The sequence below is a fragment of the Magnolia sinica genome, chromosome 17, assembly GCF_029962835.1.
Source record: "Magnolia sinica isolate HGM2019 chromosome 17, MsV1, whole genome shotgun sequence".
NCBI classification, from domain to species: Eukaryota; Viridiplantae; Streptophyta; class Magnoliopsida; order Magnoliales; family Magnoliaceae; genus Magnolia; species Magnolia sinica.
The window spans coordinates 62,759,024-62,872,243 of record NC_080589.1 but is presented as its reverse complement, the minus strand read 5'-3'; the positions used below and the strand labels follow the sequence as shown (position 1 = coordinate 62,872,243).

At 42.5% G+C, this 113,220-nt stretch overlaps 3 protein-coding genes across 4 annotated transcripts; 2 read left to right on the top strand and 1 right to left on the bottom strand.

The window, feature by feature from the left end:
• Positions 1–32,426: 32,426 nt before the first annotated feature.
• Positions 32,427–71,748, top strand: LOC131231674 (1-aminocyclopropane-1-carboxylate oxidase homolog 1-like). The gene is made up of 3 exons (XM_058227958.1): positions 32,427–33,040; positions 57,508–57,829; positions 71,383–71,748. The coding sequence occupies exons 1-3, from the start codon at positions 32,502–32,504 to the stop codon at positions 71,647–71,649; spliced, it is 1,128 nt and encodes a 375-aa protein (XP_058083941.1). The 5' UTR covers positions 32,427–32,501; the 3' UTR covers positions 71,650–71,748.
• Positions 71,749–77,106: 5,358 nt separating this feature from the next.
• LOC131231676 (1-aminocyclopropane-1-carboxylate oxidase homolog 1-like) lies at positions 77,107–92,596 on the bottom strand. 2 transcript variants are annotated; one of them, XM_058227962.1, is made up of 3 exons: positions 91,939–92,596; positions 91,335–91,655; positions 77,107–77,787 (listed from the first exon to the last, which is right to left on the bottom strand). In XM_058227962.1, exons 1-3 carry the CDS (start codon positions 92,472–92,474, stop codon positions 77,535–77,537), a joined length of 1,110 nt encoding a protein of 369 aa, XP_058083945.1. In that variant the 5' UTR covers positions 92,475–92,596; the 3' UTR covers positions 77,107–77,534. The 2 variants fall into 2 exon arrangements, with proteins under 2 accessions (XP_058083945.1, XP_058083944.1); XM_058227961.1 differs by lacking the exon at positions 77,107–77,787 and adding an exon at positions 78,861–78,908 and having other exon boundaries at positions 91,334–91,655; positions 91,939–92,593.
• An 8,115-nt stretch (positions 92,597–100,711) lies between these two features.
• LOC131231601 (1-aminocyclopropane-1-carboxylate oxidase homolog 1-like) lies at positions 100,712–110,384 on the top strand. Its single transcript, XM_058227854.1, has 3 exons — positions 100,712–101,282; positions 105,340–105,661; positions 110,121–110,384. Exons 1-3 carry the CDS (start codon positions 100,747–100,749, stop codon positions 110,373–110,375), a joined length of 1,113 nt encoding a protein of 370 aa, XP_058083837.1. The 5' UTR covers positions 100,712–100,746; the 3' UTR covers positions 110,376–110,384.
• The last annotated feature ends 2,836 nt before the right edge of the window (positions 110,385–113,220 follow it).

Here is a 113,220-nt window from a genome sequence, read left to right as displayed (position 1 = left end):
GCAGATCCTCAGGACCAAGGTCATTCCCTTAGTGAAAGTGCAATGAGGTCATCATTCGGAGGATGAGGCGACTTGGGAACGCGAGGCGGAGATTAGAGAGCATTATCCCCATTTGTTCGATGATTGATTGCTTGTATTGCCTTCTCTTGTGATTGATGATTGATATATATATATATATATGATGATGTTATGTATTTTGTTGTTCTGGTTTTGTCAATTTTGAGGATGAAATTTTTTGTTGGTGGGGAGGATTGTGAGACCCGGCCCAAGTTCGCATGTATGCATGTGTGGGTGAGAGTATGCATCTCGTTCATCTTGGTCCCGCGGTCCTACCGGTCGAATTCCGGCGCCCCGTGACCCTTTGATGCCATTTGTGGTCGTCTGTAAGTCCAGTCATGAAGACCCAATTCGGATCGAGTTGAAACCTATGCCATTGCGACCGCATCATCGCCACGGTTCCAACGTCGTGACTTGTGCATACATCCGACATGCGCATCTCATGCTATTGCCTCAGCAATTATCGGCCATTCATCATTGCGTGGGACCCATGTGCATGGGGCCCACACGTTTTCCCATGGTAGGCCCCACCTAGGCTCTCATTCCTAGAAACCTACACCCTAGCCTAACCTACACCCTACACCTTTTTATTGCTAGTATGACGGATTTTCCTAACCTAGGCAATGATTACTCTCTCTTTCTTAGAAAACCATGATGCATTCCTCTATCCTAAGCCCCTCTTTTCTAGTAAAATTCAAATTTTTCCCTTCTCTCTCTCTCTCTCTCTCTCTCTCTTCTCTTCTTTTGTAGTAACTTTCCTCCATTTTTCCAGCACACTTTCACTCATATATTCCCCCCATCTAACCCTTGAAGAAAGATCTCAACCCTAGATCCATGTACCTTGGAGTTTGAAGACCATCTTGGAGGTGTTTGCTTGAAGACTTGTAAGTGGGTGTGCATGTACTTAGAATCTTAGGATTTATATTCATTCTTCTTATTTCTCTTCTTTACCTCATGTTTGAAGCATGTGGGGCCCACCAAATGATGGTAGAGGCCCCATGTCTTCTTGGATGTGGCCATTGGCCCATCCTTTTGTGCATGTATAACTCATGGGTAGGGCTATTCTCCATGGACCCCACCATGGTTTCTTTTCTTACTTAGAAGGATTTTTGGGTCATCTAAACCCTTGATTTTTGGTGTAGATGGCATCTCTATCATTGAATTTTGATTTGAAGATGCATGCATGGGTAGATCTTGTAATACCATCAATGTAGTGAGATGTATGATTGTGATGAAAGGAAGGGTCTCAATGAGGCGGAATCCCCTTCCCTTGTAGCCGATTTTCCCTCTTCTCTTAATAATCTCTTATTTTTCTAAGATGTGTGGCCCACCATTTGGCTTGGAAATATCCAGACCATCCAAGGAGAGTGGACGCCCATGGCAGTCCACTCTATAGATGGTGATGACTTGTTGCCCCTTTTAGGTGCATATATAATGAATTTTTATGAGAGGAATAGGTTTGGATGTTTTTAAGGCCCACTGAAGTGGACCACAACTCAGGTCTCATGGGGTGTTTTCCCCTTAATTTGAATTATATACTCAGTTTATTTCATAAGCATGTTGCTGTCCCGAAAATTTCTGAACAGTTTCCGGTGGGTTTTGGGTCAGACTTTTGGACTGATTAAGGGATTGTTTCTACCTGTTTTATATACTTTTCTTGAAGGTGTGGACCCCACCTTGAGGTGTGGTGGGTCATACCTCAGATGGCCCATGAAATGGTACCCAAAAAGGAGGCCCATATGGTTGGGCGGTCCACCTTGTTGGGCTGTCCAGCCCACATGTATGAAGGGAAAACATACACTTTAGCTTGGTTTCTCTAAGGGATGGGCCAATTTTGTGGACCCCACCTTAGTGTATTGTATGAAGAAAATACTAAACCTCCATTTTCACCCTCCTGGATGAAGTTTGGGCCCACCTTTTTGGGTAAACAATGCATGGACAGCAACATCTCTTCCTGGACAGATTGAAATTCCTATTTTAATTAAAATATTTATGAGAATCCAAAAATCATAAAATTTTTCAGAGAGGTGGTCCACTCATGGTAGGACCCACCTACTAAACTTTGGGGCCAATGGACACCTGTACCTACCATGGTGGTGGCTGGACCGGCCCATTACAATATGGGGTCCAGATCAGTCACATTTTCATGACAGATTGATTTCTTTAAATAAAATAAAATATTTATAGATATCTAAAAATTCTAAAATTTTTTTGAAGGTGTGGTCCACCCATGTTATGACCCACTAACCAAATTTCAAGTCCAATAGACCCCTGTACAGACCGTGGCAAGGGCCGAACTAGCCCACCACGTTGGGACGTCCAGGTCAGTCCGATTTTCTGGACAGTCTGTTTCATTTAAATAAATTAAAATAGTTTTAAGTGTCCAAAAATTCTAAATTTTTTTAAGAGTTTGGAACACCTATGTAAATATCCCCCTGCAAAATTTCAGGCCCAACGGACATTTGAACTAGCCGTAGTATGACTGGAAGTGACCTACTAGGCAGGGACACCCGGGCTGGGACGTCCAGCCAGCTTCGTGGGCCCACCTTGATGTGTTGTATATCCCACCACTCATCCATGTGGGGTCCTTAGGGGATTAATCATCCTATCTTTTTTATTCAATTGGGGCCCATTGGGTGAATTTTTGTGCCAGACACCCCGGGCCCAAAGGGCTACCTACATATGGGACATCCCTACCTTAGGCTACTGCTGGGCCTGCATTCCAATGGCCTGACCCATTTGATATATGTGTTGCATATCCTCTCTCATCTGGTGGGGCACATAATGATGTGTGTGGGCCATCGGGAATTAATTATACTAAGAAATACTTCTATTGTTGGACTCCAACCTACCCAGAAATTTGGGTGGGCTGTAATTTGGCATTGAGCCCAATAATTGTTGCCTATAAGTGTTCTTTTGGGGAAATATGGTCCACTAGATTTGAGAAGGTTTTAAGTCAGTATCTTATCATCTTAATTTTATATTTCTTTGGGCTTAATTAGTGCATGATTAAAGGCCCATCCCAAATGGGATTCTTCTTGGGCTAGTCTCTTAGTTAAGTATGGGCCTTATAGCCATGGTTGGGCTGGAACTTTTGATAGGCCCATTAAACCCTTGGATCCTATATTTACCATGTCATTGTAATGGGACTTATGGGCCAAATACTCAAGTAGTTGGGCCCTTGTTTGCCCACTATAATAAATCCATACTTGGGCCGAGATGTGAGGCCCAACTTACCTGTGTTAAAAATATAAGGATTTTCTATATGTTGGGATAATGGGCTGCCCATTAGGCCCACCACAATGAGTGAACCCGTGACCCTTGTGGTTGGGCCCTAACCTTGCTTAAGGGCCCACCAGGTTGCCTTTGTTTTGTGCTTGGTGTATGGCCCACTAGGCCATGGATTGATTGTGCTTTGGACCTTTCTTTGCATACGTAGCAGACTACCTTTTGGGATCCAGTTGAGGTTAGATGTCCTCCTTGGTGGCCCTAAGGTAGGCCCATAAAGGCCCTTATAGGTGGTTGAAGGCCATCCTTAGGCCTGGCTAGGACCGTTCCTCCTTAGGATTTTGACTCTCTTAGTTTGTGGGCCATCCCAAAGTACTGGGCTCCCACTAGAGGACTTCTCTTCTTCTTAGAATACCTGTCTATGTGCCTAGACCTTAACTCTCCTTGGGACAGAGGATTCCATATTCCACAAGTAGCATACTTACATTTTTATGACCCATATGCATCATCTGTATGAATTGATTGCATTGTGTGGTGGTCATTGAGGGATGGAGTTTCTCCCCTTATACACATTATGTGCTTGCAGCTAGTGCATGATCTGTGTGTGTGACTCATGCATTGGCATAGCATTTCATGATGATACCGCCCTTGCTTCATCAGGGCCTCGCTTCCACAGGGATATTTGTGGATGGCCGTATGAGTGAACACCGAAAATATTACTTGAGCATACCGGGTGCGTAGGATGCCCATACGTGAAATTCACAAAACTTCCATGATACCAAGGATCTGCTCTAACGCCGTGACCGAGTGAAAACTATGCGCTCATAAGGGCCTTATACCGTTTGGCCACGACTCCCACTGTCGTGTAGTCGGTTGGATAGGGGTGTGGCCTTACTTGCTTGGTGTGAGGAGGCATTGCTAGGCTGAATCTGACCATCTCGTAAATGGTCCACTACCTTCAGGCCTTGTTGGTGATTAGTTATCCACGGGCGGGTAGTGAAGTCTCTTACACTCGTTTGACTGTGAGGGGTCTGTAGAGCGGCAGTCATGAGCAGTTTAATGGACCCCGGTGATTTTCTTATAACTGAAAATGTACTTCACATATGGTTTGGATATGAGCATTGACATTATTTGCATCACATTAGCATTAGCTATGTAAACCCCTTCATGCATTGCTTTGGTATGACGTCTAGTACTTATTGCATCGTATTCATGATAAGCCATGGTAAGGCTGGTGATATTCTCATTAAGCATGTTTTTTCCTTGTACCTCCTACTATTCTTCTGTGCTCTATTGACACATAATTTCACCACCCTCTGAGCTTTTATAAGCTTATGCATGATTGATGCGTGTAGGAGACTCTAGGCAAGCGTCGTAGCAACAGAGCGTGGAGTAGAGTTAAGCAGTGAGGACTCCAGTATTGCTAATTTCTCTCTCTTTCCTTATTACCTTATGTATATTCTTTTGAACCTGATGAAAACATGTAAAAGTTCAAATTCTTAGTGGATTTTGTGAGGTGTGCCCTTTATTATTCTCAGACGTACTTGTTGTGATCTTGGGTATGCTTATATTGGAAAATGATTATACTATTATGGAAATCCTCCTTTCAGGATCCCAGGATTGAAACCTGCCTTAGGAGCCGAGAATGGGGTACTAAGGAGGTTGTTGTGGCCCGAACCGGCCATCGGGTTCCTGTGAGTCCGGTTACCGAGTTTGGGGCGTGACACGAGTTGGTATCAGAGCATAGCAAGTAATTCTGAAATGACTCAGGAGAACACCGCATGTCTGTCAAGAACATGGTACAAGTAGTGCCCCGAGATCCTTCCTTTCGCTCCGTATTGAGCCTATAATTATCCTGATTCCTTGCGTCGTCATTATTTTGTAAACGATGCCGCGTGGACATGGCGCCCGTGGTCATGGCACCTGTGGTCATGGTGCTGGTGGTCGTGGTCCACGTGGATGAGGTGCTCGAGGTACCCATCCTAAGCACATCTTACTCCCATTGTTGAGGTTCCGATTCCTGAGGTCTCGATCTGGCCTACTCCCCCAGTTGAGCCTGTAGCTCTCGTACCTTTAATTGCTCCAGTTCCCCCACCTATCCCCACTCCTCAGCCTGCTGTTTTGGTTTCGGAGGCTCCTGCTCCGCCGACCGCACTCGTGCCTCTGCCCGAGGTGAGTGTCGCCCCTACCTTTCCAATAGTACCTATAGGAGCTGAGCATTTTCATCAGTTGATGCAGCTTGTTGCCACCGCATTACAGACCTGTCAGCCTGCTACCGCTGAGGTTTCTGGGCAGTCTGACTTACCGTATGCTAGTGCGATAGCCCGAGAGTTCCGGCAACATGATCCTCCAAGGTTTAGTGGTGACCCTGACCCTTCTGCCGCTGAGGCTTAGTGCATTGAGGTTGCGAGGATTTTTGACACTATACAGTGTCCTGCGGGTCAGAGAGTATCCCTTGCGACCTATCTTCTTCAGGATGAGGCCCGTCATTGGTGGTCATCTATATCTAGGATGGTCGGACCTCAGTTTGTTTAGACATGGGAGGAGTTCATGGTTCATTTTGACCAGAAGTTCTTCCCTGAGCACGTGCAAATCCAGCGGACGATTGAGTTTGAGACCTTAATGTAGGGTGATATGATTGTATCTCAGTATGAGGCCTGTTTCTTGGCTCTGTAAAGATTTGCTCCTCATCTCACCAGCGATGAGAAGATGAGGGCCCGTCGTTTTGTGACTGGTTTGCGTCCTACCCTTCGTAGTCGTGTGGTAGGACATATTTTGGAGACATTCGACTAGGTCGTTCATCAAGCATTGGTTTATGAGGAGGACTGGGCTTTGACCCAGAGGTTGAGAGAGAGAGTTCTGGTGGAGATCGGAAGAGGAAAGCACCAGCCGACAGTTCCAGATAGCTCCATCAGCAGAGACGGACGGGCAGATTAGGATTTCAGCAGCCTGCGGTTCAGTCAGTAACTTCTTCATCATCATCAGCACCGCTAGCTTCTTCATATTCTGGCTCCTTTTTCGACGTTTGCTTTAATTGTGGACAGGCCGGGCATCGGAGGCATGAGTGCCCTCTCCCCATTTAGTAGCAAAGGCCACCGCAATTGCCCCCTCCTTGTCCTCCTCAGCAGCAATAGAGAGCACAGCTTCCACCCGCCGCTCCTAAGGCTCCTCCTCAGCAGCAGATGCAGCCAGGCGGACCTCCTCAGTAGAGATAGTAGCAGCAGAGATAGCAGCAGTCGCAGCACTAGTAGAGGGGATATCTGTATGTCCGGTCCTTCGGTCCAGTATGTATAGCAGCCCAGCAGGCTCATACTCAAGACTCTCAGTTTTTCGATTTTCTTTCCCTACCAGCTTAGGGTCGTTTTTATTCTGCCCGGCAGGCGCCAGGCCAGGACCCACAGTCATCGACCGGTGGAGTCGTTGAGGGTATTCTTCTTGTTTCTGCTTATGTTGCTCATGTTTTATTTAATTCTGGCGCTTCCCATTCTTTTGTAGCCGAGCAGTTTTGTCGATCGACCGGTATTCCGTCGGAGTCCGTGTCTGAGGCCTTGACCATTTCGACTCTCATAGGGAAGTCTATTGTGCTGACTCGTTGCTGTCCTTCATGCCCAATATTAGTGGGCGAGATGTTCCTCCCTGCCGATCTGTTCGTGATGACGATGGTAGGATTTGATGTGATTCTGGGTATGGACTGGCCTGTGGAGTATCGTGCTGTCTTAGACTGTGCCGCGAGGACAGTTACATTTCACATTCCAGACTTGCCAGCATTCCAGTTCATCGCCGAGCCCAGAGGAGAGCCATTATCTAGTTTATTGGCTTTAATTGTTAAGGATTCTGTGGCAGAGAGTATTGAGCAGCTGCCAGTCGTTTGTGAGTACCCGGATGTATTTTAAGAGATTTCGAGTTTACCGCCGCATCGGTAGGTAGAGTTCCAGATTGATTTGGTGCCCGGTACTGCGCCTATCTCAAAGGCCCCCTACCGGATGGCACCGATGGAGTTGAGAGAACTGCAAGAGAAGTTGGATGAGCTCCGGGAGTTAGGTTTCATTCGTCCCAGTAGTTTGGCTTGAGGAGCCCCGGTATTATTTGTGAAGAAGAAGGATGGTTCATTGTAACTGTGTAGATTATCATGAGCTCAACAAAGTCACCATTAAGAACAGATACCCGCTTCCCCGTATTGATGACTTGTTCGATAGTTGCAGGGTGCACAGTATTTTTCAAGATAGACTTACGCTCTGATTACCATCAGATTCGAGTCCGAGAGGAGGACATTTCGAAGACGGCCTTCCGGACGTGCTATGGTCACTTCGAATTCCTGGTCATGTCATTCGGACTGACTAATGCATCCGTCGTATTCATGTAGCTGAAGAACGAGGTTTTTCGGCTGTTCCTCGATCAGTTCATGGTGGTATTCATTGATGATGTTCTTGTATATTTGAGGATCGGAGAGGACCATGTTGAGCACTTGTGGATTGTGCTTGAGACCCACTGTGCCCACGGCCTGTATGAGAATCTGGAGAAGTGTGAATTTTGGCAGGAGGAGATGAAGTTCCTTGTTCACGTGGTGACGAGAGAGGGTGTCGCTATGGACCCCTCAAAGGTTGATGCAGTGCGTCAGTGGGGCCAGCCCATGAACGTGTCTGAGATTCACAACTTCCTTGGTCTAGCGAAACATTATCGATGATTTATTGAGGGTTTCTCTCATATTGCAGCACCACTGACCCAGTTGACGTGGAAGGGCGTTGAGTTCATCTGGAGTGACGCTTGCGAGAAGACATTTACGGAATTGAAGGACCACCTCACATCCGCTCCTATTCTCACTCTTCCTGATGGGAGTGGGGGTTTTGTTGTCTTCACTAATACCTCTAGAGTTGGCTTAGGTGATGTACTGATGCAGCATGGGAAGCCAGTGGTGTATGCCTCGCGCCAACTCAAGGTCTAAGAGCTGAACTACCCCACTCATGATTTGGAGCTTGCAGCAGTTGTCTTCGCACAGAAGGTGTGGAGGCATTACCTATATGGGGTCAGGTTCGTGCTCTTTTCGGATCATAAGAGCTTGAAGTATTTATTTTCTCAGTCCGAGTTGAACTTGCGGCAGAGGCAATGGATGGAGTTGTTGAAAGACTATGATTTTGATCTTCAGTACCACCCGGGCAAGGCGAACGTGGTGGTGGACGCGCTCAGCCATCTGCCACATGGCCTGGTGGCACAGATGATGGTGTGAGAGTGGCAGATGCTCGAGGATGTTTCAAAGTATGACTTTGAGTTCGGCCTGTAGTCTTCCATTGTTCAGCTTTTGAGCTTGCCGATTCAACCCTCTCTGGTGGCTAGGGTGATCGAGGCTCAGCAGACGGACTAGTCTCTTCAGGAGTACCGAGCAGAAGTCGCATCCGTGGAGCAATCAGACTGGCAGATCGGTTCCGATGGTGGATTACGCTTCAGAGGCCGGTTGTGTGTCCTTGATGTGCCAGAGTTGCATCGTGATCTGATGACTGAAGCACACTGATCGGGACTTACTATCCACCTGGGCTCCACAAAGATGTATCGTGATATGAAAAGGCAGTACTTCTGATAGCGGATGAAGCGCCAGATTGTGAGTTTTGTGGTCGAGTGTGACACATGCCAGCGTGTCAAGGCCGATCATCAGAGACCCCTTGGTCCCTTGTAGCCATTGAGTGTTCTAGAGTGGAAGTGGGAGCACGTATCAATGGACTTCATCGTAGGTTTGCCGAGGACTCAGCGCGGTCATAATACCATGTGGGTTATCGTCGATCGTCTGACGAAGTCATCTCATTTCATTCCAGTGCGTGCTTCCTGGTCTATAGACCGATTAGCGAGGATATTCATTGAGGAGATAGAGAGACTACACGGCGTCCCAGTTTCGATTGTTTCAGACCGAGATTCCAGATTTATGTCTCAGCTTTGGTGGAGTTTCCAGCAGGCGCTAGGGGTCACTTTGCGTCTCAGTACCGCTTATCATCCGCAGACGGATGGGCAGACCGAAAGGTCAACCAGATCCTTGAGGATAAGCTTAGGGCTTGTGTGATCGACTTTGCAGGGAGTTGGGATAAGCATATGCGCCTCACCGAGTTCACGTACAACAACAACTATAAGGCGACTATCGGCATAGCTCCTTTTGAGGCACTTTATGGCAAACCGCGCAGATCTCTTAGTTGTTGGACCGAGGTTAGTGAGCGTCGTCTCTTAGGTCTCGAGCTTGTGCAGTAGACATCAGAGGTTATTAATGTTATCTGGCAGAGGATATGCACAGCTCAGAGCTGGTAGAAGAGTTTTGTTGATCGTCATCGTCGACCCCTTGAGTTCGCAGTCGGGGACATGGTGTATCTCAAGGTCTCGCCTATGAAAGGCGTGGTTCGGTTTGGTGTAAAGGGTAAGCTCGCCCCAAGATTCATTGGACCTTTTAAGATTACCGAGCGTGTAGGCATTGTAGCCTATAGGCTTGCCTTACCTCCTGGGTTGTCCGCGATCCACGATGTATTCTATGTGTTTATGTTGCAAAAATGTGGGTCGGACATTATTCCCGTGATTGATTAGCAGTCGCTTGAGGTCCGTGAGGATGCTTCCTACATTGAGCAGCCGATTCATATTCTTGATCGGAAGGAGCATGTCCTCAGAACCAATGTCATTCCCTTGGTGAAAGTGCAATGGGGTCATCATTCGGAGGCCGAGGCATCTTGGGAACGTGAGACTGAGATTAGAGAGCGTTATCCCCATTTGTTCGATAATTGATTGCTTGTATTATCTTCTCTTGTGATTGATGATTGATATATATATGATGATGTTATGCATTTTGTTGTTCCGGTTTTGTCAATTTCGAGAACGAAATATTTTTTTTGGTGGGGAGGATTGTGAGACCCGGCCCGAGTTCGCATGTATGCATGTGTGTGTGAGAGTATGCATCTCGTTCATCTTGGTCTCACGGTCCTACTGGTCGAATCCTGGCAACCCGTGACCCTTGGATGGCATTTGTGGTCGTCTGTAAGTCCAATCATGAAGACCCGACTCAGATTGAGTTGAAACCTATGTCATTGCGACCGCATCATCGTCACGGTTCCAACGTCGCGTTTTATGCGTACATCCGACATGTGCATCTCATGTTATTGCCCCGGCAATTATCGGCCATTCATCATTGCATGGGACCCATGTGCATGGGGCCCACACGTTTTCCCATGGTAGGCCCCACCTAAGCTCTCATTCCTAGAAACCAACACCCTACACCTTTTTGTAGCTAGTATGATGGATTTGCCTAACCAGGCAATGATTACTCTCTCTTTCTTAGAAAACCATGATGCATTCCTCTATCCTAAACCCCTCTTTTCTAGCAAAATTTAGATTTTTCACCTCTCTAGGAGAAACTCATCATTGCCTACCTTAAAAATATTTTCTCTCTCTCTCTCTCTCTCTCTCTCTCTCTCTCTCTCTCTCTCCCCCTCTCTCTTCTCTTCTTCTCCAGCAACTTTCCTCCATTTTTCCAGCTCACTTTCACTCATATATTCCCCCCATCTAACCCTTGAAGAAAGATCTCAACCCTAGATCCATGTACCTTGGAGTTTGAAGACCATCTTAGAGGTGTTCACTTGAAGACCTTGTAGGTGGGTGTGCATGTACTTAGAATCTTAGAATTTATATTCCTTCTTCTTATTTCTCTTCTTCACCTCATGTTTGAAGCATGTGGGGCCCACCAAATGATGGTGGAGGCCCCATGCCTTCTTGGATGTGGCCATTGGCCCATCCTTTTGTGCATGCATAACTCATGGGTGGGGCTATTCTCCATGGACCCCACCATGGTTTCTTTTATTAGTTAGAAGGATTTTTGGGTCAACTAGACCCTTGATTTTTGGTGGAGATGGCATCTCCACCATTGGATTTTAATTTGAAGATGCATGTATGGGTAGATCTTGTAATACCATCAATGTAATGAGATGTATGGTTATGATGAAGGGAAGGGCCTCAATGAGGCGGAGCTCGCTTCCCTTGTAGCCAATTTTCTCTCTTCTCTTAATAATCTCTTATTTTTCTAAGATGTATGGCCCACCATTTGGCTTGGAAATATCCAGACCGTCCAAGGGGAGTGGACGCCCACGGTAGTCCACTCTATGGATGGTGATGACTTGTTGCCCCTTTTAGGTGCATAAGCAATGAGTTTTTATGAGAGGAATAGGTCTGGATATTTTTGGGGCCCACTGAGGTGGACTACAACTCAGGTCTCATGGGGTGTTTTCCCCTTAATTTGAATTATATACTCAGTTTATTTCATAAGCATGTTGCTGTCCAGAAAATTTCTGGACAGTTTCTGGTGGGTTTGGGGTCAGACTTTTGGACTGATTAAGGGATTGTTTTTACCCGTTTGATATACTTTTCTTGAAGGTATGGATCCTACCTTGAGGTGTGGTGGGTCATACCTCATATGGCCCATGAAATGGTACCCAAAAAGGAGGCCCATAGGGGTGGGCGGTCCACCTTGTTGGGCTGTCCATCCCACATGTCTGGCGGGAAAGCATACACATCAGCTTGGTTTCTCTGAGGGATGAGCCAATTTTGTGGACCCCACCTTAGTGTATTGTATGAAGAAAATACTAAACCTCCATTTTCCCTCTCCTGGATGAAGTTTGGGCCCACCTTATTGGGTAAACAATGCATGGACAGCAACATCTCTTCCTGAACAGATTGAAATTCCTAATTTAATTAAAATATTTATGAGTATCTAAAATTCATAAAAATTTTCAGAGAGGTGGTCCACTTATGGTAGGACCCGCCTACAAAATTGTGGGGCCAATGGACACCTGTACACACTATGGTGGTGGCTGGATCGGCCCATTACAATATGGTGTCCAGATCAGTCCGATTTTCAGGACAGATTGATTTCTTTAAATAAATTAAAATATTTCTAGATGTCCAAAAATTATGAAATTTTGTGGAGGTATATTCCACCAATGTTATGACCCACTTTTCAAATTTTAGGTCTAATGGATCCCTGTACACACTGTGGCAAGGGCCGGACTGGCCTACCACGTTTGGACATCCAGGTCAGTCCGATTTTCTGAACAGTCTGTTTCATTTAAATAAATTAAAATATTTCTAAGTGTCCAAAAATCTTGAAATTTTGTGAGGATGGGGACCACCTATGGAAGTATCACCTTGAAAAAGTTTAGATCCAACGGACATTTAAGCTGGCCGTGGTATGGCTAGAAGTGGCCTGCTAGGCAGGGACGCCCAGGCTGTGGCGTCCAGCCAGCTTCGTGGGCCCACCTTGATGTGTTGTATATCCCACCACCCATCCAAGTGGGGTCCTTAGGAGATTAATCATCCTCCATTTTTTATTCAACTGGGGCCTATTGGATGAATTTTTGGGCCAGACACCCCGGGCCCCTAGGGGTGCCTGCACATGTTACATCCCTGCCTTAGGCTATTGCAGGGCCTGCATTCCAATGGCCTGGCCCATTTGATATATGTGTTGCAAATCCTCTCTCATCTGGTGGGGTCCATAGTAATGTGTATGGGCCGTCAGGAATTAATTATACCTAGAAATACTTCTATTGTTAGACTCCAACCAACCCAGAAATTTGGGTGGGCTATAATTTGGCATTGAGCATAATAATTATTGCCTATAAGTGTTCTTTTGGGGCAATATGGCCCACTAGATTTGAGGAGGTTTTAAGTCAGTATCTTAACATCTTAATTTTATATTTCTTTGGGCTTAATTAGTGCATGATTAATGGCCCATCCCAAATGGGATTCTTCTTGGGCTAGTCTCTTAGTTAAGTATGGGCCTTATAGCTTTGGTTGGGCTGGAACTTTTGATAGGCCCATTGAACCCTTGAGTCCTATATTTACCATGTCATTGTGATGGGTCTTATGGGCCAAATACTCAAATAGTTGGGCCCTTGTTTGCCCACTATAATAAATTCATACTTGGGCCGAGATGTGAGGCCCAACTTGTGTTAAAAATATTCCATATGTTAGGATAATGGGCTGCCCATTAGGCCCACCACAATGCGTGAACCCATTACCCTTATAGTTGGGCCCTAACCTTGCTTAAGGGCCCACCAGGTTGCCTTTGTTTTGGGCTTGGTGTATGGCCCACTAGGCCATGGATTGATTGTGCCTTGGACCTTTCTTTGCATACGTAGCAGGCTACCTTTTGGGACCCAGTTGAGGTTGGATGTCCTCCTTGGTGGCCTTAAGGTAGGCATATAGAGGCCCTTATAGGTGGTTGAAGGCCCACCTTGGGCCTGGCTAGGACCGTTCCTCCTTAAGATTTTGACTCTCTTAGTTTGTGGGCCATCCCAAAGTACCAGGCTCCCACTAGAGGACTTCTCTTCTTCTTAGAATACCTGTCTATGTGCTTAGACCTTAACACTCCTTGGGACGAAGGATTCCATATTCCACAAGTAGCACACTTACATTTTTATGACCTATATGCATTATCTATATGAATTGATTGTATTGTGTAGTGGTCATTGAGAGATGGAGTTTCTCCCCTTATGTACATTGTGTGCCTACAGCTACTGCATGATCTGTTTGTGTGACTCATGTATTGGCATAACATTTCATGATGATACCGCCCTTGCTTCATCAGGGCCTCACCTCCACAGGGATATTCGTGGATGGCCATATGAGTGGACACTGGAAATATTACTTGAGCATATTGGGTGCATAGGATGCCCATGGGTGAAATTTTCAAAACTTCTATGGTACTAAGGATCTGCTCCAACGTCGTGACCGAGTGGAAACTATGAGCGCATGAGGGCCTTTTACCGTTAGGCCGTGACTCTCACTATCGTGTAGTCGATTGGATAGGGGTGTGGCCTTACCTGCCTAGTGTGAGGAGGCTTTGCTAGGTTGAGTCTAACCAGCTCGTAAATGGGTCCACTACCTTCAGGCCTTATTGGTGATTAGTTGTCTAAAGGCGGGTAGTGAGGTCTCTTACGCTCGTTTGACTATGCGGGGTCCATAGAGCGACAGTCATTCAGTAGTGTAATGGACCCAGTGATTTCCTTATGATTGGAAATGTACTTGACGTATAGTTTGGATATGAGCACTGACATTACTTGCATCACATTAGCATTAGCTATGTAAGCCCCTTCATGCATTGCCTTGGTATGGCATCCAGTACTCATTGCATTGTATTCATGATAAGCCTTGGTAAGGCTGGTGATATTCTCATTAAGCATGTTTATTTTCTTGTACCTCCTACTATTCTTCTGTGCACCATTGACGCATATTTTCACCACCCTCTAAGCTTTTATAAGCTTATACACGATTGATGCGTGCAGAAGACTCTAGGTAGGCGTCGTAGCAGCAGAGTATGGAGTAGAGTTGAGCAGTGAGGACTCCAGTGTTGCCGATTTCTCTCTCTTTCCTCATTACCTTATGTATATTCTTTTGAACCTGATGTAAACTTGTAAAAGTTCAAATTCTTAGTGGATTTTGTGAGGTGTGCCCTTTGTTATTCTCAGATGTACTTGTTGTGATCTTGGGTATGCTTATATTAGAAAATGATTATACTATTATGAAAATCCTCCTTTTAGGATCCCAGGATTAGAACTTACCTCAGGAGCCGAGAATGGGGTACTACGGAGGCTATTGCGGCCAGAACCGGCCACCGGGTTCCTTGTGAGTCTGGTTATCGAGTCTAGGGCGTGACAAGACCATTCGCCCAATATTTTTCGAATGTCAACTGCGAGGAATCAAATCCTCGCCTATAGGGAGCAAACCTATGGTGAAGACCATTCGCCCAGCCATTTCAATTCTTCTTTATAATCATGATGGACAAATTCCCTAGGGTGGTTCCTTCTATGTCTAGTGACCACCAGGTTAACAATTGAATATCGAACTGAAGCCTTAATGTGTAAGCTAGGTGTCACATGTGAAATCATGACTCAATCAATGTTTAAAACTTCTAATCATGGGTTAACAATTCGAACTTAACTGTGAAATCTAACAGGTAACTGAATCTAAGAGACGTAAATCCCCAACATTCCGCATCTTATCATTTTAAATCAATGATGGCCATCAAAGTCATTTCGAATTTATAAGAATTTTCAGAAATTGTTTTAAAATTTTTTACAATTTTTGCTCAAGACCAAGAAAACATTGATTAAGTAACCTAATCTCCCACCCCAACCTAAAATCTACATTGTCGTCAATGTAAAAGATACAGGCATGCAATGCATATGAGGTAATGAAAGTAAATGAGAAGTGTAAGCCCTGTATCATAGACCGTACCATTCCATAGACTTCCGCGGTCTTCCCGATCGAATTTTGGCAACCTTCGACCCTTAGCCGATATTTGCGCTGACCCTGATTTACATGCCATCAACCTGAGTCGACTCAACCCGAGACTTGTACCCTAGCGACCGCACCGTCGCCGCGGTTCCGATGCCGCGTCTCGAGCGCTGATCCGATACTCCGACCAAGAGATGTGGGCCAGTGTTTGGTGGAGAAAAACGCCGCGCGTGCGAATCCTGAGAGAATTTCTACGAGATGTCACCTCAATCAATCCCATCATGTCAAGTACATGTCAAGTACACATCACTTCTCACCCTTCCCCAAGCAACCCCCAAAGTCAAAAAGGTTCTTGCATACGCATACTTCTCTTACACCATTTACTACAAAAGTCAAAAAGTCTCTTACACATCCATCACTACCACATCCATCACCCATCACTCCTCTCTCTTTACAACCCTCTCTCTTCTTCATTTTCAAATCTCATTCCACACAAACCCAAAAAAAAAACCACCATACGGTCCAAGCCTCTCCCCATCTCTTCCAAGCTGCAAGTGTGGCCCACCTTTTTTACCCTTTCATCTCCCATCTCAACCATCCAAACCTCATCTCCTCCGTTGGAATTGAAGTTAAGGAGCAAAGGAAGCCAAGAGAGCAAGAAGAAAGTGGTGGGTGATTTTAGATTTTTTGTTTTTCACTCTTTGTTTGATTTAAGGGTCCATATCTATTGGGACCCATCTTGATGTAGGCTTTGTATTAAAGAGGGGCCCATAGTGGCGGGGCCCCTCCATCTCTGCCGGTGTCTTTCTCTTCCTCTCTCTTTCTATGATCTTGGCCACCTATGATGTGTGTATTTTATCCATGCCATCTACCGGTGGACCCCATCTATGTGGCACACACCATGATGTTTTTATGCCATCCCAACCGTCCATAGGGGGGCCCACCTTGATGTGGCTAGGAGGGGCTGTGGCTGCCAGTGAAGTGTGATCCGACGTAGGCCCACCCAGCTCCATAGCTCAGGTGGCAAACCGAGTGAAGATGCCTCGTTTCAAGACAGGGGGTCTTGGTATTGATCCTGTGGAGGTGGCTAACATGGAGTGTGTGCTGACATGAGTGTGTATTGACATGGGAGTGGACTGACGGTGGGGTCCATGGGACCCACCCACGTCATCCATCCATTTTGGTGGGCCACATCATGATGTATGTGTTTTATCCAAACCGTCCACCGCCTTGGATGGTGGGGCCACATCCTTGTGGGGCCCGTCTTCCACGCCCAGATCCATAGCTCAATAGGCAAATTGAGTGGAGATACCCTATTCCAACGTGGGCCCAGGCCCTAGCTCAATTGGCAGGCTGAGTGAAAGATACCTTGCTGCAACGCTGAGGTCTTGACACGATCCCCTAGTGAGGGTGGCCTGCACATGGGACCCACCTAAGGTGCCTGCACGTGTGCAGTGCACTGGACGTGGGGCCCTCTACTGTATGTTTTGCACCACGCCGTCCATCCTTTCATCTGACGGGCTCGTGTCCATCCACACCGTTCATTCATTTGGAGTGGGCCACACCACCATGCACGTGTGGTGTCCACCATCTTTGGACTATGGGACCCACCCCCACATGTGGGGCCCTCCCTGGTTTACGTGACTATCCAGGCCCTTGACGGCCTGGACGTCATGCATATAATATATATGTATTATATTATATATATTATATATTCTATTATATAATATATATATTATATCTAATATTTATAACTACTATGGTGAGCCTTACGTGAGACCCACCTCTGTTCTGTCTCTGACTATAGAAAGGAAAAGAAAAAGTAAAAAAAAAAAAAAGGGCAGCTATGCTGCTCATTTCAGCAGCCACGTGCTGCTCTCTATCTCTCTCTCTATCTCTCTCTATCTCACTCTCTTAACGTCCAGAGCCCCATGTGTCCCACCATGACGTACGTGTGATCTGACGGTGGGACCCACACTAGATGTATGTGTTTCATCCCCCTGACATGGGCCCCAATGATGTATGTGCTCTATCGACACCGTCCACTATTTGAACGGCGGGGCCCACCATGATGCATGTGTTGTATCCATGCCGTCCAACCATTTGTGAGATCATTTTACAGCATGAAAAATAGTGGTGAGCCAGATCTAAAGTTCAAGTGGACCCCACCATTTAAGTAGTGTACCATGTCATCCACCGTTCAAACCCTTAAGGGCCATGGTAATTTCCAATTATTTTCATTTCATCTATCTCTATGATAACTTATGGATATGTTGAATCTCAAACACATAAGGGTGGGCCCGATTTGATATACATTTGGCTCATTTGACTCGATCATTTAAATCGGCCCATTTAACTAGGCCCGATCAATGTACTTGGGGCCCAGTTGGTTAGGCAGATATGATATGCGAGGTCGTTGTTGAGGCCCACCTTGATATGTATGAGGCCCATATGATTAGGCCCATCTTGATGTAGTTATGGCCCATCCATTGAGGCCCACCTGATATACATGCAACCCATGTGATGCGGCCTACTTAACATATGAGGCCCAGGTGCGAGGCCCTTTATGATATATTTGAGGCCCAAGTGCGAGGCCCACCTGTTGTGTATTCGAGGCCCGATGAGATGTATGTCGGCCCATATGATGAGGCCTATGTGACGTAAATGAGGCCCATCGTGATTGTACGTAAGGCTAAGGGCCACTATTCGTATGGCTCTATGTGGGCCACTCCTTGGGAGCAATGTTGGTTAGATGTCCACATTGATGAGCAATGATGGTTGGATGTCCACATTATGGCATTCCCTTAGACTTTGTTAGGCCCATTCTCATCATTCTCTTAGTGGGTTAACCTTAATCAGTGGGCCCCATTCACCATAGACAGATGACTCCGTGCTATCAGATTTGATATAACCACGGTTGAGTATCGATCTTTATACTATGGTTGATCGGCTGATCATTTATGGACCCCGCTTTATTTATCTACTGATTACCGGTGCCAGTTATCGAGGCCGATGCCGATTATCGATCCTGATTATCGGTGTCGATTATCGATGCTGATTACCGATTTTGATTGTCGTGACCGATTTGCCGATTTCGATTGACGTGACCGATTTGCCGATTCCAATTTTGACCGATTCCGATTGTCCTGACCGATTTTCGATTAGCGATCGAGGTCGATTATCTTGACCGATTGCCGATTAGCGATCGAGGCTGTTTATCATGACCGATTGACGTGACCGATTTGTCGATTCTGATTGACTTGACCAATTACCGATTAGCGATCGAGGCCGTTTATCATGACCGATTGCTGATTCCAATTGACGTGATCGATTGCCGATTTCCAATTGACGTGACCGATTTGCCTATTCTGATTATCTGTCGTTCCGATTGTCGTGACCGATTTGCCGACTCTGATTATCGATCGATTTGACTCTCATGACCGATTTGTCGATTCTGATTGTCGATTGATCCGATTCTCGAGACCAATTTACCGATTCTGATTGTCGATTGATCTGATTGACGTGACCGATTTGCCGACTCTGTTTATCGATCGATCTGATTCTCGTGACCGATTTGCCGATTCTGATTATCGATCGATCCGATTGTCATGACCGATTTGTCGACTCTGAGTATCAATCGATCCGATTCTTGTGATCGATTTGCCGACTCTGATTATCGATCGATCTGATTCTCGTGGGTGATTGTCGATTCTGATTGACATGACCGATTTACCGACTCTGATTATCGATCGATCCCGATTGTCGTGGCCAATTGCCGATTCTGATTGACGTTACCGATTTGCCAACTCTGATTATTGATCGATCCGATTCTCATGACCGATTTGCCGATTCTGATTGTCGATCAATTCTGATTGTTATGGCCAATTGCCGATTCCGATCATCGAGGCTGATTATTGATCAATTCTAATTGTTATGGCCGATTATCGAGGTCAATCACCGAGGCTAATTCCGATCGCCGATTCCCATTCTGATGAGCATTCGGCCTCGGCCTGATGCATTTGAGGCCTATGTAATGTATGTGAAGCCCATGTGAAAGGCCCATTATGATATATTAAGCTCTTGAGTGAGGCATATGATGTTGTATACTAGGCCCTTGTGTGAGGCCATGGGTCCACTATATGGTAGGCTCTATGCGGGCCATTCCTTGGGGGCAATGTTGGTTAAATGTCCACATGGTCAAGGCCAATTGTTGATACCAATTATGAGTATGTGACAGCATAGCATCACAATATATGCCCATACGCATCATCTGCATGTTTGTTATGAGATGTGGTTAACCATTGCATATGTCATTGGGCATGTTGTTATGAGACTCCCTGATAGGCGGAGATTGTCTCACATGAGTAAACGGTATGCGTAGGATTGATGCATGACTGGATTGTATGACTCATGCATCTTGCATTGTGTGTTGTGATTACTGTACGCCCTAGCGACATCAGGGTCGTAGCCTCCACAGGTACTTCGTGGATGGCCAGATGGGACACCGAAAATCTGTTCTACATGGGGTGCTATAAATATCCCTAGGTGAAAGTCCCTAAACCCTCTTAGTTCGAGAGGTTGCTCCAACGTCTAAACCGAGTGGATGCATGAGCGCATGAGGGCCACATACCATTAGGCCGCGTCTCCCACTGTGTCGTGGTCGGTTGGAAAGGAGTACGGCTTTACCTGCCTGAGAGGAGGGGGCAATGTTAGGTTAAGTCTGACCAGCTCAAGGAATGGGTCCACTATCGACGAGCTGGGCCTAATATTGGCAAGTGGATAGTGAGGTCTCTTCCACTCACCTTGTTGTGCGCGATGGGGCGGCAATCTGGTTTGGAGTGTAATAGACCCCGGTGATTTTCCAGAGAGTAACTGTACTAATATGTGGACTTATTGAGCAGGAATTGCATATTCATTCATTCATTCCTTCACTATCCACTCGGGCTAGTGGTGCGTAACTATTTGTTATGTGTACCTTCACATGGCCAGGATTTCGGTTGGGTGCTCAACTAACTTGATATTAGGAGTTTATCACATTGAGTCTGACTATCCAAATTTAGGTATGGGACTGGTTTGGATAGAAGTCCCTTGTGGTGGACCCCGTAGTCTGCGATATTACATACTATCATCTCGACTTCACACTCCAGCATGGTTATTTCATTCGCACCGCATATCGCATTATATTCGCAATATATGGTATTTGGGATTACTATGTTTATGCATTTATATGGCCTAAATACGACTGGCAGTATTCATGGACTCATCAGGATTTATATATTGCATTTGCATCATCGGCATCTGATATTTGGCTTGCTGTCTCCGCATTATATAGCTGATCTGCATTGCTTCATCAATATATGATATTATTTTTATTATCTTTCTGCATCGTATAGTCTGGATAAGGCTGATGGTATTTATGACCCTATCAGTAGGTTTTTGGTTGTTTGTGGGTTATGCCTTTGGTTATGCTTTTACGAATCAAACTGATGTTGAAAAATCCTCCTCGTAGCATCCCAGGATCGGAACTTGGCGCCGGATTTGGAGATCAGGAATTTTGTGAGCCCGGTTTTCAAGTTTGGGTCGTGACAAGAAGTAATGAGAAGATAGTACCTGAACGAAGGAATCAAAAAGCGTTTTTGCAGCGTAAGAGCGGCTTGGCACGAGAGTTAACCCAACAAAACAAATTATCTTAAAACAACTAGGAAGCAAACTAACCTAATGGCATAAAGCCGACTATCCTAGAACGACATAAAGCAAACTACCCTAGTCCTATGAAAACATGGGAAAAGCTACTCAGTCATACCATAAAGTTCCTCTTCCGGCCAATATCCTGATAAATTTCTCAGTAGGTTTCTCAATAGAATCATCCAAAAGCCCTTTTTACAATAGGCTTGGATGCCCTGGAGCATGACTTTCCAGAGAAACTTATGTACCTCATAAAAAAATTGTCGTTGATTCGCCTGCAATATCCAAAGCATATTTGAATTACCTGTGACAGAAAAAGTTTCAAAGTTAGTATCCCATGGTGAATCGAAGATTACAAGTAAATAAGATTTAAAAGAATTCTCAGCAAATGATGTAGTCTCAACACATTCTGAAGTTTTAGACTCCGGTTTAATTTTCAGCTCCTCTTCTCTTAATGGTAAACGATCAGGATCTATGGAGGAAGGGGCTGCAAAGTAAGGGTTCTCTCGGTCCGTGACATCTATTGAGGTACTGTCTTGCGAGGCATCCACTATTGCTTTAATCATACGATCGTTTGAATCTGGAAAATGTGTCAAGCAATCATCCAAAGAATTGAGAAATTCAGCTGAGCATGACTTATTTTCTACATTGGAGCTCATGATGATCTGCTTAAGGAATCCATTGTCCTTGAAAGTGGATGGAGGTACGCTCTCTTTCTCCAGTCCTACACAGATAGATTGAAGATCAATAGGGGAAGCATCAATGTGATCACTCTGTTCATTGAAACTACTCAATCAAGGCGTTGAATTGTCAAACATGTACAGCTCAGATGGTGACCTTAACTGAGTGGTTTCAAATTCTAGAGTCGTAGCGAGCAACTCGTCCTTCTCCTGAATCACATCATCATTCGATTTAGAGGAGTGGTCCAAACATGTTTCACGAAAGTTAGAAGGGTTGGTTATAAGGGGCTCATCCTCCACTTTTAAATCAGACATGTCAGGTGAGAGGAGTAGCTCATTATAACCGACCATTTCGTGTACGTCTTGATCATTGACCTGGACCAAACTTGAGATTGATTCTAGGAGAATTTGGGCTGCACGTTCATAATAGTCATCCCAATACGCATCATCGTCTAATTCCGTGCAGTAGTGCACACTTAGGATGAGATCGCTTTCCTCACATTTCATTCCTGAATTGGGTTGAGGTTCGAATAAACTAACCTTTACCTCATCATTGAAATCATGTGTGTCATGTGAGGGAGGTGTGTCATCATCACTGTATTTGAAAGATACCCACGTTTCTTGACCATTCCTTTGGATCGTCATCGAGATCGACTCATTGGGAATTTGAACCATATGATCATTAATGGACTCCAACTCTTCATTCGTAATTTGAGTTTCTTCCACAAGCGAGTTAGGATCACTTTCCTCGCATTGTGTTTTTAGATTGAGTTGTAAGTGGGACGAACGAGCCTCCAATGTCTGATCAATGCGCAATGTGAGTGCTTTTACTATTTTTCTAAGGCCCGAAAAATCATATATGTCACCCTGAAGTGTCTCATCTTGGATCGTTTCTGATTGAGTTTCAAAGGTAGAAGACCCAAGAAAATGTTCACTAGGGTATATTGCTGGTTCATCTTCCCAACATTGATGTTTCCACTGATTATAGTCATACGGATCATAGCTGGGAGAATCTGATGGTTGATAATACATATTATTACCCATAATATAATCACGCATTATTTTCTTCTTATCTGATAGGTGATAATAGTCTCCACTCCCATAATTATGATAACTCCAATACTCACATACTATTTTGTTAATCTGTGGGTGTAATTGTTCTCCTGCATATGATCATGTAATGACTTCTTAACTGAGAGCACTATATTTCGATCGGTTTTCAATGATGGTTTCAGAAAAGTTTCGAGACATAGGTTAATTTCTATCATAATCATCATCCCAATATATATTATTCTTCTCAGTATACTGACGTTCCCACTCTTGCATATACATGATGAAACCCTAACTCTGAATATAATCCTAAAGGAAAAAAATCTTACAGCAATGTAGAAAGTACGTAAAGGAGAAGTTAGAAAGAAGTTACCAGATTGGAGTTCCTACGTTAAAATCCTGCAAAAGGGAATAAAAGAAATTAGTTTCTACAAATAGAAAACCTAAAATTAGAAAGTATGTTAGTTTCTAAAAACAGAAGAAATCCTAGAATTACAAAGTTACTAAAAATAGAAAAATTAAAATTAATCCAAAAAATAGAAAAATAGAGAATTGGAAAGAGATTACCAATTTGGAAAGTCTATCTCAGAGTCCTACAAAATTACAAAAGTTAGGTTAGTTAAAAGTTAAAATAGAAAAACCTAATCCTAAGTTAGAAAATTCTTAATCTTAAACTAATCCTAAAACTAGTTAATCTCAGATAATGTAACTATCAGTCCCTGGCAACGGCACCAAAAACTTGTTCACACCTCAAGTATAGGGTTGTGATGTAGTAATAATCTCGGTAAGACCGAGGTCGAATCCACAGGGACTGAACCTTATATGTATTCTGAAAGTAACTAGAACTAGAACTAGAAAAAGATGAAATCTAAATCTGGAATAATTGAGGAAATAATTGTGATTAAAGTGAGTAAAACTAATGTAATTAAAGGTGGGAAACTAGGGTGCCAAGGATCCACTTGTAGAGATCAGGGAGATATATGCTTGATTCATGAACACAACTGGACTCCAAGTCTCATCTTCATCTAGTTGGAAGATACATTACTAAAGCTCAATCTGAACTTCATTTGATCTAGTTTTCAAAGAGATGAAAGATATTTAAATTAGATATGATTTCATCATAAAATCATGCCCATGAGACAAAGCAAACAACAAAATTTTAACGAATCCACATCCAATCTAAGAAGTTTATGAACATTAGGAAGGGTTCCATCATCCAACCATGCCCAGGAGACGATGGTGAACAATAGGGTTCCCAAATTCACAAACCCTATAATGCTAAGAACATGCTCAAAGCTATTGCAAATCTATTGTAATTTCAGTCACAACAAACCATTAAAAACTGAAAGCATTCCTAATAATCAAACTAAAATCAACATAAATTCAGTCTAATATGAATCAAAACCGTAGAATCATTCCCATCATGCCACAAGCTTCACCTCTTAGCCCTAGCTAAGAGGTTTAGCCTGACATGATTAGGCTAGTCTCTAAATATTCATAAGAAAAAGAATAAAATAAATAAATAAAATAAAAAACTCTCTCTCTCTCTCTCTCTCTCTCTCTCTCTCTTCTTAGATGTCTCTCCGTTTAAGCAGCACTCGATATCTCCTCTCTCTCTCTCTCACGTCTTTCTTTTATAAGACCACTAAGGTCGGTCGGCTGGAAGCGTGGAGAGGTGAAGTCGGTGAAGGAATTACGTGCGTAAAAGACAGCCAGCTGCACTCCTTTCGCAGCAAATAGCTTGTGCCCCCTGTTTTACGCAACAAAGAATGGGAAGATCTTCTCCACTTTCCTTCCTTTCTTTCCAAAGAAATAACATCCCCTAGGACGTTTCGGGGTGGCCTACATGATGGATGGTCTAGATCGGCCATATGATCAATGCCATGATCGTACAATGGCAAAAAAGAAATGCCCAGCGTCCGGTGCGAAAATAGGGATTGTGCACTGATCGCGCTGCAACGTTGGTGGGGCCCATGATTGATGTCATCAGTGAGATCCAACCCGTCTATTGAATTCCTCTCGGAATTTCAATCGGGAAGGTGTATTTTTGGCTTCTGTTGATGAGGCCCACAGGATCTTTTGCTTTGTCGTTCATCTTACGTTGGGACGGTTGAGATCAGTTATTTGCTATCTTTCGAAATACCGCCACCTAGGCCTGAGTGAGAGGGGCCATGTGAGTCTTATGGACAGTCCGGTCGGACCGTTGATGCACGATGGTGGCCCACAAGACCCAACAGATGGCTCTGTTCAACAACAGGGAATGGCAATTGCCATTTCTTGAATTTGAGTCGGTTAAGAGAGTTAGACTCTTATTGACGATACAGTGAGAGATCTGATCCGTCCATCCTTTTTATCATCTTATTTAAACTGTCGAGAGCAATTTTGAAGTACATCCAAATAGCAGGTGGGCCCAAAATCAATGATTTATGGGCAAATCTACCTGTTGGGCCACTTCCACATGGATCCAACGGCTGAAGTTCGACTTGTACAGTTCATTTATGGTCCTCAGGCCAGATATAAAGTTTTGAGCCGAACGGATAGTAGGAACCCTGTGATCTTGCATTCTAGATGATTTTCGGGCCCGTTTAACATGAGTGGTCTGATTTTCTCGGATCTCTGGCATGTAAAGACTTATGCCCGAGCTGTCGGCCTACGCTGGTGATGAGCCCCCATAATGACCTTGAGCTTATTTAAATTGGTTGATTATCACTAGACTAATAATGGTTTGGCTAATCATGTATATATGGTACAGACCAGCATCTAACGTTAACGTACGTGAAGTACGATAGGCAGTCGTTATGTGGCCAGCCTCTGTCCGACTGGATGTTTTTCCTAGGTTGATGATTGCATGGGTGACAAGCCCAAATTCCACATGGATGAGCATCCCCGGGGCATTGATTGCATTCATGCATCCATGCATCTAATAAGACCTGCATCATGTATTATTTTGTATGCTTTGATTTTATACTATTCCTTACCTAATGTGGCGGTGTGTAATCTTGAGGGGAATTCACACTGAGTTGGCCCATCATTCATCAAATATATAACCGTACAGGTAGGACAGGTGGCCCAGGTGACATTCATGTTTATATTGATGAGGAACATGCTATAATTGACAAGGATGCATGATTGTATTTGCTAAGAGTTGCTACAAGATTTCACTACCCAAGATTGTTGTAATTTACTTTATTTCACATGTAATATTATTTCATTTTGTAATTGTAAAAATGGGGACATTGGTTTGTATAAGTCATTATGGGCAGCTTCTTGTATATTTAAATGATAATGCAACTTTCCTTTACATTTGATTTGTTCATACTATGTTAACCTCTAACTTTGAATGAATAAGCTATGAAGAAAAAAATATATATGTGGACTTTGGCTCTTTATAGGTTAACACTCGGGTTTTTGGGAAACGGGTCATATACTCGGGTCCTAAAAAGTTGGGGCATTACAGTTGGTATCAAAGCATAGTTTGGACAAACCGAGCCTTGGGAAATGAACTTATACAAACCTTAAATGTATCAAGTTAGGATGTTTGAAATTAGAATTTTGAACTTAGGTGAATTTTCCCTTAGGCTTAAAAGAATAATTGTGAATGCAGAAACCCGAACTTAGGTTCCCTTAGAAGTGACTTGGATGGCAATCCAAACTTATATAAAATTCCATCTGAGCGAAGGACAATTTGAGAATGTAGAAATTCGAAACCTAGGTCCCCTTAGAAATTATTAAAATAACCATTTGTACTTACAAGAATTTCCCTCGTAGCTAGGAGAAATAGAGTATGGGGACTCAGGATTTTAAGCCCCTAGAAATTTGTTTGGATGGCGGAAGAACTTGGAAATGATCTTAAGATCTTTTGAAAAGATAAATACTCAATATTTTAGGTCCCTTAGAGAGTTGTTTGGATGATCTTAGAAAGTACGAACTGAACTTAAGTCCCTTGAAAATTTTAGGTTTAGTCATTCGAACTTAGAAATGAAAACTTTGGTTTCCATGTAAAATACAAAAACTACTGTTTGAACTTAGAAATAAAACTTAGGAACTGTGAGAGTGCAAGTGCCCGCTATGGTTAAACAAGAATAATCAGAACATTCCTTGAACTTGACCCTTAGTAAACAAGTTTTATAAACCTAGGAATTTGAAATTCTTTAAAAATATTTTCTAGTTAGAAATATTAATGTTGTTACACACTCAACAAATGAAGAAACCTTGGGTACCGTAGGAAAATCCTTACCATTTTATACATTAAGTCAAACATAAGCGTTCCCTAGACTTCAACACTACAAGAAAAACCATTTTTACCGATGAAAATTTTCATCGCAAAAAGCCTTTTTTTTCGTAGGAAAAATGTTTTACCAACGAAAATTTTCGTCGGTAAAAGACCGATGGGAAAAACTTTTACTAACAAAAAACAATTTTCGTTGGCAAAGGTAATACTTTTGCTGACGAATTTTTTCGTCGGTAAAAACTTTTACCAATGCTTTTTTCTGTAGGTAAAAATATTGACAAAACATTTTACCTACGAATATTTTTGTAGGTAAAAATATTTACAAAACTTATACCTACGAATATTTTTATAGCTAAAAATATTTACAAAACTTTTAGCTACGAATTTTTTTGTAGGTAAACATTATTACAAAACTTTTACCTACGAATATTTTCATAGGTAAAAAGTATTACAAAACTTTTACATGCGAACATTTTCGTAGCTAAAAATACTTATAAAACTTTTACCTACGAATATTTTCGTATTAAAAAATATTTTCAAAACTTTTACCTACGAATATTTTCGTAGCAAAAAATATTTTCAAAACTTTTACCTACGAGTTGTTTCGTAGGTAAAAATATTTACAAAACATATACCTATGAATATTTTCGTAGCTAACAATATTTAGAAAACTTTTACCTACAAATTTTTTTGTATGTAAAAATATTTACAAAACTTTTACCTACGAATATTGTCGTAGGTAAAAATATTTACAAAACTTATACCTACGAATATTTTCGCAGCTAATAATATGTACAAAACTTTTACTTACGAATATTTTCGTAGGTAAAAACGTAGATAAGACTTTTACCTAGGAAAATTTCGTAGGTAAAAAACGTGGTTGAGACTTTTACCTATGAAAATTTTCATAGGTAAAAGTGTCTTTTTTTTTTTTTTTCAATATTCCAACGTAAAATTCCTGATATACACCTATTACAATATATTTCATCATATTCTTCCTGATATACACCTGTTATGTAATATATTTCATCATATTCACATTCACATCCATTTAAACCCAAAGTACGTAAATCCATCCTAACATAAACTACATCCATCCACATAACATTCATTCACGCATAAATACATATAAGTTTAACATCATAAATAAAATACAAAAAATCACAAAGATGAAGGCGAAGGTGGTGGGGCATCGGTGGGTAAGCGTGCAGCGAGAGCCTGAAACATCTTCGTCATCCGTCGCTCATGCTCCACCTGCATCTCCTTCATTCTCCTCTCCTACTCCTCCCTCTACCTCGCCTGCTCCTCCATCCTCCTCCTCTCCTGCTCTTCCCTCTACCTCGCTAGCTCCTCCATCCTCCATTCTTGCTCCTCCATCTGCATCTCCAGCTGCTCACTCTTCCTCTCCAGCTGCTCTTTAATGTCATGGACGACAACCCGTAGCTACTGAACTTCTCTTTCTGCGATATCAGCTCGGCGGGTGGTGCTCTCGCCAATGACGATGGATCGGGTGGAGGCAGTTCTAGCAGGTGCTATGAGCTTGGCACCATGGCCAAGCCCACGCACATATCTAGAATGGGTGCTAAGCACCTCACTCAGGATCTCTGACTCACTTCGCTGAGTACTATCGGGAGTGGGCTGACTGCGTAAGGTGTCCATCGCGACCTGTAATGAAAACATATGAATTTTCTCTAAAAAATGACATTACTATAATTTAATGCAATTAAATTTTACAACGTAAGGATTTTTACCCAAATCTCCTGGCTCTAGGATGTACCCAAGTTCCCGTCACTTGCTGATAGTGAGTCTCTCTGTAGAGATCTAATGGTCCGGGCTCCTGGCCAGTGATGGAATCTCACTGCGCAATCGAAAGGACAATAAAGTTAATATAAATGCATGAAAAGAATATATCAATTTAATAATTACCAGTAATTTCTTACCATGTCATGACGAATTTCTACAAATGACTTTGAACCAGATACGTGGCTCACTTCTAACTTTCCCCTATTGTTAGAATTTATTTTGCTCTCCTTCTGAACACATTATTCATAATACATTGTTATTAATTGCGAATTTAATTGTTACCTTAAAATATCATAAATATGTAAATATTACCTGAAAAGAATCAGACGAAAATCTATCGCAGAGTATCCGCCAGTCGTCATGGGTCACGTGCGGCGGTGCGGACAGTGCGCCCTCCTCATGGCTCATGCACCGCTTGTGTAACAAGGAGCGATACTCCTTGAACCACTTCTTGATATGTCGTCGACGACATAGGAAATGTGCAGAACACTCAAATTCAAGTCAAATTTATCCTGCAGTTTCGTAAATAATAGATTAAGACAATAAATTTATTAAGAAAATAACTTAACCGTAAACGAACTTTTATAAAATAAATTTTAATTAACTAAAATTTACTTGAAGGCACTGACGGAGGAGCTGCTGCACATCATCTGTCATGTCTACCCAACGGGGGGTGGTGGGGGATCAGAGATCGGCATAAGATACCGACCTCCAACGTAAACAGTCTGGTATTGTTCCCAACAGGTCTAATGTAGTCCTGTGGGAACTCTACCGTCACCCTACCCTTATGCGTAAGTCGCTCTAAAAGAAACCCACACGTGGGTCCACGTCCTTGTCGGCTGGTCGACAATGCTATTGCAAAAGAAATATGTAAGTCTAAACACAAACAGAAGCCATTAAAAGAAATATGTTTAGACTTACATGCAGTGCCCGGTGTATGTGCGATTGAGGGATCAGACGCCTGCGATGTAACATATGACGGCGATGTTGGCTCCGTCGCATCACTGGTATAAGGGTAGATTTAGTGCGCGAATGACGTGCTCTCCCACCTGGTGCCATCACTGAATATGTGCGAGCTACGAACTTATAAATTTAAACAATGTTAATACAAGTGGAATATACTAAAATATTATACAAATAGTATTGATGGTACAATACATTTGTGCTTATGCTTAGAGAGATGATTAAAATATGATTGACCATTACACTATAATTCAAGCAGAATATAATAAAACTATAAACTTTAATCTATAACCCTTGGAAATTTCATTACACATTGTCATTTTATATTAAATACACATATTTCATTGTAATACGAAACAACTTTGAGGTAAACTATCCGAAGTACTCCCTACGTAAGTTATCGTATGCTTCAGAAGCATATGTCACGTTGTGTGAAGCATTCGACATTTTTCAATCAACGTGACAGTCACAATAGGAAAAATCTGGTCTCTCGAGACTCCATTCAGATGTGCAAGTGACAAAGTCGCATATTCCATATCAAGTTTCCCGTGGTTATACATCTCCATCAGCACCAAAATTTCTTTAAGATGGTATAATCTTTCATCTGAGTCGTCATCGATATAATCCGTCATACACTCATCGACCAGACCAGGTATCTCTTTAGCACTACCAGAAGAAGATAGGATCGAAACGTCCATCTGTAACAACTGATGAAGTATGTTGCGTGCTTCTGCTACGCTCCGGTTTAAGGAGGACATGATCAGAAATTAACTCAACTGCAAATGTGGATTATAAACAAGTCAATTTTTGGAATAAATCATGACTTTTAATTTTTAAGTATACATGAAATACATAAATTATTCGAATTGAAAAATGACATGTAAATCATGTGTACATTTAATAATCGTTGTCTGTATCATTATTGCTTAGGACTATTTCTTTTTCACCATCACTATCACTGATCAGTATTTCCTCTTTATCGTCTACAACGTCGTCATCAATGAAACCGCTATCATCTCTAACAATATCATGTATTATTGAGGCATCAACATGATCAGGTGGCACATCATCTCTGTCCAATTGCACCACATAAATATCAACACTTGAATCAGTCTCTGTATCCTCAGATGACATGTCTTTTTGATATGCTTGTTCAACCCTAGACTACGGGAGAAGTATTTACAATTACATCATCTCTGTCCAATTTCACCATATAAATATCAACACTTGAATCAGTCTCTGTATCCTCAGATGGCATGTCTTCTTGATATACTTGTTCAACTCTAGACTATGGGAGAGGTATTTGCAACAAATTCGAAAATGCTGAGGAAGGTATTTGAAATAACCCAGACTACAGGAGAGGTATTTACAATTATACATATTTCCTACGTGGCGTTTCATGCTTTTCTAATACTCTTCATTTGTTTAGCGCATGCGATCGGATGCAAGTGGTCTTTGAATTGAAAATGGGTATCTGATTTTAATTAAGGGCCCGTGGATAGCATCTGGTTTCCGATACCTGTTTAATGGTTGGACCTTTGATCTGATCAAACCAGACAGCAACGATCGCCTTACAAATCCTTGACTTTCAATCAAATGGCCCACAAATCAACAGTCATGGAGCCCATGTAGTAAAATTCACATTGTGGTCAATCATACGAATGGTTTGGATCATTAGAAAATGTTATCATATCTTAACTGAGTTGTGATAATAGTGGGCCATTCCATTAAGACCACACCACAGGAAAACGGTAGTGATTGGATGTCCACCCTTGAAATCCTCCAAAGGCCCACTGTACTGTTTATTTGACATCCAATCTGGTGATTAGGTCATACAGACCTATATGAAGGGAAAAAACAAAGATCAGATTAATCCAAAAATTTTATATACCCCAGGAAGTTTTTAATGGTGGAAGTTTAATTAACACTGTTTCCTGTAATGTGGTACACTTGAGATTGGGATATATCTTATTTTTTGGTCTCAGACGTAAAATGATCTAAAAAAATAGATGGACGGCATGGATGAAACACATACATCATCATAGTGGGTCCCACAGATCACCGACCAGTAGCCATTGGCTAGTCGGAAGGTCACTAGCCAATCCGCTATCGGGAACAGTGGGGATGAGGATGCCAACCGTTGAAGACTCCATGGGGCCGCCCATCCTGATGTTTATATTCCATCCAAACCGTTCATAAGGTGGGTCCCACCAGGATGAAAGGTAAAACCAATATCAGCCTAATCCAAACCTTCGGTGGCCCCAAGATGGCCTCGATGGTGGGCGTCTACATCGGCACCTCTCCCCGTGGTGTGGTCCATTTGATTTTTGGATCGGCCTTACTTTTGGGCTCGCGTCCTAACATGAACTGGCCCAGCAAACCAACGGTATATATCATACCTTGATGTAGCCGCCCCCATCCAGATGGGCCAAACCATGGGCTTCGAGTACGACGAACGAGAGTAGGATAAATGTCGTTGTACTTATAAATGTTGTAGGAAAATACAAGATATAGAAATCCAACCCCTTCCATCGGTCCTCTCCACCTCCGTTCAGATGGCCATCACCGGATCCCCAGAATCCACCGCTGAAATCAGATCAATTTACGACCGTTCAAAAGAAGTCAAGGAGTTCGATGACACGAAAGCCGGAGTCAAAGGACTTGTAGATTCTGGCATGGATAAGATCCCTAAAATCTTCATCCATCCATCGGAGAATCTACCCAAGGCATCAGATCCCAACACAACCCACCTCCAGATCCCGATCATAGATCTCGAAGGGGTCCATGGCGATCAACGGATCCATATCGTCAACGAGATCCGGCGGGCATTGGAGACGTGGGGGTTCTTCCAAATGGTCAATCATAGCATCCCAATTAGTGTACTAGATGAGATGATCGAAGCCATTCGTAGGTTCAACGAGCAACCGATGGAGGCCAAGATGGAATTCTACAGTCGGGATCGCACCAGGAAGGTCAGGTTTTTAAGCAATTTCGATCTCTACCAATCGCGTGCAGCAGATTGGAGGGACACCTTCGTGTGTGTCTTCGATGCCGTTGATTCACTGGGGTCCGAATCACTGCCGCTAGTTTGCAGGTATGTTTTGATCACTATTAATAATGCAATGAGCATTAGTTGCATGGTTCTTACTCAGACCCCTCTTTTGACCTCATCACAATCCAAAGTAACATGTTAGTGGAATAAAAACGCTGTTTGTTGAGGTTGCCTTTGGATGTTCGATTTCCTGCTCTGAGCAAGTGCGGGCGCGACACAATTGAATTTGTGGCTCAATTCAAACTGAATAACTGTGTGACCTGAAGCCCATATATAGGCAGATATATAGTCTATGACCAAGATCTAGTAAGATCAGTCTCCTCCTAATCAGTCATGGCACACTATGTAATTAGGATCAGGCGATATTCAGATAGTAGGGTTTGTCCTCTAATGATAGGTGTTTTCTCTACTGTCGATCTTCTCTACCGTCGATCATGATGAGCAATTGTAAAACACCTTATTGAATGGAGAACTGAATCTAGTGTAACCCAAATTACATTTAAAGTTATTAGTTACTTGATTAATGCTATAGATTATACTATATAATGTAAACAGTAGGCGAAAAGTAAAGAATTACACTAAGAAATATAATTAATTGGCAAAAGATAAAGTGATTATACTAAGGAATGTAAATGATGGGTATATACTAGGTCTGATTGGGATTGTATGAGATGGATTCTTCCTAATGAATTACTTTACCATTTATAGCATCAATCTAGCCATTTGGATGCTTCCCACATCCTGACGGTTGTTATAACCATTTCGGCACTACTCGCTTTCCTTCTTGATGCTTCGCACGTTCTGACAATTGTCGTAACTGTTTGAACACTACATAGCCTTCTAGAGACTTCCTTTTAAACTTGTTACTTGTCCTAGTAACTGTTATAGGCCTCATTCCTAACTTGATCGTATTCCACTTGGCCGCTCGGTCGAGCTCCTGGATGACTATCGATCGCTTGATCGACCTCCCAGATGACTATCGACCACTTGGTTTGCCTTCTGTATAACTATCGACCGCTTGATCAAGCTCCTTGATGAATATAGGTTGCTTGGTTTGCTTTTGAATTCCTCTCAACTGCTCCCTATCTTGTCATCCTGTCACATATAATTCAGTAAAAGGCACTCCAAGCATCCTTAAAGATTTTTAGTTTACAATATCTTTTTCCATTATAACACGTGTCCTTTCCAATTAGATTTTCCAAGAATGGTTAGGAATACAGTACAACATTGCCCCTTACATCGCTTCGTGTTTGGTAAAAGGTGAATGCAATTTTAATTCATTATTTGGCATAATAAATGTGATTGCTCGGCCATGTAAAAATATTAATTTTGGTCATCTTGGTCGAACTCGACTATCTTAATCGGAAAACATCAAAGTCAATCGACTTGGTCGAACTCGGACATCTTGATCGAAAATGGCAAAATCGGTCGTCCTGGTCGAACTTGGCCATCTTGATCGAGAGACAATAAATTCTACCGTTTTGGTTGAACTCGACCATCGTCATCGAAAAGCGATAAATGTAGTCGTCCTGGTCGAACTTGGCTATCATGATTTAAAAATGGAAAATTCGGCAATCCTGGTCAAACTCGGTCGTCCTGATAAAAAAATAGCAAAATTGGTCGTGAAAATGGAAACTGTTGATCAATCCATTCCAAATAGGACTTATGATTAACCGAGGTAGTAATATGGTCGCAAACTTAACTTGCTACTTCCTAAACCATTTGAATAATTTGATCACGATTCAAATAGCGTGATTTAGACATTGAAGGTGGGCCTACCTGGTTTTGTCTTCCATGATATGGTGGATTCAAATGAAGTTTCTTTCTTCAGGGATAAAATTCCCAACCTCCCATTCTGATCACCCGAACTCCTCAGGCAATGGAGCATTCCTCCAATCCTGGATCGCAACGGGACTGTTGTTCCGATCTAATGGGTGTTATCAGTTAATCCATTTGGGATATGGCTTATGGTAGACTGAGATAATATTGCGACTGAGTACTTGACTTACTACCTCTTGAACCATCTGCATGATTTGGTCACGATCCACTCACTAAAGTTCAGCCATTGGTGGTGAATCAATATTTACTTGATTTGGTCCCTCATAGAACAACGGTTTTCAATGGAATTGTTGGAAAATTTATCCTCCCACTAAATTGTGGTTCTGAACTTCAAGAAAAAAATTCTTAGGTTCCTACTCTGGTCATCTAAATTCGACGGGTAGCGGAGCATTCTGTACCTCCTGAACTAGAATTGATGATGAGTTCCACTATGGAGGAGGCATAGGTGGTGGCTGAAATGTGTTACCGATAGAACTTTCCTTGGCATTATACTACGTTGTCGTAGGCATTCTCTCGGTCATAGTAGTCATCAATCAATGCATGGCTTCGGTCTGGCTAGCCATGTATCTATTAGTATTCTCAGTTTAAATACGAAATTACTCAACCCAGGCTCTTCCATATTCTTAAATATATTGAATACTCAATTTTACATCTCGAAGTGCAACCGTTATCTCTTTAGGAGAAACGGTCCGAGAGATCAAAGCCCCTTCTTGATTCTAAGTACTGAGTGTAGGAATACCATTCAAAGTTAAATATTCGGGGGCTGCCTGAACTAGCACATCCTCAGTCGAAGGTGGTGCAGTTATTGTGGAGGGTTCAATCCCGACGATTCGATTACTCCGTCTATTAATATTTTTAATTAGCAATGTCGCGCTGATAAATTAGAGAAAGGCTCCCAGTGGGTGTGCTAAAAACTTGTTGGATGTTCTATATAGTTGATGCAAAATGAATATTAATGACAACTAAGTATTTTAGTGTCCCACCGGGCTTGTAAAAAACCTTGTTGGATGTTAAATTTCCCATTCTAATCATGTGATCAGAAGTGCGAGGGTGATAGAACTGAATCTGCGGCTCAATTCAAACCGATCAGTTATGACCCAAAGTGCCGAGATAGGAAAATACGTAGTATATGACCGAGATCAAGTGAGATCAGTCACCTATTCACCCACTCACATAGTATGTAAATTGGACCAGACGATATTCAGATGGTAAGGTTCATCCTCTGATGATGAGTTACACCTTTACCTTCTGTACGAAAGGACTTTTCAATACAGATAAAAGAAAAAAAAAAGGAAAGGAATCTTTACAATTGGTCATGATGAGTAGCTACAAAACATCCTCCTAGATGGAGAACCGAATCCAGCGTATAAGGGTAGTCCCAAATTATAGTTAAAGTTATTAGCTACTTGATTAACATTACGGATTACAATATGTAATGCGAACAATAAGCGAAAAGTAAAGAATTACACTACGAAATGTAATTGATTGGAAAAAAAAAAGTAAAGTAATTACACAAATGAATGTAAATGACAAATAATTAAAAGATATATTGGGTTTGATTAGGTTGGTATGAGACAAATTCTTCATGCTGAATTCATTTACTATTTATAGCCTCAATCTGGCTATTTGGATGTTTCTCACATTTTGATGGCTCCTATAACCGTTTCATCACTACTTGCTTTCCATCTGGATGCTTCCCATGTTCTGACAATTGTTGTAACCATTTGAGCACTATATGTCCTTATAGAGACTTTATTCTAAACTTGCCACCCGTCCTAGTAACTGTTGCATGCCTTCTTACTGACTTTACTGTAATCTGCTCGGTTGCTCGATCGAGCTCCTGGATGACTACTAGTCACTTAATCGACCTCCTGGATGATTATCAACTGCTAGGATTACTTTCTGAATGACTATCGACCGCTTGATTGACTTATTGGATGAATATCAACCACTTCTTCAGTTGCTTAGTTTGTTTTTTAATTCTTCTCATCTACTCCATATCTTGTCATTTTGTTGATTGTGATTTTTTAAGAAGTACTCTAAGTATCCTTGAAGATATTTAACCTGCAATATCTTTCTTTTATTATAACACGTCTTTCCAATTGGGTTTTCCAAGAACGGTCAAGAATATGGTACAATAGTTCTCGAGCCACTTTTGCATGTGAACATTTCTTGCAAATAAGTTTCTTTGGAATGTGTTGGTGTAGTTTTCCGGTAGATCTTCCTTGGTTGACCCTTCCGAACCTGTATAGGTGAAAAGAGCAAATAAAGGAGACCCTGGCTAGCGCAGAGGACCCTCCGATGCTTAAGTTAGGACATTGGGTCTTTTGTAGGGAGTTAATCTCTGAGAAAAGAGGTTATAAGTTGAATGTTATGATGAGAAAACATACCTTTTAGAGGTTAGGGATACCTTTATTTATAGGAATAGAATGAAGGTGTCGTGAGGATGCTTTCCCGATTATTCAGAGGGGAATACGTTTAGATCCGAGATGTATACAAAGATTTTATCTTAATCCTGAAGATCTCAGGATCTGATCTTATCTCCTGAAGATCTTGGGAGAGACCTTCAGGCCGTTGGAGATATTACTAGGATGCTTAATCCGTGGATAAACTGTAATGGGTAACTACTTGCGCTGAGTTGTAGCCGGGTTATTACCGAGCTATCATTGAGCTTTTATCGAGCTACAGCTGAGCTATTACCGATATATAACCGAGCTATGTTGTCGATCTAGGGTCATGTTTTGGCCGATCAATTATTGACTTATGGGTTTGGTCAGCTTCTGGCCATATGAGTGAGTTTGCAATTGCACTCTCTTTGAGGGTCCCTACAGCTATGCTGACCTCCTTCAAGGTCGGCCTGTTTCCGGACGTAGAAGCCTTCATTGGCTCGGATTTTGAGGTCCTGTGCTATTTTTGTAGAGTTGGTCCATTCCATAAGTCGGCCTATCTGACTTAACTATTTTTATCCCCAACAGTAAGCCTCCCTTACTCTTCAAGCCAATCATGGAGAGGGTTGACAAGTAAGTCTGACCAAGTTTAGGTCGGAGCTAGGTCGGGCTATATAGTCATAAATGCCAGGTTTGGCAGCCAGCCTGGTGCACGAGGCATGTCAGTAAAGGACACGGCATGTCGTCTCAAGGTTCAAGGTCACATGGGGCGTCAGGTCGCCGTTTCGGTGATTGTTGAATGGGAACGCGACACGTGGCTCCGTACTCGATAACAGGTCGAGCAGCGCATGGGGTAGCGCCACGTATTCATAAGGGAAGTCGAGGGGACATTGTACAGCCATCATTGATGGTTGCACTCAAACGACACCGCGTGGCCCCTCTATATAAGGGAAGCCCTGGTGCACGGCCATCCCATTGCGATTTATGCCTTCTTCTCAGTCATCTTCCTCCAAACGCAGTAGAGGGTTCCAACGTTTGTGGCTACCGGCGTCCCGTATGAACTTCCTTCTCTGGTGAGCTTTTGATTGCCTGTCTCCCCCCTCCTCTTTTCTTTTCCTTTCAACGACTACAATGTCGGGTTCCGTTGGTTCATGGGAGGGGGTTTCTGACGGTGATAGTGGGTCCAATAGCCTTCAGGTTATGTCGAATCCACCGTCACCATTGAAGATGGTGGAGAATGTCAATTCCTCGGCATACCGGGCCGCAAAATCATCTCCAACAGAAAGGTCGCTAGACGCGCAACCTAATTCTTTTGTCGGGGATGAATTAGAGGGGTTCAATGAGGATGGGATTGGGGATCTAGTGCCTTCCACTCTCACTGCCAAGGATTTAAATCGGATAAGGCTCGGGTACCACATCCCTGAGTTAGTGATTATACGCCTTCCCCTTTCGGAAGAGCTCCCGAACCAACCTCCAAAGGGATCAGTTGCCATCTTCCAGGTCGCCCTTCAGTGTGGCCTGCAGCTTCCCCCGCAGTGAGTGGTGAGGAGACTGCTTGCTCAGCTGAACCTAGACCCGGGGCAGATGATCCCCAATGGGTGAAGGGCGTTGATCGACTGTGCTGTCCTATGGACCAAGCTAAAACAACCCGAGCTCACGGTGGAAGAATTCCTCCACCTATAACAAGTCAAGCCGATGTTTTGATAAGAAACAAATGCATTTGATTTGGGAGAAATTTATTCAACTCAATAATTAACAAAAGAAGAATGAAGAGAATAATCACTATATTCATTTAATCTGAATTCGTTTACATCCTTTATCTCCTTTGATTCCAAAGTAAAGCGTTTTACATGATTCAATACAAATATTAAGTGTTCGATATTAATTTCTGCAACATTTCAGATAACATCATGATCTTTAGTTATGAGCACATTGCTGTGCTAGAATATCGTTCATTTTGATTGACCCCAAGCTTCTGAGAAGATACATTGATCTTTCAACTCAGATAGGAGCTTGAATTGATCATCTATGCAGTGAACTTCTCATACAGCCAGGTCAGTTGTGCAGCCACATCAGTTATGCGGCCACATTAGTTGTGCGCCCACATCAGCTGTGCGTCCCACTAGTTGTGTGCCCCAACAGTTGTGCGCCGCACAACTGATATCTCTAATACCTGAATCTAGCTGAAGTATGGATATCTCTCTCTCTCTCTCTCTGCTCCGATATTGTTCTAATAATCATCTCAGGGGGTAATGGGGTATTTATAGCCTTCCACATGTGTAAGCTCCTCTAAAAAAACCCTTTGTGCGCACATGCCTATTGTCTGGTTAGATTTGTTGTGCACTCACATTAGTTGCGCGCCGCACAATGACACCCCTAGATCTGCTTTTGTTGTGCACCGCATAACCTCTCTTCCTGAACAACCTTCGTTGGGCGTAGCACAGTCATCATTTCTTCAGTTACTTCAGTTGTGCACCGCACAACCCAATTTCCTCAGTGCGCCGCACAACCCAACTTCCACATTGTCTACCATTATGCGCCGCACAACCCAACTTCCACATTGTCTACCATTATGCGCCGCACAACCCCATAATGTAATGTTTGTATGAATTTTCAATAATTCTCTTCCCATATCTTGATCGATTTTTATGCCTCAGCATTCGAACCGTACTCAACTCGGCTGGCATTATTTGTCTGCTTGGCGAGGAACTGGGAGGAGTATCATTACCGACCCACTGTCGTCCAACAAGAACTGGAGAGACAAATGGTTCTGGGCATCTAGGTGTTGGGAGGTAGCTGGTCTATCTCTACCTTCTGGTCAACACTAGATCCCTACAACATTTTTCAACCCAAGTAAACATTTCTCGGGCGTAGCCATTCTAAGTTGGTCGGTTTCTGGTCGTGCTGTAGCTAACATGTTTACTTCTTCGTGTAGTTGTTCCCAAGCATATTCCTCTAGTCAGCGGTAGAGCTCTTGCTCGGAACAAGGCGGTGAGAGCACTCCCTTGGGAGAAGAGATCTTGGAGGGTTCTCCTTCAACCTGAGCTAGTTCTCCAATCGGGCTTGGACTTTGCTCTTACTAGGAAGCCACTAGGTAAGACCTATGTCTGAACCATAATACTTAGGTATTTCTTGTGGACTTTGCTGACAAATTTTCTGTGTTGAATGTAAAAATGCCTTAAGCTCGACCTTTGATTCGGCCTCCTTCCAAACTCTGCACTCCTCCTCCTAGGGATGAGGCGGTGTTGTCGAAGAAGAAGAAGGCCAAGTCCTCTTCTAAGATCAGAGGGAAGGTCGTCCCTTCTTGTCCTATTGTAATAGAGGCAGAGGGAGAGGGTAGGGAGGTGGAAAACTCTTCTAACGCTGCTAGAGCGGCGGGGACAGTTGTCCCAGACGAGGTTGCTCCTGTCGAGGTACAGGGGACTGCCGAGCCTCCCGCTGAGGCTCGATCTTCGGGCACTGAGGGGACAGCTCATCCGCGTAGTCTCTACCAAACCGTCGAGGAAATCCTCCCTTGGGCAGACCGTCATATGTCGGGGGTAAAATTTGGCACTTTGTTCGACTCCCCTATGGATTCGGCCTTGACCCACATGACGATGGGCCTCCTTGGGGTAAGGTGTCCTTTAAAGTCGTGTGATTGTTTGTTGTCATTGTAAATGCTTGTGCATAACTTGCTTTCCCTTTTTTATTTGTAGTTTGCCTCGTGTGTGCTGAAAGCGAGCGCTGAGTTTGCTCGGATGCACGCGCTGGCGGAAGGAGCCGACTAAAAGGTGGCGTAGTCGGAGGCTCGAGTTGCGGCTGCAGAGGCTCATGCGGTAGCTGCGGAGGCCGAGTTAAGGGCTACAAAGAAGGCTCTTGAAGCGGCTACTACGGAGAAAGCCGAGGTGGCGGCGAAGCCGGGGGATGCCAACGCCTGTTATGTTAATTGCCGAGCTAAGCTTGTGGAGACCTCAAGCAAGCTCGAGGAACTTAAGGCCGGGATGAAGGTTGCTCTCGCTCTGGCTCGGAAGGACGCGGTGGAGGAATTCAAAGCCTCCTGGTTGTACTCAAATGAAAGGGATTACTTCTTTCTTCGTTGGTACACCTTGAATGCACTTGTGTCCGCATCACTATGAAGGAGTCCTTCCCCGAGCTTGATCTATCTGACTTCGATGAGTCCAAGTCGGGTTCCGATGGGTTGGGCGATGAAGCGGCTCCCGAGCAGCCCCCTGAAGTCGAGGGTTGAGGGTTGGTTTTGCAGAGCAGTATTTCCTTCATCTTGCAAAACATTTTTGTCACGCCCTAAACTCAGAAAACGGGCTCACAAAATTTCTGATCGCCGAATTCGGTCCTGACAACCTCCGTAGTGCCCTATTCTCAGCTCCCAGCACTCATTTGCCAGATTCTGATCCTAGGATCCTACAAGGAGGATTTTCAGTGATTTTTTTTTTGTAATGGAGCATAACCAAGTCACAAAACAACATCACCACATATCCACTAATATAAACATTTAAATACAATGCAGAAAGGGAAATACATATGTATCGAAATCAAAGCTCCAGAAGATCACTGCACGCTCCAAGCTCAATGATGTTGCAACCTAACGCCACCTGCATGCATCTATCGTGCATAAGCTTATAGAAAGCTTAGAGGGTGGTGGAAGTGTGTGCGCAAGATAAGTGCCAAGTATTCAATACATTGCCTTAATCATACAATATTGGAATTACTGACAAGATCATGAATCATACGATATTAGAGTAAGCGGAAATACTGCAAGTCTATAAATCATACAATATCAAAGTGCGCAATATAGATCAGCTATCCAAATGAGGAGTCATAAGAGTCAAATATCAGACGCCGAGGATACAATGCAATATGTAAATCCTACTAAGTCTGTCTAGGTCATATAAGTGCAGAAACATAGCAACTCAAAATGTCATATGCCTGCGAATGTAATGCAATATGCGATGTGAATGAAATGACCAAGCTGGAGTATGAAGTCGGGATGATAGTACGTAGTATCACAGGCTACGGGGTCCACCACAAGGGACTTCTATCCAAACCAGTCCCATACCTAAATTTGGATAGTCAGACTTAATATAGTAAACTCCTGATCTCAGGTTAGTCGCGTGCCCCAACCGAAATCCTAGCCATTGCAAAGGTATACGTATCAAATAGTTGTGCACCACCAGCCCAAGTAGATAGTGAATGAATGAATGAATGAGTATGCAACTCGTGCTCAATAAGTCCACATATCAGTACAGTTCATATTTGGGATCATCCCCGGGGTCTATTACACTCTACACCAGCTTGCTGCTCCTATCCGAGTGCACAACTGGGTAAGTGAAAGAGACCTCACTATCCGCCTGCCAATATTGGGCCCAGCTCGTTGATAGCAAACTCATTCCTCAAGCTGGTCAAACTCAACCTGGATATTGCCCCCTTACTCAGGCGAGTATGGTCACACTCTCTCCCAACCGACCACGACACAGTGGGAGACGAGGCCTAATGGTATACAGCCCTCCTGCGCTCATATATATCCACTCGGTCTCAACGTTGGGGCGTCTCCTGGCCACGGAGGTTTAGAAATTTTCACCCAGGGACTTCTATGGCGCTCGTATGCTAGAACCAAACATTTTTGATGTCCCATTTGGCCATCCACGATATGCCTGTGGAGGCTATGGCCCTGATATAGTTAAGACGTACAGTAGTCACAACATAAAATGAAAGATGCATGAGTCATACAATCCAGTTATGCATCAATCCTACGCATACTGTGCGCTTTTGTGAGACAATCTCCGCCTATCAAGGAGTCTCATAACAACCTGCCCAATGACATATGCAATGGTCAACCGCGTCTCATATCAAACATGCAGATGATGTGTATGGGCATGTATCATGATGCTATATTGTCACAACTCAAGACTGGTATCAATAACCGGCATCGACAATCGACCTCGACAATGTGGACATTTAACCAACATTGCCCCCAGGGAATGACCCACATAGAGCCTAACATATAGTGGACCCATGACCTCACACAAGGGCCAAATATACAACGACATGGGCCTCACTCAAGAGCTTAATAGACATCAGGAGGGGCCTTTCATATGGGCCTATCATACATCACAATGGGCTCCATCGCCTGGCCCTCAAATGCATCACAATGGGCCTCATCACATAGTCCTCATTTATATCACATTGGGCCTCTACAAGCAACCATGATAATCAGAATCAATCGATAATCGGCCTCGATAATCGGAATTGGCAATCGGTCACGATAATCGGCCTTGATCGCTAATTGGCAATCGGCCACGACAATCAGAATCGATCGATAATCGACCCCGATCGATAATCGGCCTCGATAATCAGAATTGAAAAATCTATCACGACAATCAAAATCAGCAATCGGCCACGATAATCAGAATCGATCGATAATCGACCCCGATCGATAATCGGAATCGGCAAATCGGCCACATCAATCAGAATCGGTAATCAATCATGATAATCGGCCTTGATCGCTAATCGGCAATCGGCCACGACAATCAGAATCGATCGATAATCGATGATGGTCCAAGCAATATCAATAGGGCTCATTCGTTTAGGGTAACCCACTAGAGGATGACGAAAATGGGCCTAACTAGGCCTAAAGCGAGGTCACAATGTGGACATTTAACCATCACTGCCCATCAATGTGGACATTTAACCAACATTGCTCCCAAGGAGTGGCCTAAATAGAGCCAAACGTATAGTGGGCCCGCGACCTCACACAAAGGCCTAATATACATCCAATGGGCCTCATACAAGGGCCACATATACACCACATCGGGCCTCAGCAAATGGGCCACAAATACTTTACAACAGGCCACATACTGGGCTTATATACATCACAATGGGCCGCATCTTATGGGCTGAAAATACATCTCATTGGGCCTTACCAAATGAGTCTCAGATACATCATACCAGGCCTCATCATATGGGTCACAATTACATCATAATAGGCCTCATATCTGGGCCTCAAATATACATCACAATGGGCTACGACCCATGAGCCTCAATATATACCAGTTAGGCCGCATCAATAGGCCTAACATATATCACAATGGGCCACTTAATGGGCCACACCAATGGGCCTAACATATATCACAATGGACTGCTCAATGGGCCGCACTAATGCTCAATAGGTGGGCCTTGCACGTGTAGCAAATGGGCCCCACCAGATGGTCGGCGTGGATATAGAATGCATACATCAGGTGGGTCACACGTCCCATGGACAGTGTGGATAAGGCATAAATCATGGTGGTCCCCCGTCCCTAGACGGCATGGATGAAATCATATATCAAGGTGGACCACACATCCATCGAATGGACGAATAGTGCGAATACAACACATCATGGGCCTAATACATATCACAATGGGCCTTGCCCATGGGCCTCAAATACATCACAATGGGTCCCATCATATGGGCCTTAATTATAAGGCAGGTGGGCCCTTATCACATGGGCCTTAAATACACATCATGATGGGCCGAAAATATATCACAATGGGTCGCAACCCATGGGCCTCAATATACAAAGGGTGGACCCTGCAAGATGGGCTTCAAATATATCAAGGTGGGCCTCATGGATGGACCACAAAATACATCAAGGGTGGCCCACGCAGCACCATCCAGATGAACGGTGTGCATGTACAACACATGCACATGCGGGCCCATGCAACACCGCCTAGATGGATGGTGTGCAAATACATCACATACATCATAGTGCCATCCCACCATCCCAAATCGAATGGACGATGGGGATAGAAAATACATTCATCAAGGTGGGCCCATTCTACACGTGCAGCACATGTGGGGTGGGCCCCACACGCACCGAATGGGCGAACGGTGTAACACATACCTCATTAGAGACCCACATAACTCGCAGTTGTCAAAACAGCACTATATAGCTGATGTGAGACACATCAACCAATCAGCTTCCCAAGGTGGGTCCCACATACATCAAGGCCCACCGTAATATTATATTAAAATAAAATATTTTATAAATATCCAGCTTCCAGGTGCATGGAATGGACGGCGAGGATGAAGGTCAAGCCCCATGTGGAGCCTCTGGACGGCAGGGATGAAATACATGTATCATGGTGGGCTACAAACGGCGTGGATAGAAAACACTTGCATCAAGGTGGGTCCTGCCACCTACACGTGTGACACGTGCAGGGTTGGCCGCACATGGATGGACGGTGCGATATAACACATATGTCATGGTCCCATGGCTACTGGACAGCTGTCCAGCAGCGTCGACTAGGTGGACTGTGTATATAAGGTGGTTTTCACCTGAGATCTGAATCAGTTTCAATAGATGGACGGTGTGGATACACACATCCATCAAGGTGGGCCCATTCTACACGTGCAGCACATGTGGGGTGGGCCCCACACGCACCGAATGGGCGAACGGTGTAACACATACCTCATTAGAGACCCACATAACTCGCAGTTGTCAAAACAGCACTATATAGCTGATGTGAGACACATCAACCAATCAGCTTCCCAAGGTGGGTCCCACATACATCAGGGCCCACCATAATATTATATTAAAATATGGATGTAAAACAGATGGGCAGCATTGATAAGCACATGCATGTGGAGTCCACACATGCGTGGGTCCCACAGCTACTCTACAGCATGGATGAATCACATATATCATGAGGGGGGTCTACAGGACCTACGGCTGCAATACAGCAGCTATAAGCTGGTGTGAAACGCACCAGCCAATCCATTTCTCATCAAGTGGGTCCCACGTGGGGCCCACATAATATAATATTAAATTATATATATAATATATATACTATATCACGTGGGGTCCACCATTCATCAAGGCAGGCCCCACACACACATGATAGGTGGGACTCCACCATCTAAAGTACTGGGCGGTGTGGGGTACTGATACGTCATGGTGGCCCCTATACAGTAGCACCGTCCAGCAATGGACAGTGCAGATATAGACACATATATCATGTGGGGCCCACAAAACTTGCTGATGTCAACAGCAGTGGAACCCACTGGCATCAACACCGCAGCTATGCTGCTGGGACCCACCATCCAATGGACGGTCTGGACAAAATATTACATCATGGGGGTCCACAACACCGTTTAAACACTGGACGGTGTTGATGCAAAAATATACACATAAGGTGGGCTCTACCATCCCAGCTGGACGGTTGGATGAAACCCATAAATCAGGTAGGCCACACGACAACATAAAGAAAGGAGAGAGAGAGAGAGAGAGAGAGAGAGAGAGAGAGAGAGAGAGAAATCAGATGGTGGAGGGGAGGGACCCAGCCACTATTGGGCCCTCCCTTGAATAATACATGCATCAAGATGGCCACAAAACACCCACAAACAATGAAGGTTCACCCATCGTTCTCGCTTCTTCTAGACTCCTTAGCTCCAAAGCTCCAACTTTAATGGAGGAAGATGAGGATTGGATGGCTAAGATGGTGGAGATGGGAGGTAGGGAGGTGGGCCACACATAAAGCTTCTCTCCCATGGACGTTGGGTGTTTGGGTTGCTTGGGAGAATGAGAGAGATGAGAGAGAGAGAGAGAGAGAGAGAGAGAGAGGTGATGTAAGGGATGGGTGATGGGCGAGTGATGAGTGTGTAAGAGATGGGATGGAAAGGTTGACTTTGGGGATGGTGTTGTGTACTTGGGGATGAGATAGGGTACTTGACTTGATGGGTTGTGTACTTTGATTGATCGATGGGATTGATTTGACATTTGGTAGAGATTCTCTTGCATGGTGTTTTCCTCGAACTGAATGCGAGCCCATATCTCCTGGCCCGATTATCGCCTTGGCGTGCGAGACGCAGCATTGGAACTACGACGACGGCGCGATCGCAAGGGTACAAGTTTCAAGTCGATCCGACACTTATATATGGGACACGACTCAGGATTGCGTGCAAATGCCGATAACAGATCACAGGTCGCCGGAATTAGACTGGGAGGACCGCTGCAACTTAAGGAACGGTATGAGCTAGGATATGGGTCTTATAATTTTCTTTTTTCAGCTTCAAGCACTTCAAGCACTACCCACTTACGCCTTCTTTAGCTCTGAGTACTTGTAGATCGATGTATATGTATTTCTTGGTTTATAATCGATGTATCACCAATGTAATCATGCCTTTTAGGCTTTATCAATGAAATACTTCTTTTTTTGAAAAAAATTCTCGAATTGTGAGTCTTTGAGTAGATGGTTCTACATTTTGTATGAATAGGTCAAACTGAACCCATGCCGTACCTTGGGTACCGATCGGACGTCGATGCATGTCTTATAGAGATCCGTCTGAGGTAGATAGCTCAGGCATAACTCGAAAATTGATCAGATTAGGGTCATTCATTTGTCAGATATTGATCAGACTTTGGTCAGATAATGCACCGGAGCTTTTATTAATATCATTTCAAAGTTGAATGATACATAACAAGTGTTTTACCAACCAATTTAGGGATAATAGATCTTCAAGTGCTCAACATTTCATGGGTGTGGGAGCAGTTGGCCAGTTAGGTCTTCTAGTCGACATGAAGCAGGTCGGCTTATGCTTGATATCACATAGGGTCCTTCCCAGTTTGGACATAAGGTCCCCGACCCTATCTCATTGGTATTCTGGAACGTCTTCCGAAGAACCAAGTCCCTGACTCAAAACCTTCTGATCTTGATCTGGGTATTGTAGAAGCGAGATAACTATTGTTGGCGAGCAATAGTTTGAGCCCGAGCTTGTTCTCTTTGCTCTTCGAGAAGGTCAAGACTGAGGGCCATAAGCTTGGTATTGGCTTGTTCGTCGAATGAGTCCGTTCGAGATATATGTAGTCTGATCTCCACGAGAATGACTGCTTCTGCTCTGTATGCTAAAGAGAAAGGAGTTTTTCGAGTAGCTGTTTGGGCGGTAGTTTGGTATGCCCAGAGGACTTTAGGGAGTTCTTAGACCCATCCTCCTTTAGCACCCTCAAGCTTGGTCCAGAGATGATGCTTGATGATCTTGTTAACCGCCTTGACCTGTCCATTTGCTTGTGGATGTCATGGTGATGAGTAGACATTGCGAATTCTAAGGTTCTTGCACATCTTATGATACTTTTTGTTATCGAATTGTTTACCGTTATTAAAGACGATGGTCCGAGGAATCCCAAACCTGCATATGATATTCTTCCAAACAAAGTCGGTGATCTTTTGCTCGGTTATCTTTACTAGTGGTTCTACTTCTACCCACTTAGTGAAGTAGTCGACAGCTACTACGACGAATTTGGTCTAACCTTTAACAATAGGGAGTAGACTGATAATGTCGATCCTCCACTGAGCAAATGGTCATGATCCCTCCATAGGGGTGATCTCTTCAGGAGGTTGTCGAGGTACATTCACGTATCACTGGCACTTGCTGCATTTCTGGACGAGCTTCCGTGCGTCATACTGGATGGTCGGCCAGTAATAACCTTGTCGAATTACTTTGTGTGTCAATGCTCGTCCTCTAGAGTGGTTCCTGTAGATTCCTTCGTGGATCTCCCTTAAGACATATTTTGCCTCTTCTGGTCGGACACATCTCAAGTAAGGAAGGTAGAATCCTTTCTTGTAGAGTGCACCATTGAGTATGGTATATCTACCAGTTTTAATCTCTAGTCACCATGCTTCCATTCGATCTTCGGGTAGTTTGCCACTCTCAAGATACTTGATAATTGGATCCATCCAGGTTGGTTTGATCTAACCGGAGGAACATCCGTGAGGTCAACTTCATTGATGCTTGGTTTAGCCAGGAACTCAATCGGAATGGATCTCGAAATTTCATCTTCATTTGTGGTAGGGAGCTTTGCTAACATGTTAGCTTTTGAATTCTTGGCTCGTGGAATCAAGGTAATGCTGCATTTCTGAAAACGTCCGATCAATTCTTTGGCCTTCCGAAGATATGCTTTCATACGCTCTTTCTTAGCCTGGTAGGCATCAGCTATCTGATTGTTGACCAACTTTGAATCACTGAAGACTTTGAGATGTTGAGCCCCCATGTTCATTACTAGTAAAAGTCTGACGAGCAAGGCCTCGTACTCCACTATATTGTTGGAGGCCTGGAATCCAAATCTTAAGGCATATTGCATACATGTAAAGTCTGGGGTCTTCAGGACTATTCCGACCCCACTTTAGAATTGGAGGAGTCATCAATGTAAAACGTCCACTTGGTGGGTCAGGATGGACTTAGGAGTTGGACGTTTCAGCATCTTGTATGTCAGGTGCGTCGTTCGGTACAAGCCCGACCCTGGGTGAGTTCGGCGTGTGCTCGCTCATTGAAGGTAGTTCAACGAGGAAGTCTACCACTGCTTGGCCTTTGATGGTTGTCCGAGGTTGATACTTGATATCAAATTCGCTTAGCTCAATTGTCCACTTGGTTAGCCTTCCCGCTTGGTGATTGCATGTCAATGAGCGCTTTAATCTTTTCGGGATTTGTCGCGATCCCTCACTGGCTGATCAAAAAATCGAGGAATTTCCCCGAGCTTACGGCAAAGGCACATTTTCTCGGGTTTAATTTCATTTAGTATTGGTGAAGGATGAAGAACATCTACTCTAAGTCGGCCACATGGTCTGTAGCTTTGATGCTCTTGACGAGCATATCATTGATATAAACCTCCATTGTTCGTCCTATTTGATGGGCGAACATTTTGTTGATCAATCGCTGATAAGGAGCGCCAGCATTTTTCAAACCAAACGGCATAACTCAGTAGCAGTAAAGACTTTTGTCAATGACGAAGGTAGTTTTCATTTTATCATGAGGATGCATTACAATTTGGTTATAACTAGAATACACATCCATGAAACTAAGCAATTCATGTCCTGTCGTGTTATCGACTAGTTGGTCGATTCGGGGGAGAGAAAAACTATCCTTGGGGTAGGCCTTGTTTAGGTCTGTGTAGTCTACATAGACCCGCCATTTTCCGTTGGCCTTCTTCACCAGGACTAAGTTGGCTATTCAGTCCGAGTAGTATACTTCCTCAATGAATCCAACTTTGAGGAGCTTGTCGATTTCTTCTCCTATAATTGCGTACCTCTCAGGGCCGAGAGCACATCATTTCTATCGAATTGGTCGATGAGCAGGGTTGGCATTCAGTCGGTGCACCATGGCTTTGGAGTCGATGCCTGGCATGTCTTCATGAGACCATGCGAAGACGTTCGCATATCATCGAAGGAGCTTCATTATGTTATCTCGCAAAGGTTCAGTTAAGGATGACCCAATTTGAACAGTCCTGGATGGGTCAGATTCGTCCAATGGGATCAGAATGAGGTCTTCCATAGGTCGACCTCCTTCCTCGGACTCCTCGTGCGGATTCAGGGAAGCAATGGTCATCACCTCATGCGGTGTTTTTAGTGCCAATGCATAGCACCATCGAGCGTCATGCTCGTCACCTTTGATGATTCTGATGTCATGTTCGGTTGGAAATTTCATGGCTAGGTGGCAGGTTGACAGCACTGCTCGCAGGAGCTTCAGAGATGGTCGTCTGAGAATAGCATTGTAGACAGACGGTTGGTCGACCACAAGGAAGTCAACCATCATAGTGGTTTGGTTCTGCCCATCTCCAGCCGAGAGGGGGAGCTGGACGGCTCCCTCGAGCACGACTTGTCTTCCTAAAAACAGAGCAGCGGAGTTTTGACAGGTCGGAGTAGGGACTAACCAACTCCCATCTTGTTGAAGGCTTGGGCGAAAAGCACGTCTGCTGACGATCCAGTGTTGATGAGGATCCGAAATACCTTTTGATTGGCTATGGTTAGAGTGATTACTAACGCATCGTCATGGGGGTGACGGATCCCTCGGGTATCTTCTTCGTTGAAAGTTACATTGTATTTTTCTCCCTTTTTCTCTTTTGAAGGTCTTCCTAGGAGTAAGACTTCTTCCTCGGGATGATTGATGCTCCTTGCATGTACTTTCCAAGCATTGTTTGAGTCGCCTCCGCCTCCACAGCCTCCAAAGATGGTGCGGATTTCTCCGGTTGGCGGGTTATTGATCGGTTGTTCTTTTGCGGCTGCGATCTGATCGCCTTTATTGTTGATGTATTCCCCAATATGGTCGTCGCAAATGAGTGCTTCAATCTCCTGGTTGAGGTCGAAGCAGTCGCTTGTATTATGCCCGTGATCCCGATGAAAGAAGCAGTATTTGTTCTTGCTCCTCTTATCGGGGTTAGACTTTAGCTTGTTCGGCTAGTGGAGAAGGCATTTGTCTTTGATTTCCATCAGAAGTTATTCCGGTGTCTTATTGAGATGAGTGTAAGTTTTGAACTTACCGTCGAGCCACTTGTTTGGCCTGCGGTCATCATGAGATTAGTCGTCTCTCCTTTTTTTGCTCGAACTGGCAGAATTTGGCTTTACCTTCATTTGTTCTTTTGTTGGGACGACCTTGTTTTGGATGGCCTCCTGTAGGATCCGAGACTCCTCGGCGTTAGCGTACTTCTAAGATCTATTCAGAAGTTCAGCCATCGTTGTACGGAGATTTTTATCCAACGAGAAGAGGAATGGTTTATCCCTCAACCCGCTCATAATAACGTTGAGGGAGACTTCTTGTGAGTGCTTACGAACCTGTAAGGCCTCCAGGTTGAAGCTTTTGATATAGTCCTTCAAGAGCTCTCCATCCTTCTGAATGACATGAAAGAGGTGGGCCGAGGCCTTGAGCCTTTTCTTTCCTTTGATGAAGTTCGTGACGAAAGCTTGACTGAGTTGCGAAAATGAACTAATGGAGTTCAACTTCAGTTGTTTGAACCATAGACAGGCGGCATCGGCCAGAGTCAAGGAAAAAGCTCGGCACATGACCACGTTAGAAGTATTATGGAGTTCCATATAGATCCTGAAGGACTCCATATGCTCTGATGGGTTGGTTTTCCCTGAGAAGGGGGTTTATATGTGGTAGCCGGAACCCGTCGGGCAACCGCACTTGCATGATGTCTGTGGTAAATGGAGATTTAGTCTCTTCTACTGTTCACTCCCCAAGTATAGGGTTGTGATGTAGTAATAAACTCGGTGAGACCGAGGTCGAATCCCAAGGGAGTGAAACCTGTACGTAATCTGAAATTAAATAGACTAGAACTAGAATAAGATGAAATCTAAATCGAATAGAATTTGAGGAATAATAGTGAAATATTACTCTAAAACTTAAGGAATTCAGAAGAAGGAAACTAGGGATTCAGAGGATCCACTTGTAGAGATCAGGGAGATCTTATGGCTGCATCAAGAATTATGAAAATTAAACTGAACTTACTTAATCTAGTTTTCATGAGATGAAAGGTATATGAATTAGAATGGATTCCATCACCAAACCATCACCAAACCATGCCTAGGAGACAAAGCAAACAACAAAATTAAACTAATTACCAACCAATCAATATGCATGAAGGTTAGGAAGGGTACCGTCATCCGACCATGCCCATGAGACAATGATGGACAACAGGGCTTCCTGACGTCATAAACATAAAAAGGAGAAAGAAATACTCAAAGCCATCGCAGATCTATTGTAATTTCAGTCACAATAAACCATTAAAAACTGAAAGCATTCCATGAAATCAACTAGCATCAAAATCAGTTCAACATGAATCAAAACCATAGGAGTACTCCCAGCACGCCACAAGCTTCACCTCTTAGCCCTAGCTAAGAGGTTTAGCCTGACATAATTGGGCTAGAACTCTCAAAAATCATAAGGAAAAGAACAAAATAAAAACTCTAAAAATTCTCTCTCTTTCTTTCTCTGAAGCTTGAATCCACGTCCAGCCCATGCCCTTTGATCCCTGCCAATTCCCTCCCTAGTTCTCTCTCTCTCTCTCTCTCTCTCTCTCTCTCTCTCTCTTGCTTATATGGTTTCCTCTGGTCGGCTGGGAACGTGGAGACTTCATGTAGAAGTCTCGGTTGGATGGTGAGGACGGAGGCTGGGTCGGTTGGAGCTTCTGCACAAGATGCGGTGCGTAAACAGCAAGGAGGGCGTTGTGTTTTTAGAAACTGCCTGCGTAGACAGCAAGACTGACCCTGTTTTTTCGGGATCTATTCCGATCAGCCTTCTTGGGCTTGGTCGAACGTCCCTGGGGAGAGGTTTGAACGGCTAGGATCATTGGTCTGATCCTGGCCACGATCGCCGAATGGTCTGGAACGTCCGGGTCTCTCAGACGCTTTTTCCATGCGTACACGTGCACGGGTCTGAAAAACCACCATGTGTACGGTCTTTTTTACCTCCTGGGATGAATGGACGGTCTAGATGGGTGGACCGACCCTTGCTATGATCACAGAATGGCCCGGATTGGCCGAGGGCGCGCGGGCTGCGTAAACAGAGCCCGAAACTGTCGGCACTGGACTCTCGGTGGGGCCCACTTCCCTTGTCGTTTGAGAAATCCAAACCGTCCACCAGATTCCCCTAGAAATTTCAGTCGGGGATGGGTTGTTTTAGATCGGTTTTGGTGTGGCCCATAGAATCTTTCTTGCTACCGTTCGTTCTGTGCTTGAACGGCTGGAAACCTATCATCACTATTTCTTCGAATTTTGTCACTTAGGCCTTAGTAAGAGGGCCTACGAGATTCCAATGGACGGTCCAGATTGGACTGTCGAATCAAGATGGTGGCCCACTGCACCCAACCGCAACTCTCTGTTGCCGTGAAAAATGAAAATTTCCGTTTTTAATAGAGAAGTCGGGTCAGCGCCCGACTTTTTTCGGTGTTTCGCGATTGCACTTGTGCTGGGTGCACTGGAAATGCCAGTTGGGTCTACTTGTGCTGTTTATGAAGTATCCAATCTGACCATCTATTTCGTCACCTCATTTAACGCATTCGGTCAAAAATTGAAGTATATCCAGATTTCAGGCAGGCCCCAAATCATGATTTTAGGGGCTGATCTAGCTGTTGGGCCACTTCCACATGGATCCAAGGGCTCAAATTTTATATGTACGGTTAATTTATGTTCTTCGGGCCCTGTATGAAGTTTCGAGCCAATCAGATGATGGGAACCCTGTGATCTTGTATTCTGGACGTTTTTCAGGCCTGTTTGGAGTGAGTGGCTGTAATTTCTCAGATCTCTGGTGTATAAATCCTTGATCTTGGTCCCATGAAGTCCCGTCCAATGCCTTGGTGATGCGAGCGTGTTAAATCCATATTTTTAATGTCCTTTCCAGTCCACGTTCGTAGATTCACCTTGCATCACAACATGATTAAAATAAAGCGATAAACAGTATCATGCTTGTAAATCCAGCTAATAAGTGGGGTTTAATATGCAATATTTGACCCTCAACATCTACCGAGATCTATGTTGATGCGTTGACTCAAACGGTTTGTTGTATGTTGCCAATCTGATTTTACAGATTTTTCAGTTCGGCTTTCCACAGTTCACCACTCTCAGCGGTAGCTTCGACCGGGGCTTTACCATGCCTCTTCTAATTTAACTCATGACGCAAGTCGAAAGCAAGTAAACTGAAAAGAGCACAGGTTCTGATCTTATCTCCCAAAGATCAGAATGTAGAATGTAGGCATCTTGAGGATGTTTTCTCGATAATTCGGAGGGGAATCCGTTTAGATCCGGGATGTATACAGAGATTTTATCTTAATCTCGAAGATCTTGGGATCTGATCTTATCTCCCAAAGATCTTGGGAGAGATCTTCGGGCCGTTGGAGATATTACTGGGATGCTTGATCCGTGGATAAACTGTAATGGGCAACTGTCACTGAGCTATAGCCAGGTTATTACTGAGCTATCAGTGAGCTTTTATCGAGATGTAGCCGACATATTACCGATATATACCCGAGCTATGTTACCGATCTAGGGTCATGTTTTGGCCGATCAATTTCTGACCTATGGGTTTGGTCGGCTTCTGGCCATATGTGTGACTTTGTAATTGCACTCTCTTTGAGGGTCCTTACAACTATGCTAACATCCTTGAAGGTTGGCCTGTTTCCAGACGTAGAAGCCTTCATTGGCTCGGATTTTGAGGGCTTGTGCTGTTTTATAAGGTTAGTCCATTCCATAAGTCGACCTATTCGACTTATCCCCTCAAGGCTGCAGTTTTCAAAGAAGTAATTCTAACTACCTTTTGATCATGCAATGTCAACTTTTATGGGATCAAATCAACGGTTATGATTCCATAACTAGTTTCTGAAACATTTACTAGCGCAATGATATCAACTAAAACACCACAGATTACAAAAAGTGATTGGCTATATACCTTCAGCAATGTCGAAATATTGATGTGTGATGAGCCCTTAGGAGACGAGGACTTCCATTCATCGCTTGCTTCTCCCTGCACGTGCCGACATCCCTGGCTCATCTTCTCTTCAATTCTCTCTCTCAATTTGTACAATCGATGAATAGATGAGTAGCTCGGCATATTTTGAACTTGGCTGGAAAAGGCCAACACCCTCTCTTAATTATAAATTGATTTCTCTTTTTCCATAATAAAAAGCTAAATTATCACACGGGTTCTTCTTCTTTATGAACGTTAGCTTGTTTCGATGTGAAGGTTTTTTATTTTTTATTTTTATTTTTACGATTGAGCTTAAAACCTAAAGCTCAAGTTTTTAAAACACTAAAGGTCATAATAGCCGTATGCGTGCACCCTTTTTTATTTATTTTATTTATTTTTATTTTTTATGTGTGCACTTGCATGCGCATGAGTATGTATGCGTGTCACTGCATGGAAGAACCACTTACTTCCTTTTCATGACCAACTGGGTTCGAGTACCCATATCATCTTTAGATCTTGGTTCCAGTCATATTGGCATCGGGCGTGAATCAGATAAGGGCATCTACATGTTCAGGCCCACCCGATCAGATGAACTAGATGGCACAGACTGGTGCTATTTTAACACATTAACACATGCATGGTATGTAGAGGGGCTCTCTCGCATGCCTGTGATTTAGGAAACCCAATTTAGTTGTTACAATAATTAATGTTTAATTAAGATTGTATTATATAATTATTAATATTAATTAGATCTAAACTGATCCTATTTTAATCAAGTCCATGGTGATGGACCCAACCTAAACCCTATTAAGCCTGATTTTGTACCTGGTCCTAGATGGTGGGCTGAAACTAATCTGTTAAACCCCATTTAGTTGTTAGAAAAATTAATATTTAATTAAGATTGTATTATTATTATTATTATTATTAATTAGATTAGACTTGATCCTATTTTAATCAGGTCCATGGTGCTGGACCCAACCTAAACCCCAATAGACCTGATTTTTAACATGATCCTAGATGTTGGACTGAAACCAAGCTGTTAATGTTGGGGAACCATATAAGCACATAGAGATGAATCAAACAAAGTACTCCAATTGTACAATCAAGTTCAAACACAAACAATCCGAATTTTATATTGAAAAACTTTTGCAGGAAAAAACCACAGCAAAAAAAGCAATAGTAAAGCACTATAAAAGCAGAAAATTATAAGAGATAAAGATTGCCTGATTCGAACAAGCCTCAAATCTTCCCAAGCTATACCCTATGAAACCCTTAGGAACGAATTTAGAAAACCTAGAACACCTCTCTCTCCCCTCAAATCCTGATTACACTTATATACATATAGCCTCTACGAGAATAACAATCGAAATCGGAAACAAATCCCGCACTTACATAATTTTGTGCATGCGCTCGATAGCACCTTCGATGGCATCAATAGTTTGTCGATAGCATCGTACTCATTCAATGACATCGAGAAATCACCAAAACGTTCCTGAAAGAAAAGATGATTTTTTCAGATTTTTCTGATGGTATCAAGCACCTATTCGATGTCATCGAGCAATCTATAGATGGCATCGACAAACTCTATTACTCACAAATTTAAGACATCAACAATAATTAGTAGGTTTAGAAATTGGACCAGGCCTGTTAAAATCTGCAGGTTGGTACGTAGGATACCTGTAGACAGTCCTACTCACGTTCTTCTCTCTATTCTTTAATTATATTAATTAAAAATAAAAATAAAAAATGGGCACTGTAATAGTGTGCGACAGTTGATGCTCACAGTTAGAAACTGCATATGAAGCAAGTCCACAACTCAGATCCAACTGTCCAAATCTTCGGTCCACCTCTACATTGCTCGCCCATCAAAAGTTACAACAGTTAGATATTCACACTGGTTGATTCGTGGACATCTATTTATGGTCAACATGAAAAATATTCAATTGGATGCCGGAGATTGAGTTAACTTATGTGACAATATTACAATTTCTGAGTACCTGTGTATCAACTTTCAGATTCGGCCAGAGTATATAAAAAGTCGTCTTTCTAATTAAGCAAAATCTCATATCTTACATTGCCAGGGATGCGTTGCTTGAGTACAAAAAGCACACCGAGATGCTTGGGGAGACACTATTTGGGCTTGTTTCGGAGGCTTTGGGACTTAGCCCTACCTATCTAAGAGACATTGAATGCATGAAAACCCAATTCATGAGTTGCCATTACTATCCATCATGCCCTCAGTCAGACCTGACCATGGGCACTAAAAAGCACACGGATCCTGCATTTCTCACCATTCTTCTACAAGACCATATTGGCGGTCTCCAAGTCCTTCATCAACAATGCTGGGTTGATGTAGCCCCTATGCATGGGGCCCTTATAGTTAACGTTGGAGATCTTTTACAGGTATGTATGGTTCCACGTCTTTTTACAGTTTCTTACGGCATGTTTGGATTCACTGTTTCGAGTGTATAGTATCGTATTAATGGGCTGATGGGACATGTCCCTCGTTTGGAAACGAACGGCGGGCGACGCATTCAACGCGTGCGAATACGCCCGAGAACCACTTTGCATCATTGATGGGATTGTACCGTGCAACCGGCCGGACGTTCAGTCAGACCTAAACAGGAAAAAAATATTTTCTTCTTTCACTGTGTTGCTGGTAATGCCCAATATGGCTGTCTTTTGACAAATCCACACTGTCCATCATCTTCCTCTCGAGATTTAAACCATGAATGGTGAGCTTTGATCATCCGATGATGTGGCACACTGAGATAATCAAGCTGAAACAACAGCCAAACGGGCTTCTTTTGATCATTGTAGCGATCATGAGGAAGTACATGGTCATGAAAGGTCAACATATTTTTTATGGATTTTTCTCCCTCTACCTGATGAACGGTTCAGATCCACCTTTCGCAACAGAGTCGACGTACGTCGACTCTGTGAAGTTTGCTGCCCCACTTATTGAAGCTTCTTGGAAAATCTACTCCGTCCATTGGATTTAGGACGAAAAACCATCTGGAAGGGAGTGCTTTTGGATGAAATCAGCGTGGCCCATGAGGGTGTTTACTCTGCCATCCAATTCATATTTAACGGTTGAGATTCTGCAATAGTTTGCATAGAAACGAAAGGACACCTAGGCAAGGTAATGCTCACCCTCTGAAGTGAATGAACGGCTCAGATCATTCAATGGAACAGTGAGTGGGCCCCACTACACGCACGTATATACATCATGTGGCCCTTATCCGATCGTTTCCAAACATTGATCTGACATGAAATTGTATACATGCTAGAGTAATATGTCCTATCTAAACATTGGTTAGTGGCATGTCTCCGCTGGATGTATTCTGAACATCGCCCAACGTATACGTGAACAGTACCGAATACAATACAATACAACCAAAACGTGAATCCAAACAAGCCCTTAGTTTCTTTCTTGAGAAATGCTTAGGACTAGGATAGATTGATGATTTATCAGGTGCAACCCATCGATAAGCATTGGTCCCTAAGATGGGGCCACATCTTCAGGGAAATAAAATGGACCAATGACGTATATGTTTGACCAGTGGGAGTGGCTCGCTTGATGGTTGGCTCAGTTCAAGATGGGCAAATTTCTTGTTCATGTTTTGTTTGTTACTCTTTTCATAGAAATTAAGAAAATTAAGGATAAATTATCCATTTTTTTATTTTTATTTTTAATTAATGGACTTTTCTTGTTCTTTAAAAAAAAAAAAAAAAAAAAAAAAACCTTGAAACCTCCTTGTTGATGTTATGGCATCCTTCAAATTACTCTCTAATAGTAAACATGTGCCAATTGGGTGCCACCATTCATCTTAAAGGAATACAAATGTGTTATATTTAACTTTTAAGCTATTTTTTTCTTTCATGTGTTGCATTTGTCATGTGTGCAAAGTTATACATGTGATGTATGTGCTATATGTCCTGCGTATATATTAATATACATTGTCAAGTGCCTCACATGTGGCATTGTACATCCTCAAAAAGCACACCATGAGGAACATTATATTGTATTAGAGTGGCATAGGCTGCGAATTCTTCATTTTCTATTGAATTTATATATGTGTAAGGTGGTTTATTGGAGAGACATTGAGATTAATTGGCATTTGAGATCTTTTCTTAATTAATTGCCTAATTAACAGACATGAACGATTATACTTCTAATTCAAGATGAGTTTGTGAGCTTTTTTTATTATTATTAATCAGTCAATTATTAAGGCAAGCGTAGTTAATTATATTTCTATCTTGAGAGAATCCATCGTGATTTTCGGCAATCAACTTGCTTTCGGATACGCTTGGTCAATCATATCATAGCATGTCTCACGGTTGATTACCACCTTAACTAATTGTATATTAGAGCTATTCACTTATAGTTTTGCGTGTGTACAATCACTCAACTTCTATTTTAATGTCATGAGAAGCATTACTGCGAACTAAAACAACATATATATATATATATATATATATATCAAGGTATCACCACACGTCAAGCAATAGCTTTTGCTCAGGCGCAATGACATGTGTTTCGTGGCAGCAATGTTGCTTGTTCTTAGTGATATTCTTCTACTGGTTGCATTGATTATGAGGATCTTGTTTTGATCTAACATACCTATGGTGGTGCCGTCACGTGTCGACTTTTTAGCCGTTGGATTTGGCATAGTCTGATCTAGTGTAAACACAATCCTTACTCGAATGTCGTATCCAAACTATTTTAAGCTACTAAATAGGCTATAGAACATTTATACCCCCATGCAACTATGCCTCTAATTTCCTCTTCCATCTTTTGGTAAAGTTTGCATTATATATAAAGGAATTATAGTTCACGGGACCAAAATGTTTTTTTTTTTTTTTTTCAAAAAGATCGATTGTATTGATATGCATCAAAGCCCAAAGCTATACAAAAGGAGATTTCGGGAGGGTTAACAAACAAAAAGGTGTTGGCCCCCCTATCATGTACCAAAAGGAAAAGGAAAAAATATCTAGGTTTCTCAAATGTAGCCCAGGGCCACCTTGTCAAGGAAGATATGGCCTCTAGTGGTGGCAGGAAGGGACCCAACATTGGAAAAGATGCAACTGGACTGGTTGAGGTTGGCTAGTCTAGCCAGCCCATCTGCCACCACGTTGGCCTCCCTCGAGACAAGGGCTATCGTCACCTCCAACTTGCTTCTCAAATCCTCGATCCTCCTTCTCCAGTACCATGTGGGCCACGGGTCCAAAGAGAGACCCAATAAGGCCGACACGACCAAACCGGAATCGCTGGTCACCTCCAATTTAGAAAAACCCCGCTGGGCTGCCTACTCAATCCCGTACAACACTGCCCTCATTTTTGCCCTAAAGTTGGAGCCAACATCGTACCCGCTTAAAAAGGCGAAAAGGAAATTCCCTGGTGATCTCTACCCATGCCTCCACCATCCGACTGGCCCGGATTGCCCCTCGCAGAGCCGTCAACATCCGCCTTAATCCAACCTGGACTCGACCTCTTCCACTTCACAATCACAGGAATGTGATGCTTGAGAGGAGGGCTGATACCAAGAATTCTGAAACAGAGTTGTGCAGGAAGGCTAAAGGATTTGGGCCTCTGAAGAGGGGTACGCACTAGGTAGATCCAGCCACGTACCTTTGCAATGACTTCGGAAACCTTCATTTCCTGGTCGTCGAATCTTGCTCTATTTCTTGCCATCCAGATCTCCCAAAGGATGAACACTGGAATTAGACCTTTTAGCATCAGTATCGACTTGGAGGAAGGAGCGTTCACCCACCATTGGAAGGCTTTGATCGTAAGGGAGGGGCTGAGGGGAGTGGCGGATGCTGAAAATAGACCCAAAGTGCTCCCACACCTTTGAAACCGTGCCACCGAGGGAGAATAGGTGTTTAGCGGTTTGTATGTTTACAACAAGGGGAGCAGGGTGGCAATGACATCTGGAGCAGAGGTGGATACCTTTCCTTTAGACGCCACCATCCACTGGGATTGCTTGATGCAAAATTTTCCAAGAAAGCAGGGACATTTTATGAGGAAGTTTGGAGTGTCAAAATCACATACCCATTGTTTCTTGTAAGACCTTGGGTTGATAGAGTTCCAAGCTTGGCCAACCAAGAACTTCCCATTGTTGGAGCTCTACCAGATCCGCGTGTCCTCATAAGAGGAAGTGCATACGCCTACATCAGAGATGTGACTTATAATGTGATGCGGAAGGAGGGACGCAATCTCAGTCAGAGATTTCCAGTCCCTTGGGCCGATCATGTCTCTAACTTGAAGGTTCTACAGGGCAGCAGGTGGCAGCAATGGCTTGAGATCACGTAAATGGCTAAGGCCCAACCAGTTGCTGTCCCAAAAGTTGATATATCCTTGCCCCACAATCCAGCGCGAGAGATCTTCCACTTTCAGTATGACTTTACATACACGTTTCCAGAGAGGGGAGGTAGAGATATAACAGGTTTGGTCGTTGGTAGCTAGGAAGTCTACAACATATTTGGCCTTCATGAAAGTCCTCCAGCAGTTCACCGTGTCTCTGTCATCGACGACCCAGGCAAGTTTCATTTTAAAAGCTTCCTTGACTGATTTCAGGGGCCTCAGATTCAAGCCGCCTTCAGTTAATGACAGTGCCAAATTCTTCCAAGATACCCAGTGGAGTTTCTTCTTGTTCCCGTCATACCCCCAGAAGAAGTCGAAAAAGTGTCCTTGAAGGCTGGTGAGCACACACGCAAGAATGTCCAGAGTAGCCAGCATATGGATAGGCATGCTGGCGAGGACATGGTTCACCAACGTAAGCCTACCCACTTGGGAGAGAATCCGACTCTTCCATCCCTCTATTCTCTTGCGAATTCTGTCGATCAGACTGAGGAAGTAAGCTTTCTTTAGTCTGCCTCTGAAAATACGGACCCCAAGGTATGTAAAAGGGGCCTCAACTTTATGAAATCCCAGGATGGAGGCTGCCGCTCTATTTTTAGCTTCAGATTGGGACGCGGGAGGGATGAAGAAGCTCTTCTAACTGTTGATTTTCTGCCTCAAGGCACTTTCATACTCCTCAAGGAAAGAAGAGATAATTGTAAGGGACTTCTTGCTACCATTGGCAAAGAAAATGATATCATCAGCGAATAAGAGATGGGAAACTAGGGGGCAGCTTTTGAAAGTCTTGAATGGTTGTGCGAAATCTCTAACCATCATTTGATTGAAGCCCCTCCCTAGGCCTTCTGCAGCGAGAATGCATAGGCCTGGTGAGATCGGATCTCCCTAGCGGAGGCCTCTTAACGATTTAAAGAAGCTCGCGAATTTGCCATTGATGATGATTGAGAACCAGGAGTTGGACCAACATCTTTCTACCAATGCGATCCATTCCCTCCCAAACTTGAATTTGGAGAGCACCTGCTTAAGAAAAGACTAGTCAAGTCTGTCATATGCCTTCTCCATGTCCAATTTTAGCAGAATATTCCCTCCTCTAGTTTTCTTATCGATGTCAGGAAAGATTTCCTGGACGAGCGCACAATTTTCAGCAATAGATCTACCCTGCACAAAGGCTCCTTGCTCGGGTGAGATGATATTAGGAAGAATCTTCCCTAATCTTGCAGCAATAACTTTAGAGAAGATTTTATAAAGACAGTTACACAAGCTGATCGGTCTAAAATTAATAAAAGATTTGGGGGAGCTTATATTGGGAATGAGGCATATGAGGAAGGACGTGAGAATCCTTGGGAGGTTGTCTCCCTTAAAGAAAAATTTCGTTGCTTCAAGGATGTTGTTACAAATCGTATCCCAGCTCACCTGGAAGAAGGCTCAAGAGAAGCCATCTGGACCTGGGGCTCCATCCAGTGGAATGGCCATCGTTGCCTCGCGGACCTCATCCATCGTCAGCTCCATGAGCAGATCCATGTTATGCTCTTGAGACACCGAATGGGGAATGGATTGAAGAAGGTCCCCCGCTTAAGATGTAAACAAGGCAAAACAATGAAGGCTTTGAGGAAAATGATTCTCCTTTGCGTTTCTGTATATGAGACAACCTTGAAGGGTTGAATTTATAGAGTTCTACAACGACTATACAAGGTAAAATGATAAATACAAAATCTCATATTTATACATTGTCTATCTATAGAATCGGCTATACAAGACAAGGCAAGACATGTGGCCTGTCTAACATCCCCCCTCAAACTAATGCGGGTCATCGACAAGTAATAGTTTGCTAACTAAAAATGAGTGGCGTGTAGAAGTGAGAGACTTCGTGAGAATGTCGACAATCTGATCATGGGAAGCGACATGTGGTAGCGAAATAAGCCGAGAGACTGAAACTTCTCGCGGATGAAGTGACAGTCAACTTCAATATGCTTTGTCCGTTCATGGAAAACTGGATTAGAAGCAATCTAAATGGCACTCAGATTATCTACATGGAGTGGAGTAGGATCTTGTAGATGAACGCTTAAGTTAGAAAGAAGTCCACGTAACCAGATAATCTCACTACAAGCTGCTGACATTGCTCTATACTCGGCCTCCGTGCTTGATTTGGAAACAGTGGCCTGCTTCTTACACTTTCAAGAGATGAGAGAAGTGCCAAGAAAAACACAATAGCCGGTGGTAGATCTGTAGGTGAGAGTACAACCGGTCCAGTTAACATCTGAATAAGCACGAAGATCCAGAGAGGCCGTAGAGGAGAAGAACAAAGATCGATCAAGAGTTCCACGTATATACCAAAAGATACGCAATACTGCAGTCATATGAAGAGTTCGAGGAGCAGAAATAAATTGGCTGACAACTTGGACTGTGTAGGCAATATCAGAACGAGTCATTGTTAAGTAAACCAGAATCCCAACCAAATGGCAGTATAATGTGGGATCTGTAAGGAGTTCACCATCGTCACGGCTATATTGAACGTTAAGTTCCAAGGGAGTCTAAACTGTCTTCTGATCTGTTAAGGAGGCCAAGGTGAGAAGATCCTTGGCATATTTATACTGGCTGACTAGGATTCCATGTATAGAACGTGAAAATTCAAATCTAAGAAAGTATATTAGATAACCCAGGTCCTTCATCTTAAAGGATGACTTCAGAACGTCCTTTAATGTCGAGATGCCAGTATCATCGCTACCAGTCAAAATTAGGTCATCAACATAAACGAGAACAATGACGATTCTATGCTCAAAGGTACGTAAGAATAAGGATGGATCATGACCACTTTGAGTAAAGTCAGCTCCTATAACAACATCATGAAAACGTTGGAACCATGCTCGAGGGGCCTGTTTGAGTCCGTATAGAGCTTTCTTTAGGTGACGGACTTTATCGGCAAGGATTAAAGAACCAGGAGGAGGTTTCAAATATACTATTTCTTAGAGGTCTCCATGAAGAAAAGCATTTTCCACGTCCATCTGAGTGAGAGGTCAAGAGCAAACTAATGAAACTGCCAGAAGAGTGCGAACAGTTTTCATCTTGGTCACAGGAGCGAATGTCTTATCATAATCAATTGTGTTCCTGTTTGTATCCCTGACCAACAAGCTGAGCTTTGTATCGATCCAATGATCCGTCAGACTTGAGCTTCACAGAATAAATCCATCAAGTAACAATGACCCACGTATGGTTATCATCCAATGCTGCAAGTTCTTCTGCCATAGCCTTCTTCCAACAATCATGACTGACTGCCTGATGATATAAAGTAGGAATAGATACAGTATCCAGGGAAGTATTCATGATAGACATAGAGTATATCAAGTGATCAGGCTGTCGATTTTCACGAGTGGAATGACGTACCAAGATAGGATCTGGATTAGTTACAGGTACAGTAGGGAGAGTAGTAGGTGATGGATATGTACGTGGTCGTCATGAATAAATCTGCAATGGACAAAAAGGTGGACTCGATGCAACCGAAATGTCAAGAAAAATAGTAAGACCAGGAGAGTCTGGTGTGGGCGAAGAGGACCAAATGAATGGAAGGCAATATGTTCAAAAAAAACAACATGTCGGGATACTCATACATGACGAGAGACCGGGTCATAGCAACGAAAACCCTTCTAAGTTTCTCCAAATCCTAAATACATATATTTTACTAATTTTGGGGAAAGGTTGTTATGTTCACGTGATGCCAGATGAACATAACATACACAACCAAAAACACGAAATGTGAAATATGTAGGAAGAGAACCGGTGAGAACAAAGTAGGATGATTTACTATTCAGAACTGTGATTTGCAACCGATTAATTGAGTAGACTGAATGCATCATAGCCTCCGCCCAGAAGGAACGAGGAACACTCATAGCTGTCATTAAGGTATTGGTAGTATCAACAATATGGCAATTTTTGCGTTCAGCCACCCCATTCTATTGTGCAGTATCAGAACAGGTGGTCTGATGAGTAATCCTATGACCTTAAAGATATGTACAAAAATTGGTGGAGAGATACTCTCCCCCTGAGTCAGAGCGGAGAGTTTGAATTTTTACTCAAAATTGATTGTCTACCATAGAATGAAATATTTTGAATTTTTCAAACACCTGTGACTTAGAGTGCAAAAAGTAAATCCAGGTATAACATACTATCGTAGTCCAGAGAGAGACATAATTGGTGAAGGACCCCAGACATCCGTATACACTAGTTCAAACATAGATGATGATTTTGCACGGTTTGATGTAGAGGTGGATACAGTACGTGCCAGGTCAAATGGTCCTTGAGATGTCCCCTGAGAGAGGACCTGCAGTCGTTGTTCTTCGGCTAATAAATCATTAATAATCGAATTCATTGAAGGAGTGGGGCTACAGTTCAGAAGAGCAGCCCTGCAATGCTCAAATTCCGGACGCAGTTTCATAAGAAACTGTCTAACTTGTGCACTCTCACATATTCTGTGGAATATTTTAAAGGCATTTGAAAATTCTGGATCCATCATAGTCATCTCTGTCCAAATTGTAACTATTGTAGAGTAGAAAATTTGAATACTTTTGTCACCCTGAGTAAGGTGAACCAGATCTTGTTCCAGGTGGTATAACCGAGCCGCATTACTCTGTTGATATATTGTCTGGAGATGATCCCACATAGCCTTAGCAGTGCGATGTGGCGTGAGGCCAACAGCTATTGTTTGATCAACCGAATAAAAAATTCAGGTAATAATCCATCCATTTTTCATTTCCCAATTAGCCATTTTGTCGACATCGGTGGAAGCGGGGATAGTAATAGATCCATCAATTAATCTCCACAAACCACGACCCTTGAGAAAACTCTGAAAGTGGATGGCCCATAAATTGTAGTTGGTGCCATCGAAAATACATCGTGGGGCCTCTGTACGGGAGTCTTTTTCCATAGGTTGGAAGTGAGATAAACCACGCCAAGGAAGAAGTTACCTTGCAGCAGGAGAGTCAGTTGCAGGGACAGAAACAGAAGAGCAATAGCACCAAAGGCAGGGATTTTGCGCAGTGCAGAGGCAGGAGCGTGTGCAGAGGGTGATCGGATGAGGCAGAGACTTGTGCAGCAGGTCGTGCACAGTAGAGGGTGATCGGATGAGGCAGAGGGCGTGATCGAATGGGATAGCAAGGCGTGATCAGATGTGATAAGACGTGCGCGGACGTGATCGGACAGCAGGGCGTGATCGGATAGCAGGGGTGTGATCGGATGAGCCTGGGAATAGTCGGACAGAGGTCAGACAGAGATTGAGGATGATCGGACATGAAGTAGGGGCGTGTGGAGGGCCAGATGCAAGGTCGGACGTAGCAATAGCAGGGCTGGATAGGGTTGTTGATGCAACAGATAGTAGCAGGGCGTGCGTAGCTTGAGGACGATTAGATGAGCTTCATGAGGGCCGAATCTGACCGAGGAGGAGCCGGATCTGACAGGGGAGGAGCCGGATCTGATAGGGGAGTGCCGGTTCTGACAGACGGTGGTGCCGGTGATGAAGAAGATGCCGGTTTAGGTCGATATTGCTTTGATACCATGTAAACAAGGCAAAACAATGAAGGCTTTGAGGAAAATGATTCTCCTTTGATTTTCTGTATATGAGACAACCTTGAAGGGTTGAATTTATAGAGTTCTACAACAACTATACAAGGTAAAATGATAAATACAAAATCTCCTATTTATACATTGTTTATCTATAGAATCAGCTGTACAAGGCAAGACATGTGGCCTGTCTAACGTAAGATACCTGCTCCTCCTACAACAAGTTCTGAAAGAAAGAGATAGCCGCATTCATGATTTCTACACTGTTCGTAATAACCCCTCCATCTTCCTTCACAATTTCATGAATCCTAGCCCTCCTGAACTTTACTGAGACGCTGGCATGAAAGAATTTGGTGTTTCTGTCCCCTTCCTTAAGCCACTGGTTTCTAGACTTTTGCTTTCAGTAGATTTCTTCACAAAGTTCGAGGTGCAATAGCTTAACTCTAGCAGCTTAGAGCGTTAGAAGGCAGAGAGGGTCAGCAGTCCCTTAAGCAGCAATTTCAACTGAGCACAGCTCGTCATCTGCCAATTTTAGGTTCTGAAATAGGTTTCCAAAGACCTCTTTGTTCCAGATTTTGAGAGCCACTTTAATTCTTTTTAGTTTGCCAATCAGAGCCTCAAACGGATTCCCAGGAGAGTATGTGGCCCAGGTACTATCTATTAATCCTTGTAGCCCTCATGCATGGTCCACATGTGCTGGAACCTAAAAGGTTTGGGGGCTGAAGGATGGGGACTAGGGAAGGAAATGAGCAAAGGAGCATGGTCCGAGTTGCGACGCAGGTGTATAACCAGAAAATCTAGAAAAGCTTGGAACCATTGATCATTACAATAGATTCTATCGAGTCTCGCCCAGACACGAGGCTGACCCCTTTGGCTATTGCTCCATGTGAATCTGTTGCCTGAGAAAAGTGTGTCTTGGAGCCCCGCTCTGTCCAAACCATCTGCAAGTTCAGTTGCGCTATTTGAATTAAAAGTGGTTGCCCCAAGCCTTTCAGATGGGGATAAGACAACATTATAATCGCCACAGACAACCCACGGGGAGGAGATACCTTGGCCATGGTTAGCTAGTTCCTCCCAGAGGTCTCTTCTCATGACTTTGGAACACTTGGCGTAATGAATGATAATCTTACCCTGACGTCACTGCCAAGGAGGCCAACCGAAAGAGAAATCATCTTATTTGAGGAGGCCACCACATCGGCTGCAATTGAAGGAGCAAAGAAGATCCAGAATTTTTCACCTTGGGCCCCTTTGGAGATTGAGAAGTGGAGGCCCAGCTTTAGGCCGATCTTGACCCATTTATCCTCCTGAAGCATCGGTTCAAGGATAGCAATGATGGCTAGGTGGAATTGTCTAGAAATACTTTTTAATGTACAAATGGTGGGAGCGTTGCCCACCCCACGGGCATTCCAGATGAGAATACCATCCATGAGAATACTTGATTAGTTTCTCTCCTCGCCACTTCAAGCTTCTGAGCCTGTTGTACCAATCTGCGTTATTAAAATCAGCTTTGGCCACTGAATTCTTCTTACGCTAGAGAACCAAAGGTTTGGCCGATAGTGGACAGGTTTGGGTGTTGGTTGGATCTTGAGCAGTCTCCCTGCAACTGATAATCTTGAAAGGGCTGTGTCTTCATCTGGCAAGCTATACTGGAGCTCAGCAGGAGCTTGAGCTAAACTGGGGCCATGAGGACTATAGGATATAAGGTTCTTGTCTTCTGGATGCTGCTGGAAAGGGGGCACGCTATCTGGGAACCTGAGAGGATTCTGGGATCGAGGAGACGAAACACTAAATCTGGCATCTCCGTTTGATGGGGAACAGGAAGCTTGGATGAAATAAGGCGAGAGATCTATTGCTAGATTGCCTCCTTCACTGGGCTCACTTCTGATGACAGCAAGGGGAGAGTACGAATTCCATGTGGCTACTTGGGAGTCTTCCTCATCTTTCTCGAATATGTCTCCAAGCTTAAGGGGATTGTGCCCTTCTAAAAGAGCCTTCTTGAAAGGTCTCTGAGGAGAAGGGTTTCCAGGATCTTGAGTCGGAGTTGACTGATCAGAGGGCAGATATTGGGGAACAAGAGCCTAGCATTGGGCCTGAATATGGATTGAGGGTGCTGGAAGTAGACGAAGGACATTATGAGTAGAAGGATAAACCTTGTTCTGGGTTGCTGAGACAGGGATGTTGGCAATGTCCTCATCCCTTGTAGCTGAGATAGGGATCCTTGGTAACTCTGCTTCAATATGAAGTTCTTAGGAGGATCTTCAGGAGAGCGATGGGTTGGGGCCACTTGGGAAGATGGGGATAGGTGAGGTTGGATTGGAAGGATTATAGGGATTGAGTGGGCAGCTATGGGATCGTCATTCCCTGTTACCACTGCGGGGGTCCTGGCAGGGACCCGATCTAATCCAGATTCATGCAGGGGGTGCTAGGGAACAACTTCAGCTGCGGGGAGGGGAGGGTTCAGTGGGGGAGCTGGTTCCTGGGGAGTATGTTCTCTGTGCGGGGGGAGATCGGGGTGGTAGAAGGCCTGCTCCATCCACTGCCTTGTGGACTCTGGAAATTTCGTACCGGGACTTTTCTTCATCTCTTCTGCCGAATACATCTCTTCTAGCAATTTTGGGACTGGCCACACAAGAAAAGTCTTCCCCTCCACTTTTAGCTGCCTGATGCAATAGGGGTCTAAGCCTAGGGATACCGCAATCTTTATTCTTGCTGCGATATGAACCAGTCCGAGGAGCGAGCATCTATCAATTTCTATGACCTTGCCAAATGTATTACCCAAAGCTAGGAAAACCGATTCCAGCCACAGTTCCATAAAGGCGAATCCGGGTCCCTTCTTTATCTACCCCAAAGTTCGGAGACCACGGTTCCACCTTTGTCAGGCCCATCCTGCCATATAAAGAGCTGAGTAGACAGAGATCGGTTCCATCATTGTCTTGAAGACAAGGAGAAAGTGATCCCTGTTAAGGCAATACACATCGATGGCCGAAGAGGTGTTCCTGGAGCTACTCAAGCCCTGAGTGAATCGAATGAGAGGAATGTCTGGGGAATCGGCCTGGGCCACCACTGCAAGCTTCAGTAGTTGGATTCTCTCAGAAACATCCGATCCCCCTGCGTTAAGTGTTGGAATCTGAGGTATATCTGGATCCACCTGCAGGGAGGGACCAGATAGCGGAGGGACCAAAATGTGATCGGTGCCAATGTTCATCAATCTAGACCGTTAATATAACTAGGCCCACCATGGATTCGACATGTGACAAAACCCTTTAAGATCAGACCATCTTGGCCATCTAGTCTTTAGACCTTTTTGATTAGTTGTCTTCTCTTAGCCTTATATGACATAGGATGTCTAGAAGATGACTCAATGTAGGGCCTATATGGCAAATAGGTTTAAAATCGCATTATAACTCCCGACAACCATAACCTTGCAAGTTATCATCTGTTTCGCGCATAAAATTTACCAATAGGGTGAAATCAGGGTTTTAAGTAAAATTTATCAATTTAGTGACACTGTTTTTTTTATTTTTTATTTTTTATTTTTTTTTTAAGGCTAATAAAAGTATGGTTTTAGTCCGGTCTTTGTTTCAATTATCTATAAGATGTGATTAATATTCTTTTTACTATTTTTAATAATTTTTAATATTTCAAAGAAAAATAATGTCTTCTTTCGAATCAATTAGGGTCTAGGGTTTGTTTTGCTTACATAAAGCCATTAGATATGTCGCAAGAGCTCTTTTCATCGATAATATGAAATTTATACCTTGGTTTTATAAAATTTCTATACCTAAGAATCTAGCGACTATTTTTGAAAAGAAGGTGATTTCTTATCTTTTATCCACACACCTGCTACATTATTATATTTATAGGCCCCGGATTAAAGGCTAGGGAGCTAAATTTTGATGATTTTCGAGGCATTGCCCATCCACAATGGCCACACTAGATCAGTGGTCAGGATCACTGAATCGTGAGTCCTACCTATTTGAATTGTTGAATCATGATGCAAATAACTAGATGATCCTTACTATTCTAAATTATTATTTCCCTGCAGCTTCTCTCTAATGACAGGTTTAAGAGCATTGAGCATAGAGTGCGGGCCAACATTGTGGGGCCCAGGATTTCGGTTGCGTGCTTCTTCAATAATCATCTCCCTCCATCAAATAGGACGTATGGCCCAATAAAGGAGCTGACCTCTGATGAAAATCCACCTCTATATATGGAAACCTCCGCTGCAGATTACATCTCATACTTCTCTTCACAAGGACTTGACGGGGACCGGCCCTTGGACCACTTTAGGAAGTATAACGGAGTCATTTGATATGCTGGCAGAGTACGCACATCCATAGACTTGCACTCGGCCATTGTACAAAAGGATAAGTAAAATGAAAATCCAATCCATTCACATCATGGGGCATAATTTAGACGCTCCAACCTCCTCAAATTGGCCAGGTTGGATAACGTATGCAGTGCTATTTTGGCTTGTTGCCCTTCTACTGTGGGGCTAATGAATCTGACGGTTCGGATTAAGTTATGTGTAACTGACTGTTGGTGTATGTGTGGGTTGCCACTCTTTCAAGGTTAGAATAATATGTAACGTTGTTCTAAAAAATAAATAAATGCTATATAATTTAAGATATTAAGAAAGTTTATAAAAGCTAAAATAATATAATGGATTGGCTTGGCCTGTGCGCTGGTCTTGTGCCTGGATGTTTGGCAGTATTAATTTTCAGGCTGGGTTGGCCTCAGTACTCTTTTTTTTATTTTTTTTATTTTTTAAATTTTATTTTATAAACACAAACACCACCCCCACACCACACTGCACACGCAATCACACCCGTAGACAGTCGCACACTCGCATCGTAAGGGATGCTTGAACCCATGACGTCGCGTTGAAAGTCCGGGGAGTCTAAAACTAGGGCACAGCAACAAGTGTGGCGTCAGGCCCAATCGTATATCCAATGTGGACCAGCACTTATCATCTTAACCATCCATTTTTCACACATGCGGCCAGCTTGATGAGTGAACCATTCCGATTTTTGTGATAGAGCACATTCACTGTGCAGACGGCTCCGTAACATGCTGACGCAAGAAGCATACCCCTATCGAGAATTCTAAGAAAGAAAGGCCCAACCGTAATGGCCCATTTCATCTCTACATCGTGATCGTGTGATCAAGAGAAGGTCATCTTTTGCTTGCCATGTGGACGCATGTCAATATGATTATAGCCAGAATAGGTGTCCATGGAAGTGACGAGTTCATGCCCAGCTGTATTGTTGACTAGTTGGTCGATTCTTGGGAGAGGAAAACTATTCTTGGGATATGCATTGTTCAGGTTTGTGTAGTCGATGTATACCCGTCATTCTCCATTCTACTTTTTTACTAGCACGGCATTTGCGATCTAGTTGGGATAGTAAATTTCTTCAATGAATCCATCTTTAAGGAGCTTACCGATCTCTTGTCCAATGATGGCATATCGCTTTAATTCCAAGGCTCATTGCTTCTACCTCACTGGTCGGTCGTTGAGATTAACGTCCAGCATGTGAACCTAGACACCTGGCTTGATGCCGAGCATATCTTGGTGGGACCACGTGAATACATCGGCGTGTCGTTTTAGTAAATCGACAATGTCCTCTTGCTGGCCTGGGGTTAATAACAAATTGACCTGAATCATACAAGACGGGTCCGCTTCGTTAAGAGGGATGGTCACCAGGTCTTACACGAGAGATCCTCTCTCAGGGGATTCTTCGTGAGGGTCGAGGGGGATGATAGTCATTGCATGTTATCAATCTTAAATCCTTAGTGTTGTCGAGTGGCAGTGTCAGGCTTCGTGCTGATCTCCTCTAACTTGACTGACCCCATGCTCGATTGAAAATTTCATCGCTAGGTGATATGTAGATATCACCGTTCTCATGATATTGAGAGATAGTCATCCTAGGATGACATCATAGACTGAGGGAGAAAGTCGACTACAAGAAAGTTGACCATCACCGTCGTCTGGTCGCGGCCTTCTCTCATCATCACAGGTAGTAATATGCTCCCTTCTGATATTACTTTCTCTCCTACAAATTCAAGCAAGGGAGTTCAAACTGAGCGCAACCGAGATCTTTCAATCCTCATTTTGTCAAAGGCCGGGGCATAGATGATATCGATCGAGCTGTCAATATCCACCAAGATCCGGTGTACCTTAATTCTTAATAAATAAATAAATAAATAAAATGGCCACCTTCTTAACTTTAAGGAACAAAGGTTATCCGAAATGATCCCACTACGTTTCAACAATAGAGGACTAGCCAAGAGCGCATGTCATACTAAAAAGGAGACATTCCCACCATCCACCAACTATCCCAGGTTTTTTCTCAACGGAGGGAAAGCTACGGACCACACTCTTCCAAAAAAGAGAAAGAGGAGCACCGTAAACCTATCAGCAGGGCCGGTAACATTTTCCGCTTAAATCTCTAATAATATCAGCAAACTGCAAGTCTACCGAAGCTTATGATCTCATGTAGTTCATGTGTACACCACCAAATGTGCAGTGTCCCACATGGGCATCAGATCCGAGCACTCCATCATGTTGGTCAATATGGCCTAGAGATCAGGCTGGTTCATTCATCACATGGCCCACAATGTTTGAAATCGGTGGACAGCTTAGATAAACTTGTTTAAAGCGTTTTGGTCCATCTTTCTTTCTTTTTTAAATTTAAGGCATACCAGGGGCTGACCTGCATGATTTTTGTGCTAGAGAATCAAAATGGTGGCACTGACTTGATGGATGGCTTGGATCTCATGCACGTGTGCTATCCAGGGACATGTGGCGTGTAGATGAGATGGCTGTTCACGCATAGGTTACACCATACTAGCAAATGTAGAACCAGCAAGTATGCAAGAGAAATTTAGGACCGTGGACCCGACCTTTAATCCAGCTGTTTTTACGAAAGACAAACCTTGTTTTGTAACTTAGACCTCCACGTGCGGAGACCGAATTTCAGGACGAAAATACCCCTTCATTCACGGAAACGGATTGGGTACTCCGCCTGCCACCAGCCAATGGTGGATGGTCGGTGGTCTGTGGGCCCCATCATGATGTATGCTTTTCATCCATGCCGTCCATATATTTTTCCATATCATTTTATGGAATGAGACAAAAAATAAGGTATATTCACATGTCAAATGTACCACATTACAGGAAACAGTGTTGAATGAGCGTTGACTATTAAAAACTTTTAGGGGGCCCACTGTGATGTTTGTGAGAAATCCTTCCCCATCTAAGTTCATTCATAGGGTCACAAAGACCTAGATGAAGAGGAAAAAAAAATTTCGTAATGATCCAAAACTTCCGTAACCCCTAAAAGGGTTTCAATGGTAGACATTCAATTCCCCACTGCCTTTTATGGTGTGGTCCACTTGGTAGTTAGATCTATCTTATTTTTCTTCTCAAGCCTTAATATGATCTCGCCAAATATATGGATGGTTTGCATATAGTACAGACCTCATGATGGGATCCACAAAAGCATAACAGCAAAAAATCCGTAGCTATGGTGTAGTTTTTTTTTACATGAAGGTTACTCTACAGCTACGGGTTATAACGGTAGCCATAACTCTAGTCCGTGCCAATCTATACGAATTTATTTTTTATTTTTATCTTTTTTTTATTTTTATTTTTTTACATGGAGAACTTTATTCTACCTACAATATTCTCTAATACATATTTATATAAATATGTATATATAAGCATATAAAAAAAATTTCTCTATTTTTTTCATTTCTTTCTTTATTCATTTAACAAGGATATCTTCTAAACCAAAATTAGTTACTTGACGTACCCTATATGATTTTGGGGTAGGAGAAGCTACTTTAGCCAACCAATTGGTTATTTTTCAAGATTCCATTAGGCCAATGGTCGAAAATCCATTTCATTCACTTCACGATCAATTTTATTCATTTCATTTACTTCGCAATCAATTCCATGCATTTCACAAACAATACCGGCGATTCCCCTTCACTTCACGGTCAATTCCATGCATTTCACGGTTAATTCCCTTCACTTCACAGTGAATTTCGTGCATTTCACGGTCAAACAGAAATTGGGCGGGGCAAACTAGAAATTCAACAGGTCAAACTAGAAATTGAGCGGGGTAAACATGAAATTGAGTAGGGCAAACTAGAAATTGAGCGGGGCAAACATGAAATTGAGAGGGGTAAACATGAAATTGAAGAGGGCCAACGAGAAATTCAGCAGGGCAAACATGAAATTGAGCGGGGCAATCTACAAATTGAGCGGGGCAAACATGAAATTGAGTGGGGCAAATATGAAATTGAATGGGGCAAACTAGAAATTGATTGGAGCAAACATGAAATTGAGCGGGGCAAACTAGAAATTGAGCGGGAGAAAAATGAAATTGAGCGGGGCATGCTTCTAATTGATGGCTCATGTTTGCCCCGCTAAAATGAAATTGATGGCTCATTTTAAGGCATGCTTCAAAAAATGAAGTAGATCCAGGCCCAAGCTACGGAGCTGGAAGTGGCTGCGACAACCTGTGCCGAGGTCGAGACCTTACAAGTGGCCCACAGGGTGGGAGGCGCGACCTACTAGTATTCGGTACTCGGGCGCTCATATATCCACTCAGTCTATACGTTGGGGCGTCTCCTAGCCTCGGAGTTTAGGGACTTTTACCCACGAACATCCAAAGTGCCCAGATGCTTGAACTAAACATTTTTGGTGTCCAATCTGGCCATCCACGACATGCCTGTGGAGGTCACAACCTTGATGTCGCTAGGGCATACAGTAATCACAATCACACAATGCAAGATGCATGAGGCACACTGTCCAGTCATGCAGCAATTTCGCGCGTACCACACGCTCATGTGGGTAACTCCTATTAGTGAGTCCCATAAATAGTCTGCCCAATGGTATATGCTATGATCAGTCACTACTCACTATATTTAAAGTCTTTCAATAATATCGAAAATGTCTAGAACTGTCCAGCGAGTTTGCCTAGAAAATCTTGTAATTTTCGATACACTATAGCTACGGATTATAACCGTAGCCATAACCGTAGCAGACTGCGCAGCAACAGTTCCGCGGCAGTCTGTGTTGTTGTTTTTTTTTTAAAAAAAATATATGTTGTGTTGCTTTTGTGGGTCTCATCATGAGGTCTGTGTTATATCCAAACCATCCCTCTATTTTTAGAGCTCATATTAAGGCTTGAGACGAAAAATAAGATAGATCTAACTATCAAGTGGACCACACTGTAAAAGACAATGGGGAATTGAACGTCTACCATTGAAACCCTTTTAGGGGTTACAGAAGTTTTGGATCATTATGAAATTTGTTTGTCCTCTTCATCCAGGTCTTTGTGACCCTATGAATGAACTTAGACGGGAGGATTTCTCACAAACATCACAGTGGGCCCCCAAAAAGTTTTTAATGGTCGATGCTCATTCAACACTATTTCCTGTAATGTGGTATGAGATTTGCATATACCTCATTTTTTGTCTCACATCATAAAATGATGTGGAAAAATATATGGACGGCATGGATGGAAAGCATACATCATGGTGGGGCTCACAGACCACCGAACATCCACCATTGGCTGGTGGCAGGGGGAGTACCTAATCTATTTCCGTGAAAGGAGGGGTATTTTCATCCTGAAATTCGGTCTCCGCACGTGGAGGTCTAAGTTGCAAAACAAGGTTTGTCTTCTTTCATAATCACAGCTGGATAAAAGGTGGGGTCCACAGTCCTAAATTTCTCACTCTATGATATTTTGCACCATTTAGAAAGAGTCTATAATATTTTTCACCATTCAGAAATTAATGGTGGTGATTTTTCAATCCTAAATATCGCATTGTCATATGGCAATCCAGACCATCCAAATAGCCGACCAACTGCAGATGAAGCATAACCAAATACTTATTCGGAGAAGATAATAATGACAATCTGAGTTTACCCTTTGAATTTAGACCGCCCGTTGGACTCATTATTTTACTATTAACCATTGATTCGAGTCCAACGGGTTGCCATTAATTGGATGGTTAGAATTGGTTGATCGCCTGAATTTATAGATATTCTCCACCTATAGTGGGACCTATATTTTGAATTTGTCTTGATTGGTGTGCATCAGTGTCACACGTGAGAATGACGCACCACCATTTTCTAGGGTGCAAAACTATCATAGGACTGTAAACCATGGACGTAGACATCTTTCACAGCTTGAAATGGTCGAGAGCAGACTTCCCGTCAAGTCCTTTAGCTTGATAATAAGTAACGTAGTCTAGGACCGTAGTTTCCCTGTATTTCGGCGGATTCTCATCTGACACCAACTCCTTGATTGGGCCATACACTTTGGTGGATGGATGGAGATGTGTGGTGAAGAAACATGCCACGGATATCCTTGGGCCCACACGGTTAGCCAGCACCCTGTGCTCGACGCTTTTCAGCTTGTCGTTGGAAATAAGCAGCATCGACACAAGAAAAGAATCAATGAAATATGGGGAAGCCGTAAGCATGGTACATCCATCTCTTCTGATAAAATATATTACGTGATGAATTGATCGAGTCCATCCATCTACTGGGCCGTAGCGCGGATGACTTATGTTGTAGAAAAAAAGAAAAGAAAAGAAAAAAGACACTCCTCTACATTGGTTGGAGGACAGTCAAAGAGACGGTAGAAAATAAGAAACTGTTAACGACCAAAATATTCAGTGGAGTGATTTGAATAAAAGGTGGCCGAGATGATAATGTGACAAGTTGGATTTTTGAAAAATACGCAGTTTACGAGAGGGCCGAGTAGATGGATGGTTCCCATTGACATATAACCATCCCATCCTCCATCCATTCGAGGTCTCTTGTTCCTAGATAGAGTGGGCCTAGGCTCGATGTGAGAGAGCTAGGTCCTTTTCTTCTCTGTTCCGTTTTGAGAGGTGGCCCTTCCGAAATATTTAGTCTGTGCCTTCACAGTTGTACTTTCAGATCCTATGAATACAATTGCTACTTCGAAAAAGAAAAACAAAAAACCACGACATGTGTCCTGTTCATGATAGAGGGAGTTCCCGCGGTTGGAAGCTTGTTGGGGCTACAGGATGTCCGTGAGAAATCCACCACCCCATCTATCAGTTTCTCTAACTCATGTTAGGAAGTGACGAGGGAGATCAAAACTCAAATGGGGATGAAATGCCCATTGTCAAAACCTTTACGGAGACACAGAGGCTTCGGATTAGGCTAACGGTTTGGATGGTATATAGGCATCATGGTGGCTCGAGAGGGTTTCAATGGTGGGCATTTCCATCCTACTATTTTTTGCAATAGTTTACTTGAGTTTTGAATCTCTCTCTTTTTTTTTTTTTTTTTTAATCATGTCCTAGCATCAGTTGGAGAAACTGATGGATAGGGTGAATTTCCAAGGGACATCTCAGCGGACCCTACGTGTGCAGGCAAATCGCGTTCATCACAGAGGATCACTCAATTTTGAAAATGGTGGCAGCTGCTCCTCTTAACATATATAGGGCGTGAAAGTACTTCGATCTTGACCATCTAAGTTGTTTGTCTCATTGTAGAGGGAGAATGTCTGTAAGAATATACTGATAAAGCAAGCCTAACCAGTGATTTTGTGTCAATCAAATGGAAGGTTAAAAGTAACAAAGTGAGTTGTTCAAATATGAAGAGAAAATCAGATGGTTAACGTTGTCTTCTCCATGTAAATTTTCTGTTATGGTCCATTAAGGTCAGCAATTAGAGACCAATTTTTAAATGATGCCAACTAAGGTATGACTATAGCTTAGTCAACTATAAGTACCTAAATACTTTTGGGGATTTGATTGGATGGCAAGCTTGTTTGAAATATGAGTATATATAGAAAAATCTGGAAGTTGTTTGGTAAGTCTTGTCCCATCTGACAATGCCCTGACATCCAATAAAATCCCACCAAGTGGAGTCTATCATTTTAGGTGAGATTACTTCATGTGTTGTGGCTCAAGATCACCAGCATGTATTTACCCAATGGTCCCACGTGCTGACATTGTGGAGTGAGGGGAGCTGTCTATGCTCTGGATGTCTAGCTATACTGGGCCATTCTAAGAAACTCAAACTGATTCGATGAAACTAACCATCTTCTATTATTATTATTATTAAATTTTTATTTATTTATTTATTTATTTTTTGAAAGAGAGATTTCATTTCATTAATGGATCAGAAAGTCCTTCCATACCATCTTCTGTTATGTATATAATGCTAGCACCTTTTGGGGTATTTTTGCCCCATAATTATTCTTATGGAGGGGATTTTAACAGGAAAAGGGACGTAGCATGTCCACAAAAGGACGTCATTTTTCTTCTTTTGTCTGTTCTCCTAGTGACTAGCCCTTACCATGTCTCTTCTGTCCATGTGGCCTGTACAGGTTGATGACATGTCCTAGACGGCACATGCAACAAAGACTCAGGAGTTTAACACAAAATCTTGATAGATCTAAAACTCAAGTAGATCACAACAATGAAAAAAGTAAGAATATGCCTTCGACTATTGAAACCATTACATGAATATAACTACTCCAGTTACCTCTAAGGCAACCCGTGCTACCAGGCTAAAACAATTAATGGGACTGATCCCGTGCTTCATAACCTGGGAGATACGGCTGAGTCAAAACGCATCAGATTTGAAGTTCAAAAGATGTCAACCAATCAGATCATCTCCAAAGTTTTCAGGTGGCTGAGGGAAGTAGGCTCCACTATGCCTGAGACGGATAACAATTCGCTAGTGGAAAATGTCACCTTACAAGCCCTAGATATGGAAAGTAGTTGCCTTCCGAAGGGAAATCTATAATAGTTAAGTGGATGAAACTGTCAAAAGGTTGGCTGAAATTGAACATTGATGGTTCGTCGAGAGGGAACTCAGGTGACAGTGGGGTAGAGGGAGTTGGCAGGGACCATTCAGGGCAGCTTGTCTTTGCCTTTCACAAAAACTATGGGAGAGCTGCAAAAGTGCAGGTTATGCTTGATGGCATAGATATTAATTTGTTCTAGCATGGGCCTCTCAAACATTATTGTTGAGACTGATGCCAAGCTAATAGCGGACGCGGCTAAAGATCCCTCGGCTCCAAGTCCATGGAATATCTGGTATAGGATGGGAGCCATCCATCATAAGAGTCACCCCCTTAACCTCATATTTCAGCACACTTATCGTGAGGGTAACTCGGTGGTGGACGTTTTGGCAAGGTTAGCCAGTGAAGGGTGCGCTAACAGATTATACAGATACCGAGCAGACCTCCCGAGAAGGATTAGGGGATCTTTAGCACTAGACAACACTGGATTAGAGACCATTAAGACTATCCAATCTGGGCCATAGTTTTCTTGGCTTCATATATCAACTGCAACATGCTGGAGTTGGTTTATCCATTGTCATTGGCCCGTGCGACTGTTGAGAATAATTCAAACCCAACGGTCATAAGAACATTTGAAATTCCACTATTTTCTCATTGTTTGTTGTAATTAAATTGAATGTAGTCAAGCCACATGTCAGTTGTTGATTAATTCTTTTAGTAAGAATCTCTCAAGTGTTAGGTGCCTACATCATGTCTATAAAAGAGTCTTATATGTAGTGTAGATGTACAATAAAAATAAATAAATTTAATATACCCTGCTATCCTACATTTCAAGAAAATAACCCTTATTGTTTTCTGTGTGTTATTTGTGAAATGTGTGTTAATCGTGATTGAGTTGCTGTTACTCTAACAAATTTGGTATCAAAGCTCGGTTCCACAACAATCTGGAGCAAGGTAAAAGGTAATGGCCACCACAAGTAGCACGGCAAGTGTTAATCAAAATTTTATTCCCATTTTCAACGGAGAAAATTATCCATTTTGGGCTATTAAAATGAGAACAATATTTATGTCTCACAATTTATGGGAATTAGTAGAGGTTGGTTTTACAGTGTATGTTGATCAAGAAGGAAAGGTGACCGCACCTCAAAAAGCGGAGATGAAAGAAAATATAAAAAAGATGCAAATGCCCTGTCATATATCCAGCAAGCTCTGGATGACACAATCTTTCCAAGAATAATGGGCGCTAAAACATCTAAAGAAGCATGAGATTTGCTTCGAAATGAATTCCAAGGGCAAGTAAAGTAATCACTGTAAGATTACAATTTCTCCATCATGAATTTAAAACCTTATTGATGAAAAATTCAGAATCGGTTCAAGAATTTTTCACTCGAGTCACCTCAATAGTAAATCAAGCTAGGTCTCTTGGTGAAGACCTGTTTAAACAAAAAATTGTTTAAAAGGTGCTTCGGAGTCTTAATTCAAAATTCGATTTCATTGTTCATGCAATAGAGGAATCTAAAGATCTAAACACTTTGCCTTTAACTTAATTAATGGGATCTCTTCAAGCTTATGAAAAGAGGTTATAAAAAGACACAGAAAAATCTATTGAGCAGGCATTGTAGACAAAACTAACTTTGAAGGAAAGTTGGAGTGAAGATACTACAACTCACCCATTTAAAAAGGGTCATGGTGGTGAAGCTCGGTCAAATCAATCCTTTAAAGGGAAAGGAAAAGGCCACCACAACAACTCTAGAAACTCCAATCAAGGTAATTGTGAATCCCCTATTCAATGTTATAAGTGCAAAAAGAAAGGGCATATTGAAAGAGACTCTCGGTATAAAAATAAGGATTTCAACGTGCCTCATTGCTCAATTTGTAAAAAAATTGGGCATGCTAGAAAGATTGTTGGTATAAGTCAAAAGATAGGGCAAATTTTCATGAAGAAAAACGTGATGATGAAAAAACTGATGAAGAAAGCCTATTTCTTTCATGTTTTACTGCATGTACTGAAAATATTTGGTATCTAGATAGTGGTTGCAGTAACCATATGACAGGTGATAAATCATTATTTGCTGAGATGGATGAGACTATAGGGTCTCAAGTACGGATGGGAGATGATAATCAAGTTCAAGTGCGAGGTAAGGGAACTATTTCCATAGACACCAAATTTGGTAAGAAGCTTATTCATGATGTTATATATGTTCTTGGCATTGCTCAAAATTTAATCAGCTTGGGACAATTGATGAAAAGAGGACTTTATGATATTTTTGATGAAAACAAATGCATGATATTTAATAAGAAAAACAAGGAATTAATAGTTTCAGTCGAAATGATTGATACTAAAATGTTCCCTCTTAAATTTTCTTATCTCACCATCAATGCTTTTAATGTTGAATCTAGTGATGCCTCTAGACTATGGCATAAATGATATGGGCATCTAAACTTTGGTGGGCTAAATTTACTGCATAAAAATACAATGGTTGCTGGTTTACCAATGGCGACAAATGATGGAAAGTTGTGTGAAGCATGTGTATATGGAAAACATCATAAAACTCCCTTTCAAGTGGGTAAATCTTGGAGGGCAACTGAACCTTTGATGTTTGTACATGTTGATATCTGTGGTCTTATGAGTACATCCTCTTTTGGTGGATGTAGATATTTTCTATTATTTGTTGATGACTTTACTAGAATGTCATGGGTGTATTTTCTTGGAAAAAAGTCTGAAGCTCTTTCATTTTTCCTACAATTTCGGGCTTCTATTGAAAAACAAAGTGGTTATTCTATTAAAAAATTACGTACTGACCGGGGTGGTGAATTTACATCCAAAAAATTCTTTATAATGTGTAAAAATGTAGGTATAAACAGAGAACTCACGACAAGCTTTACCCCACAACAAAATGGGGTCGCGGAATGAAAAAATCGAATAATCATTGAAACCGCAAGGTGTATGCTGAAAGAAAAGGATATACCAAAGACCTTTTGGGCTGAAGCCGTCGCAACTTTGGTTTATTTATTAAACTGATTTCCTACTAAGGATGTCATAGGAAAAACCCCATATGAAGCTTGGTTTAAGAGAAAACCAAATGTGATCCATCTTAAAGTATTTGGATCTATAGCCTATGCTCATATTCCTTCGCAAAAAAGACAAAAATTAGATGATAAGAGCAAAAAATATATTTTTATTGGTTATAGCGATGAAACAAAGGGCTATCGGCTTTATCATCCAAAAAATAAGATTTTGAACATCAGTCGAAATATTATCTTTAATGAAAATGGTGCCTGAAATTGGGAAAGTAGTGCCAAAAATACTCATTTTGTTGTTGATCATGAAGAAACCACATCTTATATGTCACTAAATGAGTTTCAACCATTACCTTCACCACATATTGAATCAAGTGAATCGCATCCAAGAAGGGTAAGAAGTATTACTGATATTTATTAATCATATAATTTTGCTCTTTTTTTCTTCAGAACCCACATGTTTTGAAGATGCAGTGACAAAAGAAGAGTGGTATGATGCAATGAAGGAAGAAATTGATGGTATTGAAAAAAAACACATGAAGATTGGTTGATTTACCCTAAGGAAAAGAAGCCATTGGACTAAAATGGATTTATAAATCCAAATTCAATCCTAATAGATCTTCGAAAAGGCATAAAGCTTGTTTAGTTGCAAAAGGTTATGGTCAAATTTCATGTGTTAATTTTTTTTGAAACCTTTTATCCTGTTGCTCGATTAGAAACCATTAGAACTTTTTTTTATCTTTGGCATCTTAAGAAAGCTGGCATGTTTATCAATTCGATGTCAAATCAGCTTTCTTAAATGGTGAATTATAGGAAAATGTATATGTAGAATAGTCTGCAAGATTTAAATTCAATAGGATGGAAAATAAAGTTTACAAATTAGAAAAAGCTTTGTATGGACTCAAACAAGCTCTAAGAGCATGATACAATAAAATCGACAGGTACTTCCTTGACACTAATTTTAAGAGGAGTGAAAGTGAACCTACTCTTTATGTGAAAACTCAAGGTATGAAAATCCTTAGTTTGCTTGTATGTTGATGATATGATATATACAGGCAATTTTATAAGTTTGATGAAGCAATTTAGAGAAAACATGATGTTTAAATTTGAAATGACTGACTTGGGCCTTTTACATTATTTTTTAGGTATGCAAATTATTTGTAACACCCTGTACTCTCGGTACTCGGGTGTTAACACCCCGGTTATAAGATTAAAGACGATTAAACAAGATAACTTAAATTTTACATGTGTAGATCGGGACTCCTGGTCAACGATAAAGCCAACTACCATGATATAGAGGAGCCAAGTCGAACCCAACACTAGCCCGGAAGGTAAAACTCAACAAATCCTTAGATTAAAGAAAGTTATACTAAGTCACATTGATACCATGCATCCACTAACCACCTTAAGATAATAAATTATGGCCAACCAGGCACTTGAAAATCCTTGAATCCTTTTTCCACCGTTAAAACAAAACCTCGTGCCCATCTGACCGCCAGATCACATTATATGGGCCAAATACAGCCCCGAGAGGTGTGCAATAGTCTACCTGGGCCTCATCATCGGTCCAAAGTGGACCAGGACGACCAGAAGGAACCAATGAAGCAGTTGAACGGTGTAGATGGACTGCCACCATCGCCTACAGGGCCATATACAGTGCGTGTACACCTCACCAATAATGTGCATGACGTGCACTGGATAAGGTGAGTCGGTCAAACAAGCTTTGACCCAACCCATTTCCAAACACAGAAAACTCTTCCCGCCATTTCAAACATTTGAAATCAAGAATTTTCAAACCCCAAAGTAGGCCACCTTGGCCACTTTCCGGACAATCCAAACCGTCCATTTCACTCACATGGGTCCCCTGATCAAAACCGTATAGGGGTTTGGGGCCGTTCATAGGAACGGGTGAGATAGGTTTGGACCGTCCATTCCCTTAACTTGTGGCTAGGATTCGAAGGAGAGGACCGCCCGATGGCTTCTTTTGCAAGGCAAACCTCCCACTGACCGGTGGACCCAGGCCTTCCACGAACACAGCTGGGAAGGTCCTCTCATGGCCAAAAATGGCTAGGCCGGGCCATGAAAGATGGAACTGAGGCGTTCCTCTTTTGGGTTGAGAAGGCCGGCGACGCAACCGCCGCCCACTGTGGCCGCATTAAACCCAACCGTCAGCTCCTCCTCCCCATTTTGCCTATAAATAAACACCCTGGCCCTCAGGGTTTACACAAGAAAGAAAGTTGAGGGGAAGAAAAGAGAGAAAAACAAATCAGAGGGGAGAGTGAGAACGGGTGTAAGCACGCCGTCCAGACAGGTAAACTCAGCCTCATTTCCGTTCTGCTCTTCTCCTTCATTCTCAGGATTGAGATCAGCCCTGCATGAGCCACGTTTGGGGGCCAAAAATCCGCCCAAAGTGGAGCTCGAACGGGGCCTGAATGCACCCCCTGTTTTGTGGCTGAACGTGGCCTGAAAACGCCCCTGTTTTAAGGCCGAACATGGCCTGAGTTCAGGCCGTGCTTAGGGCCAAATAATGGCATGTAAACAGCCTCAGCTATGGGCTGAAACACAGTCCAGAACCGGCCTGCAAACAAGCTCCGTTTGAGCTGCAACACGCCCCAAAAATTTGGCTGAAAACAGTCCGGAAAACAGACCGGGAACAAGCTCTGTTCGGGCCGTTCTTTGGCCGAGAAAATGGCAGCCACCGTACCTCCGATTGAGTGCTGACGAGGGTTGAAAAACAGCCAGGGGCGGGCCGTGTTTGAGCCGATAAACAGGCCGGAAAATGGCCTCCAAAGCAGCCTGCAATAGAGGACGTTTCTTTCTCACCTTGGCAGCTGATGGGCTGAACGTGGGGCTCACCAAAATGCAGGTGGGCTACACTGTGTTGGGCCTCCCGAAATGCTGGCGGGCTGCACTGTGTTGGACACCACCTTGAAAACGGATTGGCTGGGTACCTCACACCAGTTATATAACTGATGTATTGACGCCACCAGGCTCTGTGGGTCCCACCGCTGTGACGTCAGCAAGTGCTGTGGGACCCACCATCTACAACGTCCAAGAATAGGACAGGTGGGAGCCCAGCATGATGTATATGTTTCATACTATACCGTCCATCGGTTTTGGGCCCCACACAGCGTCAGTTGCCGCTGGACCCTTTTCAAATATATATATATATATATATATATATACATGGTGGGCCCCACGTGGGACCCACCTGATGAGGAAGTAGATTGGCTGGGGTATTGACGTCAGAGGTTCTGTGGGCCCCTCATGATGTGTATTTTATTCCAGGCCGTCCATCCGTGGCCCCAGCAGCAGAACGGCTGCTGTATAGACGTTACCAAGTTACGTGGGTCTGACTGAGGTATGTGTTATTCAACACCGTCCATCGATTTTGCTTGAAGTGGGACCCTACCTAGATGTATGTTTTATCTCCACCGTTCATCCCATTTTCCAGCTCATTTTAGTCGTTGACCCAAAAATGAAGCCAACCCAACTCTCTGGTAGGCCACACCAGCAGAAAGACTAATTTAATAGTGGTAAATCATTAGGGCCCTCTATGATATTTTGGTGCATCAAAACATATCCAATATTGGACTCATTGGACCTATCTTGAGCCCTAGGACCCAACTAGCGGAGTAGATCCTCTTGATATGGGCCCCACCTATGAAAAACCACTAGAAAACAAAAAAATAAATAAATGGTGAAACATGATGCTGTAGCTGTCAACGTCCTCGCTTGAGATTTTGGCCAGGACCATGGCCCCCACTACAGGCACTATCATGATGTGTGTTGAACATCAACACCGTCCATTTGATGGGTCCCCTTTATATATGGGGTGCCCCCAAAAATCAGCCATATATAGAGCTCAGGTGGCCCACACCATCCACAATCTTATGAAGACATGTTAAGCCATATAAAAGCACTTGCTCAAATTCATCTGAGATTTGGATGCACTTGAAACTTGGTTTGACCCCTTAACCTAGTGGGACACACATAATGGATGTGTTGGATTTGGAATCACAACTTGGTGGGCCCAACAAATGATTATGAATGCTTTAATGTCGAATTATAGTATCTATTATCATGATTAGATCCACTATTAATACTTGATAGCTATTATTATTATTATTGTTGTTAGTATTACGATAATAATTGCATTTATTAAACACAACTAACCTTTAGTAGATTATCGATGCTAATAATAGTGCTTACAAACAAAATTATTATTATTAAATATTAGTCATTTAATTATCATTCTTAGGTATAATCATTAATAATAGATCATATCATTATTAGCATCATAATGATTATTATTAAAGTGGCTAACATTAATTATAACACTAATGTTAACCATTACTTTTCAATTATTAAATTAATATGGTAAATTATCATATGCCAACTACAATCCAAATTCTAAAAATTTATCATAGACCTAAACTCAAGGGTAAACCCTAGACCTAGGTAATCCAAACCTTGAGATGGGGTTTTAACCATAAACAGGGTACTAAGCCGGATTAACCATCGGTTGATTCTTCATTTTAGCATTGAATGATTATTATACACTTACACTTCTTAAGTAGACAATAGGTTATTAATCATTATAAGAGTATTAGATAAGTTTGGTACATTTAAATATAAACTTATGAACCATCATTATTAATGTTGATGGATTAATACCCCTATAATAAATATTATTTGATCAGTTGTACGATAATAATAATAATATTAATATTAATAATTCAGGACTTAAATTCTAGAATCTAAGTTTAAGACTAAACCTTAAGATAAAAATCCTAATTTTACATAAAGATCCTAAGATAAATAATCCAAACCCTAGGTTGTAATCTCAACCATAAATAATGTGTAGAACTCGATCAAACCGCGTAATTTCCTAATTCATGATAGGACTCGATTATAAGGGACCACACGTCCCTTAGTCATGCTGGTAGGCGATCCAACTATAAGGTGATGATTTTTTTCCTTGAGCTTTCCATTTTCCCATTAGCTTAAGTTATAGTCTTATTTTAACTTATAAATGATATCTCTATTTTGTAATCATATGTGTTAGTTGTTAGAATCAAGTTGCTACATCATGATATGCTTAATGTTTATCTTGTATATTTAATTCATGCTATTGGATTACTTGTGGATTGTTTTTGGGATTTAAACCGGTACATTAGTGGGAAACCCCCACTTATAAATGTACACCCATACTTGAGATGTAACTCGATTGATGGTGATTGCAATGGACCTTCGATCTAGTGGTTATTGAGTGGTGGTCTAGATGGATCATTTATGTGGGCCTACCATCCAGAGTTGTTGTCGAAGTGGTTTTCAAGGATGGTATTTTATCGCATGATTTTGATATTCGTCCTATGTGGCTTATTTTGATATTTGCCTATGTGGCTTATTTCAATATCGCCCCATGTGGCTTTATTTTGGTATTTGCCCTATATGGGTTCGATATTTTATATCGTGCAACCATGCGATGGTAAGCCCCATATATTGTAATATGATTGGCCACTAGTTGATAGGTTTCCATTAAACATCCTAAGGTGGTAGTCTCATGAGCCGGGGATAGTGGTACGGGACCTATGCCCGAGCTGTCGGCCTACGCTGGTGACGAGTCCCGATAGTGACTTTGAGCTTACCTAAATTGGTTAATTGTAACTGGACTAATAATGATTTGGCTAATTATGCATCCATAGTATATTGGTGGTGACGGGTGGCTAATTTTAGATGTTGTAGCATGTGCCCTTAGGATCATCGGAGTATCGTTTTACTAGCTCCCAGACCATCGACTATCAACCCCTGTTCCAACTGGATGATTTTCCCATGTCGATGATTTGCATGGGTGACGAGCCCGAATTCCGCATAGATGAGCATCCCTAGGGCGATGTGCATTCACGCATCTATGCATTTAAAAAGGCTGCATCATGTATTGTTTTAATTGCCTTTTTGTTTTATAACTATGTTTACCTAATGCGGTGGTGTGAAATCTTGAGGGGAATTCACACTGGGTTAACTACTCATCCATAAAAAATATAACCGTACAGGGTGGCTTAAGTGATATGCAGGTTTAGACTGATAAGGAGCCATTATGGTGGTCAAGGACACGTGGTTGTACCTATCAAGAAAGCTGCACGATCTTGTAGCTTTTGTTTGTGTCTCATATGTTTTTAAATTTCTTATGTGTGTAATCATGTATTTGTTATTGTGGAGACATTGGTTTGTATAAGTCATTATGGGCAACCTCTGTATGTTCTAAATGTAGTTGCAATTTTTCCTTTATGCTTACTTGTTCATTCTACGCTCATCTGCTCACTTTGATAGTTATTAAAAAAAAAAAAAAAAACATATACTCGAATTTTGACCATCCTTTAAGGTTAACACTCGGGTTTTTTGAAAAATGGGTCATATACTCAGGTCCTGAAAAGTTGGGTCGTTACATTATTCAAGACTCCAAAGGTATTTTTGTATGTCAATAAAAGTATACTCATGATATTTTAAAAAGATTTTATATGACTAATTGTAATCCTGCAAAAACTCTCGTGAATACAAATGATAAACTTATGTTAGAAGATGGGGTAGATAAAACTAATGGAAAAGACTACAGAAGCTTGATTGGTGGACTAATCTATCTCACTCATATAAGGCCATATATAATGTTTGCAGTGAGCATTCCATCTAGATTTATGCAAAATCCAAGTAAACAACATATGGGAGCAGCAAAAAGAGTCTTACGTTATATTCGTGGCATATTAAACTTTGGAATCAGGTATCGCAAGGTGAGTGATTTTAAACTTGTGACTTATACTGATAGTGATTGGGCTAGTTGTGCGAATGATAGAAAAAACACTTCGGGATTTTCGCTTAGCCTTTGAACCTGAATGATATTATGGGCGACTAAGAAGCAAGAAACTATCGCACTATCAAGTTCGGAAGCCAAATACATTGCTACCATAAGTGCCGCTTGCTAAACAGTATAGCTTAGAAGGATCTTATTCGATTTGAACGCAAAACAAGAAGAAACTACGGTAATCTACCGCGACAACAAATCTACCATTGCAATGACAAAAAATTCAGCATTTCATGCAAGGACTAAACACATAAAAGTATGTCATCACTTCATAATAGAACTCGTAGCGAAATGAAAAATCAAGTTGGAATACTCTAACATCGAGGATCAAATTGCAAACATTTTCACTAAAGCGCTTTCCTAGCAGAAATTTGTCAAGTTATAAGAAATGCTCGGAGTAGAGGTTGTTTGAATTAAAGGGGTGTGTTGAGAATAATTCAAACCCAATGGTCATAAGAACGTTTGAAATTCCACTATTTTCTCATTGTTTGTTGAAACTAAATTGAATGTAGTCAAGCCACATGTTAGTTGCTGATTCATTCTTTTAGCAAGAATCTCTCAAGTGTTAGGTGCCTACATCATGTCTATAAAAGAGTCTTCTATGTAGTGTATATGTACAATAAAAAAATTTAATATACTCTGCTATCGTACATTTCAATAAACAACCCTCATTATTTTATGTGTGTTATTTGTGAAATGTGTGTTAATCGTGATTGAGTTGCTGTTACTCCAACAACGACAATGGCTTCCTCCTTCTGTTCTGACGCTGATGTTGAACCCCATGGACAGTCCTCTTGGTCAATCTAGATCAGCCTTGTGTATGAATTTGGGTATATGATAGGCGAGGTCTAAAATCTTTTTGTTGGGACCTGCCCGAATGGCCGTACAATCTTTTTCAAATTAATAATGGGTCCACCTTTCATAAATAAATAAATAAAACTACTCCAATTACCTCCTTCGCTCTTTTTTTCTTTTTCTTTTTCTTTCTGGGCCCATGTGGTCTCCATGTGCATTCCACATGCCATATCCCCTAGTTATGTGTAAGAATGTAGTACTTTGAAAGGGAAATTTTAAATAGCCCCAATGGAATATAGATAATCGGAAGCCATTATGGGTCATAGTGTATTTACTGTAGCAAAGAGAAGATAGGCAATTTCAAAACTTGGGGCAATGGATCACCTAAAAGGGCCGACATGCTGGCGATCTTGAGTCCCAGAACAATCAAAACAAGCTGGTTGGACGAAATGAACTCATTGTACATGTAGATGCATGTGAAAGCATATAGATGCATGGATCATGCAAACGTATACCTGTAGAAGATCACCAACGTTAACAACAAGAGCTCCATGCGCTGGGCTAACATCAACCCATTGATTTTGATGAAGAACTTGGAGGCCACCAATATGGTCTTGGAGGAGGACAGTTATGAAGTCATTGTCCGAATGATGGGTGGTGCCGAGGGTGAGGTCTGGCTCTGGGCATGGAGGGTAATAGTGGGATAGAATAGTATGGCGTCTGGCACAACCCATGCCCTTGAGATAGTTAGAATTGAGCCCAAGTGCCTCTGATAGTAGCTCAAATAGCGTGGTCCCTAACCCTGTGAGATACTTTGAATACTCCAACTTTATGTCCCTAACAATTAGAGTAAATCATCATCTTAGACATGGCATGTATGCAAAATTCATTGCGCCATTATGAGTGACTAAGCTGTAATAACCATTATATATATAAAAAATTAAAAATTAATAATAATAAATTAAAAATTAAAATTTTTTTTTTTTTAAAAAAAAAAAACGAAAAGAAAACAACTAGCTAGCAAGAACGAGTCGGGTCCTTTTTCCAGGTTTTTTTATGAACCGGGACGAGTTTGAACATGCATAGTTATGTAACTTTACATAAACTGTTCCAACCATACCTGCAAGCGGCAGGCAATTCATGAGGTTCTAATGAATCAGGGGCCATGTTACAAAGCAAGGTGTCCCTCCAATTCGCAGCCGTTGATTGGTACAGATCGAAATTGCTAGAATACGAAACTTTTCTCTTCGAATCACGGGTGTAATATTCCATCTTCACCTCATCTGGTTGCTCGAAGAACCTACGGACACCTTCAATCATCTCATCCAGTACACTTACAGGGACCCCATGATTCACCACCTGAAAGAAGCCCCACGTCTCCGATGCATGTTGGATCTCATCAACAATCTCCAACCTTCGATCGTTTTCCACGCCGTCCAGATCAATGATCGGAATCTGTATATGGGTCAGAACAGCAGCTGAAGCCTTGAGGATGTCATCTGGTGGCCGGATGAAAATTTTTGGGATTTTCACGATGCCAGCATCCACTAGTCCTTTGACGCCAGTTTTGGTGTTATCAAAGGCCTTCAGATCTTTCAGACGGTTGTGCTCTGACCCAATTGCCGTCGTGAGATCTCTGTCACTTGCGACGGCCATTTGCTTCACTTGGGTAGAATGGATGACAAAGGTGAAGAAGTTTCATGGTGCCTTCCAGTTTTATCGTGGCTGTAGTTGGAAATAATGCAGTGATGTGATGTGTTGTTTAAAATTTCCAAGGGGTGGGACCCTTTTTGGAGGTTTGTGAGGTATATAATTTCCCAGGATAACTTGGTGTTCTCCATTGACTATTCACGAACCGACCCATGAACTTCTCTCGTGCTCACACGTCTGGCCATGGCACACTGGTGGGAGATCCAAGCCGGTGGTACATCTCTGGACTTATTCTTTGTTTGTCTTATTTGTGGAAGTGTCAGATTTTTCTGTCCTTGTAACATATGTACAGAAACCTCTCGGTCTACCGTTAAGAAAATAAGGATTTTTTCATTCAGCCGCCTGCCTTTTAGCCATGTACGATAAACTTCGCACTTTTAAACTTTCTCCTTACCTGCCTACCTATTTCATATATATCATGCAGCAGCTTACAATCAGAGCTGGGCATCGGACCGAGTTGGATCGGATTGGGTCTAACTCGATTCGGTCCAAAATCTAGCCGGGCTGATCTGAACCTAATTCGATCTGGGACCGAGTCCAGAACATTTGACTCGAAACGACCCGACCCACAGTTGGCCTCACCCGAACCGAGTCCAACTTGGTCAGGGAAGCCGAGTTGGATCGGGTTGGGTATGATTCGGATCTTTTTAACGGTGAAAATCATTATCCTTGCTGCTATTTTCAGTGTGGTCCATTTGAGCTTTAGATATGATTCACCTTTTTTTCCAAATACTCTAAAATGATCACGAAAAATGGATAAATGGTATGGATATAATAAATACATCATTGTGGGGCCCATGTAATGTTAATCTCATTTGAGCCATTCGTACAACTCGTAGCTCAAGGCACTACAGCTATGTTAACGTGATGCAGCTGCAACGTGTTGTGCATGAAAGTGCCTGCTATTGACGTTAGCAAGTTCTGTGGGTTTGATCATGGGGTATGTGTTATATTCAAACCGTCCATCCATTTGGCTAGCTCGTTTTAAGGCTTTAGACGAAAAATAAGATAGATCTAACTATCAAGTGGACCACACTGAAAAAAGTAGTGGGGATTGAACATCTACCATTTAAACCCTTTTTGGGGTCACAGTTTCACAGAAGTTTTGGATCAATTTGAAATTTGTTTTGCCTCTTAATTCAGGTCTTTGTGACCTTATGAACAGATTGGATGGAAAATCAACATTATGGTGGGCCTTACGAATTGTTTAATGGTGAAAATCATTTTCTACTGCTATTTGTGGTATGGTCCAGATGATCTTTGGATATGATTCATTTTTTGGATAATTCTCTATAATGATCTCTAAAAATATATGAACAGTGTAGATATAATAAATACACCACTATGGGGCCTATATAACTTTGATCTCCTTTGAACTGTTCGTACAACTTGGAGCTTGAGGAGCGTCAGTGCACGTATTCACACGACAAGTACCTATATAGCTGTGTATGGTACACCAGCAAATCCTCTGTTGGGGCCCACCGTGAATGCATATGGTTTATCCACACCGTCCATTCATTTTTCCAGATCATTTTAGTGGTCAAACCCAATATTGATGCATATCCAAAGCTCAAGTGGACCATATCATAGGAAAAAGTATAACTATTGATAAGAACCACTCTGGATCGGGTCAGATCTGATCAGTCTGGATCCATTCGAATCGGATTTTTAGATCAGATCGGTCCGAATTGACCACGACCCGATCTCGATCCGAAAAAATGTCGGATCTGAATGGCCCTACCCGATCTGCACCAATCCAGGCCGTCGGTTCAGTTCGGAACGAGTCAGATCGGGTTGGATCCACCAAATCAGGTCAGATATGCTCAACTCTACTAACAATAACGGATACTCGAATAAATTTAGCTTTTTCCCTTTTACCCTTGATTTACTATAGATATTACTGTTTGGCCCTAACCTTTTCCAAATGACAATACTGCACTCACCAGCGTTGTTGCCGCTAGATCTGGGCATCGGTCCGGATCGGATCGGATTGGGTACAACTCGATTCGATCCGAAATCTCAAAGTCTTAATCTGAACTTGATCCGATCCGAGACCGAGTTCGGGTCACCTTACTCGGACCAATCCGATGCATGGTTGGCCTGACCCAAACCGAGTCCGGCTCAGTTAGGGAAACCGAGTCGGATTGGGTTGGGAACAATTCGGATCATATGAATTTAATCCAAGTGTTTCATGTGGTGTGGTCCACTTCAGCCTTCAATATACCATCTTTTTGCGCTCAAGGCCTAAATTGATATATCAAAATGGATGAACGGCTTAGATAAAACATATACATCAAGGTGGGTCCCACATGGCTCTGAAAGAACTGTCGGTCTAACCGTATCCGACGTGAACTGCACTTTCGTGTTACGTGCTTTTCATGCAAGTGCATATATTGACGTTAACAAGTTCTGTGGGTTTGATCATTGGGTATGTGTTATATCCAAATCGTCCATTCATTTGGCGAGCTCGTCTTAAGGCTTGAGACGAAAAAAAGACAGATCTAACTATCAAGTGGACCACACCAATTGTTTAATGATGAAAATCATTCTTTGCTGCTATTTTTAATGTGGTCCAGATGATCTTTGGATATTATTCATTTTTTGGATAATGCTCTATAATGATCTCTAAAAAATATATGAACGGTGTAGATATAATAAATACATCACCGTGGGGCCCATATAACTTTGATCTCATTTGACCCATTCGTACAACTCGGAGCTCGAGGCACGTACGCGTTGGTCTTCGCATGACACATATCAGAACAAGCTGTTCGCCTTTTCTGTTCGTACAACTCGGAGCTTGAGGCATGTACGCGTGCAGGACACAAATCTCACCATCTATCACAATTCTGTGGACCCCACCATTATGTATGTACTGTATCCACGCCTTCCATCCATGTGGAGAGATCATTTTAGGGCAATACCCAAAGAATGAGTTAAATCCAAAGCTCCAGTAGACCCCAGCACAGAAAACAGTGGGGAAGTGACGCCCACCATTAGAAACTTAGCTCATGCCCTAAAATGATATCTCCCTCCTTTGGTTCATGCCCTAAAATGATATCTCAAAATTGATGGACGGTGTGGATGCAACACATACATCATAGTAGGGGCCACAAAACTTGGTGACGTCACTTCAAACTCACTACTCGACCTCGTGTGAGATACAAGAAATCAAGAGCTTGGCGTGGTGAATGCATGTGGGCCCACCGTGAATGCATGTGGTTGATCCACACCGTCCATTCGTTTTTCCATATGATTTTAGGGGTTGAACCCAAAATTTATGCATATCCAAAGCTCAAGTGGACCATACCATCGGAAAAAGAAGTATTGATTTCCATCTTCCATCTCTATTATTATTATTTTTTTTCCTACTATTTGTGAAGCAAAAGGGTAGAACTTACTCTAATCCTCTGCTGCCTCTTCTATTCTTTGTGCTTCCTTCCTTTAGTCAAGATAATAGGTATGAAAACTCATATTTAAATCGGTTCGGATTCCGGATCGGTCTGAATTGGGTTGGATCTGGGCCAACCCGAACTCGACCCCAAAGTTTTTCGGATTTGAAAGGACCTACCCGATCTGCACTGATCCAGGCCGTCGGTTCGGCTCGATCGAATCGGGTCGGATATAGTCGGATCGGGTCGGATCCACTAGATCGGGTCAGAAATGCCCAACTCTAGTTGCCACTTTATTGATTGGATTTATATCATTAACACGAGGACATATGAGGATAGGTGGGGTACACATGAACCTCTCTGCATGAAGATAGGAGCGGCTCACTAGAACAGTGCTAATTTATCTAGGTTTATGTGACCTGATCAACAGGTTAGATGGAAAATAAACATTATGGAATCATTATAGTGGGCCCTAAGAAGCTTTTAATGATAGGGCATTTAATCAACACTGTTTCCTGTGTTATAGTCCACCTGAGAATAGGATTCCCTTCATTTTATTTTATTTTATTATCTCAAATGATACGGCAAAACAGATGTACGACGTAGATATAGAATATATGCACCAAGATGCGCCCCACTGCAGGGGCTGCATCGACTTGGGTGAGGCCGGACGCGGATTTCCTGCGAAAGCCATTCGCAGGAAGTTCCTGCGCAAGATTTTGTGTGGGGCCCACTACGATGTTTGTTAGAAAGCCACTCCGTCCATCCGTTTTTCGACTTCATTTCAAGACATACGACCAAAAATGAGGATGATTAAAGACTCAATTGGGCCACACGAGAGAAAACTGTGGGGATTTAGTGACCACCGTTGAAGCATTTATATGGCCACAAAAGTTTTGTATCGGTTTAATTTCTTGGCTTTTTCACTTCATCTCAGTGAAAATGACCTTATAAACGGTTTGGATGGAATATAAACATCAAAGTGGATCCTGGGAAGGTTTCAACGGTAGAAATTCCTTTCCACACTGTTTCATCATGTATGGTCCATTTGAGTTTTTGATCCTAATCATTTTCAGTCTCATGTCCTAAAACGAGTTCAAAAAACGTATGGACGGGCTGGATTTCTAACAAACATCACAGTGGGCCCCATCTAGAATCCTTGCGCAGGAAATTCCTGCGAAAGGCTTTCGCAGGAAATCCGCGTCCGGTGAGGCCGTGGCCGCACCGCCCGCACCTAATCCACTCTCCGCACTCAGAAACACATTCAGAATATCCATCAATCATTTCATGTGCTGATGGATGAGAGATTGTACACGACTGGTGTGTTGACGTCACAAAGTTCCATGGGTCCCATCATGAGGTATTAGTTATATCCAAACCCTTCGTCCACTTGGCGAGCTCGTATTAAGGCTTGAGATGAAAAATAAGAGAGATCCAAGTATCAAGTGGACCACACTGTAAAAAGCAGTGGGGGATTGACCGTCTACCATTGAAACCATTTTGGAGGTCACAGAAATTTTGGATCAATATGATATTTGTTTTTCCTGTTTGTCCGAGCCTGTGTGACCTTACGAGTAGATTGGATGGAAAATAAATGTTATGTTGGACCCTAAAAATGTTTTAACGGTGAGAACCACTGTCCCCACTGCTATTTGTGGTGTGATCCAATTGATCTTTGGATATGACTCACTTTTGGGATCAAGATATAAAATGATCTTGAAAAATGAATGAACAGCTTGGATGTAATAAATACATCATTGTGGGGCCCAGGTAACTTTGATCTCCTTTGAACCGTTCGTACAACTCGGAGGTGGAGGACCGTCAGCGTTCGACCTTGTACGACACGTACCCACGCCATCCAGGTTGCTGGTGTGTGGTACATCAGCCAATCCGCTTCCGTACATGGGGCCACTATAAGTTTACGACAAATCCACTCCGTCCATTTGTTTTTACAAATCATTTTAGAGACTAGACCTAATGTGAAGCAAACCTGAATCTGAAGTAGGCCACACAATAGAAAAAAAGTGAGATTGAACGAATGCCGTTGAGATATCTTGGGGCCATCGTGAGGCTTATTTTCAGCTTATGATCTTTAATTCTCATTTTTGGGTTCGTGCCCTAAAATGATCTGAAAAAACAGATGGACCGGATGGATTTCCAAAAACCATCAAAATCTCAAGTGGGCCAAACGAACATGAAAAGGTGGGAATTAAATGCTCGCCTTTGAAACATTCATGGAGCCGCATGACGATTTTTACAAATCTAACCGTCCATTTATTTTTTTTCCAGATCATTTTATGACATGAACCGAAAAACGAAATCAATACCAAGCTCCTGTGTGCTACATGACAGGAAAGAGTGAGATGGAAGGGCCACCGTTGAAACATCTCTGGCCATCCTGGCACCACATTTAGATTTTGATCTGCCTTAGTTTTAGACCCATACACTAAAATGAGTTGAGAAAACGGATGGACGGGGTGGACTTATAACAACATAAAAGTAGGCCCCACATACGGTCAGGGCTAGGTTTGCACAGCAGTCAATGCCAATCAGTGATAGCCAGGTACAAAGGGTGAGTGTTGCTCGATCACTGGTGGGAAGTTTTGTATGAAGCGTAGTTTATATGAGCTCTTCTTATTCTCCACAAAATATATACTAATGATACAGTGTTCACTTATGAAAGATCCTCAATCAAAACTATTAAGGAACCATAGTTCGTCATATGTAGCTCTCTAATGCAATTATACTTTAATGTGAAAAAGTAACACCACTGCATATAAAGGGCTACTGCAATTATGAAAACGCTACATTTAAGAAACACTCAAGCCCAACATGAGCCTAACATAGAAGGCCCAAGCCCAATCCCGACCCAACTTGACCCAGCTCTACCCAAAAATTGATAAATTCATATTTCCTACTTGAAAGGTCCTAATATGTCCATTGATCATGTGGGGCACAAATGCACAAAGAGATAGAAATTGTGTAGGAATTAAATCAATGGTCTACATATTTCAAGATGGATGGATAGTATAACCTACGATGAATTGGTATACATTTGAAGGATATGACACACTCACATATTTAGCCACACCAGGCCTGTTCGGCGAAAGTGACATGAAATCAAGCCCAAACTGCATTAATCAGACCATGCATGGGAGGCCCATGCCTTGCCCACGCTGTAAGAAAGTAGGTCTAAGCCCGGCCCAAAGCTGAGTCGGGCAGACAACCAAGCCCATTGCTACCCTTGTCTCATTTACTGGAAGCGGATTGCGTAGTGAGTCACTCACTGCCATTAGCGTACTGAGTAAATTCTTTGAGGTCCATCATGATTTATATACTTTATCCGCTCCGTCCATCAATTTTAACAGATAATTTTAGGGCTTGAGTCCAAAATCGAGTCATATCTAATGTTCAAATGGACTACACCACAGGAAAGAGTTGACTTGTACGTGTCTACCGTTGAAAATTTCTTGAGAGCCATAGAAGTTTTGGATCAAGCTTATATTTTTTTACCGTTCATCTATGTCTTTATGATCTCATGAACAGGTTGGATGACAAATAAACATTAATGAGGGGCCTAGAAATGTTTCAACGGTGGAAATCATTATCCCTATTGTTTCCAGTGGTATGATGCCCTTGATCTTTGGATATGCTTCAATTTTGGGCTCAACCCCTTAAATTAGATGGAAAAACGGATGGACGGTGTGGATAGACCACATACATTACATACATTCAAGGTGGGCCCAACTGAGTTTACTCAGTACGATAAGAGCATACTGAGTGACTCAGTACGCAGTCCGATTTCTCATCTACTGTCTATTGAACTTGCTGCAACAATCTCGTTGCATTGGACGCGGATTAGCCAGTTTCGCTAATGAAGTGATCGTCATCAAGTTCTATGATCCTCCCTAAGATGTATGTGTTGTATCCACGCACCATGATCATTTTATGTCATGATCCAAAAAATGAGACATATTAAAGCTCAAGTGGATCCCACCACATAAAACAGTAGTGACAGTGACACCCACCATTGAAACATTCCTAGGGCCCACCATGATGTTTATATGAGATCCAATCTGTTAATAAGTTAACACAGACATGGACGAAGGTAAAAACTAATTATCAGCGTGATCGAAAACATCTGTGGCCCCAATCAGTTTTTTTAAGGTAGGCGTTCAATCCCTACTGTTTTCTATGGTGGGTCCACTTGAGCTTTGAATCTGCCTCATTTTTTGTCTCATGCCTTAAAATGATCTCTAAAAATGGATGAACGGTATGGATACAATACATACATCATGGTGGGGCCCACAGAACTTGGTAAGGTCACTTCAGTAGCAAGATCCGTAATGAACTCTTCTGTAGCTAATTCGCGTCCCATTCCATTCAACTAGCTTGATATTTTCTTAATGATAGACAGAAAGGTTTCTGTACATACATTACAACAAAATTCATGAAGGCCCAACAAAGAAAAATCTGACAACTCCACAAAGTAAGACAAGCAAAGAAGACTCCAGAGATGTACCTGCGGCTTGGATCTCCCATGAGTGTACCATGGCCGGACGTGTGAGCACGAGAGAAGTGCATGGGTCAGTTGGCAAATAGTCAATGGGGACCACCAGATGGATGATCTAGATGCCTTTTGCGTGGCTACAATGTAAGTTATAAAAAGTAATACATCACACAAACCTCCAAGAAGGGTCCCATCCCTTGGAAATTTTAAACCACACATCACATCACTGCGTTACTTCCAACTATAGCTAAGATAAAGCCGGAAGGCATCATGAAACTTCCTAACCTTTGTCATCTATCCTACCCAAGAGAAGCAAATGGCGGTGGCCAGTGACAGAGATCTCCCGACGGCAATTGGGTCAGACCACGACCGTCGGAAAGATCTGAAGGCCTTTGATAACACCAAAACTGGCGTCAAAGGACTAATGGATGCTGGAATCGTGAAGATCCCAAACATTTTCATCCTGCCACCGGATGACATCATCAAGGCGTCAGTGGCTGGTCTGACCCATATACAGATTCCGATCATAGATATGGAAGGAGTGGAAAGCGATCGACGATTGGAGATTGTTGATGAGATCGGACGTGCATCGGAGACGTGGGGCTTCTTTCAAGTGGTGAATCATGGGATCCCTGTAAGTGTACTGGATGAGATGATTGAAGGTGCACGTAGGTTCTTCGAGCAACCAGATGAGGTGAAGATGGAATATTACAACCGTGATTTCAAGAGAAAAGTTTCTTATCTTAGCAATTTCGATCTGTACCAATCAACAGCTGCGAATTGGAAGGACACCTTGCTTTGTATAATGGCCCCTGATCCACTGGACCCTCATGAATTGCCTGCCGCTTGCAGGTATGGTCGGAACATTTTACGTAAAGTTACATAACTATGCATGTTCAAGCTAGGTTCGGTTCCTAGAAAACCCGCAAACTGGACCCGACTAAATGTCTAGCTGGGTTGGGTTGACTCATGAACTCGACCCGACGGAGTAGATTTTTAATTATTAGGGATTTTTAGCGTAACATTCTTCAGCAGTTCTGCACAAATAAAAATTTCAACAACATGCTTTTTGAGAGATAAAATTACCATAATGCCCTAGTTTATCTTTTCTTTAAAATAGTAGGGAAGTCTAGGACTGTGGCCATCACGGGGACTGCGTGTAACATGCAACCCATCTAACATATGCGGCTACCAAAAACTGGCCCATTGAATCATCGATTAGATGGGCTTCATATGATTTTGGATGTTTACAGGGTATTCTATATTAGCTGCAATGGGAAATGGAAAGTGATTTTTTTTTTTTATTATAACGGTATTCAGCTTCATATAATTAATCCACATTGTCCTACTAGTAGCGACTTTAGTTAGCATGAGTTTGTTGTTGGAATTAGAGACGGTAGTAATTTTAGATTTCTTAAGAGCTACTTAAGTTGAACTCGCCCATTGACTATCTGATATAAGATAAATGATAGAGATCCCTCAATTCCGTGTTGACTTTATAAAATTGTAAACTTTTCAATTTATGTACACCATCGATCAAGAGCAATTGAAGAAATCTTCGATCGATGAAACTTCTATTCTCGATTAATCGAATATGATAAAAAAAAAAAAAGTCCAAAAAGCAAATTAAAAAAATTCATTATATTATCTATTAATCACACCCCGCACTTTCAATCAATCGAAAGTAGCAAAATATGTCCAACGAGTTTAACCAGAAATTCAAAGTATTCTCGATACTTCACTTGATCAATCAAGATCGCTCGATGAGTGGGTCGGTTGATCGAAGGCTCTGGTCGAGTGAGCGATGTTTGCTGATTTTCTTCAATTTGCCTCAATGAACTTAATGTTCAATTTCCTCCTTCCATACTTGGTTTCCTTGAATATTTATCACTTTAAGTCTTAACTTTAGCACTTTCATCTTCAATCCTTCAACTTCAACTCCTTCGAATTTTAAATTATCGTTTTAATCTTGTATCTGACTTACACCTTGAAATGTTTTCTTACATAAAAAAACAACTCTAATTAAACCACATTAACGTAAACTTGCATGAAAAAGTACTTTAAAACAGGGGATAAATATGCAATATTTAAGCCTCAACATGTTCCATGATATATATTGCATTTTGTTGACGATCACATTATCGGTGAAGCGCTTAGTAATTGTGATTGGCCTTTGTGTGAGAGCTCAGCATGGCTTAATTTACATTCATAGCTGATGTTTTTCTTACTTTCCTTTTGGATGACTCCAATCTCTGACTTATTAATTGGATATTCATGACCTTTATTAGGGTGAATGATGCACCACAAACTTCATTAAAATAAGTAACTATTAAAATAAGTAACGCATGGATTTGGATTTTACTTATAAAATAAATAAGATTGTAAAATTGAAAATTTTTACGACAGTAAATAGAATTCATTCCACAATATGATCCATTTGTGATTAACATAAACAGTTTAGGAAATGTATATAAAAATTACAACTTAGCTTATTTTCTTATTCAGGGAGCATATGTGTGTGTGCGCAAGAGAGAGATAGATAGAGAGAGAGAGAGAGAGAGAGAGAGAGAGAGAGGAATGTTCACATGTGCACCAGTTCTCACGATAATTCGTGAGAACTTTTTCAAAACTCATCTCTTATGATATGAGACCAAAATCCAAATCCTCCGTGTGATCCAGCGCCCCATGAAACCCCCATATCCCAACTTTTTCCCTGATCCAAAACTTTGATGGGCGATGACAAAAAGAAACATTTTCTTCCCTTAATTTGTCTCTATTTTCCATGGCCCACCAAAATATTGGACAAAGGTAAAAGTTGGGCAGTGGGGTTTCATTGGCTGTTGCATCACATAAACGGTTTAGATTTTAGACTCATATACTGGGAGATGAGTTTTGAAAAAGTTTTGCACCAGTGAGTATATATATATGTGTGTGTGTGTGTATCCGCTGTGATGCATGTCAAACATCTACCCCATAAGTCAGATGCACCATTCCATTGCGGGCATTGAAATTAAAAATCAAGTCAATCTATGACTTTTGTGGGCCACACCACATACAAAAGTTGAGAGGGGTTACCGTCCATTAAAACATTCATAATCATTTGTTGGGCCCACTGGGATCTGGTTCACAAATCTAGCCCATCCATTATGTGTGTCCCACTTGGATGAGGGGTCAGACAAAGTTTCAGGCACATCCAAAATTTAGGTGGGCCCCACCAAGTGTTTTTATATGTTTTAGGCATGTCTTCACATGATTTTAGATGGTATGGCCCACCTGAGTTCCGTATACAGCTGATTTTTGGGATATCCCATTATTTAAAGGGGACCCATCAAATGCACATTGTTGATGTTCAACACACATCACGGTGGGGCCCACACAGCTCGGCATAGAACCATTTCCTGTGTGTGTGAGGTCGACCTCATGGGAACTTCCCATTAGGTCGAGCTGTATGGCCTCACCGTGATGTGTGTTGAACATCTACCCCATAAGTCAGATGCACTATTCCATGGTGGGCCACGGGCTTAAAAATCAAGTCAATTCGTAACTTGGGTAGGCCACACCACATACAATATTAGAGAGGGGTTATGCTCCCATTAAAACATTCATAATCATTTACGGGCCATACCATCTAGACCATACATTGTGTGTCCCATTAAGATGAGGTGTCAAACCAAGTTTCAGCTGCATACAAAACTCAGGTCGGGCCCACCAAGTGCTTTGATATGTTTTAGACATGTTTTCATATGGTTTTAGATGGTATGGCCCAAATTCCGAAATCCAAATTCTGGCAACAAAATCAAAGAGCCCCAAACAATGGTGCTCTGCTACCATGTATATGGGAAATCTTCCTGTATTTTTCATTGGAAGTAAAGAGTGTCTCTTATAGAAGAAATACATAAGCATATCTAGCAAAATCCTAATCTAAGATTAGTTATTTACAAATCCTAAAATCTAATCAAGATCTTTTTACATATTTACAATCTAATATGGCATCCTAATTATTAGACCAACCGGATCCTCTGGACCAAAAATATGGTGTGGCCCGCCTAATGAATGGCCCAAATCTCAAATACATATCCCACGTCATAAAACGTGCGTTCTGTCAGATTAGGCAAAGTAGAGACGTGCAAGTAGCACTTTATAAAAAGTCCAATCAAGTGTTTGGGTTTTGAAACAGGACTTGGAGCTGTACCATACATTAGACGCAAATTTCCTGCCACACTTCTTGTAGGTAAGGTAGATACAGAACTCAAGTAGGCTAATTAGACCGCACCATAGAAAACAATGGAAAACCAACCGACGGCATGTCTACCATGTTTCTATGCCATCCAACCCATTAGTAGGTGAGTCCCACAAGTATGAAGGGAAAACAAATATCAACATGGTCCATTAATTCTTTGTTGGCCTTAATAAGGTTTTTATAATGAGCATCTCCATCTCAACTACTCTCGGGTGGTTTACTTGAAATTTGGATTAGCCTTACTTTTGGGTTTACAATCTAAAACGAACCGGTAGAATAGATGTATGGAATGGATATCACATTCATATCATGGTACAGATCATGGTGAGCCCCATAGAGCATGTTGTAAGGGCCCTTTACAACCTCTACCATCCATGAGAGAGAGAGATCCTAAGGCCAACGTATTCAGTAATATAGTAGGAGGGCTGCCACTATTACGATTATGACATTGGATTGAATAGCTGTTTTAGGGTCTTTATTTTTTATTTTTTGAAAAACCATATATTAGCCCATAAGGGATTCTTGCTAGTTGTTTTCTTTTTCTTTTTCTTTTTCTTTGTTCTTTTTGTAGGTAATGGCTATAACAGCCTAGTCACTCATAATGTCGTAATGATAATTTTTGCATACATACCATGTCTAAGATGATGATTTATATACTCTAATTGTTAGGGACATAAAGATGAAGTATTCAAAGTATCTCACAGGGTTAGGGACCACGCTATTTGAGCTACTATCAGAGGCACTTGGGCTCAATTCTAACTATCTCAAAGACATGGGTTGTGCCAGAGGCCATGCTATTCTATCCCACTATTACCCTCCATGCCCAGAGCCAGACCTCACCCTTGGCATAACCCATCATTCGGACAATGACTTCCTCACTATCCTACTCCAAGACCATATTGGTGGCCTCCAAGTTCTTCATCAAAATCAATGGGTTGATGTTAGCCCAATGCATGGAGCTCTTGTTGTTAACGTTGGTGATCTTCTACAGGTACGTTTGCATGATCCATGCACCTATATGCTTGCACATCCATATGTATACACTGAGTTTATCCATGTAATGGTTTCAACAGTTGATGGCCCATATATTCTCACTTTTTTTCAGTGCCTTGACCTACTCGAGTTTAGATCTGTCGTGATTTTGAGTTAAACTCTTAAAATAAGCCATCATAACTAATGTGAATGATGGTCCATAGAGTCTTTGTTGCATATGCTGTCTAGTACATGTCATCAACCTGTATAGGCCACATGGAAAGAAGAGACATGGTGAGGGCTAGTCACTTGGTGAACAACAGAAGAAATATGCTGTCCTTATGTGGACGGGCTGCATCCCTTTTCATATTAAAATCCACTCCATAAGAATAATTATAAGGCAAAAATATCCCAAAGGTGATAGCATTATATACATAGTAGAAGATGGTTAGGTTCATCGGATCAATATGAGTTTATTGGAATGGCCTAGTGACGGAGGGATGGGCATAATGAGGTTGATCACCATCTTCCTCAAGGGGAAAACCACTCTGAATCCATGAAACTTCTCTGGCCTCCTCACAGAGATACCATGAATCCATAAGGGAAAATAAGAAAATAAAAATAAATTATAAAAATTCAAAAATTGATTGATTGATAATAAAAATAAATTTAGAACCCTTTCAATAGTGATACCAAACTTTGAAGAAGTTTCAATATCAACCTCTAACTCAAACTCCCTAAAATTTGTAACTTACTATAAATAGTAAACTTACTATTTATAGACAATCATGATTTCCACTAGACCTCATGGTTTTCAGCCAAAAATAGTAAGTGTCCTATTTGTCTTAACCATGTTATTCTCCTAATTTTTATAAGTACTTTTCATGTTGGACACAACTCCTAAAACTCAATGAATCAAAAGTTATGATTGAACCAAAACTTACTATAAATAGTAAAAACGAAATTGAAAGGACTTTCGACCGTCGATCTGATGGAATCTTGCAAATTCGGTCAGCTTGGTTGGCTAAAGTAGCTTCTCCTACCCCAAAATCATATATGGTACATTGAATAACTCATTTCGGTTTGTGAGATACGCCTATTTTAAGGTTCTGGCGGTCCGGATTACTTCCGCCTTCGATCGGGCCTTCTTGGATCCATCTTGGACATGAAAGTGTCGGCAATCCTCTCTACATCACCTAGTATGGCATGACATCCAGAGCGTAGACCACTTCCGTCACTCAACAATCTCAGCATGTGGGACCACTGGGTAAATACATATACCCATGATCTTGACCCACAGCACAGAGTAATCTCACCTAAAATGATAGGCTCCACTTGGTAGGATTTGATTGGATGGCAGGGCATTGTCAAATAGGGCATGATTTACTCACCAAACAATTTCCAAACAAGTTTTCCTATGTCTATTTCTACAAATGGCCTATCGTCTAATCAAATCCCACACCTAGTCTAGGTGTTTTTTTTTTAAAAAACTTTTTTTTTTTGGGAAATATTCCACTTGAATTTCATTAATGAGAATATGAAATATACAGACATTCAGGCGGGTCCCAACAAAAAGAACCGGACCTTACCTATCATATACCATACCCACAATGCTAAACTAGAAGGAAAACTCAGCAGACAACAATTTTGGAGAGATCTGGGGACAGGCCCGCATCATCTGAAGAAGCAGGTATCGGGACCTACCATCCAGAAGGGAAAACAATCAGAGAAAAAATCGAGACTGACTGCTACCTCCGACTAGAAAACCTGCAACCAGAGCTGAAACAGAAATCCACCGGCATCTTCTCTACTCCAAAGCTCAAGGAGCAGCTCAAACAGACTTGTGGCTAACTCAAAACTGCCAAACCCTGCTGCCAATCAAAATAAAAACGACCCTAATCTGACTAAACCACTTGCTCTGAAGAAGGACTAACACAAACTGTGTTGCTGCTGCCGATCCTGACAATCGACACCCAGCAAATACAGGGCCAACTGATGGTTTTTTTTTTTTGGAAGCAGAAACGAGCAGAGCAATCACCAGATCTTGCTCCCAGAGCTCATCCTGACTGCCCCAAGCCCCACTGAGCCCAGGAAGAGGAGACCTTTTTTCAAAAAGACTTTAAGAAATCACAGAATTAGGAACCAGCCTAAACATTTCGGGAAGGGCTGGAAAAAAAAAAAAAAAACCCCCCACCTATCATATCTATATAACTATCAAGACGTTACCCTGATGTAACCAAGTCCGACCCTATCCAAAAGGAGACTGCCCCTAACTGCTCTGGAGAGGGAGTGGGTGTCATGGAAGAGGAGGTCGGACTGGTTCTTGCTCCCTATTTTGGCCAGCCCATCCGCTGGACTGTTGGCTTCTCTTGGGATGAGGGAGGTCCGAAGCGGGGACGTACCTCTTAGGTTCTTGATCCTCTTCATCCAGTAAGTCCACTTCCAAGCGAAGGAGGACTTCTCAGAGATGCAATCCATAGCTCACTGCGAGTCTGATTCAATCAACACATTTGTCATCTCGAAGGAGTTACAGAAATGGAAACCGTCTGCCACAGCCCTAAGTTCGGCCAAATTGTTAGTCGCATTACCGTACCCTCTGCAAAAGGCGAAGATCATATTACCGTTACAATCCCTGCAAACGTCCCCACCACCTGCAGGCCCAGGATTTGACAGGGCCGAACCGTCAATATTCAGTTTGACAAACCCGGGAGGAGGTTTGCCCCAACGAACAATCACGACCAAAGGGGGGTTGTGGCGAGGAGAGCAGTTAGGCGCAGGAGCCTAGGGGTTAGGAGAACAAATCAGCGAAGGCGAAAGACCGGAGGAGCCGATGTAGAAATCCAGGTTTCTCATGATATTACTGAAGATAGAGGAAGGCAGGATCGGGCAATCGTCGAATCTTGCCCCGTTCCTTGCTTTCCACACTTCCCAAAGACCGAAGGCGGGGGCTAACCGGAGGGCTGCCGGAACACGAGAGAAGGGGAGAGGCCTCATCCACCACCAGTGGAGGTGAGCAACAATAGAAAGGTGGGCTGCAAGAGGGACACCAAAGAAATTCGAGATCCGTCTCCAAATATGGTTGGCCAGCCCTCTAAAAAGGAAAAGATGAGAGATACATTCTGGAGAAGGCCTGGAATCGGGAAAAGCAGAGCAGCACACACACATAGAAACAAGCGGCACTCCTCTTCTCTGGTATCAGCATCAAGGGGAAGAGCTCTATGAAGAGCTCGCCAAAGGAAAAGGGAAATTTTATGTACTTATAGTTGACTAGGCTATACTCATCCCTTAGTTGACATCATTTAAAAATTGGTCATTTAAACTATACACTGGCACATTTGCACTATCCAAACCCTAATGGAACATAACAGAAAATTTACATGGAAAAGATAATGTTAACCATCTGATTTTCTCTTCATATTTGAACAACTCATGACTTTGTTACTTTTTAACTTTTCATTTGATTGACACAAAATTGATGGTTAGGATTTCTGTATCATTATGTTCTTACAGACATTCTCCATCCACAGTGGGACAAACAGCTTAGATGCCATATGTTAGGAGGATCAGCTGCCACCATTTTCAAAATCGACAATTGGTGATGAGTACTGATAATCCTCCGTGATGGACGCGAGTTGCCTGCACCCCTACTCACATAGGGCCCATTTAGATGTCCCTTGCAAATCCACCCTATCCATCAGTTTCTCCAGCTCATATTACGACATGATCTAAAAATGAGGCAGATTCGAAACTTAAGTGGGTCACTGCAAGAAACAGTAGAATGGAAATACTCACCATTGAAACCCTCCCAAGCCACCATGATGTCTATATGCCATCCAAACCGTCTTCTGACTGGAATGAACTGAAATCACAGATGTTAGCCTAATCGAAAGCTTCTGTGTCCCCATAGAGGTTTTGACAATGGGCATTTCATCCCCATTGTTTCCTATAGTGTGGTCCACTTGAGTTTTGATCTCCCTCATCAGGTCCCAACATGAGCTAGAGAAACTGATAGACGATATGGTGGATTTCTCAAGGACACCTTGGTAGCCCCACGTAGCTTCCAACTGCAGGGACTTCCTCTATCATGAACAGGACACATGTCAGTTATATATCAATGGGAACCATCCATCTACTTGGCCCTCTCGTAAACTGCGTATTTTTAAAAATCCAACTTGTCACACTATCCTCTTGGCCACCTTTTATTCAAATCACTCCACTGAATATTTTGGCCTTTAACAATTATTTCTTATTTTCTACCGTCTCTTTGACTGCCGTCCAACCAATCTATAGGAATGTCTTTTTTGTTTTCTTTTTGTTTTTGTTTTTCTTTTTCCTACAACATAAGTCATCCGTGCTACGGTCCAGTAGATGGATGGACTCGATCAATTCATCACGTACTATATTTTATCAGAAGAGATGAATGTACCATGCTTACGGCTTCCCCATGTTTCATTGGTTCCTTTCTTGTGTTGATGCAGCTTATTTCCAACGACAAGCTGAAAAGCGTAGAGCACAGAGTGCTGGCTAACCGTGTGGGCCCAAGGATATCCGTGGCATGTTTCTTCAGCACACGTCTCCATCCATCCACCAAAGTGTATGGCCCAATCAAGGAGTTGGTGTCAGATGAGAATCCGCCGAAATACAAGGAAACTACGGTCGCAGACTACCTTACTTACTATCTAGCAAAAGGACTTGACGGGAAGAAGTCCGCTCTGGACCATTTCAAGCTGTGATCAAAGATGTCTACGTCCATGGTTTACAGTCCTGTGATAGTTTTGCACCCAATTGAAAATGCTGGTGACTCATTCTGCAATTGGTCAGCTATTTGGATGGTCTGGATTGCTTTTATTTTATTTTATTTTAAATTTATATATATTGAAAGGATGCTGGACACTTACACATCACAGAATACAATGCAAGAGAACTGAAAGCAGGAGGGAGAAGGTGAAAACCCACTGGCCCATGAAACTAAGAAAAGACAGATCGGGCGGCTCAGTACCACTAGTTGAAGAACCGGTTCACTTGACCCGCACTCCCTAAACAGGCTAGGTTGTCCGCCGCAGACTTCGCCTCTCTTGGGGTGTGGGACAAGGCAATCTCCAATCTCTGCCGGAGAAACTTGACATAAGCTTTCCAATACCACATAGATCAGGATCCAAGGGCCTGGTTGGAGAGGATCTCTACCATCGACTTGCAGTCGCTGGCCACTACCACCCTAGTGAAGCCAAGCCTAGCGCAATGGGTGAGACCTTCAATAATCGCCTTGATTTCAGCCCGTGCATTGGAGCCGAAGCCACTTCGGCCCTAAGTTTTTTAGTAGGAGGGACTACAATTGCCAAGATGTTTCGAGCAAGCATTGTCGACATCTTCAGGGGCATGGGCGCCGTGAGGAGTGTACTAACTATGCAAATCCAATGGCCAGTCTTGGAGATCACCTCAGCTGGATGCATCGCAACATTTTCAAATCGAGCAAGGTTCCTAGCATTCCACAGCTCCCAGATGATGAAGATGGGGATTAGGCCCTTGAGGATAAGGGACCTACTTGAAAGCAAGGATCTAGTCCACCATCGGTTAGCTCTAACTAGCGTTGAAGCAGACGAAGACACGTGGACAATGATGATTCTACCAAAATGAGCCCAGACCTAGGTAGCCGTGGAGCTAAAGGAGAAGAGGTGGTTAATGGTTTCAATCTGGGGGAATGAGGGGGAGGAGCAACAAACCCATTTGAATGCAGTATGGACACCTTTGCTTTGGATCTTGGTGTCAGTTGGGACTACTTTGTGGAAAACCTTCTAGGTCAGAAGGGAGAGCTTGGGTGGCAGTTTGGCATACCAGACCCTTTTGGACCAGGGCTTCAATTTAGCACGAGGCCTTATGTTGTTCCAGGCCAACCCCACAGAAAGTTCATCTGAGCTCGAATCAATCAAGATGCTTCTATCTTCGGTTGGGGAAGTACATATACCTTCATCTGTAACATGATCGATGACAGTTTGAGGGAGGAGCCCACCTAGAGAAGATGGGGAGATCCAACCTTCAGGCCTAATCAGGTCTCGGACCTTGGCTGAGAGGAGACCAAGTGGAGGGCAGAGCAACCTCCAATCACGTAGAGGGCCCAGCCCTATCCAGTCATTGTCCCAAAAACTAACCTCTCCTCTACCAATGAGCTAGCTAGCGTGTGCGGGCCGCAACCAAGGGGCTCATGTTGCAAATTTCTTTCCAGATAGGCAAAGCAAAAGCGACACGGCTCCCTTCCTCCATAGTAATTAAGAAGATCAGAGGCATACTTGGCCCTCATGAAGCTGCACCAAAAACTGGAATCACCTCTGAAACGCACCACCCCCGTCAGCTTCATGCGGAAGGCTTTCATAACCAATCTGAGGTCCCTTACGCCCAGATCCCCTTCAGATTTCAAGAGAGAGATCTTTTTCCACCGTAGCCAATGGATTTGCTTTTTGTCCCCATCCCAGCCCCAGAAGAAATTTGAGAAGATTCTATCAAGGTCGGCTAATGTGGAAGTTGGGACAATCGTGGGTATGAGGGTATGGATGGGAACGTTAGATAGGACATGGTTGATCAACCTCAGCCTACCCGCTTGCGAGAGAATTTTGCATTTCTAGCCCGTTATTCTTTAGTGGGCATCTATCAAGCCATGGAAGAATGATCTCTTAAGTTTCCCATGGAAAATAGGGATCCCAAGATAAGTTAATGGTGCGGCAGCCCTATTGAAGCCAAGAATATTTTTCACCACTCTTGCACGGGCTTCGGACTGCTTTGCCGAGAGTACAAAGAAGCTCTTGGCCGCATTAATTTTCTAACCTGACACCTACTTATATTTTTTGAGAAATTTAACTCTCTTCTCAAGGGATTCTCCACTCTCATTCACAAAAAGTACCGTGTTGTCTGCAAAGAGAAGATTAGAGAGCCTTAGGCAGTTTCTCCGAGTCTTGAAAGGCTGACTGAAGCCTCTAATCATCAATTGGAAGAAGCCTTGACTGAGGACATCCACTGCTAGGATGAAGAGGTCAGGAGAAATAGGGTCCGATTGCATGCAACGGTCTTGTGGACAATAAATGACTTTCCCGCGTATGGAAATTTGTCTGGGTGGAGCACAAAGGGAAAGTTGGCTTGTCCTACATGTGGTATTGAGACTTGTTCATTATCATTGAAGCATGGTAAGAAAACATGTTATATAGGTCATCGTCGCTTCCTTCCGAGTGATCATAGTAGGCGTAGGAAGACGATGATCTTTGATGGCAAACAAGATCATAGGCCACCCCCGAAAGAGCTATCTGGAAAAGATGTGATACAGCAACTGAGTAACATTTGAGAAGTTAAATTTGGTAAGGCATCGCACTTGAAGAAAAGGAAACGTATAGTATTGGACTATAACTGAAGGAAGAAGAGCATTTTTTTTTGAGTTGCATTATTAGAGTGATCTGAAATTGCGACACAACTTAGATGTCATGCATATTGAGAAAAATATATGTGACAATGTTTTTAGGAACATTGATGAATATAGAGAAGAAAACAAAAAACAGTTTCAAGGCTCGATTAGATCTATAAGCAATGGGCTTAAGG

What these genes read in the sequence shown, in the direction of transcription:
- LOC131231674 (XM_058227958.1), top strand. Translation starts at nt 32,502, where the DNA reads ATGGCCATCACCGGATCCCCAGAATCCACCGCTGAAATCAGATCAATT. An exon ending in TCACTGCCGCTAGTTTGCAG is followed by an intron (nt 33,041 to 57,507) that starts GTATGTTTTGAT and finishes TTACATTGCCAG; the next exon opens with GGATGCGTTGCTTGAGTACA. An exon ending in ACGTTGGAGATCTTTTACAG is followed by an intron (nt 57,830 to 71,382) that starts GTATGTATGGTT and finishes ATTTCCCTGCAG; the next exon opens with CTTCTCTCTAATGACAGGTT.
- LOC131231676 (XM_058227962.1), bottom strand. Translation starts at nt 92,474, where the DNA reads ATGGCCGTCGCAAGTGACAGAGATCTCACGACGGCAATTGGGTCAGAG. An exon ending in GAATTGCCTGCCGCTTGCAG is followed by an intron (nt 91,656 to 91,938) that starts GTATGGTTGGAA and finishes TCTAATTGTTAG; the next exon opens with GGACATAAAGTTGGAGTATT. An exon ending in AACGTTGGTGATCTTCTACA is followed by an intron (nt 77,788 to 91,334) that starts GGTATACGTTTG and finishes TGTGTCGATGCT; the next exon opens with GCTTATTTCCAACGACAAGC.
- LOC131231601 (XM_058227854.1), top strand. Translation starts at nt 100,747, where the DNA reads ATGGCGGTGGCCAGTGACAGAGATCTCCCGACGGCAATTGGGTCAGAC. An exon ending in GAATTGCCTGCCGCTTGCAG is followed by an intron (nt 101,283 to 105,339) that starts GTATGGTCGGAA and finishes TCTAATTGTTAG; the next exon opens with GGACATAAAGATGAAGTATT. An exon ending in ACGTTGGTGATCTTCTACAG is followed by an intron (nt 105,662 to 110,120) that starts GTACGTTTGCAT and finishes GTGTTGATGCAG; the next exon opens with CTTATTTCCAACGACAAGCT.